General features: G+C 38.6%; 14 protein-coding genes and 1 non-coding gene across 17 annotated transcripts; 7 read left to right on the top strand and 8 right to left on the bottom strand.

The window, feature by feature from the left end:
- The first annotated feature begins 31,287 nt into the window (after positions 1-31,287).
- Positions 31,288-33,915, top strand: LOC126802470 (ras-related protein RGP1). Its single transcript, XM_050530109.1, has 3 exons — positions 31,288-31,646; positions 32,813-33,313; positions 33,403-33,915. Exons 1-2 carry the CDS (start codon positions 31,420-31,422, stop codon positions 33,258-33,260), a joined length of 675 nt encoding a protein of 224 aa, XP_050386066.1. The 5' UTR covers positions 31,288-31,419; the 3' UTR covers positions 33,261-33,313; positions 33,403-33,915.
- A 122-nt stretch (positions 33,916-34,037) lies between these two features.
- LOC126802449 (cytochrome P450 705A12-like) lies at positions 34,038-36,087 on the bottom strand. Its single transcript, XM_050530080.1, has 2 exons — positions 34,889-36,087; positions 34,038-34,803 (listed from the first exon to the last, which is right to left on the bottom strand). The coding sequence occupies exons 1-2, from the start codon at positions 35,807-35,809 to the stop codon at positions 34,153-34,155; spliced, it is 1,572 nt and encodes a 523-aa protein (XP_050386037.1). The 5' UTR covers positions 35,810-36,087; the 3' UTR covers positions 34,038-34,152.
- A 684-nt stretch (positions 36,088-36,771) lies between these two features.
- On the bottom strand, positions 36,772-38,693 carry LOC126802468 (elongation factor 1-delta 1-like). Of its 3 annotated transcripts, none has more exons than XM_050530105.1 (7): positions 38,634-38,693; positions 38,054-38,287; positions 37,865-37,958; positions 37,573-37,702; positions 37,360-37,473; positions 37,074-37,235; positions 36,772-36,924 (listed from the first exon to the last, which is right to left on the bottom strand). In XM_050530105.1, coding segments are annotated over exons 2-7 (705 nt in total). In that variant the 5' UTR covers positions 38,257-38,287; positions 38,634-38,693; the 3' UTR covers positions 36,772-36,922. The 3 variants fall into 3 exon arrangements, with proteins under 3 accessions (XP_050386062.1, XP_050386064.1, XP_050386063.1); XM_050530107.1 differs by having other exon boundaries at positions 37,573-37,696; XM_050530106.1 differs by lacking the exon at positions 38,634-38,693 and adding an exon at positions 38,584-38,606.
- A 125-nt stretch (positions 38,694-38,818) lies between these two features.
- LOC126802469 (UPF0235 protein At5g63440) lies at positions 38,819-40,540 on the top strand. The gene is made up of 7 exons (XM_050530108.1): positions 38,819-38,981; positions 39,075-39,189; positions 39,269-39,422; positions 39,586-39,682; positions 39,984-40,072; positions 40,167-40,235; positions 40,319-40,540. The coding sequence occupies exons 1-7, from the start codon at positions 38,867-38,869 to the stop codon at positions 40,376-40,378; spliced, it is 699 nt and encodes a 232-aa protein (XP_050386065.1). The 5' UTR covers positions 38,819-38,866; the 3' UTR covers positions 40,379-40,540.
- A 152-nt stretch (positions 40,541-40,692) lies between these two features.
- LOC126802450 (cytochrome P450 705A12-like) lies at positions 40,693-43,093 on the bottom strand. Its single transcript, XM_050530081.1, has 3 exons — positions 42,333-43,093; positions 41,909-42,248; positions 40,693-41,560 (listed from the first exon to the last, which is right to left on the bottom strand). Exons 1-3 carry the CDS (start codon positions 42,887-42,889, stop codon positions 40,907-40,909), a joined length of 1,551 nt encoding a protein of 516 aa, XP_050386038.1. The 5' UTR covers positions 42,890-43,093; the 3' UTR covers positions 40,693-40,906.
- Positions 43,094-43,792: 699 nt separating this feature from the next.
- On the bottom strand, positions 43,793-44,649 carry LOC126802495 (protein LIM1-like). The gene has a single exon (XM_050530137.1). It carries the CDS (start codon positions 44,108-44,110, stop codon positions 43,793-43,795), a length of 318 nt encoding a protein of 105 aa, XP_050386094.1. The 5' UTR covers positions 44,111-44,649.
- A 99-nt stretch (positions 44,650-44,748) lies between these two features.
- On the bottom strand, positions 44,749-46,910 carry LOC126802494 (uncharacterized). The gene is made up of 7 exons (XM_050530136.1): positions 46,641-46,910; positions 46,366-46,539; positions 46,191-46,283; positions 46,039-46,107; positions 45,622-45,828; positions 45,275-45,400; positions 44,749-45,125 (listed from the first exon to the last, which is right to left on the bottom strand). Exons 1-7 carry the CDS (start codon positions 46,872-46,874, stop codon positions 44,970-44,972), a joined length of 1,059 nt encoding a protein of 352 aa, XP_050386093.1. The 5' UTR covers positions 46,875-46,910; the 3' UTR covers positions 44,749-44,969.
- Positions 46,911-47,044: 134 nt separating this feature from the next.
- On the bottom strand, positions 47,045-53,324 carry LOC126801853 (chaperone protein dnaJ GFA2, mitochondrial). Its single transcript, XM_050529325.1, has 18 exons — positions 53,100-53,324; positions 52,922-53,009; positions 52,650-52,715; positions 52,397-52,482; positions 51,950-52,033; positions 51,834-51,872; positions 51,365-51,448; positions 50,791-50,835; positions 50,617-50,704; positions 50,455-50,519; positions 50,288-50,362; positions 49,530-49,602; positions 48,964-49,055; positions 48,799-48,870; positions 48,491-48,547; positions 48,308-48,356; positions 47,678-47,744; positions 47,045-47,588 (listed from the first exon to the last, which is right to left on the bottom strand). The coding sequence occupies exons 1-18, from the start codon at positions 53,157-53,159 to the stop codon at positions 47,489-47,491; spliced, it is 1,290 nt and encodes a 429-aa protein (XP_050385282.1). The 5' UTR covers positions 53,160-53,324; the 3' UTR covers positions 47,045-47,488.
- Positions 53,325-77,242: 23,918 nt separating this feature from the next.
- LOC126804182 (small nucleolar RNA snR60/Z15/Z230/Z193/J17) lies at positions 77,243-77,323 on the top strand. Its single transcript, XR_007673142.1, has one exon. It is a non-coding gene; the product is annotated as a small nucleolar RNA snR60/Z15/Z230/Z193/J17 (small nucleolar RNA).
- Positions 77,324-79,253: 1,930 nt separating this feature from the next.
- On the top strand, positions 79,254-82,493 carry LOC126801784 (FT-interacting protein 1). Its single transcript, XM_050529244.1, has one exon. The coding sequence runs from the start codon at positions 79,310-79,312 to the stop codon at positions 82,376-82,378; it is 3,069 nt and encodes a 1,022-aa protein (XP_050385201.1). The 5' UTR covers positions 79,254-79,309; the 3' UTR covers positions 82,379-82,493.
- Positions 82,494-82,632: 139 nt separating this feature from the next.
- Positions 82,633-84,215, bottom strand: LOC126801785 (60S ribosomal protein L6-like). The gene is made up of 4 exons (XM_050529245.1): positions 83,917-84,215; positions 83,591-83,697; positions 83,032-83,213; positions 82,633-82,928 (listed from the first exon to the last, which is right to left on the bottom strand). The coding sequence occupies exons 1-4, from the start codon at positions 84,174-84,176 to the stop codon at positions 82,773-82,775; spliced, it is 705 nt and encodes a 234-aa protein (XP_050385202.1). The 5' UTR covers positions 84,177-84,215; the 3' UTR covers positions 82,633-82,772.
- Positions 84,216-84,448: 233 nt separating this feature from the next.
- Positions 84,449-86,619, top strand: LOC126802714 (30S ribosomal protein 2, chloroplastic). The gene is made up of 4 exons (XM_050530387.1): positions 84,449-84,752; positions 84,827-84,928; positions 85,019-85,318; positions 86,250-86,619. The coding sequence occupies exons 1-4, from the start codon at positions 84,486-84,488 to the stop codon at positions 86,286-86,288; spliced, it is 708 nt and encodes a 235-aa protein (XP_050386344.1). The 5' UTR covers positions 84,449-84,485; the 3' UTR covers positions 86,289-86,619.
- An 819-nt stretch (positions 86,620-87,438) lies between these two features.
- Positions 87,439-92,006, top strand: LOC126802811 (sister chromatid cohesion 1 protein 3-like). The gene is made up of 13 exons (XM_050530519.1): positions 87,439-87,582; positions 87,749-88,010; positions 88,095-88,141; positions 88,224-88,273; positions 88,366-88,436; positions 88,530-89,062; positions 89,158-89,275; positions 89,354-89,490; positions 89,585-90,141; positions 90,784-90,823; positions 90,945-90,987; positions 91,103-91,223; positions 91,789-92,006. Exons 1-13 carry the CDS (start codon positions 87,459-87,461, stop codon positions 91,885-91,887), a joined length of 2,202 nt encoding a protein of 733 aa, XP_050386476.1. The 5' UTR covers positions 87,439-87,458; the 3' UTR covers positions 91,888-92,006.
- A 2,226-nt stretch (positions 92,007-94,232) lies between these two features.
- LOC126802904 (thioredoxin-like protein Clot) lies at positions 94,233-95,492 on the bottom strand. Its single transcript, XM_050530617.1, has 2 exons — positions 95,207-95,492; positions 94,233-94,744 (listed from the first exon to the last, which is right to left on the bottom strand). The coding sequence occupies exons 1-2, from the start codon at positions 95,349-95,351 to the stop codon at positions 94,491-94,493; spliced, it is 399 nt and encodes a 132-aa protein (XP_050386574.1). The 5' UTR covers positions 95,352-95,492; the 3' UTR covers positions 94,233-94,490.
- A 2,247-nt stretch (positions 95,493-97,739) lies between these two features.
- On the top strand, positions 97,740-103,217 carry LOC126802257 (S-adenosyl-L-methionine-dependent uroporphyrinogen III methyltransferase, chloroplastic). Its single transcript, XM_050529862.1, has 5 exons — positions 97,740-98,632; positions 98,920-98,997; positions 99,103-99,172; positions 100,937-101,214; positions 102,483-103,217. Exons 1-5 carry the CDS (start codon positions 98,084-98,086, stop codon positions 102,630-102,632), a joined length of 1,125 nt encoding a protein of 374 aa, XP_050385819.1. The 5' UTR covers positions 97,740-98,083; the 3' UTR covers positions 102,633-103,217.
- Positions 103,218-141,778: the final 38,561 nt, after the last annotated feature.

The following is a 141,778-nucleotide window of genomic DNA, read 5'->3' as shown; positions in this document are numbered from 1 at the left end:
CATGTACGTGCTACGAGTTTAGAATAGGGCGAATGATACATTTTCGGAAAGGGAACGGCGCCAGAAACTAAACACGTAGCTTTGCCACGACGTGTGTGCTTTTTCGGGCATCCGAAGTCGTTTAAGCCCTCAAAAACAGCTTTTAGTGTTTTCAGAAATTATTTCAGATTTTATTTGTTTTGGATGTTATTTTATTTTAACCTATGAGTTTGATTAGGCTTTTGTTAGTGCCCTAGAGTAATCCTAATCTTATGTCGGTAGTGGATTCTAATGGATTAGTTCCACTGCATTAATCATTAGTAATAATAATAAATATTTAATACACCACAATCCATCTTTATACTCCTCCACACACTAGGGTAAGTATTGAACCATTTGCGCTTGAATAGAACAACTGATATACCATCCCCGTAGATTAGTTCAACAACGACGAGTAGCACTCCATAGTAAGGAATTTCATTCCCGTCCACCATGACACCATTGTTTTAGGTTTTATGGCTGAAATCTCGATGTATCGTCAAAATAAGGAATATATAGAAAGACCATAGTTTTTCTGTTTTTCCTTCGTTTCTGTTGATCTGGAAATAGGTCTACATTATAAAGTCAAGCTTTAACTTAGACGACAAACCTTTTAGTCATCTAAGTAGATTTGTTCATCACCTTAAAAAATCATAGACGACAAAATATAAAATGTGTCGTCTAAGTTCTGTGCTGAGATGACAATAGAGCGGCTTGCTGACTAGGTCATCATCTTAGGCGACGAGATTACATTTCGTCGTCTAAAATACCCAACTAAGATGACAACACTATATTTTGTCATTTTAGTGGCACCTAGGTGACGAAAGTGTTTACTAAAATGACGGCTTTGTTTTCATCGTCTTATAATTGCTTAGGTGACGACGAATTTTTGTTGTTGTCATCTAAGTGCTATTTTCTGGTAGTGTTCGACTTATCCGAAAATTCGGCCAATAGTTTCATGGATGGATAAGGTGTCGGAGTGTGTCCATAGATGATATGCACGTGTCCGATGCGTGTCCGAGAGTGTCTAAGACGTGTCCGAAAAGCAGTTCGCGTGTCCGAACGTATCAAAGTAAATCCGAACGTGTCCGTGTCGGACACGCGACACGCGACCTCTTGTGCGTGTATGTGCTACATAGATTTTTCCTGTAAGAATGTACATGATGGATGCTTGGGATATTGCTTGCTAATTAAATTCATCGTGTAATTAAAGAGGTAGATCAACCTATGTGGATCTCCTTTGTTCATATCTCATGAACAAAGATACATATATAGAAATCTTCTTCATCGATCCCACGTCCAAAAAACAAATTAAAATGGTTAATTGGAACAAAAAATGATTAATATTCAATTGAAGTGAAGGATCAGAGGACAATAATTAGAGAAGACAGTGAGAAGAATAGGAGCAGAAATGAAGTAAGGTTGTAAATTGGTCAAAGAATTTACCAATTTTTTTTAATTGGTCAAAGAACCCAGCTGTGTAAACCCTAATCCCAAAAAGGAAGATGATATTAACCGTCGGATGAACAACAAAAGAGTTGACCAGTGGTCGCTGAAACTGGTTTAGGATTAATTAGTGGAAAAATAATAATTAGAGAAGGGTGTTAATTAGTTGGTTTGTTGCTGTTAGTGAAAGCAATGGGGATTTAGGATTAAACAAATACACCACATGTTACTCGTGATACCCGGTCAACTTTGTGGAAATCAATTGATTTTGACTCTACTATATATATACTAGCCTTCATGCTCGCGGCGCCTATGCACGCACAATGTTTTGAGTTCTTCTGTGCATTTGTTATGGACCACACCATTCATGACGGTCCAAACTACTTTCTGTCATGCGTAAACATATAACACACAATAATAAAATCTCTTAAAATATAATTAATATATTAAGCTTAATTGCTTGCAGATTGGGTAAATTTTAATGTCTTCGCTTCCGGTGCATAAATAAACTCTGAAAACATGCCTTAGCTTTTTGTATTTCTCAAATCTTGTTTTACCTGTTTCATTCTTAAATTCTTGACCCCTGTAAACACAAACATGAAAACTATGCAAAATTAATCCATTGTTTTCTCTCGTTCATAGTGCATAATAAACCAAACAATATAAAGTAAATCTTAACCACAACCAAATCATGACAAACGGAACAGAAGAAACCAAGACTTATATAATTGCTTATAAGAATTAAACTAAATCTACTAACTCTGAATGGATTGGGAAATCCAAAGTAAAGACTTGGAAAGGATCTGGGAAAAGGAGAAAGCATTGATGTTCTATGAGTGAGAGGATTGTGTTAATGATCATGAACTCATGTCTATATTTATAGATGAAGAAAGGGTGTTTGGAAGATAATCTGCTTCATGAAATCAGTGGTTGGTATTGGAATCAATCTGGGACACTATCTTCTTTCAAATCAAGAAATCACATGCATGGGTTTGTCTCGCCGTTCAGGTAACACATCCCTCTGGCAGATGCATTTGCTGCTGTTTTTTTTTCTCCAGCATCCTGCCCTACTTCCTTGAGATGACAGGAAGAAGGGCCACAAGTTTCAGTGTTGAGTTACATGTTTAATTACATCTAATAGGTAATAACCATGATTCAGACTTGCAAATCTCTCTAGCACTAGACTGCTGGGGAATAATATTTCGTTACAGACAAGAATATGTGGACGACCAAGTCAGCCTAGCATGTGGTGTTGCTGCTTCATGTATGATATCTCTGATCTCCAGTTTCAACCTTACTCTACTTCAATTTTGTTTTGTCAAATAAAGAAAGTCAATTGATGATCAGCCATGATGAGCTAACAACACAGATTTAAATATTTAAATATCAGTTTTAGCTATTTGTTGAAATCCCAGTGTTGAGATATTGTAGAGGTTTGAAGTCACTGATTTGAACCAATTAGAAACCAGTATTCATGATTAGGTAAAGCCAATTGGAAACTTGCATAAAGGTTTGAAGTAATTACTGTTCTAACTTGACTTGTTTTTACTATATAAAGCATCACAAACTCTAATATATGGTTGACACTAGAGACTTTTCAAAGATATTTTTCCCGTTTCTCTATCTTCAACAGAACCTATAATTTTTATATGCATCAAAACCTTGGTTTAATGCCTCAAAAAGAATTTTTTTTACATTTGCACCTCTGCAATTGCTTGTGTTGGAACTTAGAATCAGCCTACTCGTAATGTGTGTTGGTTTTATGAGAAATAGTAGTCTTGACCAAATGCTTACTAGTATATTTAGATGTTGTTCTGTAGTGCAGTTGAGAAAATTTGGCTCTCTCTCCTAGGATTTCCCAGTAGTGTATTCAAGTATATTCCAGAGTCTGTTAGAGCCTGCACGTAGTCATGGGATTTGGGGTACCATTTTCTTGCTAATGAATTCTTAGGGAAAGATTACAACTCTTTTTTTGCATCCCCATTTTTAATATTCTATCTTTTTTACACCAAGAAATTTTGCAACCACATGTTTTCACTGTTTGTTATTCCTTTTACCTTTGTCAAGTATTTTCTTGATCTTTTAGTGCTTTACAAGATCACCATTTAGACCTTTAGTTTTTTGTTTCTTTCTAATTTTTCTGTAATGTTGGAGTTCATATACTCATTGCCTCTACCCTGCTTGTTACAAACTGATATGAGCTGTTCGTGCACTACTAGCAAAAAACACATTGACACTGATTTTAGTGATTTAGTTAGCACAGACTTTCACATATCTGTAAGTATTACAATTTCAAACGAATAATCGTGTGAAATGAGGATAATTGGACCCATAAGAATTTTGCAATTGAAGAAATCACAGAATTCCGTTTAAAAAAATACTAGAGACAAATTTCAGTGTGCATATAGAAATCTATTCTCACAGTTGTCCGTGGGAATCACAATTAACACAGATTTCGGTGCATACATCTTAATAGTTATTATTTTATAGGATTATAGAGTTACAATTAGTAGTGCTAAATATATGTGCAAACAGATTTTTGTGTGAATTGATAATTAAGCATGGACATCCGTGTGAGAGTGACTAATTAACCTCTAACCCTAAAATCTTAAATGCTTTCGGCCTCTCTTTTTCTTTCTCCTTCATAAAATCCCCGATCTTGTTGGCTCAGCTCCCATATCTCACACAACCTCCATCATTAAAGAGCATAGAAGCCCAGAAGGGTGATACTTTCCCACACAAATTCAGATCAGTTCCAGGTTTACTTTCGTTAACCCATATTGTATTAGATCTCTAATCGATTTGTTATTAGATCATAAATTTTTTGGTGTTGATCTATGGGTATTATCAGCTTGGAGATTTACTGCCATGAATCATGGGATTTTTCTTTAGCACATGTAGTTTCTCTTTGAGCAATAGTTTCGGATGCCCAGATCTGCAATTCTGTATCTCTCCCCAATTCATAGTTTCATGTGGTTTTCATTTTTAATGGAGGCAGTAGTCCTCAAATATTGTTTTTGTGTTCCTTGTTACCAGAAATTCTATCAAGACTTACCAGAAACCCAAGACAACGACATGAACAAGATCCATATGTGTAATGGAGTAGATTCATCAATACATCATCAAGAGGCAAAGAGGCACGACATCATTTTCGTGTATAGCTTTTTTTCTTCCAAGAATCACAATTTTGTAGAGGGAATAACTTGTTTGAGAGATTTGTAATGAAGTAAATTCACCTATATAAGTTTGAGATTTGATTTCTACCAAAAATCTAATAATGAGAATGAGTTCTAGTGATTTCATTATGTGAATTTTGGAATCTGATTTAAGGAATTATAAATTTATAAAAATTGTGCGAATTTTTTTTGAATCCGGTAACTTTTTTCACACAGAGATCTAGGCACACCGTATGAAATATTAAAATACATTTTAAAACCACATAAATTGAATTGCAGTTTTTCATAAACAGAGGGACCCAAAAACAGAGGGACCCGCAAGTAAAACTCACACGATCTGTATAATCCGTGTGTTAAGAGTATTAGCCCCCCCTCCAAACCGCACAGATAATCAATCTGTATGCGCACCGTGGTTATTAGCTTTTTCACACAGATATCTGTGTGAGATACCCTTATTTCACACGGATTAAAATCAGTGTGAAAATTCATTTTGCTAGTAGTGGTGTTAAAAAGAATTTATGTTGTAATGATTTATGGTTTTGCATTCATTGTTTGCAAACTATAGATGTAACTCATGTAAGGATGGCGGCACCTTTGACTTTGGTCAGGTATTTTTCAAAAGTAATAGTTTTGTAAGAAAGTTCATCTTGCTTGGAGTTTGCAGTTCTTAACTAATGATAGGTCTGTCTTAGCTGGGATAACTAAAGCGGAATCATGTATGTTATAAATTAAGATATCACAGAAATGGATATTAAATGGTAAGTATATGTTATGCATTACGAAAGAACTTTCAGAGAAATATGAAAATGTTGTTACTAATAACTTCAGTGAAATTATCAATTCTCTCTGCCAGAAGTAGAGCCATGTAATGTGAGTATACATTTTCTTATGGAATTCACGGGATTTATATTAATAAGGTCTGAATAGCCATTACATACTCATCCGTTGTTGTCGTACAACAGATAAGAGGTCTTGAGCCGAAACTCAAACTTAATACATAACATAGATCTATTCTTAAAAAAAAAAGATCACCGAAAAAAGTAGGAAAAAAAAGAAGCCAGTGGCTATGACTTATAGAAGCATAGCAAAAAGTGACTAAAATAAACTGCTAAAGCCCAATAAACCCTCGCTCAGCCCAAAATAGGCCAAAGGCCCAATTCGACCTAGTAGAGCCCAAAATCCGATCCGTGCAAACCTAGATCAGAGCATCCATATCGGCGCCAAGTCCTCCGGCCGACCTTCATATGGATCCCATCAAGGCTGTAGGGCTAAGATCTGCGCAGACCAAGTAGCAGCCAACCCCAGATCGAACACTGACGTCTCCAAGACTGCACCACCAACCATCGACTCTGACAACACATCACCGACACCCTTTTGGCCAGTGCACCCGTTTGCAGTCCTACCCCGAGCCAGGAGATGGAAGACCCAAGATCAGCCCTCCCATCCCAAACTGGATCTGGCAGCACCTTTCCTACGATCGACGCCCTTTGCTGATGCCGTCGCCATTATTTTGACCCTAAAACTCCCACCACGGTCAGAGAAGCCACCAAAATGGAGCCTCTTGCCTCCAAAACGGTCCATGATCGCTGTCCCAATTTGACCTCCGACGCCGCCGCTCGAGAGCCGCAACGTTGTCCTCGCACCATTGCCTGATCTAGAGAGCATAAGGCCCGCCGCCAGAACCAACAAGAGTGAAGCCACGACTTCATGATCAACACAGAGAGACCTCTGCGCTACCGCCAGAATATCAAGACGATCACCACCCTTGAAAGGAGAGCGGAGCCGTTGTAGAACCCTAGGGTTCACATCTTGGTTGCTCCGTAAAACCCGGAGCCCCATCTCTTCTAAACTTTGATCTGGGAGCATACATTTAATCATCACAAGTTAGGTTTTGGGATGTTGTGGCGCCTTATATTTCTAACCCCTCATAAAATCATATTTTTGGCAGCAATCTATTAGATATTTGTTAGTTGCTATATCTTTTTCTTTTGACGTAATTTATTAGCTTCCTAGTTTATCTAATGGAATCAAAGATGTTGAAGAAGGGATTATGTGCTAAAAACCGTAATGCATTTATTTTCTTCTTGTAGTTGTGATAGTAACGTGTGGGTTTGCGCATAAAATGATTTGGTAGTCATATTTCTTTGTGAAGAGTAGTATTTTTATGATCCCTATTTGTACAGTAAGTGTAGTATATGTCACTCTTAGATATATGGACTTGAGTGTACCGGTTGATTTTTGCAGCAAACATTGGACTCTAACTGTGGTTAATCCAGAAGTAGTTGTTTACTACTTGGATCCTCTGAAGCGTCTGACCTGGAATTTGTTTCAAAGGTAAGGTTTATTTTTTAGAATAAATTCATGTATTGGAGCATGCATCTGTCATGATTATGTCATAACATTTTACTAGTCTTTTGATTTTAGTGGAGGTACCAAAAGACCCATGCCCAGGAGTACACCCAGAAGCAGATTGATGGAGTGAGGATAGCATGGTCTAGGTACCTCATGATGTATCATATTAGTTAGTTATTGGGCAGTTTACTAGGGTTTGAAGCTTTGTTGGTAGTTTGTTGATTTTAGGGCTTGCATGTGTCTAATAGAACAAACTATAATATCTTTTTATGAATTGGCCACATTGTAGGCACATGCATCTAGTAGGCTAACTTTTGGCCAAGTATGTAGGCTAACTATGGTCAAGTATGTACTTACAAAACATCTAGCTAGCTAAGAATGATAGATCCAATATTTATGATATTATATGTTATGGTGAGGGATTGAATCTGATGGGTTTTGTGCCATTTTAGTTCTGTTTTTGTTTGATAAATTGAATTGGTTTTGATTGAAACTTATATGGTGAAGAATTTAAGTCCCAAAACTGGATGAAACCTAGAAACAGTGTTTCTCACCAAACAGATAACTAAAAAGCATTGTATTTACCCACCAAAATGCAAGTCTAAATAAAAGAGATCATTGACCCAATTGATATAAAACCATTGTCTCTGCGAGCTATACACGATAGGCAAGCATAGAAGGAACCATTGTCTGTGTTATATCGTATACAATGCTTTTTTGAGAAAAACCATTGTTTAGAAGAGTTGAGTCAATAGGAATTGGAAAGGAAAGCATTGTCTCACTCTATAATGACAATATCAAACTAGAACAACACTATTTTTTTGTAAATCTTATTCAATGTACATTTAGGAAAAAGCATTGTCTTCACCAACATTCAGACAATGATAGTTTAAACCAAGTTAGTTGTCTAAACTTGTTATAGACAATGTTTTTTGTGCATTGTCTGAACTCTATATCAGACAATTGTTCAATAGACAATAGTACAACCATATATTAGTGTGAGCCTTGATTTTTGGCCTAGTGTAGCATCACTTATCAAAACCTCCGACATATTTTGCAGAGACAACCTTCTCATTATACTGACACTAAAAAAGAACTGAATTTTAAATAATCATTGGAGATGACAAGCACCATAAATATGTGCACTCAACGACACTACTGACCAAAACCCTCACACCAGAATGAGGGACCGAAGAAAAAGAAAAAAAAACCCTCACAAAATGAGGGACAAACTAAAACCAGAAAAAAAAACCTACAAAGACCCATACCTAGGCCCAATAATAGAGCCGTAGCCCATCATATTGAACCAACAAAGAACACCAGCCAAGATAGTAGCTGCTACACCGCCGCCTCTGACCTCAGTGTAGCCATCCTGCCACAATAAAAAGAGTACGTTCGTTTTAGTTGATTACTGAAAGCATCTTTTCGGTTGAGCCTATCAAATCCTTACTTTGATTTAGTGGTGTTTCTAAATGGTGGAAATCTATAATCGCCGACCCCAATTTTGCCAGATCTCTCTTTCTATTCGCTTCTCATAACCAAACTCTGTCTCACAAACTCCTATTGTGGAACAAGTCACAATTCGAATCCTTCGATTCAGACAACTGTTCATTCCGAAAACTCACCTCCCCATTCAACCGACACAGGTCTGAGTTCTAAGTCAATTTGTTGGGTTCTTGTAATGGTTTGGTGTTTCTATGTGAAGCTCCTCGTAATGGTAATGGTGTCGGCTTTTATGTATGAAACTTTTCCACCAGATTCGTCTGCAAGCAAGAGCAAGTAGGCCCAGGTCTAGGGCCCAAAAAAATAGGGAGCCTTTTTTCTTCTAAATTTACATATAAAGTTTTAATAAAAATTAATATATAATTAATTATTAAGTCTAAAATTATTATTTTTTCCATCTTTGTAAATTTAGTATGATATTTAACTCTTAAAATCATAAATTTAATATGAAAATGATACATTACATTGCATTATGAATATGAGGTCTTAAATTTTATTTAAATTATTAATTTTTTCTAATTAATAAATTTTTTTATTTTTTGTCTAGGGCCTTGATAAACACATGACCGGCCTTGTTACCTGCCCTATCTTATCATTACGCTCTAGTCTCTAGATGACATTCGCAAGTGTAGTTTCGATTACGTCTTCACTGCCGATGACTACAAACTTGTGTTTAGCTTTGTCGACCAAGATGAGGAACAACAATTCTTCGAGATGTTCTCGTGGAGAGCAAACTCTTGGAGGTGGATTCAGACACTTTCATTCGAGGGAGATGAAATAAGTGGAGATGATGGGTGTAGTAGCAAGGGTATAGTTTCCAATTTCATTGGATTAGAATGTTTGTAAAGCGAGCAAACGACTTTGTAAAATCAGCAAGAGAAGACGCCGCAATGCTTGTGTTGATCTGGTGACTGACGAGTTTTCGAAGCTGTCATTGCCTATTGTAGACAATAACAAATGTTCCTAGATTTAGGGTGTTGGTTATGGAAGATGTCTCAGTGCTACAAGTTTCGTAGGGAATTATACCGTTCAATTATGGGTGATGAGAGTATAAGGAGTTGTTAGGTATTGGTTTGCGATATTGTTTTCTTTATTTCAAATACAGAAACAGTCGTAATACATATGCAAAACGAAATCATCAAAGTCGTGGAGATGAACTCTCTAACAGTATCCAATCAAATAGATTTGAGAGGATGAGAAGGGTGGTGAGCCCTTAGTATGATGATCATAGCTAAAAACTTAGCAAATGCAGCGTTCCTTGTGGAAAACAAAGCGACGTGTGACCAACGTGTCGATGCTCTTACCCTATACAATAAAAATACCGAAAAATGTCCACATTCGGTTGGATATGGTCCACTAATGTCACCTTAAATACTTTGTAAGAATGGAATGTTCTCGGTTAGAGCCTTAGCAATAAGGACTTCCTTGAAATCTAGCAAGATAACAATCTCCTGTGAAGGAAGGGATGCCGCCACCGACAGCCTGAATGCCATGGAGCCGCCGAGAGGGGCAGGCTCGGCCTCACCGTGTGGAGCACGGGTGAGGTGATCCTCCAATAGCTTTGTGAACATAAAAAATAGATGATTATGTGAATTTCAAAGAACTCGAATAATCATATCTCGTTCAAAATGACCAAAAAATGATCATGTCAAAACCGAAGAGACAGCAAAACCGAACTCATGATTCAAAGAATCTTGAGTTACATAAAGCTACTGCTGCAGGCAAGCAAAGATATGTCCACAGGCTAACAAAACTATTGTCTAAGCTTGAAAAAGCTACTGTCAATGAAATCTGACAGATTTATTCCTCTCCATTCTTAACAAAAATATCAATATGAAAATCCATCATTGGCATGTATGGCCTTTAAAACTTAGCAAGACACGAAGATATTGAACACAATCTCCGCACGAGATCCGTAAAACAACTACATGCGTCGTAGGATAGTGTGGGTGGTTACGCAATTAGCAAGACACTTGATTTCACGACGAGACATGCTCAAAATCAATGACGCGGTGAACCTCTCTAGACAATACGCTGTAGGATATTGTAAGAGGGGGGTTGAAACAAATGTGCAATCCCATCGAGTGTATCACATGACAATATAGCTACATTCTTCAACTTAAGAGTTGGAAAAAATGGTATTGGAGCAGTTGAATACCAAACAATTAGGGTGAAAAACCATCCATTTGGTGCGGGTGGTCACCAATAATAATAAAATCGTTTGAGCTATGAAACGACTTGGAGAAAATCGGAAAATTAACCGAAAACCCATGTCAAAATAACTCAAAACCGGGTGAAATTTAGACTGGAAAACATGGCAGTTAAAACTGCGGGAAATATGCCAGAAAAATGACGCGAAACGACTAAAAAATCATCGAAAACTCGCCGGAACCGGCGGCGCCGATTGCTGAAAACCGGCCGACAAGGAGTCCGGGGTTGCTGTCCTACAGGGGACGCCGGCAGGAACCGGATGGTGGTGCCGGAAATGCCGGTAAAACGCCGGAAAACGTTCTGGAAACGCTGGAACAGTAACATGGAAAAACGGTGTCAATTTTGACGTTCCGAGGTCCGTTTTCCAAATTTCAAGGTCCAAAATCACAATGTAGTGCTATTGGGGTCCCATGTAACCCAAAAACGGCCAATTTAAAAACCACGTGAGTTGCAAACGTTGACCATTCATGCTAAGTCAAGGCAAATAAAATTCTTTTCTCCCTCTCAAACTTGTTGCCATAGAGCTAGATATGACGACACATATCTGTCACTTAATAATACAAAAAATTGGCCCATTTTTTGGAGGGATATTTCCCTCTCAAACTTGTTGCCCATGGAGCTAATTAGTACAAAAACTTGTTTGCTAGATAGGATGACATATATATGTCGCTTAATTGTACCGAAAATTGGCACGGTATGTTTTTTGGAGGGATATTTCCCTCTTAGAGTTTGGTGCCTAGAGATAAGTTATTTAAATAAGTTGTATTAGATAGGACGACATATAGATGTGACCTTAACTTCTCCGAAAATTTGACCTAACTTAAATGAAACTAAGACGCCGCATTCATATTCATTGAAACTGAAACAAAATCAAAAGTAACACCCTCATCTCTCATTCTCTCTTAAACACTCTCAACTCCCCTCTCACAAGTCAATACACAGCTGCCCTCTGAAACACTCTCATCTCTCTCAGATCTACCTAAACCTATAAGCTTCGGAGACTCATATCACTTCTGAACCTCTCTACCTTCACCAGTCACAACTCCTCCAATTTTGCTTAATCCTTGACATACTGTTGTCGCCGCCCTCCTGAAAGATTAAGAGGATTGGAAACTAGAAGCCTGGATATCCACCAAGGCTAGGAAGTCGCACTAGCATCATCGACAGAGCTCTAAGCTTCATGGCCTTCGATTTCTAACTTCTGACGACGTTCTGGCCTTCCCATCACCAGAATCAGGGTCGATACTTCTTGTATAGAAGAATCCCTAATCGTATACTAGATTTAACCAGCTCCACCACCCATGGTGGCTAGGTTTTACAGAACTTCTTGGTATCAGGTAATTTCATGTTATCTCTTAAATTCAGTCCTTTGGTTTTTGAATAATTTTGAATACCAAGATTAAGAAAGCTTATTGCCCTCCAAAGAGGTTGAAGGAAATCCATGTTCGGAGTACTTAAAATTCTGAATGTTTTTTTTTATTAAAATGACCTCATGCTAGTTTTAGGGAGTAAAGCGTATGTTAGAACCCTTGTTCAATGATATTAATTATGTGTTAATTCAGTTTGTGCACTCATCTTAAAAAACATGCATGAATTTAGAAAAGCTTAATTAGGAAAAACTTAAAAGGGCAAACATAAAGTCAATGGTACTCACTCGTCAAATGGCTAGTTATTTGTTTTTCTGATCTTACATCTTAATAGCATTAATATAAGTGGAACATTACTTAGATTTTGTTTCATGGCTCAAAAGTGAACTATTGTTTGATTTTCAAAATTTTAAAGATAAAATTTACCTACTCTTAAGTTAAAACCTTGTAGCATATCTTTAAACTTCCAGCATGCAACTCTGTTGTTTAGAAGAATTGATGTTAATAAAACTATAAGTAAGATGTTTTAATGCAATATGTCGAGATGTGCACTTAAACATGCCTTATAGTGTGCTCGTGTAATTCAGCTTCCCTTGTGTATATTGTCATTTGTTTGAACATTGTGATTCAGATTAAATGTGATTCATCATGTTCTCTTATTTTATGATCCTCTAAAGGTACATATATTGGCCTCCATAGAGGTGATGAAGAACCAAAGATGTGAAGAACAAGTTGTGACAACAAAGGAGGAGCATTGAGAACGTTTCCTAGTCGGACTAGGAAACACTTGTAGCAAGGTTTTTACGGTTTGGCCGAATCAAACATATATTGGATTGTATTGGATTATATATGGGTAGAATAGAGTATATTTGGAAAAATAGTTTCAAATATATTTATATTAAAAGGTGTATTCTATATGTATTATTTTTTCTTTTCTATATAAAGTTGTATTAGGAAAGGGTTTGGGGTTGATTACCTATTGTACTAGGGTTAAGGGAGATGGCCACATGGTATATAAGGCATATATATGTAGTAGGTTTGCTGCCTCTTGGGAGATACACGGACAAGGAAAAAGTAGAAGAAAAAGGGTGAAAACAAGAGAGAAGAAATTCACATCAAAGTAGAGCTTTGTATTAGGAGATCTTAGTGACTCAATTGAAGACCTTAGTGGCATCATCGACAAGCTTAGTGAAGTCGAAGTACGTGTGATTACAACGATTTTAGTGAGGTTATAATTGACACTTGAAGCAACGATCTTAGTGAAGTTGTTTCATACTTGATTGTGATTATCAAGTAAGAAGTATTTTACTTTTAAGAACTCTATTATCCTAGATTAAGGTGTAATCTTTGTAATATGAATTGTTCAATAGAAAAGTGAAATTCTTCTATATTTTCTGCTGCTATTACTTGTTATTGTTCTATCTTGTATTTTCATCCTCATTATCTGTAAATCTGTAATACTGTAAATTTTCCACCATCTGAGGTGGCATTGCTTGCTTAAGCTGAGTCTCTTGATTACAATGTGCATGCTCAATATAGGAAAAGCCATTTGGCTTAATCAGTCTTGGCTTACCCACAGTCAATTAGGTTAGCTAGCTGCAAGCATGATCCATGTTAAAGAATATCTGTGTAGTTATTGACTTTCCCAAAGCTATTTGGAATGCTTAAGTGATGAAGAATACAATGGGTTTTAGCTGGTGAATTTGCTGGTATATGATATGAGAGAGGTTCTTCTCAAGGCTTTGGTTGAAATGTTAACTGTTTATATATTTTGTCTTTATTAGTCCTTGAGTCTATGGTGCTGGAGACTGGAGATGTTAAGGTTATCTTCTCTGGATAATGATATCATCCTAATGTGAAATGTTTACAGGCAAAGAAAACCTAACCTTATTAGCAGCTGAGGCATCAAGGAAAGCTCTTGAGATGACACAGGTTGATGTTGATGATGTAGACCATATCTTGATGTGAAGCTGATGATCTTTTTGGCAGGGCTGCTCAGGTATATATATTATTTGTTGGCATAGAATAGTATATTATTAAGTGGTCAGAACAAATGTGTGAAGGATTGAGTTGTGTCTTTAAAAGATAACTTCTTCTCTCTCTTTTTAGTTTTTATTACTTTCATTCTCTACCTTTAATTGAGACTACTTGTTTGAATGTAAAACAAATAAGTTTTTATATAAGAAGAAATTGAGAAAGCTTGTCATCGGCCTTAGGGTTGGAATACTTAAAGTACCTTATTTTCCCTTGGTTTCATGACTTCTTTGTAGAGCACAACGAGAAGAACAATGGGACTAAGTAAGTCAGAGTCTAATCTGTTATATGCTAGTTGAAATTTTCTTAACTAATTTGAATTCCTTCATTCTGTTGGGTGTGCCATTATGTATAAACTAGTGTTGTTTTCTTCGAGTTGTCTTTCTTGGTTGGCTATTCCTTAAAAATTGGTAACAAATCTTTCTTCTTGTGCCATATTTTATTCCTCCAATACAGGGCTTTCAAAGATTTTGAAGACTTGAGTGTTGCTTATGCAAAAGGTGAGGTGCATCGTGCGACCTCAAACCATCTTTGGCAAAAGCATTGAATCAGATGCTGGAGGTAGGTTCATACTGGTGGTTTGAAGGATCAAGATCCTTTGTTGTTACTTGTATAGTTGACATGTTGTGTCTGCACTCTCGGAGTTGTCCTTTTCTGAATAATTGAGTGGTGAAAGTTTTTTAAGTCTGCCATACAAGGGTGCATTGTGTACCCCTCCAAGAATGTTTGTGGATTATCAGGTACTTTAGTTTAGATGTTGCTATACCATATATGATCTTGTTTGTCCTTGAATGACCAACTTTGATTCAAATTCAAATCGTAAGCTTACGATATGCATATTTTTGAACTGGACCTCTGATAGAGTGATAAAATTGACGTCCTAGGTGGAACAACTTGGATAGAAAATGGAGGATATATGTATACTACCATGGAATATATGTACATTACATACATTACATTCATGCAAAATGTATCTGGGGGCTTTAGAAGTTGAGGCAGTATTTTTTTTCTTTTTTGAAAGGATATATAATTTTGAAGTTCTGGTTTAAAGGAAGAAGTTGTCATTCAATGCAACATCTACGTACTCATATTCTCTTAAAATTACACTTGTATGCATCTATTAAGCATCAACGAAGTCTTGGTATAATAATTTCTGAATCACCTCTGGTACTGGTAACATCAAGAAGCAAGCAGAAAGCATGAAAATTAACACAAAATTTAAGCCATGTACGTGTAGCTAGCATCTCGATGATGAAGAACAAAATTTCTTTGAAACTATGTTAAGTCCAAAACTTCTAGTTGATTCAGTGGACGCCAAGTATATAAACAGTGAGTTGAGGGAGCTGCCTACAACGCTATCTTACACTTCCTTTAATCTTTATGGTGGGATTCAGTTCTTTATGTTTAAGTCTGACTTCTATCTTCATTGCTCTCATGTTTTGACTTAATTTTCTATAGATTTCTATATGATATTCATTTACCATTTTTGTGTTTCATCATACATAGGAAGGATGTATGATGTGGCTAAGAATGACATTGCTGATCAGATGTAATTGACAGAGCTGAGACTAGATGTAAGACTTTGTTGTTATATAAGGCAGTTCGCAATATCATACTTGTTTTTATTGAAACAAGGAATTTATTTTGTTGTTAAGAATAATTAGCTAAGGTATAAATCATGTGATTTTTGAGGTTAGCATTTTAGAAGGGTTTAGATGCACCTGTAACTTCACTGATTTGTGTTTTACTTTGAGGCCACTGTTCCATTTCATAAGCATCACATGATTTTTTTTGTTTATTGAAGGTTTTTGTTTTAATGTAACAGATGTTGATATGCTTGAGAATGTGGGGTATTTGGGAGTAGAACTATTGCATAATATCGGAACTATAGTAGCTTAATAACGACATGATTGCCTACATTGTAGGGTTAGTTAGCGTTCATTTTATTGATTAGCTTGCAGTTTGCCTGCATATGTTTGAACCATTTGAACAAATAAACGATACTGATCATTTTTTGGTTTATGAATGAGCAATTCATTTTTTCTTCCAGAATATTTTGTGGTTTTTGTCCTCCACAATCTCCTGCATATTTGGTTATGAAATGTGTGCTCCAAATGTCAAAGCAACAATACAAACTAAAAAACTATATGATGTCAGAAGTAGATAACAACGACAAATATATGTAGACAAATCAGATGTTATATGTTGCTATATTAACACTCACACGACATATATTTGAAAAAAAAACAGGACAAAGGGAATGCTATTTGATGCCATAGTAGGACTCACACAACATATACATAAACAAAAAAGGAGTTACAAGGGACATTATATGTTGCTATGGTTGCATTACAACAACATATGTAACATTTTATTTACAACTCAACAGTGCTTATCTGTCGTCTAAAATACACAACTACGATATATATTTGTCATTTGAAACTCATCTAAGTGATATTTATATGTTGCTAGAGGACTTATTAACCAACCATAAAAGAGCTTTACTCAACCTATAACCTTATGTCGCCTAATGTTGAAATCAACATATGTCGCCTAGTAGCCTGTCGTTGTTAGGACTATTAGGCGATACAAGACTTTTTTACCAACCATAAAAGAGCTTTAGGCAACCTATAGCCTTATGTCGCCTAATGTTGAAATCAACATATGTTGCCTAGTAGCCTGTCGTTGTTAGGGCTATTAGGCGATACAAGACTTTTTTCACATATGTCACATTAGGCGACGCATATATATGTCGGCTGATGATCCTAACGGCAACAGGCTACTAGGCGACATATATAAATTCTATCAGGCGACACAAAAAATATATCGCCTAAATTCATAATTGGCCTAGTGTCGTTCTCCGTATTTTCCAAATAAAATCACCGAAAACCAGAAACCTACAACTCTTCGTGCTTACTCTGATCGTCACCAAGCTGTCAATTATAACTGATAATCTCTTGTTATGTGGGAGAGAAGACCTTCATTCTTCAGCACTTGTTCCACTGATCTCTTCCTTTAACTTTCCTTATTGCTGCTGACTCTTGTTTATCAATGAATATTTAGAAGCTTGACAGAATTAAGAGAGAACCTCACAATTTCTACCTTGTTCAATTTCTTTTGTAATTGGCTAGTTGATAGGATCTCTGGGATTCCTGGCCATGAGGTTTGAATTAGGTGGGTTGTCTAGGAATTGAAATAGGATCAGTGACTGCTCCATTTGGATAGAAATATCTAAATATGGTGTATGGCTTTGTGCATGCTATAATACACTCTGTTGAAGACACATGGAGGCAACACTTGGGAGAGAGAGTAGAAGAAAGACAAGTGTATAGAAGAAAGATGATAAAGCCACAAGAAGTATGTAGTAAACTGTTTCTAAAAACATTCACCGAGCATGTTTTGAAATTATGAAAATATACAATACAATTTCTCTCTTGCCGAAGTTCTTCCGGTCTTCTTCTTCTGCGCTATTATTCGGGTGAAAATCACTGCTTTGTTCTGATATTGCGATTCAGCAGCGTGGGTCTCACTTTTTACCGCTGCCGATCTTCTTTTCTTTGCTTCAGGTGTGTTTAAATCGGTTTTCCACCATGTACGGTTTTGCATCATCGTTTTGTTTTTTTCCTATTCGTTATGGTGTGGGTGCTGTAAATTTAGGATTGTTTGGTTTCGCATGTTAATGTGGTTGGTGTTGTGGCAGAGTGGATTGATTTGTATGAGTGGCTAATTATTTTCTTGTTACTTATATTTATGATTCTTGGTTTCGCAATTTCATTTTATTAGTAATTACCTCATTATTCCACATCTCCATTACTTATACGTGAGAGAGACGGATTTCGTGAGAGACGGATTGTTTCATCGAGTTTTTGTTCTGGGTCGGTTAAGTAATTTCAATGTCATCATATATGATGCCGGGTATCTAATTTTCAAGCTGAGAGAGCAGAAGATGGATATGGGTAATCGGTTTTCAATTCAATTGACTCTCTCTTTCTCTCTATATATATATTTTTAATACCTCTAATCGATTATCAATTGAAGCGTAGGGTTGGATTTCGTGTATCGCTGTTTAAGGCATTGTAAATTTTCGCTTTTTCAGGTATTAGCAGAATATGGCAATGTGCTCTAATCGGTTCACCAGAAGGATTTTTCTAAACACTCGCATGGTCCCAGGACCCAGCAAAGATCAAATTGAAGATGTAATAGGCAAAGGAAGGTACTACCTTTTATTGTTGTTGCTCTCTTTGTTTTTACTGTTCTTTTAATATTACTACTTTTTGTAATTGGGGGTAAAGAGATGATATTCATAATTACACTTATTATGCAGCCCATTCGATTCTTTTTGTTGTCTTAGTTTGTTCTAATCGATTTAATTCTCTAATGAACAGTAAATTTGCTTTTAATTTCCAGAAGAGGATGGACTCGTATTTGTTCTTTGCTATATGGGTTTCAATCTTCTTTTAGTTATTGAAATTGAAAGATGATTGGAAAGTGGAAACCAATTGGTTAAAACATGCATCAGCCTCATTTAGCTGAACACTTTTCCAATCTCTTATGTTTCACACACACACACACACTTATATGTATTTTATTCCACTGATTAACATATATAGTCATCATGGTTATATTGTGTATGAGAAATCTATGGAAATGTCTTGCAGTACTTTTGTACATCATGTAAGGACATGATACAGTAATGAGAAAGTTTATGTTAGATGTAACGGTGATGCCTTTAGTTTTTAAGTGTCCGTGTCTGATTACCATGCATAATGTATGTTGCATAGTTCCAAAAGAAGAGGAATGTGAAATCAAAGAAGACTTATCCGAAGCCAGTCTTGACTAGAAAAATTAAAGATAGTTACATGATCGGTTCGATTACTTGAGATCAATATTAACCATGTAAGCATCATTAGTAGTATAAAGTAAGATGATATCGTTCACAAACCGGGGATCCATCAGGACAAAGAATCACAAACAATTAACAACGAATTCATAAGAGATAAAAAGATTTGATAGTTATGGATTATAAGTATAAAAACAGAAAATAAAACCTAAACTATATACATGTGATCAACCAACCAACACATAAGCAATCACCAAACAAATCATGTAAGAACAAAGTCATCGAAATTTACTCTCAATCATGTTCATGCCGTAAGTATCATAGTTTATTTTAAGTTCGATTATGCATCAAGTCCCTACTTGGTTCGTAATACATGGATACATTCGGCTTAACTACTTGTCTTGCTACGAAATCTAACATACCAATTCATCATGTAATTACTTATCACATAGAGAATCAACATGTTTAAGCACATATCCAATGTCGAACTTAAGATCATAATCGGTGGAAGAATAATGAACAAACAACTAATCAACTACTTGTATCAAAATCGTTTTCAACTTTGAATGATTAACATATGTAACATCAACTACTTGTCTTAATCACACATGCAATATAACAACACACCGAAAATTAATCAAGAGCATAAATAAACAGAAACTCATGGCATAAAACATAAAATCATTGAATTAAAATCGAAAACCTTAATTCATCATGTCATTCGAAAGTTACAAATATCTCATAGACAAGAATAAAAATAACTTTAACAAAACCTAAAAAAAATCATCCAAGAACAAGAACATAAAAACCCGAAAACTGAACATGAAAATCATAGAGTTACACTTTATAATTCTCCTCCCAAGGTTTCTTACAAAGATAGCACGAAATCTTCAAGAGTATGGTATCCTAGTGTCACATCCCGCCAAAGTTAAGCCAAATTTTACCTTGAGCATTCTAGACGGATCCGGAATATGGCGGAACTCCTTGGAAGGTCATAGAAGATCCTAGAAGATGGTGGAAGTCTCAAGAAGCCTTGAGACATTTCCGGAAATCTCTAGAACCTTGGAGAGGCTAGTAGAACTAGACTACTCAAGAATTCTCTAGAATACTCAAGGATCATCTAGAGTCATGTAGAGTCATGTAGACTTATGGAGAGTTCTCTAGAATTCTCTACTATGTACTTAGTCCTAGAAATATCTAGAACTTGTAAAGTAGGATGAGGAGGCCTATAAATAGCAAGGCACCCCTCTCATTTGTATCATCAAGTAATCAAGCAAGCTATCAAGCATACTTGTAAGTTCTCTCTTGTTCAATATAAGTTCTCTTTCGAGATATTCTTCTTTGCCTTTCAATTGTTCTAGCAGGGCATTTGCGAGAGTAAGGCTGACTTAGCATAAGGGAGCTGCTAAGGCCGCACGAGTTGCATAGCAAAAGAGTAAGCTCGTGACAGTTGGTATCAGAGCCGAAGTTCGACCAAGAGGCTAGCTCGACACAATGGCAAAGAACGGCAATCCTGTTGGTAGTGTTTCCGACGACACGCAAGAGAAGGGTCATGAAGAACTTGTCAACCCGACGGTTCCAAAGAAGGAACGAATGAAGGACATACTAGCTGCAATCGACTCACGACTAACCCAAGTGGAAGAGAGCGTGAGTGGCATGGGAGCCCAGGTGGAAGACTTGGAGGCAGAGGACGCCGCAATCCACACTGCGATCAAGGGCATGATGCTCAAGCTAGAGGAGTCCTTGCAAGGCGAGATAGACAAGGTTCGCGAGGAGTTCATGGGGGAACTCGCCCGGATGCGTGAAGTTCAAGAAAGGGAGCACAATAGCATGCTTGCACGCATGGAGGAGATGCAGGCAGATTCTGCACGCATGGAAGCTATGCAGGCAGACCTTGCCCTATGCAAGCGCGCACTAGCCGCGGGGGCTAGCACCAGCAGCAGCGTAGAGGCCAAGCGGATCGAGGCGCCAAAGCCAAAGAGCTTCGGAGGCATGCGCAACGCTCGAGAAGTAGACAACTTCTTATGGGGGCTAGATCAATACTTTGGGGCCGTAGGCATCATGGAGGAAGATGCCAAGATAAAGACCGCGTCTCTTTATCTCACCGACACCGCCATGTTATGGTGGAGGAGAAGGCGAGGAGATGTCGAAAGAGGTACGTGCACCATCTCTACCTTTGATGACTTTGTGAAAGAGCTTAAGAAGCAGTTTTATCCCGAGAATGCCGAGGATGAGGCAAGAGCTCGCTTGCGAAGGCTCAAGCACACCGGGCCAATTTGTGATTATGTTAGAGAATTCACTAACTTGGTGCTTGAGATTCCCGACCTATCCGACAAGGATGCTCTCTTCAACTTCATGGATGGTCTCCAATCATGGACCAAGACGGAGCTAAGGCGACGAGGAGTGCAAGACCTTGCTACCGCCATAGCCGTGGCCGAAAGCTTAGTTGATTTCTCAAGTCCAAGAGAGTCCACCAAGCCCAAGGAGAAGAGGAGCAGCTATGCCAAAGGTGGGGGAGACAAAATCCAACGCAAGGAGGAGCCCCGCCGTGAGAGCCACTCGGCAAGGTTCAAGGATAAAGGCAAGTCAAGAGACATGCGGAGCTCGGACAAGCCAAATGACAACAAGTGCTTCTTATGCGATGGTCCGCATTGGGCTAGACATTGCCCACAAAGGAGAGCACTAAGCGCGCTCTTGGGAAGTCATCAAGGCGAGAGTGAAGCCGAGGGTGGCAATGGAGGTGCACATTTGGGGTCTTTGCAGGTGCTTAATGCTATCCGCTCAACACCCAAGGTCCAAGCCAAAGGTTTGCTCTATACGGACATCACCATATGTGGGAAGCCAACAACGGCGATGCTCGACACGGGGGCAACTCACAACTTTATTTCCGTTGAAGAAGCACGCAAGCTTGGACTTAAGGCAACAAATGGAGGAGGTTCCATTAAGGCGGTTAACTCACCTGCCCGCCCAATACAAGGAGTAGTTCGAGGAGTCAAGACAAGCGTGGGAGCTTGGTGTGGGAACCTAGACTTCTCGATTGTACCGATGGATGACTACAAGGCAGTCTTGGGGTTGGAATTCCATGATCAAGTCAAGGCATTCCCGGTGCCATTCGCCAATAGCTTATGCATTATGGATGGCGAGAGGTCGTGTGTGGTGCCAACAACCCGAGGAGCAAAGCAAGACATCAAGGTCTTGTCGGCACTACAATTCAAGAAAGGCATCAAGAGGGAAGAGGAGAGCTACTTGGCCATCCTTAGTGAGTTTGATGATGAGGAGCCAAGGCCTCAAGATGACATGCCCAAGGAGGTAGCAGCAGTTCTTGAGGAGTTCAAGGATGTATCACCCGCGGAGCTGCCCAAGAGACTACCCCCAAGGAGAGAGATCGACCATGAGATAGAGTTGGAACCAGGGACCAAACCACCCGCCATGGGTGCATACCGCATGGCGCCACCGGAGTTAGCAGAACTAAGGAGGCAATTGAAGGAACTTTTGGACGCGGGGTTCATTAGACCTTCGAAAGCCCCATTCGGTGCCCCGGTATTGTTCCAAAAGAAGAAGGACGGATCTCTACGCATGTGCATTGACTATAGGGCGCTCAACAAGATCACGGTAAAGAACAAGTACCCTATCCCTCTCATTGCCGATCTCTTTGATCAATTGGGTCATGCACGCTACTTCTCAAAGTTAGACCTTCGCTCGGGGTACTACCAAGTGCGCATTGCGGAAGGAGATGAGCCAAAGACCGCATGCATCACAAGGTACGGTTCTTATGAATTCTTGGTCATGCCATTCGGTCTAACTAATGCGCCGGCAACCTTTTGCACCTTGATGAACAAGTTATTCCACCCCTACTTGGATCGGTTTGTGGTCGTCTACTTGGACGACATAGTGGTGTATAGCAAGACCATGCGGGAGCACGTGGAGCATTTGCAGGAAGTGCTTAAGGTTTTGCGGGAAAACCAGCTATACATCAAGATGGAGAAATGCTCATTCGCGAAGCCGGAGGTGTCGTTCTTGGGGCATAAAATCAAGGACGGCAAGCTTATGATGGAGGATTGCAAGGTGCATTCCATCCAAGAATGGGAACCACCCACCAAGGTACATGACTTAAGATCTTTTCTTGGGCTAGTTAACTATTATCGCCGCTTTATCAAGGGATACTCGGCGAGGGCTGCACCATTAACCGACCTTCTCAAGAAGAACAAGGCATGGGAATGGACAACAAAGTGTCAAGAAGCCTTTGAAGACTTGAAAAAGGCAATATGCGAGGAGCCCGTACTTAGCCTACCGGACCATGCCAAGCCATACGAAGTGCACACCGATGCTTCCGACTTTGCCATCGGTGGAGTTCTCATGCAAGAGGGGCATCCAATCGCTTATGAGAGTCGGAAGCTCAATGACACGGAGCGGCGCTACACCGTGCAAGAGAAGGAGATGACTGCCATCATCCATTGCCTTCGAGTGTGGCGACATTACTTGCTTGGGACCAAGTTTGTGATCATGACCGACAACGTAGCAACAAGCTACTTCCAAACTCAAAAGAAGCTAAGTCCAAAGCAAGCAAGGTGGCAAGACTTCTTGGCGGAGTTTGACTACACCATGGAGTACAAGCCCGGGAAGGTGAACGTGGTAGCGGATGCACTAAGCCGCAAGGCGGAGTTTGCAAGCATCTCTCAAGTCACTAGCCCATTGCTAAGTAAGATCAAGGAAGGACTAAGGGTAGACCCTCAAGCACAAAGTCTCATTACCTTAGTAAAGGAAGGCAAAACTCGGAGGTTTTGGCTAGACGACGACCTTCTCTACGCGAGAGGCCGCCGCATCTATGTACCAAAGTGGGACAGCTTACGAAGAGAGCTAACCAAGGAATGCCATGATTCCAAATGGGCCGGCCACCCAGGTATGAAACGCACACTTGCCTTGTTAAAGTCCATGTATTATTGGCCTAGGATGCGAGACGGGGTCGAAGAGTATGTGCGGACTTGTCTAGTTTGCCAACAAGACAAGGTAGTCCAGCAGCAGCCGGGGGGCTTGCTAGACCCCTTGCCCATTCCCGAGAGACCATGGGAGAGTGTCTCTATGGACTTCATCACTTGCCTGCCGAAGTCCGAGCAGTTTGGGAGCATCATTGTGGTGGTGGACAGATTTAGCAAGTATGCAACCTTCATGGCCGCATCAGCCGACTGCACTGCGGAGGAGACAGCAAGACTATTCCTACGCAATGTAGTCAAGCTTTGGGGAGTTCCAAAGAACATTGTCAGCGACAGAGACCCACGCTTCACGGGGAGATTTTGGACGGAGCTGTTCAAGATGTTGGGGTCAGACTTGAACTTTTCAACAAGCTTCCATCCACAAAGCGACGGTCAAACGGAGCGCGTCAATGCTCTCTTGGAGCTATACTTACGGCACTACGTGAGTGCCAATCAAAAGGATTGGGCCAAGCTTTTAGATGTGGCGCAGTTTTCCTACAACCTGCAGCAAAGTGAGGCCACCAACAAGAGTCCTTTTGAAATCGTTTTGGGACAGCAGCCTACAACCCCTCTATCCCTTGCCACTTCCTATGAAGGGAAGAGTCCAGCCGCGTTCAAGTTTGCCAAGTCATGGCACGAGCAAGCGGAGTTAGCTCGAGCGGCATTGCACAAGGCTGCCAAGAGGATGAAGAAGTGGGCGGACAAAAAGAGGAGGCATGTCGAGTTCAAGGAAGGCGACCTTGTACTTGTGAAACTCTTGCCGCAGCAGTTCAAGGCCTTTAGGAAGGTGCACAAAGGCTTGATCCGCAGGTACGAAGGGCCATTTGAAGTTATCAAGCGCATCGGCAAAGTTTCATACAAGCTCAACCTCCCGCCCAAGTTAAAGATACATCCGGTCTTCCACGTGAGTATGTTGAAGCCATACAATGAGGACGAGGAAGACCCGTCAAGGGGCATATCGCATCGGGCACCTACGGCGGTAATCACCAACTTTGACAAGGAAGTCGATGAAGTACTCGCAGATCGGGTCATTCGACGTCGAGGCGTACCAAGCTACAAAGAGTACCTCATCAAGTGGAGAGGCCTGCCCGATATGGAAGCAAGCTGGGAATCCGAGGATACGCTTTGGCAGTTCAAGGACATGATCCAGCGATACAATGAAGCGCGATGAGGGCATCGCGGGATTTGGTGGGGGAGAATGTCACATCCCGCCAAAGTTAAGCCAAATTTTACCTTGAGCATTCTAGACGGATCCGGAATATGGCGGAACTCCTTGGAAGGTCATAGAAGATCCTAGAAGATGGTGGAAGTCTCAAGAAGCCTTGAGACATTTCCGGAAATCTCTAGAACCTTGGAGAGGCTAGTAGAACTAGACTACTCAAGAATTCTCTAGAATACTCAAGGATCATCTAGAGTCATGTAGAGTCATGTAGACTTATGGAGAGTTCTCTAGAATTCTCTACTATGTACTTAGTCCTAGAAATATCTAGAACTTGTAAAGTAGGATGAGGAGGCCTATAAATAGCAAGGCACCCCTCTCATTTGTATCATCAAGTAATCAAGCAAGCTATCAAGCATACTTGTAAGTTCTCTCTTGTTCAATATAAGTTCTCTTTCGAGATATTCTTCTTTGCCTTTCAATTGTTCTAGCAGGGCATTTGCGAGAGTAAGGCTGACTTAGCATAAGGGAGCTGCTAAGGCCGCACGAGTTGCATAGCAAAAGAGTAAGCTCGTGACACTAGGCTCCCAAGCTTTGGACAGAAAATATGGTGAAGGGTGGTGAATTCAGATTCTATAGTTCTTGGTTAATGAAAGTGTTTGGGCAGAGCTTTGGTTATACTTGTGTGCAAGGTTGATGATGTTTTTATGTGAAAATAAGGTGCTATATATAGAGGAAAAACCCAAGGGATGCTGGTCACAAAGTCCACAAAGTTGAAACCAAATTAGTTTAGGTTTCCTAGATTTTCTCAATTCAGCAGAGCTGAGATTTGTGCCTTGTTGTCGTCATAACTTTCTCTAGAAAATAGATATTGAGGTGATTCTAACGACATTTGAAAATAGACTTCCGTAGCTTTCCATCCATATATTTGTCTGAATCATTGTGAGCAATCTAGGGGAGCCCGTCAAAGTTGGATGACCTGCACTGACAGAATTTTGATTCTGATAAGGATTTGACATTAATTGCATATCTTCTTCCTCATTTAATGCTAATTTCTTTTGCACACATTTCTTCCTTTCAATTAGGGAGGCAGCAAGAATCTTGATTGTTACAGCATTGTTTGAATTTTCTTACCTCTTCTCATTTATTTGCTACATGCTTTCTTTGACTTTCTTATCTCTTCTCATTTCTTTGTTGCATGCCTTCTTTGACATTCTTTGGTACAAGAATTTATGGTGATTCTGATATAGATTCATACTTCTGTATATAGGAGAAACAAAGTTCCAACTTTCCCTCACAGACCTTGGATCAAAAACAAATCAATTGTTGAGATAATTCTGATTTATATGCACGAAAATATCTTCATATACACCTTGGAAATTCATCTCCAATTTGGTTTTAGAATCCAACTCACAATAGGAAACCATCAACGCCGCACGGCCTCTCCTTATTCCTTGCGCAATTAGGATTGTTTTCATTCTCCAACATGGATTTGTATTTCCTAATAAGAATAAGTACGTTAGAAACAAAGAAATAGGAAATGATGAATCCTACTCGAACAATGAATCATATCTCAACAAGGATTTTTAACACTTAGCACGATTTCATCATCAATTCACTCATAATCGATATAAGTTCTACCTAGACACTTATTCTAACAAAATGACTCTAAAACATACTAAATAAGAAGTAACAAAAAAAAGAATAGGGCATGATCACATTAAGAACGTCACACTTTGTGCTCCTATCATTACAGTTATGGGGATTCTTTGCCCATGAGTGCTAATACTCACCAGATTTCACGTCCAAAAGCAAGACCAGCAGAGGATTAGAATGTTTCACAGAACACATGTGCAAGGATAAGTTCATAAAACTTTGGTACATATATTTACCATTTATATCTCCACTGAAAGTGATTGTATTATATATCCTTCTACTTAACTCCTTGATCCAGCTTCTTTAAACTTATTTATTCTCCGTATGCTTATCAACGGACAAAGAACGGTGACACACTATGTTGGTTATTTCTTTTTGTTTTTATACTCTATAACTTAATGTCCTTTAATGTCTGCATTATGGCATTGTGTGAAAACTTGAAATGCTGCTTTGGACAAAACTTATAATTACCTTGGTGTAGTTGACAGATAACCACATTAGACTAAAAGCCAGAAACTAAAATATATATCTTATCTTTTTTGCTTAGTGAATCAAATGCACTAAAATGTTGGGTTGTTTGGAAAGCCCGTTATATTGAGGACATGCATCCCAGGCACAAATCAGGTTGGGTAATTGTTTGGATTGTAAGGCTTTGTATACATAAACAACTTTAGATGCAGCAATATTAGTATATTCTGCATAGTTCTTGCCCATTTCTGATTAACATGATATCGGTGTTTCTACACTTTAATCAAATGATCAATTGCTTCTCTGTTATATCTTTCAATTTTGGGTCTGTGTTTGGATTAAAATCCAGCTGCAATCCACGGGTTGCAATCTATCTACTTGAGGAAAAAGGAAAAGTATATAAGAGGAAAGCCAATTAATCTATTGCCATTTTGTTTGTTACAGTATGTGACTCTTTTTAGACAGAAGTAGAGGTTTTGACTGATTTGCAGGGTGGTGGTTTTTTTTCCAGTTATAAAGTACATAGAAGACCTTGCTTCTAGAGAAATTGAGAATTTATTTAATATGTGATTTATCAAGTACTATGACTGTTTCGGATGATCCCTAAATTCCTTTCATCACATATGCTCTTCAAGCATAAAATGGTTCTTTGCTGCACTATATTACTACACCAATGACCAAATTTACATGCGTATGCTGCATGTATGCCCAAGATGGCATGTGTGATGAAACAACTACAATAAATGAAGTTGATAGTTATGCTCTCCAACTGACGTGGAGTAACTTGCTTAGTATCCTAACCATCTCAGCTTTCATGTACTGTTTTTTGGTAATCTTTCGCATAGAACCTTATTAGATATAAAGACCATTCCTGATTCAGCATTCTTGTATGAATACATGTACAACTACTATGACAAACATATATCGTGATGAATAATATCAAATGTGTAGATCACAGCTATGCAATTATCAAAGGCAGTTTAATTTCTATGCCTATTTGAGAAACCTGCGGCAAAGCGCGGGCCTATTACCTAGTGCTACTCAAGAACGGAAGGTTGCAAATGGGAAGGCTATTGTTTGCAGTAGTGATATTGGTAAGTTTAGTTTGATCAACTCTGATTTGATTGGATATGAGGAGAGTCTGCTCCGACCTCATGATTATAATGTGTGAAATGGTCCAGCACAAGTGAAGAGAATATGTTCTTCTTTTACACTCAGATAAAAAAAAATTACAAGAGACCCAGTAATTACTAGAAGAGACTATTACTGTAAATTACTAGTGATATGAGCACAAAATGTGACGTTCTTAATGTATATATGTCATATTCTTATACTTTGTTACTTCTTATTTAGTTGTTTTAGGTTCATAATTATCATTTGAATGTTCTAAGTAGAGCTATGCCGAATTTGGATGATTTGATGATGAAATTGTGCTAAGTGTTAGAAATCCTTATTGAGCTAGGATTCCTTACTCAACTAGGATTCTACTTTCCTATTTTCATTTTTTCATATTCCTTAATCGTCGATTTCTTTTCAGGAAAGACAAATCTCATTTGGACAAGGAGTAGTGATGTCGTGATGCATTCCTAGTGAGACAAGGAAATCATGTCCGAGTTGAAGAAGGAGAAGAAGAGGCCAGCCTAGCTATTCCTAGTTTGACAAGGAGAGATGCCGTGCAGCCTATATGTGTCTCCTTATTAGATTTGGTTTCCTATATCAAGTTGGATTTGGAGTACATGAATCAAAATCCATAACAAAGAAGATTTCAGCTTCCCAATTAGATTATACTCTTATAAGGGATGGCAAGAGGGCTTTGTGACTCCTATATATAGAGGCACGGCCTCCCCATTTAATCATCATCAACCTTGCGCACATGCAAGCCAAAGCTCTACCGAATTTCATACTCACCCTTCCAAGAAATCCTAAAACCGATTCTATCATTCTCCACCATCATCCTTAGCCTTCAAGCACGCTTGTGAAGAGGTTCCATTCCCTTAGAAAACCACGGCTACACCTTGTAGAATCGCTTGATTGATAAAGTGTAACCATAATTCTCTCTTTGTTTAAATTCGGTTTTGGTTTTCTTGTTCTTGGATGTGTATGTGATTTTTGTAGTGTAACCTTGTTTCGATTTTGTCTATGAAATAGCTACTTGATTCAATTTATATAAAGTTGCGATTTCATGTTTTGGTTTTATGAATTTTCTGTTTTGGTTTCTGCCGTGCCTTGTTCTTGAATAATTTCGATTCATAAGTGTTATGATTATGCTTGTAGCATGATATTTAGGTAGTTGGATTAAAGACTTATGCTAAGAACACGTTTACTCTTTTATATGGAAGTTTCGAATTGCATGGTTGTTGGTTAAGTAGGTGACATGCTTAATGAATTCAATGTGCATGGCTTTGGAATTACATAATAAGATGAACATGTTAGATTTCGATTAGGGCTGCTCAATATTAATCGAATGTGTTTAAGTGTCTATGTGATTAGGTTACTGCTTAGAACCCTAATTGCATGATTTGACCTTAAGTGTTCATAAGGGAGTCTCGGCATGATTCTAAAAAGAGACATATAACTTATTTTCGGTTTCTTTATGTGAATTGTTTTGGTGATGTAATGTGTGTTGGTTGGTTGATCACATGTATATATTAGTTTAGGTTTGATTTTCTGTTTTTATCTTTGATCCGATCCTATATATCAACCTCTTTTATATCTTTATGAATTCGTGTTAAGTGTTTGTGATTCTAAGCCCTGGCTGGATCTCCGGTTTGTGAACGATACCCTCTTGCTTTATATTACTAATAATACTTACATGGTTAAATATTGATGTCGAGTAATCGAGCAATTATCAACTAGTCTCTAGATATTATCTATGTAAAGAGAAATAGATTGATAGGATGAATTGAAAGAAATAAGAAGAGAAAAACATAATTTATTGATGTTCCAATCTGTAGAGAATTTGTTTATTGAGAATGATATCTAGAATTTTCAATCCGTAGAGAACTAGCTCCAATATATAGGAGTATTCATGTCTCCCTCACTTTGGTATAGAACTAATTCTTTAATTGGCGATCGTCATAATTTGAATTTAGGTTAAACTGAACAGATTCAGGGCAACTAATATGAAACACCCTTCAATATATACATACCTCTTGGTTTTGTATAGACCCTTTCACAACTCTTCTGTTTTCATTTATAATTTTGAAAATATATCAAACAATATTCTAGATAAACCTCTCACGCAAAGTCGCCCAACGATTATACAATTACAAATTACGACTTCTCACATTCTTTCATGTTGATGCTGGCTAGTAAAATGTGGTATATTGCTATGTTATTAAAATAAGAAAGGTGGTAGTCATATATAAGAGTTTTATGGCAGGTTGAGGATTAGTCTTTCTTTTCATTTGGATAAATATTGGAAGTGAAAGATGCTTCTCATGCATGATGAAAGTAAGGTGGGCATAAAAAACAGAAATCCCGATCCATCCCGAAATTCATAGGGACGGGACGGATGTCTAAAAACGTCCGTCCCGTTCCGTTTCATAATATTTGGATGAGACGTGGGACGAATAATTTTTATCCCGCTTCGTCACGCCTCATCCTATCTTTAATGAAAACTTAAAAATTCTTATATATTTGTATCAAAATGAAACTAATTTATGTTCTTAATAACTCCAAAATTATATCAAATCAAATAGTAATGGTAAATTATAATATTTTGAACATAATATGCATTTTTTTGTTAAAATTTCATTATTGAATGTTACTTTGTTAATGAAAAAGTAAAAGTATAGGTTTTTATTTAACTTCATAGGAATGTGAGATTTGTCTCGTCCTGTCCCGTCCCAACCGGGATTAATCCCGAGTATGATGCATTTTTATAAACCCTCGTCTCGTCCCGATTCAAAAAGTGGGATGTGACGTGGGATGAGCCGTCTCATCCCGTCTCGTTCTCACCCCTAGATGAAAGAGAGAAAATAAAAGAGGCCCATTTGAAATCCAAATACATAATCTGCATGCCTTGGGCTCTTCTTCCATTTGGGCATTTGCTTTCATTATTCACCTGACAGAATAGCTAACCTTTGGAAAGCCCTTGCGAGTAAATTTGCTTGGAATAATGAATATGAAATGATCGTCTTCCCATATTATTCATATCGAGAAATTGATTGGATCGGTCTTCAGTGGTTTTTTGTATGACAATTGGGAGGAGACAGCCATGTCGAATTTGCAGAGTAGGTTCAATCAGAAGATCGACTACGTGTTCAAGGTGGTGTTGATCGGAGACTCGGCGGTGGGTAAGTCTCAGCTCTTGGCTCGCTTTGCTCGTAATGAGTTCAGCTTGGAGTCCAAAGCTACCATCGGGGTTGAGTTTCAGACCAAGACCCTTCTCATCGACCACAAAACCATCAAGGCCCAGATTTGGGATACTGCTGGCCAAGAAAGGTACCCTCATTTCTTTCATTTGTTGATCCCACTTTTACGTGTTTTCCGATTTTGGGATGTGGGTTCGTTTCAATTTTTAATCTTTATGGTTTGTTGATGTTCATGATATTGGTGTAACTTGGAGGCTATCCCCCGATTTATATCAACTGATCGAGGTAAAGGCATTGGATTTATAAACCAATCTAAATGAAACATGTTACGGGATATCATCCTGATTAACTAATGTACTAGTGTAATCAAGTTTTGAGTTCATTAAAATTGCCTGTGATGTTACGGAAATCACCAAATGGAATCAACATAGTCACGAGTGGAACTATATGTCCATTAAGTAGTGACTCGATCCTTATACTGCTGGATGAAGCAAGTTGCCTATCGTCTATGGCCTCATCCAAATCAAGAGAGTTTGGTGTTGTCTTATACTTGGATTTGCTGCAATATAGCTGTTAAAGATCTTCTTTGTCCGAGCTCTCAAAGTTTATACCTTTTGCATAACTGTTTCTTCTTTAGGGGTTTTCCACAACTAATGTGGGAGAAAACCGGTTGTGTTTCACCATTGCTTTCTTTGTTGCTGTTCCAAGTTTGTTTTAGTGCATCGAAATATCATTCTACCCTTCTTATTTTTCCTTGCAACAAAATGACTCATTCCAGCTTCCTCTTAATGTACTCCGAAGCATTGATTCAAGTCAGGGTAGATTTTAGATCTTGTTAGCTGTGGTACGTGACACTGCAATATTCCAAACATTACGATGTCTCATCTGTTTTGCAAAGTCATGATCACAATTTTTGTACTGTATTGTTATAGAGATAGCAATCCGTAATAATGCATTTATGACCAAAGTAGGAGTGTATATTCATTTTGTGAGTGTTACTTAAATCATGATAATGGCTGCTGTTCAATGGGTAAGCTAAGCAGAAGTCACTAACATAGGATTTACTAATTCTTAACCTTTAAGATGAATTGAAGTGTACGATCTTATATTTTCTACTGTCAAACATTAGTAACAGTTTCTATTATTTGTTACTGTTTGTCGGACAACTTATCCCGATATTTGTATATTCATTATGTAAAACTGGAAGTTGCTCTTAATCATTTTCTTCTTTGCCATAAAATTAGTGTTCTTATGCATGTATTGCTGTTCTGTTTACCCTTCTGGTTATGATCTCAGATACAGGGCTGTGACAAGTGCATACTATAGGGGGTCAGTGGGGGCTATGCTGGTCTATGATATCACCAAGCCTCAGTCATTTGAACATGTAACAAGGTGGTTAGAGGAATTGAGGGGGCATGCTGACAGTAATATTGTTGTTATGCTGGTTGGTAACAAATCTGACCTGGGCACACTGCGAGCTGTACCATCTGAGGATGCAAAAGAGTTTTCCCAGAGAGAGAACCTCTTCTTTATGGAGGCATCAGCTCTCGAATCTACTAATGTTGAATCTGCGTTCATAACAGTCCTAACGGAAATTTATCGAATAGTTGGCAAGAAAGCCCTCATTGCTAATGATGAAGCAGAGTCTGGAGGGAACTCCTCACTTCTCAAAGGAACTCAAATTATTGTCCCTGGACAGGATCCCGTCCCTGAAGCAAAATCTGGTTGTTGCTTCTCTTCATAGGATTGTCGGTTGTTAAGCTACTGTAACGTGGGTTTCTGCTGTTTACAGATCAAGTAATATTCTTAACCCTTTTCTGTTTAATTTCTTTATACACATCTGATTTTCACGTTTGTCATTGTTTGACATGGTTCTCAATTTTCAGGGGACATTTGTAATACAGCTTGGGATAGGGCAAGTAAATCAGAATCCCCTCTTGTAAACTTGGTAGTTGATCAGCATAGAAATGGGGGTTCAAACATACTTTGATGTGATGATATTGACATGTACTTGACTGTAGTTGTTCACTTGTTCGTAACCGTCATACCTTGTTTACCTGTAGTTAATTTGTCAGACATTTTCCCGATTATAGCACCATTATGTAGCTGGGATCCTGAAGATTTCTTTCAACTACACATAAGTAGATACTCATCTAAAAACATGAAACCAAACCAAAAGAAAAGGGCCATGGAGAAAATGAGCTTGAGTTTGGTGGTGGAAAATTAATGTATTGTGTTTGCAGGTTGGTTATGGTTTTGGTATATGAGCTTATTTCATTGTAATTGATACAAGATTTTATGTTGCTGTTCAATGAGCTAGTAAGTCGGGGTTCTTACTTACAAAGTCGTAAACTTTGTAAGGATGATTGGGCTAAGAGATGATGGATTGTTTGCGGTTATACGCGTCTGTGTGTTTGTGAATGAAAACGTATGCTTCTGTAATTAGGGCTTGTACAGTACTTGTACTTGTTGTTTGCAGTTCTCTTCCTCATCGGTAATACTCAGCATACAAAGCAGAAAAGGTTGTTCAAAGTGATCTTGTTTTATTTCAAAATTGATACTATGTTGACCATAAAACATCAAAATCTATAGAATGGCTGGGACATGCTGCTTCCGAGAAATTCATAGTATAGAAATTATATCAATGCGGCAAATGGGTTGAAGTGAATGATAGGACGCAAGTTAAGTGGGGAAGCCATTGGCAAACTTATGCCTGCTCCAATCTGCACATTTACCTTGGCATCATCATCCTCTAATTTCCCAACTTTCCAATTAAAGCATTGAACCATGGCTGCAACTGCAGTGTTCACCAGTAAAAGCGCCACTGAAGAGCCAGGGCAACGTCTCCTCCCCCCGCCAAAAGCCACAAAATTCTGTTCCTTTTGATCATACTCAACACCATCATGTCCTTCACCAGTGGAAGCCAAGAACCTCTCTGGACGAAACTCATTGGGATTGTCCCATATCTCTGGATCTCTCATAATTGCATACACATTAATTGCCACCATAGTTCCTTGATTTATATCAAAGCCTTTGATTTTACAATTTTGCCGGCTTTTCCTTATGACCACAGGAGATGGAGGGTATAGTCTCAATGCTTCCTTCACAACTGCTTGCAAATAAGGGAGACTAGGTACGTCTGTTTCCTCAACTAATCTGCAGGCATTACCCAGAACCGAATTGATCTCTTCTCTCACCTTTTTGAATGCATCCGGGTGGTTTATGAGCTCAGCTATTGCCCATTGCATTGTCTCTGTTGAAGAAATAGTGCCCCCAATGAAGAGATCCTAAACCAATGAACAATCTTTAATTAGCACAGTGAAAGTTAAGAACTTGATCTTCAACAAAGAACTGAAGAAAGTAGCTACTTACAAGCAAGAAGGCTTTGATTTGAGTTCTGGTAATTTTGAGCTCAGCCTTATCATCCTGATGCACCTTCAACAATAAATCGGCCAAATCAAGATCCTCATCAGCTCTCTGATCTCCTTCCCCTCTCTTTTCATGATCCTTCAACATCTCCTCCAAAAGCTCATCATACTTCAACGACACATCAACGAGTTGAGTGCCATAGAGCCAGAAGCCGACCCTCTTGAAAGGACCCAACACATCCCCATACGACACTTTCGTAGCCAACTGAAGTGTCTTGATCATCAACTCCCTAATCCTGGCAGCTTCGTCGCCTTTCTCAGACATGCTGGTGCTCATCACCATCTTGCACGTTGAGTTGTTGGTCATCTTCATCAGCTCAGCCCCAACATCAACGACCTCATTTCTGCTGCCACTTTCGATCATCGCACGACAGAACTTGACGATCTCTGCCCGCCTACTTGATCGCGAACGTTCCAGCTGGCGGGGGGCGAAGAGCTCCGTCATGCAGAGCTTCTTCATGAACTTCCAGTAGTCGCCGTACTCCGCGCCGAAGAAACCAGAGTTTCCGTAGGGGAGCTGGTCGGCGAAAGCGAATGCAGGGCGGTCTGCGAAGTCGAGATCATGTGTTTTGAAGACGTCGGTGGCAAAGGAGGCTGAGGAGATGAGGAGCATCCGAGAACCGCCGAGACGGAGGTCGAGGAGAGGACCATGTTTGGTGGAGAGGTTAAGGAAGGATATGGCTTGATGGTCCGAGCTTAACAGATGGAGGTGGCCGATCACCGGGAGGGCCGGTGGGCTTGGCGGTGGATTTGTTGAGTTGGTCGGAGGTTTTCTGAAAAAGGACTTGAGCAACAAGATGAAGACGAATGATACAAGGGAGTAGAGAAATAGATTGTATTGTGCATCTGTTAGTATAATGGCCATAGCTGTAGCTAATATTAGTAAAAAACTAAAAATCGAGCTCAACTTAACAACATCAAACTGTAAACTAGTTGTGTTGCTAACATGATCTCTAGTTGCTAAAAATCATGTCTGAGAAAAACAAAGTATTCCCAAAGTGAAGGGGTTATAAATTTCTACAATATGCTATTTCTTGGAGAGGGATTGTTATATGTCAAATTTTGTGTGCTAGAATGCTAGAGTGTCGATCAAAGATGACCTTGACTAGCTTATTGGACTGGGATACTCTCCTAATACAATGTCTCCTAATATTGCCTGATAAGTCAATCTCGGCTGTTCACTGTTAAATTTCAAATTTTCAATGCAATAGAAAATGAGATGTGAGAGGATTAGCAAGGTGGGGTTGGTGGGCGGAGCCGTATAACCCAACAAGAAAGTATGATCATATTATCCTCTCCTCCTAATATCTCTCTCCTAGTGCGTGGTCATATGAAGAGGATGTGATTTATTTGCTTTTGTACCGACACATGTTCCAGAAAATGAGGTTTTGTAGGAGTGGAAGTGTGGAACCCATATATACGATTCGTTTCTGATTTACATGTTGGCCTTGATCTATCAATGGTATGAAGTCTGGAGATGGATGCATCCTATTGTGAGATTATTTCGGAACTTGAGTATGAAGATGAAAGCAGAAGGGTATTAACGGATACTCTAGACTTGATATGTACTCCAATTATTGTTTTTTGAATTAATGTACTCTGATTATCTGCTGTATTGAAAATCGCATGACATTTGATTCAAAGATTCAAAAAAAGGAAAAAAAAAAAAGAAGGCATGTTTGGTAACAGAAGCAAGTGACTTGCGGGAAAAATTGTATGCAAACAAATATTGAAGTCAGCTGAAAAAAACCATATCATAAAACAAGTTTCGCGTACCAAACTAAGTAATAAAACAAAGAGAACACAGAAAATATCATGAAACCAAACAAAACCAAGGTCTACCAGATTGTTCATTTAAAACTGAGATCATATAGCTCAAGTACAATAAGTCTGGAATAATAACCCAAGAAACAAAATATGAGTACACATTATCATAGAAGAAAGATCTTTAAACCACTCCTGCTCTGCAGTGCATCAATCCTGCAGAATTAAGAACAAACATTAAGTACAACTCATACTTGTAATCTCCCAAAACACAACTAAATACATAGCAGTATCAAGTCAATTGATACAGTCGAAAACCAAACTTAAAATATTGATACAAGTGCACATTAAATCTAAATACTTACATATTTTATTGAAAGCAACTATGTCGCAACTTTGCACATATTCATTGATAGGTTCCACGGTAAGACGTTCCTCAATCAGAGAGTCCACCGAAACAAGGTCGTCAACAATTGTAAGCATTATTGTCATCTTCTTAATGCCATATCCAACAGGTACAAGTTTAGCTGCATGGTCAACAGAAGAACAACCAAGTCAAGAACAGAAGGGGTTCAAATTGACATAACTAAGATGTGCCAAGTGGCATGTCTAGCTATAAAATCCATATCTGGGATGAGAGGAGGAACTTACATGCTCCCCAATGTAAGCCCTCAACCTCAACACTCCTTACTGCTGCCTCGAGCTCTTTCATATCAGTCTCGTCATCCCATGGCTTAACATCCAACAGAACTGATGATTTGCCAGCTGCACATTTAGAAAAGATAAATATGTTATATTAATATTAAAATTGATAAAAAGGAAGATGGATTCTTGTCAGAGCACGAAACAGGATAGTAAACTCACACTCTTTCTTTTTGGCAGACGCCTTGACAGCAGCTGCACGTTCTTCAGCAGCCTTCTTCTCCTCTTCGGTCTCTTCACCAAAAAGATCCACATCACTATCATCATCTTCATCAGCAGCAGAGGCCTGAGTATAGTACCATAATCCAACACATAAGTATAGCAATTTTAGGTAAATTCTATCAGCAGAATAAAGAAAGGAGACCAATCTTAGCATAGCATTTCAAACAAAGTAGGAAGCAAGTGAATTAGAATACACAAATAACAGTGAATAGCAGAGTGATTAGATACTCGCCTTGGAATCACCAGCGGGAGGAGTGGCAACAGCTTCCCCTGCGATGGGAGCACAGCCCTCAATTGTGACACCACAACCTTCTCCAGACACACCCCTACAACAAGACACATAATCCAAACGCAAACTTAGAAACTTAAAAGGACACTGATAACACACAGGTAATGATAAAAATGAAAGCAGAAAACTTACGAAATCCGAAGAAGTGCAGCAACGTGATTGTACCACCGAGACGCATTCACGAATTCAGATGATGGGGGCTGGGACAGAGCAGCATGGACAGTGATATCATCCTTGGAAGCCTGATACCCAGTGATGTAACTACGGGTGAGCAAGTACTGGTCCAATTTCTTGAGGCCAGCAGCCGAGTTGACGTCATGGAATGCAACTGCCATTTCTAGGAATGTTCTTTTCTTTCAAAACGACCTGTATTAACATACCTTTAGTCAACTCTCATCCATGAAATAGTAACACAAACACAATTTCAGTACAAACCAAAATTAACCAATCACTACTGAAAAACGTATAGGCAACTCATACAGAATAAACCCTTTGGAAAACCAGATCCAGAACTAGTAGTATGAATAGTAAGACTCCTGATAGATCCACTAAAAATCTCTATTAGACAAACTTACTCTAATAATCTCTAGAAGCAACGTTGATTAATAATTCAAACCAGAGTTCACAATTCTTAAGGAATAAGCTATCACTAAGAACCAGACCCGTGTTTCACAATTCTCTCTCGCGACGGATCTGAATCTGGGAAGCTTACCTTAGAAACCAGACAGCAGCTGCTCAGTTGAGGAAGACGATGGAGAAAAGAGAGGCTTTAGGGTTTCCGAGGTACTTATACAAGGTGGGTCGTGAGGGTATATTCGGTATTCCAATCCAGTGAAATCTAAGATTGGGCCGGGTTAAGAATAAGACTCGACCCGTTAAGTCCTTTGCGTTGGTAAAGGACATTTGGATTTGGAAGATTTTGGATTCATCGAAGAACAGGGAGGGATGCCGAAGAGGACGACGCACACGTACTCGAGCGAGGACGCAGCGCCGGATGGACCGGACTCTGATCTGTTCGTGTATTACTGCAAGCACTGCGGATCCCACCTCCTCATCACTGGTGTGTTTTCTAAGCTAGCTCTGTCTTTGGTTTTACTTTGAATCAGTGAGCAATGGAGGTTATACTCAGGTGTGTGTCTGTGTGTGGTGTAAGACACCCAGTTGCAGAAAATGCCCAAAAGGAAGACAGACAAAGCTTATGTCTTGGACAAGACCAAACACCTCGCCAGGCTCAACATTAGTGAGGGTGGAAAGGTTTTACTCAAGAGGTACTACTGCTCTTAATCTTTCACTTTCAACTTGGATTGAAACTATGTTTTTTTTTTGTTGAGATCAATTGTTGCGCAGGGGAGAAGGGAAATTAGAGAAGCAGTTTCGGATGAACTGTGTTGGTTGTGAGCTCTTTGTCTTCTATCGCTCCGAAGAAGATTTGGGGAGCGCTTCTTTGATTTATGTTGTTGATGGTGCTCTTAGCACTGTTGCTGCTGAAACCAACCCTCAGGTATACCAAAACTTTGTCAACCTCCATTGTTTAAATAGGTTATGATCAAGTACTTTTATCTATTAATATGAGCATAGCAATTATAACTCTCTTATGTACTATGATTTAGAGTTTGTCTACACATCTGAATTTTGTAAAAAATTTATTCTGAATTGTGATTTAGGATGCTCCTGTGCCACCCTGTATATCACAAATAGATGGAGGACTTGTTCAAGTGGCTATTGAAGTGGAAGATCGTGCACAACGCTCTGCAATCACAAGTAAGCGAAACTGTTTGATGCTTTTCTGTTCTCATATTTACCATGCATCGTTTCTTAGTTTCAATGTTGATTATAAGCCATTCCCATATCCACCTCTTTTTATCCTGGTTTTCTTTCATGGCTATTAGCTAGTACTAGTTCTTTCTGCCTCTTAAGTTCTGATGTGTTTTCTGTAAACATCATATGACCGTCTACTTTTGACATAAAAGGAAGTCATTTCCTAGAACGGTGATGATCTGAGATTTCTTTCATACATGTGGTTTCCTTGATTACAAGTTGTCACAATTGTGCTCATATGTAGGAGTGAATGCGGATGATGTTAGAGTTTCTGTAGCGGCACCTGCAGCTCGAGGAGAAGCAAATAATGAACTTTTGGAATTTATGGGAAAAGTATAATTCTATTTCATCTTGGGTTGTTACATGTAAGACTTAGCGTTTTGGTTTCAGGTTCGGTTTAAACCTAAAAATATTGCTCTTTACACAGGTATTGGGTCTTAGACTAAGCCAGATGACTCTTCAGAGAGGATGGAATAACAAATCGAAGCTTCTTGTGGTGAGTCAAACACTAAATAAAACTATTTTGAATAACAAATTGAGACTGTCTCTCCTACTACTAACATTTGGGGATTGTTTCAGGTTGAAGATTTGTCTGCTAGACAAGTATATGAGAAGCTGTTGGAGGCTGTTCAACCTTGATGCAGTACGATTCAAATGACAATTGTAATGAATGACAAATGTGTTAACTGAACCTTCAGGGCTTCCTATTATCTGGTGTTGGCTGTGATTGTTGTAGTGCAGTGTGAAAATTCAGTTGTACAACCTGAGTCAGTTTAATGAGAACTCCCTTATATTTGATCAGTTGCATCAAGTGAATGGTTATATGCATTATTGTTTTTCATCCTTTTCCACCAGAAATCCAGAGTTTTATGGTTCTCAACTAGGTATATGCATGCATACTTGTAACCTGGAAGAAACAGGCAGGAAAAAAATTATGATATTAATCTATTGCTCTGTCAGTACATCTTTGCGAAAATATGAATCTACAATGAAAATGCGCTTCAGGATATAAGACACTATATATATCTGGATGTCTTTCACCTCATAATACAATAGAGCTGAAATTCTGTAAACAGATGTACTTTGGTACTGAATTTGTTTGTTTTTTTTTTTTTTTCAGAATTTGGTGGTTTCACTTCACATGAACAATATGCAGTGTTCATGGGGTCATGTTGTTGAATAAGTAAATGGGTTGAAGTGATCAACTGGCAGAACTACAAGTGGGTGAGCCATGGGCAAAGACATGCCTGCACCAACTTCCATATTAACCCTGCCCTCTTCTCCATCTCCAACTTTCCAATCAAAGCACTGAACCATGGCAGCAACTGAAGTATTCAACAAGATGGTTGCCAAATTTGAACCCGGGCACCTTCTCCTTCCTGATCCAAACGGGACATATTGAAAGTTATGTCCTTTACTTTCATTCTGATCAACTTCTGATTCATATTTCTCTTTTGTGGAAACCAAGAACCTCTCTGGCCTAAACTCATCTGGATTATCCCATAACTCTGGATCTCTCATTATTGCATACTGGTTGATTGCTACTGCAGTCTTTTCTGGTATATCAAATTCTTTTATTTTACAAGTTTCGCGGCATTCTCTTGTCGACAAAGGAACTGGTGGGTGTAGTCTCAGTGTTTCTTTTATCACTGCCTGCAAGTAAGGGAGGTTTGCAACATCTGATTCCTCAACTAATCTGCTGCCAACTATTGTTTTCATCTCCTCCCTGACCTTATTGAATATGTCTGGATGGTTTATGAGCTCAGCTACTCCCCATTGCATGGCCTCTGCTGTGGTAGCGGTGCCTCCAATGAAGACATCCTAACATCAAGGTAAAACTTTCCAATTAATTTCATAGCAACAACAATGTGAAAAAAAAACCTTTGAATGCGGTTTTTATAGAGAAAATAAAACTCTGCAGGCACGAGGCAGCTAATCTAGCAGTTAGTCTGCAACTATATTGTTAACAAAGCTTTGAAAGAGCAATGCTAGACCAAATGTTTAGACTTGCATGGACAATTGGACATAATGATGAATATTCAAGGATTTCTCTACCTCCAAGTAATTGAAGCATTCTTATTAGAGTTTCTTCACATATAAATAAATGAGGACTGAATCGATGGTGTTTCCCGAATTGGTGTATGAGAAGGAGAGATTGAAATGACTTACAAGCAAGAAAGCCTTGACATGAGTTCGGGTGATCTGAACCTCAGCTTGATCATCCCGATAGGCCTTCAACAGAATATCCATCAAATCCTTGTCTTCTCTTTCCCAGCCCTCTCTCTCTGCTCTCTCTTCATGTTGCTTCAGCATCCCCTCTAAGAGCTTATCGTACCCCATGGTTACATCTATGAGCTGCTTACCATAAACCCAGAATCCTACCCTCTTCAGCGGACCCAATACATCTCCGAAACACACCTTTGCAGCCAACTCAAATGATTCCTTCACTAATTCCCTGATCTTCTCAGCTTCTTCACCATTCTCTGAGCAACAGGTGCTCATGGCCATCCTGCATGCAAATCATTTAACAATTAACATTAGTGTCCAAAAGCATAGCTTATAGTAATATAGTTTCTGAGAGTGAGGAACTTGCCTGCAGATACTGTTGTTTGTGAGCCTCATAATCTCAGCACCCACATCAACCATGTCTTTCCTTTTAGCACACTTCATCATCTTCCTCAAAAATCTTGCAATCTCTCCCTGTCGGATGGAACGTGACCGCTCAATCTGCTTGGGAGAGAGCAGTTCAGTCATGCAGAGCTTCTTCATGTACCTCCAGTACTCACCATACGGGGTGGCAAAGAATCCCAAGTTCTTGTAAGGCAAGTCGTCAGCAAAAGCAAAGGGGGGTCTGGAAGCAAAAGCCAGGTCATTGGTTTTGAAGATTTCGGCAGCCATGGAGGCGGATGAAACTACAAGCATCCGTGAGGCGCCGAGCCGGATGAGGAGGAGAGGGCCATACGTGGTGGAGAGTTTGTGTAGTGATTGGGATAAGGAGGAAGTGAGGAGGTGGAGGTGACCGATGAATGGTAGAGCTGGAGGGCTTGGAATGTTGTTGGTGGAAGAATGCTTGATGAACAAGGATTTGATGAAGATGGTGGAGAGAATACAGAGGACGGAGCAGAGGAGGTAGTAGTGTAAATCAGTCATGGCTGACTAACAAGAATGTGATCAACTTCAGTGTTACACTGCAGTTTTGTATTAATATAGCAAAAACAGAGTCTGCTTTTCACTTGTAGGTTGAATCCAGGGCCAAAACACAAGTCAAGGATATGAACAGAAGCTCACTTATTCTTGGATCGAAGTGTTGGATCTGTCACTATTTTAGAATTCATATAAACGATGTGTCATACTCATACATTTTTTTTTTCAATTGATTAGGATATATGTATGATAATGCTAGGAATTAACTTTGTGTAAATCTTGACAAAGTGATCAGAACCGTATTACAGTCAAATTCGGCCCCAAAATCTAGTAACAATGTCATGATCAGTCTCACACTACGGTTTGTATCATGCAGGCTGATACTAGCAAAGTTGAAGTTGTGGGATGGCTTTAGTCAAGCCCGCCAATATTGCCAAAAATTAAAGCAACACGTCAAATTTTCATTGATAGCAAATTACAGGCTCGATCATGGCCTAGAAAGGTCTGTCGATTTTAAGAGTCAAATGTGACTGCAGCTCGACGATTAACAAGGTATAGGGAAGGAAATGTAGTACTGACAAAGAAATCAATGTCACAGTAAATACGACATTATTGAACTACCAATCTATCACGACACAAATCAAACTAATGTTCCAACAGACCGCCTCTTATTAACTAAATGTTACAAAATCAAAAGGATGGATTCCTAAAACCCTAAAAGACGCACTTATTCCAGAATTATCACTCCCAAGCTCTATGCCTAATCTCCTATTACATGATCGAACCTGCAACAAAGAAAAATAACATTACTTCTCAGGACAAAAGCATTATGTGCATGATAAAATATAGCGTCTACACACTTCTTGGATCAAATACCGGAGGTAAAAGTGAGAGAGGAGCTAGGAGAGATCAGTTACATGGTTCAAAGTTGGCACTGCACTTCTCGGGGAGCTGAATTGCCATGTTGCGATCAACGCCAGAGATCGGAGGGCCATTGACGAGCGTGCAGAGGCAGGGCTGGCCTAGAGCTTTGAGTGCAGTGCAGCAAGTCTCACTTGGTGGGATGGGGCTAAAAGGAACCACCGCTGGCCTACAAGGTATTAGCTGAATTATTGATGCAAAGAAAGTAACGCCACAAGTAGAGCTTTGACCTTGCACCCCCAAACCTGACATCACTAACAGGAGCACAAAAGTTGCAAGAACCAAGGAGCTTCTAGTGTGCCTCATCTTCAATTTTAACTGCTAATGATGCTGAAATGCTACAGAAAACAGGGATCTAAAAACTGAATATATAGGAAATGATCAATGAGGTACATGCTCCTTGCACTTCCACCCTACCCAGAGGTCACACTCCTGATGCCATTATTACCATCTCTGCTCCAGATCTGATGTATAAACAGAAATAGGGCAAAAATACTTTGTGTGCTAGTAGAGCAGTTGTCAAACACGACCTTCATGACCCTATGAATTTGTTCAAGTCTCAACAAATATATATGAAAAAATGGTTCAGCAACCCTTCTATGCATTTTAAAAGTGCCAGTAACATTGAACTTAACCAAACAACCACCGATTTCAAATTTTCTCATAATTTTAACTTGACTAATATTAATATGAACCAACCTTACTGAAGGAAGATGCCCTGAAGGCCTAGCCAACAAAATATGTATGAATCTACAAAGCTAAAGCTTCAAACAAAAAGCTTGACACCTCGCCAATCTGTCAGCAAGAATTCACAGAAATATCTGATTTATATCAATTAGGGCTCTTGAGTTTTGAATAACAGTATAATTTAATCAAAGTGCACCAGCTTAAGATATGAAGTCAAAATAGAATCAACCAAGAAAGATCCCAACATAGTTCATTGATGAATATAAATAAGACAATATATTTAAGGATCCATGAAGGTCAGTTCTTCACTTGAATGTTTCATAAATATTGAAATTCTGTGAAATCCATGCTTGTTCTAAAACCACAGTTTAATCATGCCCTCAACCTCTTCTATTCCAATTCATGTCTATGTCATCCCAAATGCCCTCTGCAAGATGCTGTTTGGATATGTAACATAACAAGTCGCTTTTCCATGTCTTTAAAGTTGTCCTTTGTTTCCTTTTAGATTGATTACAGAAAGCTCTTGTTCAACAAACTCCCCTGCATAAATGGGCGGATACTTACTGGCAAGTGGCGAATCAGCAAAGTGGCCCAAGGGCTTCAACACAGCATCAGATGCTATGTGGCCAAACAACTACATGGCAAAAGAATGTCACACATAAGCACAAGAAAAATTTGAACCTTTTTTTTTTCCTTGGTAATAATATGATTATTATACCAACCATAAATAAAAGAACAAAAATGGGAACTACGACAATAATTACTGTAAGTAGATATACTCACTGTAGAAGATACTCTCCATAAGATGCGATTTTGCTCCATTGCTAGTTTGATTGCATCAGTTGTCCTGTTTGTTACGACAACTTCATGCATTCCAGCTATGCAATCTCCACCGGTTAACCATTCTATCTGCACATTGACTAATGTGTAAATACATCAGAGCATACTGACATATATAAACACATAAACCGTCATAGCAAACCAGCTTAACAGCTACTAAACATATTATCTTGCAGGTAGAGGCCTCTTACGCTGCAAATGTATGCTTTTTATTTCATTGCTTACCGTACTACATACACAACTTTTTATTTTGTATCATTATTAAGCACAATCGTTATAGATACAGTTACCTGCTTTCCAGTCTGAATAAGGAGACATCCGACAGGAACCTTCACTTCAATTTTTTGCCCATTTCTTAGCCAGATATTAAGCCCTGGGAATCTACTTCTGCCATGAATAGTTAAAAAATTCAGGTCATAGTGATATCCTGCAAAGACAGTACCCTCCTGGCCATAACGCCGAAGGTCACTTCCAGTTGGAGCTAGAAGGTGTGGTCCCTGGGTTCAAACCATAGAACAACAAACATGAGCCCTAGTTGAATGCATGAAGATACTGATGAAACGAAGAAGTGCGTGCAGCAAAATCTTAGCTAGATACATGGAACTATGCAGTAGTAGGGTGAAGAGATACCAAAAACAAGAGATATAAACCATTACTGTCATGCTTCCTATTATTCTGAGACAGCAAGTTTCTTCAGTTATACATACCTGCTGCATTAGGGAAGTGAATGCTTCCTTGGGCAAACCAAATCCAATGGCAGCCATTTCAGCCACAGCCTGATCGAGGAGAAGAAAAATAAATGACACGGAACCAAATCCAAAAAAAAAAAAAACAATCATTTTGGAACAAGGTGGCTGACCTGTAATGCCGATATCATCTTGCACCCCCATGAATCCATAGTTTCTCTCCACTCAGGAAAGCCCTCAGGCACAACCGGGTCGGCATTGAGTTCCTGTCCAACCACAAAAACAAACGAGCAAAGCAAAATGAGACACATAAGTCGAAAACTAAAGAGTTAAAGGGAAAATGGAGACCTGAAAGCGGGTATTGGAAGGGCGAGGGCCGACTCTCCACATGTATCTCCATTTGCAATCAGGGCCTTTGGGAGTTGCAGGCTGTACCTGTTCCGGCATCTCTTTCAGCCTCTGCTGCATTTCTTCATCCACAAGGCTTCTCGGCACTTCCACTCCCTCCGGAGTCACTCCGACCTGCATCCCTCCGGAGTCACCGATTCAAATTTCACTTTCCTTCTTTCTTTCTTTCTTTCTTTTGTACCCAAAAATCAAAACTAGAATTTATATGAAGGGACCTGGTAATGCAAGTGGGGCCGCTCGTGGAGGCGCTTAAACTCGGAGGAGCAGTTGAAGTAGTTCTCCATCATATCGAGGAAGCGATCGTTGTCCTCAGCGCTGCATCGGGGGTCTTTCACTAGGAGAGCTCCGCTTTCTCTGAGACTCCGGCTCACCTCGCCGCAGAGCTCCGCCGACTCCGACTCCGACTCCGATTCCAAGTACGGGCTCAGATCTATCACCGCCAGCTCCATTGCTTTTCTTTTTCTTTTTGTTGACGTTTTTGGGATGGCGGGAGACTCTCTCCCACTCTCTGACTCTCGTCAGGTTTAATGGAGAGTCTTTGATTTGCTGTCACGCCATTTCACTTCTTTTTTTTTCTTGTTTTTTTTTTTTTGGTTTTTGGCTCCCTCAGCATTCCGATCACTCTCGTCCTGACACGTGGAATCCGGCAATACTTTCGACGGACATGAGAATAGACATGGGGGAAGAGATTATCTTAATTCCCAAGGTATAGGAGTTTAGATGATAACAGGAGTTTGGAGAGGAAACATGTTCTTATTATTCAATACATTTGTGGCGATCCAAAAAATAGTCCACATTATGGTTGTGACATTTTAATTCAAATGATATATGTACACTGCCGCAAAAATACTGCATCATCATCATCATCGCAGTTCATTTAGTCCTCTAAGATCATAGGAACCAGTTATCACTTGCAGGAGGAGGAGATTACATAACCTTACAAATACGATCATAGGAATCGGTGAGTCTTTTTTTCTTCCATCTCGTCCCTCTGCGCTACTAGCTAAGGGCGGTAGGATCATCTGAGGTGTATTAGCAAACAAAGAGTACTTTTTCCACCACATTAACTCCAAGCTGATCCTGATGCCTCACGCTTTACGTATTCCCCTTGTTCCTCTTTGGAGAACTCTTCGATTAACTCACGTTGTCTTTGAGTCAGATTCCTGCGTAAAAGTTTAGCATATTACGTTTTAGCTTGGCTTGTGCCAAAACTGTAACAAGCTGTCAAGGATGAAGCTGAGAGGGAACATACGTTGGGATGCTGACATTAAAGTGCACATATTGATCACCGAAGGTATAAGAGTTCCTCGTCTTGATTCCTGATACAAACCACCAGGATAAACAGTTAAGTGATGACTGCTGATACATTAGGTATTTCTTGTGATATTAGTCATATTACCAATTGCAAAGAAAATAGAAACACATGCTCTTGAGTATGTACAGAGTAAGTCATATGCCATTTTGATGCTCACATAGCTGTATATATGACTACTATGACTGCAGAACTAAACTGCAGTGCAAAACCTAGTTATTGGATGATTTTACAAATGCAATACCAATCACTGTAAACAAAGAAACAAATGCAAATTTTAATACTACAAGACATAGTAAGAGGTGAACAGCAACGACAATGACAGTGCTTACAAGTTACAACCATGTGACATAAAATTTTATCTCTACTTCAAAAAGAAAAGGTTGACCAGAGCATAACTGTAAAACATATGTAAAAAAAGCAAAAAAAAAAATCCATCAATCCTGCTCAACCAATCAACCTTGACCTACTTGAAGGTCAATAAGAACAATCTAACGGCAAAATTGCAGAACCAATCAAAACAAAGAAAACCAAGACAATAAGAAAACAACAATAGTCGGATTCTTTTACCTTTCTTCTTTAGGACTACCTTCTGTCCAGGTTGCGTACCTGCACGAACCTGAAAAAGAAATTGCCTCTTAATATGTAGCCTCACATACAAAAATTTCCTTTACATGAGACCAATTTTTTAGTCTCTTCTAGTACAATACAAGATCTTGAATTACTGATCATCCATGAGATCCAGAAGCAAACCTTTAGTACAACATCCCCAGTAAGAGTTGGGACCTGTATAGTTCCTCCTAAAATTGCCTGCACAAAAGAATTTCACCAAACCTCAGTTAAGAATATACAATTAAAAAAAAAAACATCACAAGAATAGTATACAGGATAATTTTACTGTTCCAAAACAAGATACTCTGAAGAAAACTGAACAGAGATTTGCTCTTGAGATTGTTAGTTACCTCAAGGTGAATGATACCATCAAGTTTAAAATAAAAAATTCCCTATTTCTCTACTCTTCAAGTATTTTACGTGTTGAAAAAGAAAAATAAACATAATACCTGGGTAATACTCAGGACGGCATCTACATGAATATCGGCTTTATCTCTACGGAAAACTGGGTCTTCCCTAACCTGCGTAATATTTCATAAGTGTGGTTCATGATAAAAAAAAAAATAATGATGATAAATATATAAAGAAGGAAATCAAGGATTAAGAGCTCACACCTTAATGGTAACAAAAAGATCACCAGGCTGATTTCCATCGGGATCGGCTCCCCCACTACCATATACCCTAATTGTTTCATTGTCATCTACTCCTGTAATTGCAAACCAGGTGTCATCAACAAACCCATTACAGAAACTAGCAAATATACCACTAATATGTAATGACAATAAATAATCTTGATAACAAAACTTTTTATGTCTTAGGCTCCTAGCCCAAAATAACTTTTACTTCCACATTTCTTTCCACTGATAATTTTGATTTCTGCAGGGTAAAGCAATCGAGTAGAATGACGATATCATATGTGCTCGTAAAAAATACACAGCAGTTGTATTTACACAGTAACACACACATCAAATGTTGAAAGAATGAGAATAAACTCATATAGCATGTGTTATTATCAAGATTATAAGTTCCCAATGTGACATAAGCAGACAAAACCAAAAGCATATCAATCGGCTGAATACTACAAACTGAAACAACTCAGGAAAATAGAAACATTTCCAGACTGCAAAGACAAGAGGACCAGGTGGTAACAATCCCAAATGCTTCAAATTTTAGACAATACCTGGCATGACATCTAACTTGACCGTCTTCATTCCAATTTTCAGCCGTTGTCCATTACATGAATTGCAAAGTTTCTGCAATAATATTACATAATAAAAACAGCACTGATCATATCTTGCAGAAACAAATTCAAACATTTATACAGACAATAGGAAACAAACATTGGAAGTAATATTTCAACAATTACTCAGTAAATCTATAAAGAAGAAAGGCCATACATAATCAATTAAAGTGTAGCTCATCTATGAAAACCAATATTTATGTAAATGTAAGTGCCTACTTAGATAGTTGCAGTGTTTAGGTAGATATCAAAATGACATTCGGCATAGAAGTATTTATTCCAAGAGCCACCTATAAGTATTTATTGAAGAAGGTTCTAAATTCCAAGTGACCTTTATGTATATACGGTACATAGGGACCTGGCAGGTTGATGTTTGTTCCTCTTTTTTTACATCTTTATCAATATATATGTTGGTAGGAACTCATTCCTACAATCCCCATATGTTACCTTTCCAAAACAAGTCTCTTTACTCTCCTGGGAATATCAAACTACCACGATCTCCTTTATAAATACTTCAAAAAAAATAAGTTTCTTAGTCTCATCTCTCTTGTATCAGAGAGTAAGCAGCTACAAAAGGTGATGATAAACCATGAGGCTGGAATTAAAAATTAACGTGATATCTCTAGAAATAATAGACAATTAAACGTGCTTGAAGAGTAGTGACACTCCATTATTTATTGATAACATGTGAGCCGTACCGAGTAACTTTTACCAGTCCCACCACACTGAGAACATGTTGACTGCATTCTAAATGGACCAGTTTGCACGAAAGTCTGGATAAGCAGAAAAATCTAGAGTTAATAAAGGGCACATGATATCCGTTATCTTAAATACTGATAAGACTTAAGTCCTCGGTAAAACTGACCATGCCAGACCCTTTACAGCGCTTACATGATTCCGGTCTGGTGCCAGGGGGAACACCACTTCCACCTACATAGATCCAGATGCACTAGACATTAGAATTAGAAAACAAATGCCACAAATATTTTGTGAATTGCAAAAACGGAAAACATAAGAATCAGCATACCACACGCTTCACAGGCTACTGTAGCCTGAAAGGTCACAGTTTTAGTACATCCCTGGACAGCTTCCATGAAGGATAGTTCCAAAGGAATCTGTTAACGTGAGAAAAGATGTAAATGTCATGGACCAGACTCAAAGCACCTCCATCAACAAAAAAGCATTTAGAATGGAAAGAAACCTTGATATCTTGACCACTGAAATTCTGACGGAACATGTTGAAGATCTAATCGCCATTGTATGCAGCACCCCACCGACAACATGCACATAACATTCCATTAAAAAACAGAGCTAATATATAACCAAAACAAATGTCCCAGATCTAATATTTCAGATATTATATACAATATAACGTAGTGTTCACAAGAACATGTGATTTCTGTTATCAAGATATTCAAAATTTTGAGCAAGACACTAAATAAATCAGCATCAGATACTAAACATGAACGAATTAGAAAAATCTAATATTGGAGTATATCTCTATAAATGTTTCAAGAGCCTCATCCATGTAAAGTGGAAAAGGTTTGGTCAACAAAGAAAATTTATTAATTTGCGTAACTAACATACTAAAGTTATGATTGCACCAGAACAACATACATGCAAAACCTGATTATGGCTAAGTGGCAATTTTTTTTAAAACACTGAATGACAATATTTTCAGTTTGGATTTTTTATCTTAGAATCAAAATTCCAGGTGATTAAAAAACCATTCTCAACAGGAAAAAGAACTCTTGCTGTGAGGAAAAAGTTTTTACATTATCTTCAAATATATCTTTAAAAGGATTCCTGAAGTCATTGGGAAAGCCCGAGCCTTGTTCTTCAAATGCAGTATGGCCAACCTGCGGGAGTAGACTTGTTGTCATCAGCACAGACATAAACATATGCAATAGATATTCGAAAGTAAGCCAGTCTTGGGTTGACATACAATATGAAACATGAAAAGAAACCATTAAAATTTGACTTCTTCATTAAAAAGAGAAATCTGAAGCAAAATGGTGTACTATTCTTTTATTGATCTGCAATGAACTTAGCTTTGAATATTTTGTTATCAACATATAAATCTTTGTTTAGAGGTATATCAACATATATATTTGTATGACTGTAAACACAAAAATATATAGGCCAATGACAATTGAACTAGTAAAATTCAGCGTAAGCCCATGAGAGACCCTAATATTTTAAACTCTAAGAGAAAATGAACCAATAGGTGGAAAGAAAAGATACCTCATCATATTGTTGACGCTTCTCCTCATCTTTCAAAACCTACAACAAGGTTAAGGAAAGCTAAATTTGTGTTCATTAACAGGAATTGGTGAACAAACTCTGGATTAGACAGTGACCTCATAAGCCTTTGAAACTTCTTGAAACTTCTTTTCTGCATCAGGATCATCTTTATTTGTATCTGGATGGAGCTTCTTTGCTAGCTGGAATATAAGTAAGGGATATTGAGTAAGAATAATAGCATTATTCTATGCAAAAAAGAACAGGAAAAAAAGGAAGCAGATAGATAAGCATTATCACTCTGCAAAATGAGCACATTGACAAACAGAGAAACAATTCAGCATGTGTAATCAAAGACTTCTACAATGCACGTCAAATACATATAGGAAAACTAAAACCACAGATACGACTTCTGGAGAAAAAGATTCCTTTGAACTTTTAACCTGCTTAGGATGAAATATTAAAAGTAAAATTATTTTGGATGTAAGATGTATATATGTTACGATAATTGATTCTATGGGTATACACATTCAAATTAAGAACAAGAGAAGTGAAGCATAACGTACCCCATAATAAGCTTTCTTTATTTCTGATGCACTGGCATTCCTGCTAACCCCAAGTGTCTCATAGTAATCTCTAGCCGCCATAGATGCTGGCACACAAAGAAAAGCAAGCTATGTGAATAAATGGATACACATACGTTAAAGACACCGAAGTTTCACATGAGTAGATTGATCCCGATGAACGAGAAATTACAACAACATCACTAAACATGAATGAAAAAATTAAATGAAGAGTTACGGCGATGCGAGGGGATACCAGTTCCATGAATTGATCTCACTGCAGCCCAATTGGCACCCAGAGCTCCCGGCAAACTCGTGTAAACTGCCAAAGAAAGAAAAGAGTCCATTCAGATAGGAGTAACAAAACTTAACGATTCTGTCCATCACTAGAATGAGATGAACTCAACAGAAACTCGTATATTTCAACAAGAGCCTAATGTCCCATCGCTAACACCCAAGAAGGGAAAACCCCATTTCATAGAATGAAGGAAAAAGAAAGCTGAAAAGGAGTGTGCTTGATTGACATACCATTATTTCCAAAAACCTTGGAAGTGTTACTAATCCGGGTGTTAAATGTCCTGTAACCACCAGCTCCTCCAAGCACTCTGCCGTAAACCTGAAACCCCAATTCATATTCAAGCAATTAGAATGAAACCAATGATAAATTTGAGGGTTGAGAGAGAGAGAGAGGGAGAGAGAGAAGTACGGAGGTTGTGGAGCGGCGGGCGAGAGAGCAGAAGAGCCTGACGCCATTGGAGCGAACCATTTTGGGAATCAATCCAACAAAAGATATCGAGGCTTTTGTTTTATAAATTATTTAAGGTGTGTTAGAGACAGAGAGGGTTTTGGTGAGTGATAAACCCTGGAGAAACCCTAAATTTGGAGAGAGAGAGAGAGAGAGAGAGAGAGAGAGAGAGAGAGAGAAGGTTCTAGTAGCGGACGAAGCAGAAAGACAGCCCAGTCTTGTGGGAGACCAAACAAAAAAAGGTGCGCGTGTTAAGATGTTTGGTGCGTGTGTGGCTCAGACCGAACTCAAACTCGTGCGGTTTGACTGGTTATTGTTTTATAACTGTTTCACAGTTTTACTCTCCCATGTTTAATCTCTCTCTCTCTCTCTCTGTGTTTGTTGTTTTTTTTTTACTGATCTCTTGCTTATTCAATATGCACCGGTTGTTGGCACCCTAGTGTTTATGGTCCAAGTATCGAGGGAATTGAGATAGAAAATTAGGATTGGTTAATAACCACAATAGAAGTTCCTAGATACTTGTAAAAACGAAACCAGATGAGGCAATGGTTACCTAAGAAGTATGGACACGCTGCTTAGGCTGCATATCGCGTGTCTAACACGGATACAAATGGACACGCGAACTGATTTTGGACATGGTTCGGACACACTGTAATACGTAATAGACACTCTTGTGTCCCCTTTGGACACGCAATTAAGGAAGACACGCTGGGGTATTTTTGTCTTTACAAAAAAAATTTAGACAATCTCTCTCAGTCTCTCACTACGCACGCAACCTTCAACCTCTGATCTCAAAAAACCCAGACCTCTGATCTCACTACCTCTAGTTTTTCTCCGCCCCAAATCTTCGTCGCGTCCGACCACCCACTGCTCCTCCCTCTCAACGCTTCTCTTTCCCTTCTCCCAAGTCACCATTTCTATCTTAAATTTTCAATTTTTATGATTGAGTGATTTGGTTTGATTGGGATTACATGCTAGTTGTAGTTGAATTGGGTTTTCGTTTGATGATTTTTGGTTCACCATTTTAGATCAAAAATTCAAGCTTTAGTTTACATGTATGAATCTCTTTGTGTTGAACTCATCTAATCTTCTTTATGAGGCTGAGTTCTCTTTCTCTTGTTGTTGTTGTTTTTTTTTATCATTTTGATTTTGCTAGCCAATGATGATTATATAGTATTTCTGTATCGAAACCGTAGACAACATCGTCCTGCAAAGCCTGTATTAGAACTGCTCGGGTTAGGAAACATGCCCGGTATTACCGGACTATTCCACTCTGAAGCTTAAGGCAGTCGATCGGTAAAAGGTAGGATATTATCGTATGTGGTGAATTAGAATGGCATTACCTTCCTCCGCGGGTGCTAGTGGTTCCTTTACAGCCTCTGAAATGATCACTCTTTGGGTTGTCCTCGATGTGGGATCGATGCCCAGCTGATATAGCACTTTTGAGCCTCTTTCACACTGCCATAAAACAGCCTCCACTAACTGTTCTGCTTAGACTTACAGGTTGGACAAGCAATCAGTGTTGGTGGGTCACGCGTGGGCCGGTCGGTCGGGTTCAAATGGTCCAATAGCCACAGTTAAGCTACTGTGAACAAGTCCCCCAAGTTCCCGGTCAAAAACATTGTTGAGTGGGGGCGTAATATGTTCTAGGATCATCTGGAAACATACTCGTCAACCTAGCCCCCGGAATAGTCCCCCAAGTTCGTGCTCAAGAGTGGAATTGACCAATCTGATATTTCCTGATGTGTTCCTATTCACTTACGGTATACATTAAGGTAGTGAGCCTCCTGATTATGGTTAATCTGATACTTATTGAACTCGAGTAGCAAGGTGTTAGACCTATTGTGCCACGGCCCGGTTAGGAGCAACTGTGGGCTTAGATGATTAGGGGATCAGCCTGGAATTATTGACCAGTATAGCACCTATACCAAGTGGTGTTTCTGATTGGTAGAAAACCCGGTCCAATACCCAAATAGTGGGTCTGAAGATCGGTAATGCTCGATGGTACTAAGCACTGGTGTTATCGCTCGGTGGAATGCCTTATACCTGTGTTTCTGATCAAATGTTACCACTCAGTGAAATGCCTTATACCTGTGGATCTGATCAATTATCGCTCGGTGAAATGCCTATATAATTATGGGTCTTTCCATGAGAGCCACATGGCTCACCTACCTCTGAACATTTATAAATGAGGTAGTCAAACCGATCAAATGTGAGAACAAGGAACGAGGTATTGAGACACGTGGCAGGATCTGACGATGGAATCAGACGTCCAGGGGTTTCTCGAGTACGCCATGATGTGACGATGGTTTTGAGAGGGAAACTGAAAAGTTTCGCCTCTCCTCTTCCGTCTCTTCTTATAAAAGGAACCCACTCTCTTCACGTCTCCACTTTCCCCCATAAGAGAGGGCCAGAGAGAACCAGAGCTTGAGAACCCCCCCCCCCCCCCCCGAATTAGTGTCTCCCCAGCTTGTCGAAAGCGGCGAAGACAAAATTGGCGAAAAAACCAGGTATAAATCTACCTCTGTGCTTGTACTTGTAGATGTTGTGCCCTTTTGTTGTATTGTTGTCGTTGTTGTTGCCTTGTGACTCTGTTATGTCACTAGGAGTGGGAATGGGGTGAGATTTTAGTTGCTGGACTTTGGCATTGTTTTCTTGGTAGAAATTTGAACAAATGATGATGGTTTATAAGTCTAGGGTTTGTTGCGGTTTTTGTGTTGTTCGTAGAGTGTTGCGGTCCTTAGGTTTAACATTATCGACTTAGAAAATATCATTGAGGGTAGCGTCCATACCATTGGTAGCAGTAGTTCTTCCAGTGGGTCTAGTCATGGGACTGTACTATGAGTGGACGCGCGGTTTCTCGCTTCGTCCGAAGAAATAGGGTCCTCTGGGTCAGCGAACGCTCACCTCCCCCCCCCCCCCAAACATAAGGTAGTGCTGATACGGCGAGCAATGAGTCATCATATCCTGGCCAATATAAACTGCGGGCCTCCGGTAGGTATATTGATTCATACTCTACATGGTAACCCTCCGGTTGTTTGTGACGAGCTGGGAAAAAGAATGACGTTGGAAGAGATAACTGTCCTTTGAGATGAGTTAGGACTGAGCAACAATGTCTTACTGTGACCGCTTCATTTGGGAGAAAGTGCATATAACCCGGAGCCAGGCTGGGTCGTGGCTCACCGCCACCAGTTCTAGCACGGTCTGTCATATCCATTACCGCAAGCCCTTCTATACTTGTTGAGTATGCTGCGCATATCTCCAGGGCAGCTACCCGCCAATCAATGGCGCCAACTGCTGACCCTCTGTGCCTTGTATGAATACTCTGGTCTTTCAATACAGACCATGAATGAATTTAGAGTGATTTTCAGTCTGTAGTACTGCAAGAAATGCGGTTGTCGGGGTTGTATTATATTTGTCAGTCGGGACTTCAGGCCGATGGTGACACACTAACCGTCGTGGACGAGCAATAACTAGAGCACGAAAGTGGTTATGGTGGGCAGTAAATGGCAGAGGTGAGCTCGTGCCCATACGGTTCCCGGAGCATTTCAAATGATTCATGATCAGAGTTACACTTTGTTGCCCCTGGAAATGGAAAGGATCAAAAAGGTGTTTGCTTTTTGGAGTGACAAGGAGAGGAGTTCATTTAACTTCGTGCGGTGGAATGTGTTGGAGTAATGTGAGTTGGGGAGAGCACCTGGTGTGATACTTGTTATATATTGTGTTACTGATTATATATACTTGGTCTGTTACTGACCAGTTAATGTGATATTTCCTTGCAACCAAACTGCCTAAAACACTCCCAAAACTGGAGCACACAATCGAAATGGTGAACTCAAAGTTGCTGGCGACGCTTATTGCTAAAGGGAAGATTGTCCAGAAAACTAATGTGGACATAGAGAAGAAAACGACTATGGTCATTGAAGAACCTGGAGATATCGGAAAGAGGGTATGGCCTGGCCACCAAACTGGTAATGGCTCTGGTATCTTCGAGGAGCCAGGAGGTCTCCAACTTTGGAGAGAAGAAGAGGCGCCGCCCGAGCGAGAGGAAGGAGCTGGCATAAGTAGTGGTGACTTTCACCGGTAAGAGAGTTGGTGATGCGGTTGAGCCACTGCCCAAGAGATTCTAGGGCCATGGTCAGAGCTCGACCACCCCATCCCTAACATCACTGAATGGGCCTAAAGCGGTGGTACCCAAAACCCCTATTGTGCAGCTGTTGAACGAATATGGGGTGGCTGATGAAAAGTTGGTTCGGTCGATGATTAAGGACCTAAAGGACATCGATCTAGAGATGATGCAGATTAGGCAAGCCACGCCTGAGGAAAACTGAGAAAGAACGTGGCAAACTATTCTGAAGGTAGTGTTCTAGGCCTTGATTCTTGTATTTGGTTTCTAACTGACTTGCGTTTTAATTAAGGCACTGGTTAAATTGTAGACCCACTACCGAAGCTATATCGTAGATGCCGCTGAGGATCCTTCAGAGTTAAAGGAGCAAGTCTCCAGTCTCACAAATTCAAACCGGTTCTTAGAACTGGAGAAGACAAAGTTGCGGACTAAGAAGGAGAAGCTGGAGAAGATGGTTGTCAGTCTGAAGGAAAAAGCTTTGTAAGCCCCTGAAAATTTCCTTTATCTTTCCAGCATAATTGTCACATTAACTGACATTTTTTCTGAGATGTCAAAAATGTAGTTTAATAATTTTATATTAAACAACGCGTCGTCACGAGCGTGGGAGCGTTTGCACGATAATTTTCCGACGCTCAATTGATTTCCTACGAGCTTACGCAGCTAATGACTTTTAAAAATTGTATTTTTAAAAAATGTCTTTCCCATGATTTAATCTTAGCCCTTAGTTTTCATCATGCAATCTGGGTCATTGGTTTTCCTTTAAAGGGAAAGCCCAACCTTTGTCTCAACCCAAAACTCATCTTCTTTTCGCTCTCTCTCTCTCCCTCTCTGTTTCTCTCTCTTCTATGTCGAAACAGACATCCACTACTGCCTTCACCTTCTCTGGCGCGTAGCGTCGCCATCTGGCCACCTCTAGCCGGCACACCACCACCAGTTTCTTCCTCTCAACGAGCTCTTCAAGACCCAGTCCTTGCATGTCGAATTCGAGCGAGTTCCGATGAGTCCGAGTTTTGGAGCAGTGAGGGCCGCCGTTGAATCCGTCGAGCTCTAGCGACTCCGTGGAGCTTTCCTTGGTAAAATCTTCTCCTCTCCTCATTTCCTAGATAATCTGTTAGTTTAAATAGAGATTGAAACCTAAAGTCTTGACATTTCCTCTATTCTTGCCACCGACGAGTTCTTGAACTTCGGCGACTATGTTGGTCGTTTACAACGGCGAGTTGGAGCTTCTTGGATCATGGTGGAGCATGGAGTGACTGGAGATACGTTTCGGAGGTGGGAGCAATGCTGCAGCATATCAGATCGGAGGTGTTGCAGCTAGGAGGTGACGAGATTGAGTTTTGGACTTCGTAGAGGTATCAAATGAGATCCAATCTCCTTGATTTCGGTGTAGTTGTGTTCAAATTTTTGTTTCGATTCTTTTAGTATACTTGCATGTCGATTTGGTTGTGATCAGAGTATGGATTTCTGGCTGGAAACTTGATCGTAGAGGAGGGTGAAAATCCTAGTTTTCCCGTTTCTAAGGTTACCATTTTACTATTTTTCTGCTCCCGTGAAATGATCAAAATACCCATGTTGACTTTCAATAATTACAATCTTACCCTAGCAGTAATCAAGTTGAAAAGTTATTGTTTTACCCAAACAGTAATTAATTTAATTATACTTAAAATTCATTTCAACCTTTTTACCTTTAGGTTTTTCGATTTAAATCTGATTAAGGAAAATTAGCAACCTTTCACTAAAACATAATCTTAGCTTTACGGTCAAACCTTAAACTCGATTTCCACCCGAATCAGATATCGAGGAACTCTTAAGCGTGAGAGATTTATAAGGACCCTTTGTAAGGAACCTTGGGAGGAGAATTATAAAGTGTAACTCTATGATCTTCATATTTAGTTTTCGGGTTTTTATGTTCTTGTTCTTGGATGATTTATGTTTAGGTTTTGTTAAAGTTATTTTTATTCTTGTCTATGAGATATTTGTAACTTTTGAATGACATGATGAATTAAGGTTTTCGATTTTAATTCAATGATTTTAGGTTTTATGCCATGAGTTTCTGTTCATGTTCTTAATTAATTTTCGGTGTGTTCTTATATTGCATGTGTGATTAAGACAAGTAGTTGATGTTGCATATGTTAATCATTCAAAGCTAGTAACGATTATGATACAAGTAGTGGATTAATTGTTTGTTCTTTGTTCTCCCACCGATTATGATCTTAAGTTCGACATTGGATATGTGCTTTAAACATGTTGATTTCTCTTTGTGATACGTAATTTCATGATGAATTGGTATGTTAGATTTCGTAGCAAGACAAGTAGTTGAGCTCGATAATATCCATGTATTAGGAACCAAGTAGGAACTTGATGCATGATTGAATTTAAGATGAACTATGATACTTACGGCATGCACATGATTGAGAGTCCATTTCGTTACCTTTGCTCTTATGTTATTTGTTTGGTAATTGCTTATGTGTTGGTTGGTTGATCACATGTATATATTAGTTTAGGTTTATTTTCTGTTTTGATACCGATCTTGTATCCAAAAATCCTCAAACTCTTATGAATTCGTTGTTAAATGTTTATGATTCTTTACCCTGTATGGATCCCCTGTTTGTGAACGATACCCTCTTGCTTTATACTACTAACGATTCTTACAGGGTTAATATTGATCTCAATTGATTGAACCGATCAAATGGCGCCATTGCCGGGGATCTATCTTTATGGATCACAATGTTTTAATTTCGAATTCACTGTTCATATTCTAAATTTGTATATGCTTTTCTTACTTTGTTCTAATATATAGTAATTTTATCTTAGGTTATTATTTTTTATGATTGAATGAATGATTGTTGTAGGTTGTAAATCAAATGGAATAGGTAAAGTCCCTTTTGTTAATATTAGCCTTAACCCCTCATGTTTTCTTCTAAAGTTTTTGCATGAGGTTGAGGGCGGCTTTTATTAACACTTGAAGATTTGTCTAACACCCAAGTTTGTTTCCAGCTGAGTAAGGGGCACGTTTTTTCATTACTCTAGTGCATGAGATCAAAATTGGATCTCAGAGAACTATTGACTGACATACACCTCGGTGATTAAGTCGATAGGGGGCTTGCCCTCCGTAGTTTAACAAATGAGTCATACCATGTTCACTATCTCTGAATTAGATATCCGGCCTTCTGAAACAATGATTCAAACTTGTGTCTAGGCATCCATACTTAGGCCGCACGTCCATCTTGGTTTAGAACTTAGAATCAATCGATCATTTAATTGTTTGAATGACAACTTAAGAATGTTGAAGCATGAAATCGATTGAAAAGTAACTTGTACAAAAACTTATTTGAGATGAGAAATGAGAACGAACTTAAACATAAGATTTGACAATATGTTTGATTGGTTGTTAAGCTAGTTTTTGTTTCTTTTCTCCCCTTAACATGTGCTTGTTATATTTGAATGACTTTTGACATGTTTGTGACTTGTATATATCAATGACTTCCTAATTGTCTTCTCTAACTTTTGCATTGCATCTTAATGATCTCATTCTCATTGCATTCATTTTTCATCTCATTCATGTTGCATTTTAAATTCCACGGAATATCATATGGCTAGAGGAACATAGTCTCTTAAGGACCTCGTGTCCTATGTTATGTTTGGTACGTTCTCACTTTCACTAATGATTTTGAGATTCTACATATTTATAGTGAAGTGAACAACAATGAGCTCGAGAATATACTACAAGGTTGGATAACAAAATGGCGGAGGAGAAACCCTATAATGTGTCACCTACAAAATGATTGAAAGGAAAACTCGGTCTAAGCTATTAGACTTTAAACTTAAGCGCTTGTTGGGAGGCAATCCAATTTGTTTTGTTTTCTATTTATTGTTTTCTTTGTTTATTGATTTTATTGTTTTTGTTCTTTTTGATGTGTTTTGTGTTTGTGTCAATTAGTTTTCAAAAAAAATTGAAGAGGAGCCAAAACTATTCGTTCATCAGAATCTAGTAGAAGCAGTCTCTCGACTTGGGCAGACCGTATCTCCTAGCTCACATGGAGTTGGAATGTCATGGAATGCAGGCTGTTGGACCGCGCCATGGGAGAGCTTTTCTCATCATTTTCTCATGTTTTTATTTTTTGTGTTTGTTTCGTTCCACTATGTCTTTTGTCTTTCATTGCATTATTTATTTTTGACATTCATTGAGGACAATGCATGATTTAAGTGTGGGGGAAGGTTTAGATGTTAGAGTCATAAAATCAAAAAAAAAATTGTATTTTGTTTTGTTTTGAGTCTTAGGTATGCCTTTAACTGTCTAGGATGAGTTGATCTTTGAATAATTGGTTGATAGATGATCACAAGATTGGAAATTGAACTTAATTATTATTTGATGGTTAATCGATATGTAGATGAGGAATTTGTACAAACATGTAGTAGATGAGGAATTTGAAACTTAGGAACATAATGAGCATGTTCCTTACTTGTTTGGATTCATGTAACCTTTGTGAGTTTCGAGCCATATATGTGCTTTCTTTTTTAGTGATATTTTATCGTTTCTTGGCTATATAACCTCATTAGATATATTTTGATCAATTCATATGCCATAGAATTGCAATGAACTAGAGAATCATAGAACTTACTTTGTGAAATTTTCGAAGCTTTATGTCATAATATACTCTAATTTTGAGAAGGATTGTTGCATCTTTTTTAGGATTTCCACCACTGTATGCCAAAAAGCCGTATGCCTTATTTGTGCCCTGCTTGGGTCACTTTAGTATTAACCCATTTGAGCCTACGTTAAACATTTTATTTCATTACCAACATGTTAATATCCTTGCTTAGTATAGTTACATCTCTACCTTGTCCTCAAGGCTTGGTAGAGCCGATTCTTGGTGTTAATGTGGAGTGATGATTCGATTCAAGTGTGGGGTTATGTTATGTATGTATTTGAGCCGTATGAAAAGGGTGAAAAGAATGAAAAAGAAAAAAAAGATATCGTGAGAAGAAAAAGAGAAAAATACATAAACACGGCTTGAAAGAAAAAAAATATTTAAATAAGTTACGGCGTAGCTATGTTTGATGTGAATTTGGAGTTGTGATGTATTTGTTGAAGGCTCAATAATGTTGTACTTTAGCCTTTGTCCGTTTCACAATTATTAGAGTGAAGAATGAGTCCAACATGATAAAATTGGCCCTTGTTTTATGAAGTATGGCGACATAAGGTGGATGATTATTGCTCTGTTAAGTCTTGAGGATGATCTTTGTGATTCGTTTTACCTGAAAAATGATATCCTTGCTGAGCCTAAGCCATCCATTTTCTAAATATCCACATGATTTTTAAAATGAGTATCCCTTGATCTGTGGAGTTTGTTTCATGAGTAAGCATATGGTTTGGGTTCATTTGTGCATATGATTGATATTTTTCATGAGATTTTCGAATTCACTATATGTTCATAACTCTTGTGTGTGAAAAGCTTTTAAACATATGTCATGTTCTTGAGAGAAAATATTCGGAGTGCATATCGCTTGTGAGTTGAATTTTGAACTTGTTTTGAACATGTTGAGCTTAATATCACCTATGTTTCTACCATGTCTTGTTATGCGAGATCTCATGTTTATTAACCATTGAATTCATTCTATCTATTTCAATTGAGTGTTAGTCTTGATGCTATGAGTTTGAAGATCTCTGAGATAAAATGTTGAAGGCATTATAGTTGAGTCGTTAGTTTAGTTCTAGTGATTTTTGTTTTATGTTTTGGTTTCTTTTTCTAGTGTTTGATAAGGGACTAGCAAAGCTTAAGTGTGTGGTTGTTGATAGGAGCACAAAGTGTGACGTTCTTAATGTGTTTATGCCCTATTCTTAATGTTTGTTACCTCTTATTTAGTATGTTTTAGTTTCTTTTGTATGCATAAGTGTCTAGGTACAACTTATATCGATTATCAGTGCATTGATAATGAAATCGTGCTAAGTGCCAAGAATCCTTGTTGAGATATGATTCCTTGTTCGAGTAGGATTCAACATTTTCTATTTCTTTGTTTCAAACGTACTTATTCTTATTAGGAAATGCAAATCCATGTTGGAGAAGGAAAACAATCCTAGTTCCACAAGGAAAGAGAAGAAGATACACTTAAATGCCAAATCCATGCAAGAATCAAAATGTTGTAAAGATTCGTAGTCCAACTTTGACGGGCTCCCCTGGATAGCTCTGATCGAGTTAGACGACGTACTTTATATGGATAGAAAGATGTGTGAGTCTAGTCTCTGTAGGATATGGAATCAAATCAATATCTTATTCCTACAAGAAGATATGACCAAATCATTACTCGGAGGTCCAATGAGCTCGGCTGAATTATCTCATCCATTGATTTGCTTTTGATCTAAGGGCTACGAGGGAAACTTGGGACCTTGTTTCTCCTACATATAGAGCACAAATCTATATCAGAATCACCATAAATTCCTGCACCAAAGAATGTCAAAGAAGGCATGCAATAAATTAAATGAGAAGAGGTAAGAAAGTCAAAGAAGACATGCAGCAAATTAATGAGAAGAAATAAGAAAAATCAAACATGACTGCAACAATTAAGACTTTTGCTGCCTCCCTAATTCAAAGGAATAAATTCATGCAAAATAAATCAGCATTAAATGAGGAAGAAGATATTCAATTAATGTCCAATCTTTATAGAAATCAGAATTCTGGCAGTGCAGATCATCTAAATTTGACGGGTTCCCCTGGACAACTCATAATGACTCAGAAAATGTATGATATATGGATGGAAAACTATGGAAGTCTAGTTGTAAATGTAAGTTGGAATCATCTCAATATCTATTTTCTAGAGAAAGTTATGGCCATAACAAGGCACAAAGGTTAGATTTGCCGAATTGAGAAAATTTAGGAAACCTCAACCAATTTGGTTTCAATTTTGTGGACTTTGTGGCCAGCCTCCCTTGGATTTCTTCCTCTATATATAGCACCTCATTTCCACAGAAAATGATGATCAACCTTTCTCACAAAACTTGTCAAAGCTCTACCCAAACACTTTCATTCACCAAGCACCATAGAATCCGAATTCACCACCATTCACCATATTTTATGTCCAAAGCTTGGGAGACTAGGATACCATACTCTTGAAGATTTCATGCTACCTTTGTAAGGAACCTTGGGAGGAGAATTATAAAGTGTAACTCTATGATCTTCATGTTTAGTTTTCGGGTTTTTATGTTCTTGTTCTTGGATGATTTATGTTTAGGTTTTGTTAAAGTTATTTTTATTCTTGTCTATGAGATATTTGTAACTTTTGAATGACATGATGAATTAAGGTTTTCGATTTTAATTCAATGATTTTAGGTTTTATGCCATGAGTTTATGTTCATGTTCTTGATTAATTTTCGGTGTGTTCTTATATTGCATGTGTGATTAAGACAAGTAGTTGATGTTACATATGTTAATCATTCAAAGCTAGTAGTTGATTTCTCTTTGTGATACGTAATTTCATGATGAATTGATATGTTAGATTTCGTAGCAAGACAAGTAGTTGAGCTCGATAATATCCATGTATTAGGAACCAAGTAGGAACTTGATGCATGATTGAATTTAAGATGAACTATGATACTTATGACATGCACATGATTGAGAGTCCATTTCGTTACCTTTGCTCTCATGTTATTTGTTTGGTAATTGCTTATGTGTTGGTTGTTTGATCATATGTATATATTAGTTTAGGTTTATTTTCTGTTTTGATACCGATCCTATATCCCAAAATCCTCAAACACTTATAAATTCGTTGTTAAATGTTTGTGATTCTTTACCCTGGATGGATCTTCGGTTTGTGAACGATACCCTCTTGCTTTATACTACTAACTATGCTTACATGGTTAATATTGATCTCGAGTAATCGAACCGATCACCTGATGTCCATGCACCATGATTTATCCGCGGTGAATCCGTTGTCCTGATGTCCGACACCGTGTGGTTAATTACTACGGTGATAATTGTGTCCTAATGTTTAGCACCGTAATACATTATTGGCTCTCGGTTCGCCCAAAGGCGGACCTTAGAGCCGGCGGGTTGGATAAACCCTATCGGTGCATTTGATAATTTGAGCCGATTCACATATTTTACATCTTCATGATTTTACTTGATTTGCCCTAAACTTTACGAGACTTGTTATAGTCTCGGTTTAACTTTTGTTATGTGCTATTACGCTAACGGTATATATATATATATATATATATATATATATATATATACTGTTATATTTATATATATGTATATATACAAATGGTTTTCAAACCTAACAACGGTTGGGTTGTGTCACCCGCATCGGGTTAGCGAGGACGAGTGCTCACCCATACTTTCAGGTATCTAGCATCGGATTTGCGAGGACTTGGATTAGTTTCTAGTAGCGTTGCATCGCTCGTGGTTGACTTTCGATATCGAGGAGCCAGCTTCTGGTGTATTTTCGTATTTACCCGATCTCCGTTTCTACTTTAACAATTGCACAACGCGTACTCTGTTACTTTTCATTTCAATTGTGCAGTTATCTTTTTGGCCCGTATTTATTATGATGACACACTTTTCTCTTGTCATGCTTGAAATTTCATTTTATTTGCTACATTCCGCTTATTCATATTTATTCAATAAATTGAGCTTCCTTTATTTTCAACCCAAATTTACTATTATTTACTTATCTGCATAGCCTTGTAGTCCTGAGTTGGCGTTGTTGATGCATAGGATCTCGTATCGATTAGTACTAACTTAGGACTACGACGATTATTGATGCATTTCGGGACCTAAAATGGTCCAGGGGTGTGACAGGCTTCTACCGCTGATAGCTCAAAGAAGCATGTAAAAGAGTTGGAGGTCGAACTGGACTCTCGCCGAGAGGAAGTTGAATCCCAGATTGAGAAGATCAAGTGGCTGGAGAAGGAAGTCTAGACCGCACTGAGTTTGGCGGAAGAGGACAAGAAAGGAATCATGGGTCAAGCCATCCAGGAGTTCAAAGAGGGCAAGCAGTACCAAGCCATACTCAATGCAACCAAGGACCAAGGTGGTGAAGAGGCCTACGATGAATGGGTTTCCGTCAGTTGATTGGACCTTGAAAAGATGCAACAAGACATGGCGGAGCTGAAACAGAAAGAATTGGAGGAGGATTGGCCCTTGGTAAATAGATCATGACTGTCGAGTCCTCCCAGGCGCCCAGTGAAAGAGTTGGAGAAGAGCAATCAATGGTGGAGAGGGAACCAGAGGTAGAGAAGCAAGGAGCTGACGAAAAAGAATAGACTCTGCTTCTTCACATGTGCCCTTATCTCTTTTTTTTGGAACTAGAACTTAATGAAGGCCAAGGGCCTTTTTTGTGTAGATACATACTGGTGGGAATATTTGCATGGCCATGTTGTTGGCTATCTTTTGCTATATGAACTGTCATGTTTGTTATTGCTTGATGGAATGGTAAAAGAACTTATAACAGGCCAAGTCCCCAAGTATCTGTTCCTATTTATAGGACCATGCATGTTATTGTGTTATGTGTGTTGTACCGATGGAAATTGTGTTACAATAACACTTGAAAATGTAAGAATGTTGTCACACCCCGGGACCATTTTCGAGACCGGAATGCAACAGTATTCGTCGTAGCCCCGAATTAATAAGTAACCGACACGTCAAATACGACGTGTTGACTACCTATTAATCAAAACTACAAGGCTATGAATAGAAATAAAATAAACAGACATCACTGCATGAGGAGCAAATGAATATAAACGCAAATAAATAAACGCGGAAGGTAGCGATGTAAGACTCAAACGTCAAACAAAGAACATGTCTAAGTCTCAATGGCCAAGTCGGTCCAACAAGAAGGTAAATAACCAGGTCAGAAGACGAGGAATACTAGAGTATGCCAATTGCGTCAACTGGATCCAACTCAGAGATCGGAAAGCTTGACACTGCGAAGTAAGATCCTTGGACTGGACAACAACTAATGAGCCTCGAATGCTATCAAACTACTAGCCTCCAGACCAATGCCACTAGATACCTTCGGGTGAACTATGCGTCTAGTACTACCCATTCACGAGTCACGGTACCGAAAATCAGGACAACAATACAATTTACGATGAAGTATATAGTGCCGGATATCAGGACAACGGAATCACCGTTGATACAGTATGATGCCGGACATTAGGTCAACTTGATAACCAATACTAAATAAGACGCGGTGCCGGATATCAGGACGACGGAATCACTGATAAATGAAAAGATTGAATTTATTCTTCTATCATTTAAATCTCTCACTATTAATAGTTTCTCGATTTCCGATCCAGGTGGAAATCAAGTTTGACGTTTAACCGAAAAGCTAAAAGTACGCTTTAGCAGAAAATACTAAAATACCTTAATCCGATTTTAAATCGGAAATCTTAAAGTAAAAAAGTTGAAATGGGAAAGTAAATTAATTACTGTTTAAGTAAAATAAAAAACTTTTCAACTTATTTACTGTTACGGGCAAGACTGTAATTATTGAAAATCAACATGGGCATTTAGGTAATTTCATGTAGGTAGTAAAACAGAAAAGGTAACTCAGTAACAATAAAAACCAGGGTTTTTAACCCTTGCATCACTGATCACGATTCAGGCCAAAACCTCAACTCCGATCAATCCAAAATTAACATGCAATTATACCAAATGAATCGAAACGACGCTACGAACAAAACAACACCAAAATCAAAGGAATCGGAGTTCGATTGATACCTCAACGAAGCACCATAAGAGATCCCCTCGGCTCCAATGCTGTTATGCCTCCGTCCGAGTTGTTGCAGCTCAATCAAGGTCCAAGCTTCTGGCATCAATCTAATGCTTCGCAGTCCCCCCCCCCCCTTGAGCTCGCCTTTGTCACATATTCAGAGAGACGCATTTGCCAGAGCGTCGAGTTCCACGACGGTCGGGACAAGAAATGGGGAAAAGGGATTAGGTTTTGATCTCAGAAAATCCAAGGGAAATTATACTACATATTGAAGAAGGAAGGGGAAGTTACCAAGAGAAGAGCTTTGGAGCGCCGGAGTTCAAGGATGTCGTCTAAACACTCCAAGAACACGTCGTCAGCCTCAATTCCTAAACTGAAGCAAATAGACTTGAATCCCACAGGCAATCATCAGATTTTGTAGGGGAGAAGGAGTGGGTCACGGCGGCGGCGGTCTCACGGCGAGGCATTGCTAGGTTCCTCTGTTTTGTAACAAAGGGGAGGAAAGAAAAGGCACGGGTCTCCAGAGAGAGAGAGAGAGAGAAGAGAGAAGAGAAAATAAGGAAAATAATAGAGAGAATTCTGCGTGGGAGAGCCTAGGGTGGGCTCTCCTTCCAAAGGAAAAATCAACGGCCCAGATTGATTCGCTCAAACAAACGATCGAGATTTAAAAATAGGAAATATGAATTCCTGAAATTACATTTTAAAATAGTTAACTTTGTAAATACATAAAATTAACTGAGCGTCAGAAAAATATTCCACGAATACTTCCGCGCTCGTAGCAACATGTGGTTTAATACAAATATACTAACCTAAATATTCGACATCCCAGAAAAATGTCAATTGGTGTGTTCCATGTATTAGAAAATGAAAGAAAATTTCAGGGGCTCACAAATGTGGTGGAACTAATTGTGAGATAATCAACTGGATTGCTCGATTGTACTTAAGAAAGTAGTTGTGATAGATAAATACCGATGGAATACAAAAGGTGGGACTAACGATCAAACAAACCGGGTGTTTCAGCCATCTTTGCACAAAAGTACAGTCAGTCAACCGGACTAGAGTCGCCTACGGTCTACCGTGGGTAATACCGTAGGTGCTCAATGTTCCACGGGTATTTCAATACTTCCCCATTATAATCTTTCAGATAGAATGTCACTGGTTCAATCACAATGTACCTAGCACACCGCATCTGCAACTTCCTGGCTTTTGTCTTATCCTTCGGCGAAATTGTGTCAACTAGATACTTTCTGATATTATGCATCAAACTGGGCGATGGTTTTTCTACCACAAATATTTCAAAAATGGTCTTACTAATGTTGGGCTTCTCCAAAGTTCCACTTTCACCTTTCATGGTCCTTGTAACATAGTATCGATAGCCAATCTAGTCAATGCATTAGCATGTGTATTGGCCTCTCTATCGACTTGTGTCAGAGTACTGGACACAAACATGTCCAGCAATGCTTTGGCCAGTCCCTAGTATGAACTCAATTATGATTCCTTAGAATCAAAAGTATTGATAATCTGATTAACAACCAGCTGGGAGTCGCTGAAGATTTCCAAAGATTGGATCCTCATTTTCTTAGCCAATTTCAAACTGGCGATTAAAGCTTCGTACTCAACGGCATTGTTGGAAGCTTTAAATAGGAACTGTAGGGCATACTCATAAATAGGGCCCTCAGGGCTAATCAATATGATACCGACTTCGCTTCTCTTCTTTGTTACAGATCCATCTACAAACAATTGCCAGGCCTTGGGACCGCTTTGTGTTATGTTGGGTACTGATGTCTCAGTTATCAGCTCACTTCCAACTACTGGCTCCAGAACTGCTGGTTCCTACAAAGGAATCAATTTCGAAATAAAATCAGTCGTAGCTTGCCCCTTGATGACGGTTATAGGCCTGTGGTCTGTAGATGATATCAAATTCACCGAGTTCAATGGCCCACTTCACTAGTCTTCCACTTGTCTCTGGTTTCTACAATATATGTCGTAAGGGGTGATTGGTAAAAAATGTGATAGAGTGAGCCTGGAAATAGTGGCGTAACTGCCTCACGGTAGTAATTAGTGCCAAAGCCAATTTCGAATCGGATGCACTCCTCGTGTTTGTATGTTACGTAGAATTAGAAGTGTGATTAATGATGTTCGGATAATGGCTCTCTGCCCTGGTAAAACCTTTTTCGACATAATAGACTGATGCTTCAACTTCTTATTCCTTATGCACAAGCACCGAACTTACAACATTCTTTGATGTGGTAATGTACAGATTCAACATCTATCTAGGGATCGGTTTGGACAATAATGGTACTGTTCCCAGGTAGGCTTTTATCAACTGAAATGTCTGCTCATATTCCTCTCCCCATCTTATTTATTTGAACCGTTGCATCCTTAATAGCTTAAAGAATGGAGCACACTGATCAGTAAGCCTGGATATGAACCGGGAAAGAGTTGCCAGTCTCCTAGTGAGCGACTAGACCTCATTTTTGATTACCAGAGACTCCATGTCTAGTATGTTTTTTACTTTCTCCACGTTGGCCTCTATCCCTCTTTGGCTAATTACATGTCCTCAGAACATCTCTTCTGAGACACTGAAAATGCACTTCTTGGGATTCAACCGCATCCCATTCTACAGTGGTGAGGCAATTATCTGGCTCAAATCTTGCACATGTTCCTTTGCAGTTTTGCTTTTGACCAGCATGTCGTCGATGTACACCTCTACTCGTTTCCCTAGATGATCCGCCAATATCGTGTTTATCACTTTTTGATATGTGGCGCCTGCGTTTTGGAGTCCGAAAGGAATCCGCTTGTAGCAATATAGTCCTTGGTCTGTTGTAAAAGTGGTATTGTCCTTATCCTTTGGATCCATCTTGATCTGATTATACCCGGAAAACGCATCCATGAAGCTCAACATCTTATAACCGCTGGTGGAATCCACCAATTCATCAATCTGTTGGAGCGGGAAACTGTCCTTGGGACAAGTTTTGTTTAAGTTAGTGTAGTCCACGCACATATGCCACTGTCTGGTTTTCTTTTTAGGTATCATGACAACATTGGCAAGCCATAGAGGGTATTGTACTTCCCAGATGAATTTGATCTTGAGAAGCTTATAAACTTCTCCTCTTATGGCCTCATACTTCTCTGCGGTGAAAGAACTTCTCTTCTGCCTGACCAGGACACTTCCCTTCTCAATATTGAAGTTGTGGGTCATGACCTCTGTTGGATTACCGGGCATGTCCTCATATGTCCACGCGAAGACCGGCTTATGTTCTCTCAGGTACTGGATTAGACCTTCCCTTACTGCCGGGCCCATCTTCGTGCCAATGAAAACGGTTTGATTTGTCATATCTTTTGAGATTTGAATCTCCTCTGTCTTTTCTACCACTCCATTCTTTAGGACCGACTTCTCATCCTCATTTTCGAAGTCTGAATCCTCGCGAGGGTTTATGATCGGGTCTGAAGGGTGAGGTTGCACACCGCATCTGCAACATTTGTGAATAACTTTTCTTGGCTACTTTCTGATTTCCCTAGATTGTTACTATACCACTCAGTGAAGGCACCTTCAACATCAACATATGACCAGCGATGAAACTTTTTAACCGCCAGAGGCTAGGTCTTCCCAGTATACCGTTGTAAGAGGATAGCCAATCTAAGACAATGAAGTTCATGTGGGCCTTCTTCACACAATCCCCGGTGCCGAATACTACATGCAAATAATCTGAGCCTAACAGTTGAACTATCTCTCTAGTGAAACTGATCAGCGGTTCATTATCTTGCCCTAACTTGTTTCTTCCTCGTTTTAAACCGGCATAAGCATCTCCAAATAGCACATTGATTGATGCTCAAGTATGCACTAACATTTGGGATACCATGTAATGGTCGATCTGAATTGTGATTAAAAAGGGATCATCATGCGGTTGGATTACTTCATCGGTTTCTTCTTCTTCCTCAAATGTTACTGATTTCCACCCAGTCTTGTGCCCCTGACCACTACTGCCCCCAAATGCATACACTTCTTTGTTACTGATCGCCCGCAGTCATTGTTTTTTCGCTTTGTTGGACAAATTATCCTTATGGCCACCGCCATGTATTACATTAATCGATCCATACACCTCAACATTGTCTCGGTCGTCCTGATAATACAATTCACATTCGCCACATACTTCCCTTTTAACTCCAACATATTGCTACAATTGGCCCTTCTTAATAAGGTCTTCTATCACGTTCTTCAATGCGATGCAGTGTTCGTATGATGAGATGACTCATCATGATATGAACATTACTTCCCGGTATCTGCCCTTGTGAGATTGGATTTGGGGAATCTCCTGGCCACAGGTCTTGAGATCAGGTTTTGTTTTCGTTTCATATACCCTCGTACGAAGCAGTAAGGACCATGAAAACATTGTATTACAGTTTGGATGAGACTAGCGTGGTGTTACCGCCTTGCTGATGACTTTTCCCCTTGTTTTGCCAACTCGTACCGCTGTCTTGCTCATTTTTACAATTTCCCCATTCTCTCGGCTTCCGGTATAGTGAGTATCCCTGATCACCGATAGGAGCACAAAGTGTGACGTTCTTAATGCGTTTATGCCCTATTCTTTCTCTTTGTTACCTCTTATTTAGTATATTTTAGTTTCTTTTGTATGAATAAGTGTCTAGGTAGAGCTTATATCGATTATGAGTGAATTGATGATGAAATCGTGCTAAGTGTTAACAATCATTGTTGAGATATGATTCCTTGTTCAAATAAGATTCATCATTTTCTATTTCTTTGTTTCTAACGTACTTATTCTTATTACGAAATACAAATACATGTTGGAGAAGGAAATCAATCCTAGTTCCACAAGGAAAGAGAAGAAGATATGCACTTAAAAGCCAAATCCATGCAAGAATCAAAATGTTGTCAAGATACGTAGTCCAACTTCGACGGGGTCCCCTAGATAGTTACGATCAAATTAGAAGACGTACCATATATAGATAGAAATCTGTGTGAGTCTAGTTTCTGTAGGATTTGGAATCAAATTAATATCTTATTCATACAGGGAGATATGACCGAATCTTTACTCGGAGGTCCAGTGAACTCGGCAGAATTATCTCAGCCATTGATTTGCTTTTAATCCAAGGGTTGTGAGGAAAAATTGGGACATTGTTTCTCCTACATATAGTGGCATGAATATATATCAGAATCATCATAAATTCCTGCACCAAAGAATGTCAAAGAAGGCATGCAGCAAATTAATGAGAAGAGGTAAGAAAGTCAAAGAAAGCATGCAACAAATTAATGAGAAGAGGTACAAAAATTCAAACAAGGCTGCAAAAATTAATACTCTTGTTGTCTCCCTAATTCAAAGGAAGAAATGTGTGCAAAAGAAATCAGTATTAAAGGAGGAAGAAGATATGCAATTAATGTCCAATCCTTATAGAAATCAGAATTCTGGCAGTGCAGATCATCCAACTTTGACGCGCTCCCTTGGACAGCTCACAATGATTTATAAAATGCATCATATATGGATGAAAAGCTATGGGAGTTTATTTTCAAATGTCGTTGGAATCCGCTCAATATCTATTTTCTAGAGAAAGTTATGGCCAGAACAAGGTACAAATGTCAGATCTGCCGAATTGAGAAAATCTAGGAAACCTCAACTAATTTGATTTCAACTTTGTGGACTTTGTGGCCAGCCTCCCTTGAGTTTCTTCTTCTATATATAGCACCTCATTTCCATAGAAAATGATTATCAACCTTGCTCACAAGACTTGCCAAAGCTCTGCCTTAAACACTACCATCATCCTCAAAGCCATTCAAGCCGAAAACACCATCTTCCTTTCATTCCATTCAATCCAAAGCGCTACGCCTAGGATTGACATTAAAGTTGAAGCCGTGCTGCCTTTTTTTGATACCGCTAAGGAGATTTACAAAGTGTAACTCGTTACTTCTTCAATTATGTTTTCAGTTTGGATTCTTTGTGTGATGTTGTGTTTCTGTTTTTGGCTAGTTCCGAATTTGTGGAATACTCATATGTAGTTTACGATTTTGCAAGATGTTATAAAGTAGTTCTAATTTTGTTTTCTATGATTTCTATGTAGATGTCGTGAGTTTATAATTCAATGATTTAATGATTTTATTTCTTGTGCGTTAACTATATGTGATTCAAGGCACTAAGTTAGTTTTGCATATAGGATTCTTAAGTGATTTTGTTAACTTGTTAAAGTAAGTGACATGCTTGACTTGTTAGTAATCACTAGGAATTAACCATAATCCATTGTTATCTAAGATGCGCTAAGTAATTAGATAATGAATGAATCAATGAAGTGGTAAGATTGAGAATGACATGTTACCTTGTAATTTCTAAGCACTAAGATAGGATTACCAGGCCATGTTTCGAGTTAGGGATGCGCTAAGTAACCTAGTTCGGCATTAGGTTGTTGTTTGTTCACTCAATACTTGTCCGCTAAGGCTCGGTGTTTGCACAGGATGAGATTATGATTTGAAGCTACTTGTGACGTTTTGTATGGTGATGTTTATGTGTTGGTTGGTTGATCACATGTATATATTAGTTTAGGATTTATTTTTATGTTCTTGATCCGATCTTATATCAAATCTTTATATCTCTTATGAATTCGTTGTTAAATGTTTGTGATTCTTTACCCTTGTTGGATCCCCGGTTTGTGAACGATACCCTATTCCTTTATACTACTAACGATGCTTACAGGGTTAATATTGATCTCGAGTAATCGAACCGATCAATCACGCCCTTGGCTCCAGGTCCTCGCATCTTTATGTTAGTGCAAGGGCAACCATTGTTGTACTTCTTCCATCTTTCTCTTCCCGGCCCTCACACCGTAAGTATCATGGTCCGCCTGGGCGTGTCGCACAACCATGTCATCAAGTTATCGTAACCTTGAGGCCCCTCCACATTTACCGTGTACAAGAACTTTCTCGGGCGCAATCCCTGCATGAATGTTATCTCAGCAATCCCTTATCCAAGTTCCTAACTAGGGCTGTCATGGTTTGCCATCAGTTCATCAAATCTCTTAGCCCTTCACTTTCCCCTTGCCTATACTCAAATAACACTAAAGAAGAGCGCGCCGCATCGGTCCTCATGATGAATATACTCACAAACTGATAAGCTAACTGCTTAAACGACGCTATCGAACCTGCATGTAGTTCATATAACCAACTTAACGCTTCTCCGGTAAGCGTGGCCTGGAATATATTACAGCTAACTGCATCGATGTATCCTTTGACATTGGTCTGTGATCTGAAACTGTCCAGGTGCTCAAAGGGACAACTTTTCCTATTATAGGTCATCATCAACGGTTTCACCGAGTTGGCTCTTACCGCTTTTGTCACTGGTTTGGAAAATGAACCAGCTCTTTCGTGGAACCTCACGCATACTAGCAGCCTGATCGGTGCTCTTCTTCCATCTTTTCACATATATCTGATATATACTCCTCATGTTCCTCTGGTTCCCTCATTGTGGCGGGGAATAACTCGGTATTTATGTTGACCAGTATTCTCTCCATGGTCTGTTCAGCCAACGGTTCTGTTTTCTGTATCGTTTCTCTCACCGGGGGTGTGGCCACTAGCTGTGCTGCCAGTGCCCTCGCAAGCGCGGCATTTTGCGTCATCCGGCACTCTAGAGCTGCTGATAGGGCCTCGTTTTCCTGCTCAATCTCCCAGTACCTTTCAGCCGCCTCCCTCTTTTCATGTTCCTTTTCCATTCTCATCCGGTCAACCTCTGCCCTTATTCTCTCCATTTCTTCCACCAACTCATCCCTAGTGAGGTCATCTAGGAATACCTCTTCTCGATGGTCTTCCCCTTCCTCCGACGTTGCCTTTCTTGATCCCGAAGGCTCAAGAGAAAATTCCAATATCCTAGCAGTTGAACCATTATTCCTCCACTATATTAGCACATCTTCCTCTTCTGCCATTGTAGAACCATGGCTTTTGGTATCTTTTCCCACAGGCGGTGCCAAATATTTCTGTATCGAAACCGTAGACAACTTCTTCCTGCAAAGCCTGTATTAGAACTGCTCGGGTTAGGAAACATGTCCGATGTTATCAGACTATTCCACTCTGAATCTTAAGTTAGTCGATCAGTAAAAAATAGGATATTATAGTAAGTGGTTAATCAGAATGGCATTACCTGCCTCCGAGGGTGCTAGCGGTTCCTTTATAGCCTCTGAAAAGATTACTCTTTAGGATGTCCTCGATGTGGGATCGATGCCCATCTGATATAGCACTTTTGGGCCTCTTTCACACTGCCATAAAACCGCTTCTACTAACTGTTTTGCTTAGACTTGCGGGCTGGATAAGCAGTTAGTGGTTCGCGCGTGGGCCGGTCAATCGGGCCCAAATGGTTCAGTAGTCACAGTTAAGCTATTGTCAACGTATGGTGATCATGTAATTGATGACTATCTGTGATTACATACATTAGAAAATTACTTAGTAATATTAGACCACATTTGAATTAACTAAAAACTCATTATTTATATTTCTTATACAAATTAGGACATAAGCTAAGTCCAAAAATAAGTAAAACAAAAATAATTAATTAATTAATGCAAAATATCCAAAATATCATTATTTTCGTGAAAATTACCAAATTTCACTCCTAGATCTAACAAATTTATCTCTCCTCGTTTTTTAGTTTTTTTTTTCCGGCAAATTTAAGTTTTCCGGCCAAACCACCAGCAATTTGGAGGTGAGCCAATATAAAGTTGTTCCTTATGTCATATGCTTTCATTTAAGTATCATATTGCATATGTTTTGAGAAATTTTAAAATTTTGATTTTTGCTCACCAAAAACCACAGTACTAGTTAGTTTCTCAGTTGACAGTAGCAGCTAGATTTATAATCGACAGTAACAGATACCTTCCAAGTCGACTGTAGCATGTACCTTCCAAGTCGACAATAGCAGTTAGTTTATAACTCAACAATAGCAGTTAGTTTTTATAGTCGATAATAGCAGTTAGTTTTTATAATCGACAGTAGCAGATAACATCTCCATTAATAGTAGTAAACACTATGAGTCAAAGATGGGTAAAAAAATAAAATATTTTATGACATGTGGCAACTTGCCATCATTTAGTCATTACTTGCTTTATCAAATTAAGTAGTGAGTTATTTATAAACTAAATTGTTGTCTGATACTTTTGAGTATTTTGTTATACATACATACATATACTTCCTTATTTTGACGCTTTCTGTTTCCATCAATTTGTTTGCTTAAGTTTATTTTTGTTTTAGAAAATTACTCGAAAGCTGGATTTAATGGGTCGATTTGCATAGTTCACATGAGTTTATCTGTGATTAAACATGATTTTAGTCTTTCGCTCCTATCTGATGACCCATTCGTAGTTCTCCTTCCATATTCTTTTTGTTCTCTTTTAGGATCTCTTTAGTTTTTTACTTGTTGCACTGTCCAAGGATTGAAAATTGATAAGCATATATCCGAACTATGTGTCGACAATTTATAACACTGATGAAGCCTAGCGTAATTTCTTTTAACATTTGAATAGTTTTTGCATTTGGAATCTGATTTCCTGCAAATGAATTTTGCAATTTTGTTTTAAGCTGATTATAATTGTAATGGAGTAAATGGACAGTGATGATTTGTGTTAGGTCTAGTTCGTCATAATGTCTCTTGTGGGACTTGCAAATGTTACGGTCGTTACCTCAATGAATTTCATTTCATACGTTACAACTATTACACAATGAATTTGACGGTTATATAATTTAATCTCATTAAGCCTGTTGTTACATAATTTAATTCTGACGCTATGAATTCAAAGTTGTTCAGTCGTTACACATTCCAAAATACAAATAGTTATCACGTGTTTTGTGACAAGTTCTTATTCACACTATAACCAATTTAAGCAGATAAATACATTACTTTGTAGCTCTTACACCAAAGAACGCAAACTCATATTTATCTTTACAGATCTTTAGTGTGTCCACTTAATTCTTTTATTTAAATTGGTTGATAATAAATATTGAAAGTCACCATTTTTCCAATAATGTGCACAAGTACATGTAACTCTTGGTAATGACGTACATAATCACACCTCAAGCACAAGAACTTCTGTTTTTCTTACATAATAATTTGTTGCGCCCAAAGATGCATTTTATGAAAATTCTTGAACTAATTTAGTATAGATATGAATCATATGATCCTTACCTGCTCAAAATATACATAGTTACAAACAATATGGTGATAAGGTTAAGAGATTGGGAATTCAGAGAGACCATATCTATGTGTATTATATTTGACAGTATGGTTTTGGAATTGATTGTGCTGCCTTGAAGATGAAATTAATATAAGAAATTTAGTTTATTTGTTCACATCATAACCTGCTTTATCCCACAATGTACTTAATTAATTAGAAATGAGTTGAGCTGGCTTGAACATGATGTCCAACTCTAGTTTCAACATTGAAAGATATGAAGGAGACAGCAATTAAAAACAAGATTAAAGAAGAAACCCAACAGATTTAGCAGAAAGAAAAGCATATCTTTAAGCTATAGCTCACATTACAAGCCCTGCAGATTTGCTTTTGCATGCAAATCACCTCCAGCTGCATCTTTCTGTTCCAAGTACTACTTTACTCACAGATTATACACACAAATTGATTGCTGCCTACCCAAGAAAGGGATGTTCCTTGAACACACTTATTGGAGTTCAATAAACTGACAGACATGCCCTTGATTAAATACCTGTTGCTAGTTTGCTGCAGCTGAAGACATGCTTCGTCGAGACAGAAAGGGAAGGGTCAAATCGGAATATGTTAACTTGGATTCCAATTAGAATGCATCACAAGTAATCGATCAGAAATAAAGTTGCAGCATCAAACAAATAGTAGCTTTAGATCTTCATCTTCAGCAAACAAAAAGCAACACTGCTGGAATGGTAGGATTCCCCAGCTAAAGGACTACGAAGTCCACATGCAAAAGTTTGTGATATGAAAAATAGTTGCAAGTTAGTATAATGAGATCCCTAAAAAACAATGCAGCCGAACAAATCATAACTTTGAGAATTAAGGAATGGTAGAGGTTCACTTTCCCAGTACTAGAGAAAAAGTTCAAGCCTTCGCTCCATTTTTTGGTTTGGATCTCTAAAGAAGTAGCACTGTGGCAGGCATCTCTTTATCAAGGCATTCTTTGCTTCTCCTAAAATAACATTAGCCCCACGTACTGTGTGCAAGAGAAAGAGTCTGAACTCTTTATTTTCTTTTTTTCCTTTAAAATTGTGTTTCTTCCTCTAGACAACTTCTTTGCTTCTGAAGCTAGTTTTGGATCACTTGTGAGGTGCTACTTCCTCATATTCTCACAGCAGCCAAGATGAAGCTGGTGGTACAAGTTGTTGATGCTCATGATCTTATGCCCAAAGACGGAGAGGGGTCTGCTAGTCCATTTGTAGAAGTTGATTTTGTGAACCAGCTTAGCCGAACCAAAACTGTTCCAAAGAACCTCAACCCAATTTGGGACCAGAAACTTGTCTTCGACATCAACCAAACTGAAAACTTCCATCACGAAACCATTGAAGTCTCTGTGTACAACGAGAGGAGAGTCCCTATTCCTGGCCGACATTTCCTTGGAAGGGTAAGAATTCCCTGCTCAAACATAGTCAAGAAAGGCGAGGAGGCTTATCAAAGATTCCAACTAGAGAAGAAGTGGTTTTTGTCATCTGTCAAGGGTGACATTGGCCTAAAAATCTATATCTCACCAGAATCTGAATCAAAATCTCCTCAACCCCAAGCACTAGAAGCCCTTCCTTCCAAGTCTCATCAACAACCAGATATACACAAGGTCCTATCTCATAGCAAAGTATTTGCTGCAGTTCCGAAAGCTGTTGCTACTGTTTCTTTGATTGGCGATTCATCTGCTCAAGAGTCGAAGGAGGAGACGGAGAAGGCAGTAACATTTCATCACCTACAAAAATATCAAGTGCAACAAGCAGCAGACATATCAGTCGAGAGACATTCTCTAGGTGTCCCATTAACCATGCAGCCAGTACGTCCGCAAGCCCCTCATGGCCATGAAGAAGACTATGACCTTAAAGACACCAACCCTCAGCTTGGTGAGAGGTGGCCAAATGGTGGAGCATACGGAGGTAGAGGATGGATGAGTGGTGGTGAGAGATATACCAGCACTTATGACCTTGTAGAGCAGATGTTTTATCTCTATGTTCGAGTTGTGAAGGCCAAAGACCTCCCTCCCAGCTCCATTACCGCAAGCTGTGATCCTTATGTGGAAGTAAAGCTGGGGAACTACAAGGGAAGAACAAAGCATTTTGAGAGAAAAATGAATCCAGAGTGGAACCAGGTGTTTGCCTTTTCAAAAGAGCGCATTCAGTCATCTGTGCTAGAAGTCTTTGTCAAAGACAAAGAGATGATTGGAAGAGATGACTATCTTGGAAGGGTGGTGTTTGACTTGAATGAGATTCCCACCAGAGTTCCACCGGATAGTCCTCTTGCTCCTCAGTGGTACAGGCTTGAGCACCGCCGCGGAGAAGGCAAGGTTAGAGGTGAAATCATGGTTGCAGTTTGGATGGGAACACAAGCTGATGAAGCATTTCCTGATGCATGGCATTCAGACGCTGCAGCAGTCTATGGTGAAGGTGTTCATAATATCCGATCCAAGGTATACGTTTCACCAAAACTGTGGTACCTTAGAGTGAATGTAATTGAAGCTCAGGATGTGCTGCCTAATGACAGAAGCCACATCCCAGAAGTTTTTGTCAAAGCTCAAGTTGGAAACCAAGTCCTCAGAACCAAGATATGTCCAACTCATACAGCTAATCCATTGTGGAATGAAGATTTAGTCTTTGTGGCAGCTGAACCTTTTGAAGAGCAGCTGATCATCACTGTTGAAGATCGAGTCCACCCTTCGAAAGATGAGGTGCTGGGAAAGATGAGCATGCCCATTGACATGTTCGAGAAGCGGCTTGACCACAGGCCTGTGCATTCACGCTGGTTCAACCTTGAGAAGTATGGCTTTGGTGTTCTAGAACCTGATAGGAGGAAAGATCTCAAGTTTTCTAGTAGAATTCACCTGAGAGTTTGTCTTGAAGGTGGATACCATGTACTAGATGAATCAACAATGTACATAAGTGATCAACGGCCAACTGCAAGGCAGCTGTGGAAGCAGCCTGTTGGGATTTTGGAGGTGGGGATACTAAGTGCACAAGGGCTTCTTCCAATGAAGATGAAAGATGGCCGAGGAAGTACAGATGCTTATTGCGTAGCTAAATATGGCCAGAAATGGGTTCGCACCAGAACAATTCTCGACACACTCAGTCCTAAATGGAATGAGCAGTACACTTGGGAAGTTTATGATCCATGCACTGTGATAACTTTGGGGGTTTTCGACAATTGTCATCTTGGTGGCGCTGAGAGACCAGCACCAATGGCGGCCAGCGCAGCAAGAGATTCACGAATCGGCAAGGTACGCATTCGACTATCAACACTTGAAGCTCATCGAATGTATACACACTCATACCCTCTCCTTGTTCTGCAACCTAATGGAGTTAAGAAAATGGGAGACCTCCAACTAGCAGTTCGGTTCACCACCCTTTCTTTAGCTAACATGATCTATGTTTATGGACACCCTTTGCTGCCAAAAATGCATTACTTGCATCCATTCACAGTGAACCAAGTAGACAATTTACGATACCAAGCAATGAACATTGTAGCTGGGAGGCTTGGCAGAGCTGAACCCCCACTTCGAAAGGAGGTGGTAGAGTACATGCTAGATGTTGATTCACACATGTGGAGCATGAGAAGGAGCAAAGCCAACTTCTTTCGAATCATGTCACTACTTTCCAGCATGTTCTCCATGAGCAGATGGTTCAGTGATGTATGCAATTGGAAAAACACCATGACAACAGTCCTCGTTCACATTCTGTTTCTGATACTGATTTGGTACCCAGAGTTGATACTTCCGACTCTTTTCGTCTACATGTTCCTGATTGGAATGTGGAACTACAGATTCAGGCCTAGACATCCTCCTCATATGGATATTAAGCTTTCGTGGGCTGAAGCAGTTCATCCGGATGAGCTTGACGAAGAATTTGACACATTTCCGAGCTCAAGACCACATGACATTGTTCGAATGAGGTATGACAGGATTCGAAGTGTAGCAGGGAGGATACAGACAGTTGTGGGTGACATAGCAACACAAGGGGAAAGGTTTCAGTCCCTACTCAGCTGGAGAGACCCAAGAGCAACTAGCCTTTTCATAGTATTCAGTCTTTGTGCAGCTGTGGTTCTCTATGTGACCCCCCTCCGAGTGGTTGCTCTGATTGCAGGATTGTATTACTTGAGGCACCCAAGGTTTCGAAGCAAGCTGCCTTCTGCACCAAGCAATTTCTTCCGGAGATTATCAGCTCGAGCAGACAGCTTACTGTGACATTAATCACAAGACACTTTCAGTCTCTCATGTTCTAAGTTAACCCATCTTACTGTGTCAAATAAGTTGTGTATTTTAACTTACTTTTGTACCAAGGGTGCCTCAAATAATAAACACGTGATTTTGTAGATTGTTCTGTGAGATAATATTCATTCAAATCCCAGTCCAGAAAACTATCAGGAAACTATTATCAACACCAAGTCACCCACTCGAGTAAATGAACAAAAAAACAAGTCAATCATACGAAATAAGAATTCAAGTGCACGACCAAAAACATCTGATTAGATATTTTAGATGTCCAACTTTATAAAGTACAACCACTGAGACCAAGGTCAAACAAAACTTGTAGAATTGTAGGAAAGAACAGCAAATCCTAATACTTCCAACTCGTTCTCTAGAACAGGAGCTCATGTGGCTTCATTCCTTGCTTGAGTGAAAACCTTGCAGCCAAATAAATCTTCAAATCTGCAACTCCCTCAATGGCTTTAATCAATGGAGTATCCACAGTTTTCTGGTCATCTTTTTTGTCCTGGGGGAGTACATTCTTCTCCTGCAATACAATAAAATACACCAAAGGTCAGAAGAAAGATCAAGCAGGACCAAAAAATGGGCATGCCAAAAAGACGTGGAAAGACAGATGATCAAACACCAACCTCCTTCTCTGCTTCAAAAAACTCGCCTTCTCCCTTCTTTTTCTTCTTTTGGACCTCCTTGGCAAAGTACTTGTCATCAAACTTCTCCACATTAACACCAGAGATGTCAACCTTGGTGGAAGTTCCAATAACATAAGATTGGTTCACCCGTCTGAGAGGCACACCATTAATCTTGAATGGCCCTGGATAGTAAGAAATACAGCAATCAAATATCGAGATAAAAAACTCACTTGGAAAGAAAATAGTGATGAGGCATGAACATGTTAATATCAATCCAATTAGCTTTGTAAAATAGACACACATGGCACATTTTGTCCAGTACATGCAGACTAGTTTTCTTCAGCTTAATATCAAGCACCCAAGCAAAACTTAATCACTTAATCCCACACAGATTATACAGTAACCATCGATGAATTCTCCAAATTCTCAATTAGCAGAACAATCACACATACACTGACTAACTAAATGCACGTTGCTCATAGGAACATAAACACGAAGGCAATAACTGGTAACCAAAAGCAAGAACAGTTTCTCACTCAGTCAAGGGTAGGTTTCTTACCAGTGACCAAAAGCAAGCCAGAAGACAGCTGCTTCAAAAAGACAACCCTCTTGCCCTTGAACCTTCCAGCCAGAATGATCAACACAGTTCCGGGGGTAACGCTTGCCCTGCACATTACTCATACGTCAGCATGCGTTCGGTAACACTTCCATTACCTTCTAATCTCTACTGTAATTTTACCCAGATCCAAATTTCTACACAGTCAAAAAGTCACTTTGCGCATCATGCACAACTTTATTCAATTATCGCATCATTTCTATACCTAACTAGAATTTTCTACACAATCAACCACAACTGAAAGGAGTGAAAAGAAAGAGAGGAGGGACCTGAGCTTGGTCGGCTTAGGCTTGTGCTTGTTGATAAGAGGCTTCTTGACATCGTCGGCCGGGTAGAACTTGGGAGCCTTGACGGCCGGGACCTCGGCGGCGGGCTTCTTAGCGTGGCAGGGGAAAGCGCCGCCGTTCTTGGCCTTGATAGCCCAAAGCCCTCTCTTGTGGTACATCTTCGACCGCGAGTACTTCCCGATCCCTCTGATCAAATTAGGGTTTCTGCTCACCTGAGCCGTCCTCTCCTTCTTCGGCGCCATCTCTCTCTCTCTCTCTCTCTCTCTCTCTCTCTCTCTCAAATGCTTTGGCCACCAAAAACCCTAGCATAACTACTCACATATATACGCCGCGCGATAACTGGGCCTCTAGGTTGACGGCCCAATTACGCTTCTACGGGCCTGTCCCAAATTAATGAAAGAAAATAAAAATAAAATAAATAAAGCTAGCGTCACCAGCGGGTGATAATAGGAAAAGTGGGGGGTTTTAGATAATGAGATAATGCCTAGTTTTGCTTCCTAGAACTCTCTGAAGACTCTGCTTGTTCGATTTTGCTTCGGGGGGTTTAAGAAATGGCGACAATCTCAACACTGTTCTCGTCACCCAATCTGCTTCGCCGCCCAATCTCAACACCGAAGCTGACCCTGAAAGCGACGCCGTTTCAGAAGCTGACCTCAAGAGGAAGCTATCAGCGGCTGTATGCTGTGGCCGAAGAAGTCGCGGCCGACCCGGATTCCAAGGCCGCCAGGAGAGTCTACATCGGCAACATTCCGAGGACTGTGGATAATGCGGAGCTCACCAAAATCGTGGAAGAACATGGCGCTGTGGAGAAGGCCGAGGTATAATCTCATCTCGTTAATTCTTTCTCTGCTTTATCAACTTGGGGATTGCTAAGGATTTGCTCTGGTCGTAGGTGATGTATGATAAGTACTCGGGAAGAAGTCGTAGGTTTGCGTTTGTTACAACAAAGACGGTGGAAGATGCAAATACCATAGTTGACAAGCTCAATGGAACTGTAAGTGTTTCCACCATTCATGTTTTTATAAACAGGGTTGGAGACTGGATGGTGATTTATTATATGTGTTCTTTTTCCTTGTTAATCCAGGAGATTGAAGGGCGTGAGATCAAGGTGAACATAACGGAGAAACCCCTTCTGCAACCAGATTTATCACTTGTTCAGGCAGAAGAGTCACAATTCGTCGACAGCCCCCACAAGGTTTATGTTGGAAATCTTGCAAAGGGAGTGACTACAGAAACACTCCAAAAGCTGTTCTCTGAAAAGGCCAAAGTGCTTAGTGCAAAGGTCTCCCGGGTTCCTGGAACATCGAAATCTAGTGGATTTGGGTTTGTGTCTTTCTCTTCGGAGGAGGATGTAGATGCTGCCATCTCATCTTTCAACAACACTGTAAGTTTCTAGATGATATATACACTTGCACATATACTTGGATCTTCCCTGAGCATAATTTGATCATTTTTCCTATTTCTAAATAGGATAAAATACTGGTTACTCCTCACAGTTTTACAAACTCGACAGTTTACTTCTTCAAGTTTCAATTTCAACTCATCACTCCTTATACTTTTCAAATTCGAGCAATTGTTAAGTTCATCCAAATTCTGTTTACCCAAAAAATAACTTGACACTCAAATTGGATGAAAAGATGACGAAATGACGACATTGCTCGAATTTAAAAATTATAAAGAGTGATCAGTTGAAATTGAAACTTGAAGGAGTAAACTCTCGAGTTACTAAAAATTGGAGGAGTGACTAGTATTTTGTTCTTTTAAATATAAAGGTATGCCTTTCGTTGAAAATGTTGAAATTCTAATTGTTGACCTGCAGTCATGGTTGTAGGTAATTAGGTATATGTATAATTGTATTGAATAGTGAAACAGCGATTGCAAGGTGTGCAAGTCTTCTGTAGAACCGTCCCTTACACATTTGCACACATAGATCACCCATTTACTAACTTAGTTTTATTGTTACTTCATAGGCTCATCAATGTCCCTCTTGTGCTTTTATTATTATTGAGGCACTGATAACAGTCGATGAACAAAGACAGAATTGCTGGCCTGCTTTTCAAACTTGAATTTTGTCTGCATACTTTCAAACTAATGTATATGTAGCGATATGTAATGTGAAGCACAATACCCATCTTCAGTCCACATGATGCATGTCTCTGTTTTTTTATCCTACTGATTTTCTCATTGAACTCATAATGTATTGTGGTTTTGAGTTCATTGGGATGAATTTTGGTTGCTTTTTGTGAATAATTGGAATTCTGTGAGCCCCATGTTTCCGTTACTGAATTAGTTCTACTATATCTTGTTCACTGCAGTTGTTTGAAGGCCAAAAAATTCGCGTCAACAAGGCATAATAAACTGGCAGAACATTCTACATCAAAAACTGAAACATCAGACCATGTCTACTTAGTACAAAAGTCAAAGTATATTCTCTTCTGATGGTTCTGATCTCAATGATGTTGTCATGACATGAGGTTTTGTAGTCGATCCTCATATAAGCTGATCAGTTAATAGACCAAAGCGTATGAGATACTGGTGCCTTAATTTGAAACTATCAGTTCTGGTAGAAGCTGATGTTTAATGAGTTTTTATTTGTTGAATTCGGTGCTCCGAGCTCGACAGCATCAGGTGTCATCATTTGTATTCAATTAATCCTTTTAAGCGTTATGATTAAATTTGGTTGAATTTGTGGATATATTAGGTATGGCTGTTGGATCAATTCGGTGCTAGTATTTTCAAATTTATATTTCCCTCAATACCACCACAACTCTACATACGACAGGATTTTGGATAATTACTCTACATCAATGCAGGTGTTGTATACATATATAGAAACCTCAGTGTAGTAGAAATACTAAAATAGCTGGCAAGTTCACAGCTTTTTGGAAAGAAAACTGAAAACAGCTCCAAGAAAACAATAGGAAACTTGGTAGTGTTATGGTAATCCGGTGCTTGCTTACATAACTTGAAGAATACACATACACTGTGTTCACCTCAACTTCATATTCCGTATAAATGCAGCTAGCTGTTGTCAATTACCGAATTACGTGCAAAATGTGTTGTCGTGTGAGCTAGAAATCAATATATGTATGAGTTGTCCTTAGCAGAGAAAAATAGCAGCAATGATGGTTTAGTAGAGTTGGAGGATGATTTGGTATGTTACTTGGATGAGTGGAGTTGTCAAACCAAAAAAATTGAGCCGTAAATCAGTCCATGATTCAATAGGAGTATTTCCCCTAAAATCTTCTCTACTTGGAAGGTTGACATATACAGCTCCGCATTAAAACCAAATCAAATGATCAAAATCGGTCAAGAGCTAATGGCATGAAAAGACCAGGGTATTCTTGAATCCAAAAATGGCGGCACCTTTCATATTTCCCGCTCCCATTTAATTTTTTGGGGAGAAAACATATCAACCCTAAAACCCCTCCTCAATCTCTCATAACTCAAAACCCAACATAAAACAAAAGCCCCTGCTGCTGCTTCTTCAGTTTCAGTTCGGTTTGGAAGTGGGGAAGCCGAGGATGTTCTATTCGCACACAATATTGGCTCGGAAGGGCCCTTTGAATACCGTCTGGTGCGCCGCCCATCTCCAACACCGCCTCAAAAAGTCCCATTACGCCTCCACCGATATCCCCTCCACCGTCGGTCTGTGGGTCCCTCTCTTTCGCCTTCAAGCTTTCTTCTTTATGTTCATCACGTCTACCCATTCTTGTTTACATCCTCAACTCCGCTTCTTTTCAACTTAATTCTATGCTCAGTTTTTCAAGTGTTTCAAAAGCAATTAGCTGACAAGCAATTTGTTGGTTGTCAGATCGCATCATGTTTCCGGAGGTTCCGATTGCTCTGAGAATGTCGGGCCACCTTTTGCTGGGGGTTGTTCGTATCTACTCGAAGAAAGTGGAGTATCTTCACCAGGACTGTAATCTTGTATTGAATGGCCTAAGGAAGGCTTTTGCTTCTATAGACTTGAGCTTGCCGGAGAACGCAATGCAAGCGCCGCTCCAGTCTATTACTTTGCCTGACAATCTAAATCTTGATGCTTTTGATTCCGGTCCTGACTTTGATTATGATGGGTAATTGTCTCAGTTGTCCCTCTCCTTTTTTATCTTTCTGCTTTAATTTTTGATCATGATATGTTGATTGCGTTTCCTCATCAGGGCTCACAGTGATCATCTTGGGAATCACGAGGACATCACACTATCAGGTTATTGAATTGAGTTGCTGTTTGTTTTTGAGTTCTTTATATTTGATAAGTCTTTTTAACATATTTTAATTTCATATCACAGAACAATTTCCTATTGCAACAAACCCTTTTGTTGTTATAACTGTAGATGAGGTACCTTTCTTGTACTTGCCCTCTTATATATGTTTCAAATTCTAAGGCATTAAAATTGTGATGTTACTGATCAAGATTTGTAATCTACTTAGGATATCCTGATGGAGTATCCATCACATCAAACTGAGGATTTTGGTTCACATGCTACCCCTATGGATATGGAGTATGCTTCCGAATGAAATTCAAATTTTGCTTCTTTTTTAATATCTTATTTGAGAAAGCAGTATGATAAATTATTATATTTCCATGGTTACAGCACTGTACCTCTACATCCGGAAGTGGATACTCATAGTCCAGTCAATCTGTCAGATGAACAAACAATTGATAATGACGAGGTAAACCCTCAAGGTCCTGAAGGAGTATTATGTGTTCATAGTCCGGCGCATGAACAACGGAGGCCTAGTGATGATACCCTTCCAGACCGTCCAGAAATGGAAAGTGAGAAGGATTATAGAAGTCAAGATCCTGGACCAAGTCAGGCTACAGAAGTTCTTAACTTGAGTGAGAAAGACAACAGTTCTACTGAAGATGTTCAAGAAATAGAAACTGAACGCAATGCAGTTTCTGATATAGGCTCAGAAACCTTTCTATTTTCTGCCAGTCATGAGAATGATGTTACTGAACCACATGACCCACCTACAAATGAGAAGGCCGTACTTTCTCCAATTACAGAGGGAAGTATGCATTCAATTGGGCCGTCTCCAGCAGTCCAGCCAAGCTTAGGAACACCAGCTTCTGTTGCTTCTTTATCTGAGGGTCGACAGAATATCAATACATCTGTTTCAATTGGTGCGGTTGCATTATTATCTCTATATAACATATGCTTTCGATGAACAATAAGAATCTCCACCTTATCTTTTAATGTTTCTCTCTTGTTGTTGCAGCAATTCAATCAACACCCCTTATTGAACAGCCACCTATTGAACAACCAGTTATTGAGCAGCCAAGACCAAGGAAAAGAAAGAAGCAGTACTTTGATGATCCTGTTGTGCTATCTAATAAGTAAGAGTACATACATACTTGTCATATGACCAACATTTTTCTTGTATTGGTTACTGAGATAAGGTTGTGAATTTGTAGGTTTATTGGGAAGACAATTAAAGATGCAAGTGATTTGAGGCGCAAAAGGAAAAAGCTTCCGTCCTCTACATTGGGTATTTGGAAGTTGAACAATGCTTTGAGAAAGGAACAAGCGTTCCTTCAGCTTTCATTAACAGGTAATTAAGTTGTCTTTTAAACGAAAAGTTTTCTCTTACTGTTCTCCTCCATGATAATGAGTTTATTCAAGAGAATTTGTGTCTCTGTCTTCAGGGTTATGCTCTGATCTTTGTAACATATATGATGAAACATACATATCTACAAAATCCCATTTGTTTGAGGAAGCTCTTCCAGACCCCAGGCAATCACCTGCTTCTCCCACAACCAAAGTGCTCTCAGAAGATAGGGCTGCACTATCTCCTATGCCTCCTCGTACAACTGATGTCTCCCCAGATCACGGAGTTGGAAACTCTGCCCCTGCCAATGAAGTTCCACAGTCCCATTCTTCTCCTGCTACTGAGTGTGAAGATATTGAACACCTTAGAGGTGGTGAACATGATGGGGACAATACTACACCGGATTCACCACCTCAAAGGCATTCTCCGATAATATATGACTTTACTCCTGCCCCATCGAAAATGGGGTCAGCTTCAGTTCCTTTATTGGAAACAAATACTGGAACTGAAATACTGCAGACACCAGATTTAACAGTGTCAGCTGGATTTAGAGAGTCTGAATTTGGAACACAAAGGACAACTTTAGAGAAGGGAGTACGGCCTGAGTACGCAGTTCCTTCACATAATCACGAGTCAACAATTGAGGAAGCAGAAGTAAGTTTCGAGCATTTGGTTGTATCACTTGTATGTGTATATATGAAATGTGTTTCTCTTCTTTACATGCCTTCTGCCTTTTCAGTTTACTTTTTGGTTCTTTTGTTGATCAGTGCATGCCTGATTTTGTTTTTCTGTTGATGCAAGGCACTAGATGTAGGATTACATTGATGTAAGGCCCGGTATAATATTAGAAACTCGATTTAAAGAACCGGAGGTTCGTTTAAACATGATGCCATCAGCTTGCTCAACTAAGCACAGTTCCTTAATTCTCTAAAAAACATAATAAAAAAGCTTACTACAACAATAAAAAGAAGTGCTTCACTGGGCCTTGAATAACCCATGTTTATCTAGTACATGCCATACTCTTTGAAGCTTATTTATCTAATTTCAGACACTCAGATTTTTTGTGTTGACATAATTTATACAATACATTTTAGAGGCTATTGAAGGATGAAAGTTACAGAAGTGATATATCAGTGAGTGAAACATATAAAAATAATATGATATGTGCACTAATTAACAGATAATGCTATATGGACATGGTAAATAAATGGATTTATAATGTCAAATGATCACTGAGATATGCTGACTAGTTAACTATGAAGCCATTATCTAACTTACTGGAATATTTTATTGTAGGATCTTTGGTTTTTGGAAGCAGATGATCGTACTCCAGCTGGTAACTGAAAATTATTTGTGTCATCTGTGTATAAGTCAAATGATCATTAATTGAACTATTATATCCACTGTTTGGATGATTTTTTTTCCATTGTTTGGATTATGATGTATGCTTACTCCAGGTTCTCATGGATCAGGAGTTGATTCATTGTCAGTCAGAACCAGGTACTTCTCTTTCTATCCTTTCTCTCTTTGTTTGTAAAGGTTGCCCAGATGTTAGTCAAGGCACATTTGTATTCTCTATCTGCATATTTTATTGGATTTACTTATTTGCGTGCAGGGCTGTGGCTCAATATTTGAAAAGCCAATCTCCAGAAGACCTATCCAGTGATCTCAGCTTGAACAAAATTTTAGAAGGAAAAAGAAGAAAGCTTTGTGCTAGAATGTTCTTTGAAACACTGGTATTTTTCTCAGGCATTTCTTAGGCTATTGTTTTGAATAAATTAAGGGCAAACAGGAAATGTTTCAAGTAATATCTCTAAGAGCAGGATTACGAAGAAACGAAATTTCTGCTACCGCATCTGCACACGTGAAGTGGCTCTACAACAATGGACAATTTATTGTTGGGATGAATGATATCTATGCTGCATCATGTGGTTTGAATATAATATAAAAAAATTGGGATCTCTTTTGTATTGTTCTGGCTGAAAAGTTCAGTTGTGGAGCATGCACACTATCTCATAGATCATTGAAAGGAACTATGCATACAATTTGGCACACTTGATATGTACAACCTGATTATTGAAAATATATGCCGTGAGTAAAAAAAAAAAAAACTTTTAGTATGATAGGCTTGCTGTTAACTAATATGTTGGTTTGAGTTTTGCTTCAGTTGTTAAATTGATTTATTATTTGCTCCTTTTATAGCTTGTGAAGTAGGTGATGAAGAGTGTTTGTATGTAATTTCTCATAAATTTCTGTCATCTGTTTGTATTAGTAAAAGTAATAAGTCCTGGTACTTTTCAGGTTTTGAAGAGCTATGACCTTATTGATGTAAAGCAAGAAGCTCCTTATGGTGACATTAGATTGAAGTTGACTCAAACCCTTTCAAAGGCTCAAATCTAAGATGATCTGAAGTTGTTTAATGTGCCTTTTGGCTTTCACATATATAGGTAAAGGATCTTATTGCCTACTTCTGGTTGAGCTTTGTATTGTAACGATGTTGGTGGGTTTAATGTTTTTCTATTGTGCAATTTTCTGTACCTTACTGAATATGTGGCAACTATATAACTATATAAGACAACCCGTGTAACTTAGGTTAGTAATTTAACATAAAGGGAGAATATTTTTGTTTTCTGTTTGAGTATCGAATTCAATGGGGAATGCGGAAAGCATATGAAACTTAAGAGCAGACCTAGGTCTAAAAAGCTGAAGTTGATATTTGACAGGCTTAATTTAAGCATCTGGATAAACTATTCTAATGAAAATATGTACATATGACTTTAAATTTGCAAAAGTGAACTACTGGAACATTGACCCACTCTTTAAATTTTTCTTAATCATCCTTGTCTTTTCCGTTTCAGTAAAATGTTTTACTGATACATTAATGTTAGATTAAGGGTTGGTAACTGTACCTCAGCAATGACTATCAGTAATGTATGGGTATAATGTTGTACTCGGGAGCTTATCTTTCTTTCATTTTTCAATTCACTTTTCTATTTGGCTATGTCGTTGACATGTAATCTACAATCAGTAAGTATAAGCAGGCTAATTTTTCACCATCTGACAGTTTTGCAGGAAGTGCCAGGTCACAGAATAAAGAAGGGAGCTTAATGTTGATTTTGTACAGAAATTTGGAAAGAAATTTTTGATCTCATAGAAGTGCAGTCCTCATGTGTATTTACAAGAGGTTGTGGTAAATTATTCTATTTGTGCTCTAGTGATTCCAGTTCACCATATGTAAATCTAATAATCTGTTTCTTATCTATTTTATATAACATAGCAAATGTTTTAGGTATTTTCATTGAACTCATGTACCTTTGGGTTACCTGCGCCATTATTAGGCACTGCTACTCGTTTAGCTTGGAACTACAGTATACAGTTCTGCTGCAGTTGACTATTTTTCTCCATAATTTTAAATCTGTACTGATTAATATATTTATATTGCTTGGTTGTAAAAATCTACATTTTTCATTAGCTAAGAAAATTCTCAGAAACGACAAGCAGAAATTCATCGTATAATTGACTCTTCTTTACTAGTTAACCTCTTGATGTTGGATTCACAATCCTCATTATTCTTCAGTATTTCAGGGTAGAAAAAAATATGCAAGTCACTGAACCGACTAATGGTATGCATCAATCATCACTAATGCTCAATCTAAAGGATGAAAATAATGTGTCTAAACCTTTTCTGCAGCTCTGCTTGTACAACTTCATATAAGCAGGATCATTCATAGTTTAGACTGTAAATTGGCAGAAGAATTCAGAATTGGGCTACTTCCAACTGCTAAACATCCTTGATACCTAATTTCTCTTAGCATGAACCCTGGTCCATTATCATTGTGAGATTTTAGTTTAAATGATATATGTACCCGACCGCAAAAGTAATGCATCATCGTTACATGTCACCTAGTCTAATATCATAAAAGACTTCTTATCTCACAAATAGAACATAGAACTCTAGAAGAAGTCATCCCAGAATTTCTTCAGGTAAATTTTTTATTAAGGTTTTAATTTAATATTTCAAAACAACCAAATATCTGGGAATAATAATAACATCTAATTCCATCACACATGATGGTTTTCAGTCTTCTAAATCCATAACACGAATACTGGAACTCCACGTAGGTTTCAGAATACTGTACGACATATACAGTGTATCGACTCTTGAATATTATTTTTGCGGGGATGTAAATAAGTTTCACCGGTGGCAAGATGCCAAGACATCAGAGCCTGTGTTTTACTTGCGCTATAATTTGTTGCTATTGGCTTCAGAAAAGGATAGGTTGCACTATTTAAAAGACTAACAAAAACATTCAGTTTTTCTCTTTTTCTTATAATGGCTTTGCATGATTTCATTTTTTTGGGTCCTAGATAGATTTTCTGTTTGTTTTTCTTGGTTGAGATCTTTGTTTGAACCTTCTGAAGTTCATTCATCCAAAAATTTCGAGGCAGAAGCCAAGGATACATTCAGTATCAATTAACCGATAAAAACCGGGATGTCCGTCTTTCCCTCCATTCGCGTTCGCCCATTGTCATCTACATTTTTTAATTTTTTTCATAACACAGGTTAATCATCAAGATATTTAATTTTTCATCATTGGTTGGTTCATCAATCTTGTGAATCCATCTTCTTACTGTAGTATCCTTCAGCATACATATATGCAGATAAAAGGGTTGACCTTCAGTTTATGCAACAACAAAAAAAAGCAACTATCCTGGTTTAAGCGCGAGCTTATGTTATGCATCAATCAGCAGTAATGTCCTATAAAAAAGGATAGGCATTCTATATCTTCATATATTCGTAGTTTATGGTGTAAATTGGCAGGAGATACCAGAACAATTGGCTACTGCGAATTGCAACACATTAATTTGTGAGTTACATGCTCCTAGCATGAAGCCTTTATATTTCCCAGTTACCATTGGTGCTAAACTTTGACATGAAGTCTTAACAAGCCACATTAACACATGGCAATTCAAACATCTTTTGATTGGAATGCTAAAAGTACTTAATTTCCAGACACAAGGGTGTCAATCTTCTTCTCAACATGCGCTTCATAATCTTCGAGGCGACCCTTGACCGCATCATTCTCCCAGCGGACGAGCGTTGGAACTCCAGTAATCTTAAACCTTGAGTCCACTCGCCATGGATGTTGAGGAGTCCTCCATGTTGGTCTATCTCCAACATATGCTCTCAGAAGTGCGACATCACCCGGTGCAGCTTCCAGTTTTTTGTAGATTACAGGTTCAGCTCTCACACAATCTGACACAGAAAACATCAAAATCAATGACTTACTATGATTCTATAAATCAAAGAAACCTCCTCCCAAGTAGTTTACAAAATACTAGCTCAAATTATTTAGTAACACAGCCAACCAAGAACCATACTTTATTTCACCAACCAGTGTGAAGGCCACTCTACAGTAGTACTACAGGGCAATGATCCATTTTCAAATTCATAGAATATAGCATGATTTATAAACATAGCAAACATGTATTTACAAATTGAGGCTCCCACAAAACACAAGCTATTATTAAGCAATTCTAGATACTCAAAGCTATTGTTGACCTAGAATGGTGTACAAAGTCCCCAAAGTCCTGAGCTTCTAACAAAAGACCCAGAAAATAAAAACCCAAACCAACATGATACTTTGCTGTTGGTTCTAGTAACTGGTAAGTTGATCTGAAATCGGAAGTGAGAGAGAGAGAGAGAGAGAGAGAGTACCAGGACACCAGCTGAGAGAAGTGGAAGGGTCGTTGTCAGCCAGGAAGAGAATGAAATTGGCCTTATTGTTTGGTGATTCTTCTTTGAATTTCTCAAAGACGCTGTCGAAGCTGGAGACGGTCGCGTCCAATACTTTCACAGGCATTTCTTTCCCTTTTCTTCTCACAACCCAATTACGGTGATTACCCTAAAACAACAAGAACAAGATGACGATGTTGACGATGGATTGATGGGCGTTTCTGGTTTTTATATAGAGACGATATCCGAGGGAGGATAGATTCTTCGTGTTGTAGGGCTAGGTGGGTATAGTTTTGCTGGCATTGGGCCTGGTCATTCTTATTCAAATTTATCTCACCCCTCCTACCTCGTAGTTTGCGTTATTTTTTTTTGAATAAAAGGCTGATGTGGGCCATTTGGCTGCTTAAAGTCTTTATTAATGAAATTATCGATTACAAAATGAACGTGAAACCTAAAACTGATTACAAAAATCTAAAATAATATCAATATTTTTTAGAAATAAGTATCCAACAAAACACTAACTAGTAAAAAGTATTATCCTAATAACGACTATATTTGCTTTAAAATAGCGGTGATACAATTGAGAGCACAATATATATGTAACACTATAAACAATGAAGCATCGACTACATATCTTAATGTCTAATAAAACAGCTCCCAGAAAAATAAATCCGACGACACTTAGTCTCATCCTGCCATTAGGCGGCAACGAGCTAACGACCATTTGACGAAATAAAGAACTCACCGGCGATCTAGAGAGACAAGGCACATTGAGTGTGCAAACAGACACATAACTCGATTATCCCTATGTATCTAAGGCAGAGATTTATTAAACAAAATAAATAATTAAAACTATTAAAAATAAACAAACTGGTTAAGACACATAAAGTGAGCCCAACTCTTATTATCAGACCATACAAGGCTTAACAAAAACTTCCAGGCCCACAACCAAAGAGAAGCAAAGAAAGTCCAAGACTTGGACATGGTGTTGCACCATTGCCACACAAAATCCACCACCGCTCCCTCACCCAGACCATTGTGCGCCACTGCATTTGGTCACTAACCACCATCGGATAGATATCGCTGGTAGAGAATTGGCAGACTTCACCCGTCACCACCAAACCCTTAAGACTTGAGTGCACATATCTTGATGTTGTCCTCTCACCATAGATCAGACACACAACGTCCCTCCTCCCAGAGCCATCATCAATCTCCATTCCCGCTGCTACAAAGACAGGAAAAGCAACTGTCGTCGCAAGGTCGGACCACCTCTGCCGCCACACTCCCCCATCCCATGCAACACTGCCACAAATTTTGGTCCAACCTCAGACCCACCCCACCCTAATCTCCGATCATAAAGTCAGAGGACAAAGCCCACGTTCCGTTTGACCGCACATGCCGCACTCTAGCGAGGCTAGAGGCCAGCACCTTGGGACACGTTATATATTATTTCTCCAAAACCTAGTGCGTGTGAACACGTTCTATACTATTTATCTTTATCTATATTATTACTTTGTGATTTTACATATGCAAATTTCAAAATTGTTTGTACCAAACTCACGAAAAAATGTTTGATGTGTCTTAGTTGTTTATCACTTTATCAGATACAAAAATAAAACGACAACATGCAATTTGCGATTGATATTTTTGATTTTGTACATTTGTAAAAAAAAAAAACAATGCATGCAGCTTGATCCAAGAGCAAATTTGCCGACCACCCTTCATTTATCCACTTTATGCTCACATTTCTAAACTCATGTCATGTGTCTTTTCTCAACTTTATTTAGATAATAATTAAGCAATTGGACACATGACATGAGTTTAGAAAAGGGACACAAAGTGGGCAAATATAAAGTGTCGGTAAATTTGTTTCCGCTTAATCCTGCTCTATACATGTATAAATATAACAACGGATGTGTACGATGTCATTTTCTAGTTTAAGGGCGGAAGCATCAAGGATCATTTATATAAATTAAAAACTGTATGATTAGTCGATCAATACATATCATAAATCTTGTTTGCTATGGATTGAGTTAATTCTATAGCTAGCCTTCCTTCATTCTCGTGTACGTACGTCCATATCGATCTGAAGTATCATCAACAAACTGTATGCCATCATGTCTGCTTTCTCCACTTTTCTCAAGTGCTGTTGCATGCCATCATCGCTGAAGGTCTCTGATGATACAACAGCAGTAGCAGCAAACACGTACACCAAGAGGAAGAATAACAAATCATCGTCTGCATCATCATCATCTCCCTTACTCGTTCATCATTTTCCTGTAAACTCTTATCGTTCTCCCATGTAATCTATCATCTTTTGCAATAACAAAGTAGCTCATATGGTCTTCATGGCAGGGTTTCTTATCTATTTTGGGTCTGCACACGCTCACACACACACACACCATGAATTTCTAACACTAAAGCTAGCCGATCAAATACTGTATTTCCTGTTAGTGAAGTACTATGTTGGGAATCGAAGGAATGAATATAGAGTTCTACACACAGACAGAGTACACTCTTCTATGTTGATTATTATCAGAAATTATCGAATAATTGTTTTTTTACAAAAATGAAAATATAAAAATGGCCAACTGTGGGCGGCGGAGGATCTATAATTAGAATTAGAAAGGGAGCAATTTGTGAGATGAGGAGGAATGTACCAAGTGACCAAAGGCGGCCCAATACATAAGCTGAAGGGAAAAAACAGTGCCCCTCTCCTCTCAAAACCTCAAAAGGCAAGACCAATTTGGCCTTCTCGTCTCTCTCAAGAGTCTCACATAAACTACTCAAAAACCTCAATGCTATATTCCCAACACAACCACACTTGTGATTCTCTTCCATTCCAGTCTCTGAATCACCATGGCTCTTGTAGTTAGGCTTCAATCCCTGTCTTCCACCCATTTCAGAAAACCCAACAACTCCTTGAACTCTCAACCCATTTGCTCTCTTCACTTCAACTCCTCCTCCCATTCTTATACTTCTTCCCCTTTCACAGAGAAGCATTCTCTTGAGAGGTACCAGAGAGACCAGTGGCTCTACAACACCCAATTGGCACAAACTCTCCCTCCTCCTGACTCTGATGCTGGCTCTGATTTCACAAGGCAGAATGACATTGCTTTGCAGCTACCAGAGCTGAGGAAGCTGCTTGAGGTGCTGAGAGAGAAGAGAGAGAAGAGAGAAAGGGAAGGAGGGTGTGGTGGAGGCAAGTGTGGGCCTGGCAATGTCTTCCTGGTGGGCACTGGCCCTGGGGACCCTGAACTCCTGACATTGAAAGCTGTCAGAGCAATTCAGAGTGCTGATTTATTGCTGTATGATAGGTTGGTCTCCAATGATGTCTTGGATTTTGTTGCTTCTGATGCTAGACTTGTTTATGTGGGCAAGACTGCTGGATACCATAGCAGAACCCAGGTTAAAGCTCTGATCTTTATACCATTTCTTGTAATTGGCCAAAACCATATTCTAAACTTCGCTTTGATTTCTAACTGGCTGCGTTCCTCAACTGTAAATTTTTAATCTTTGTGTAATTGGGTGAATTGGGCATTTGGGTTTGTGGGAGTTTTAACTGGAAATGGTCTTAAAAGGTATTGCGTTGAGTTTTAAACATCTAATCAAAACATTTTACCTGTGATAATTATTGTATGGTATTATTATGTGAACTGGTAAGTGATAAGATTCTTTTGCTGTTCCCATTTCAGGAGGAGATACATGAATTGCTACTGAGTTTTGCTGAAGCTGGAGCTACAGTTGTGAGACTAAAAGGAGGGGATCCATTGGTGAGTTTCCAGATTTCATCTTCAGAAAGTTATGACTTATGACTGTTCCATATATACATGTGGAATTTGTAGCATTTATATTGAAGCCTACTGTTCGTCTTTTAGGTGTTTGGAAGGGGTGGAGAGGAGATGGATTTTTTGCAACAACAGGGAATTCAAGTGCAAATTATTCCAGGTACAATAATGAATCATTATTAATAAATGCTGTCATTTAGTTGAGCCTTTTTCTGAATATATTTGAATGTCTCATGAAGCTTTAGGTCTCCCTTAGTTACATATTCCTTTCAAAGCTATGTAGCACCGACACTTCAAAGGCTGAAGTGTCGGAGTGTCCGACACTCCCCGACACGCCGACACGCCCCGACACGTTGTCCGACACGCCACGTGGCGTGTCGGAAAATGTTGACTTTTTTGACACGGCCCGACACGTTGACCGACACGCTACCTACTGTTTTTGACACGCCACATCAGCATTTTGAATTTTTTTTTTTAAAAAACCTAAGCCCTTAGCCTTAACACTCAGTTCCCACCTCGTAACTTTCCTTCTATTTTGCTTCAAAGTAGAGAACGACGCATAAAAAAGCCTTATCTGTGATTTTGTGGTGGGAATTGAAGTGGGTCTCTCTGAAATTCAAGAACCCAAGAAATATTTGGCTGATGAGAATTGACTAGATGTGAAGAAGAAGAACATTAATAATATATATATATATTAATATATATCTAAACAGTAGCAGAAGAACATTAATATATATATATTTACACATTAATATATATTAAATTATATATAAATTAGCGTGTCGACGCCGTGTCGGGATCTAGGTTTTTAAGATTTGCTGTGTCGCGGTGTCGGTGTCGCGGTATCGGTGTCGGTGCTACATAGTTTCAAAGTCAAAGGTTCATTCTGAGAAAAATCCAATATAACTTCGGTTATATTATATATATATATATATATATATAGTCCATATCCAGAGTGAAGGTTCACTTTGAAGTTTCAGAGTGAAGTTCCAATTTTGGCATACTTTTCGGTCAAATTTTTTCACCATAAGCGATTCAATATTTAGTTATGCTATTCAAGATCATCTCTATAAAGTTTCATACAATTTGACAGTGATTTGAGCTTTCAAAATTGAGATTTACACGAACGGTTCACGTTGAACAGTTTTAATTCATTCATTGATTTAATCTAATTTCAATACCTTAACGATGTCCGAATTAGATGAATTTTGTAGAGATGATCTTGAATAGCATACCTAAATATTGAATCGCTTATGGTGAAAAAATTTGACCGAAAAGTGTGCCAAAATTGGAACTTCACTCTGAAACTTCAGAATGAACCTTCACTCTGGATAGGGACTGTATATATATATATATATATATATATATTCTCCCTCCAAGTGTTCCCTTAACAATCTGATGGTTTGATTCAATTTTGATTTGTCCTCATTGTCTATTGTCTTTTCTTAGGTTTATGGTTGATTGCAATTTGGTGGTCTTGTTTTGTGTACTTTTTGGTCATTGGCGTTTGCTGGTTAGCATGTTTTATGTATCCTGCTAATCACAAAGAGCTGTGGAGACACATTAATATAGTGCTTTTCGTTTACATTATGCTTACTATCAAATCCTAGCCTCTACCTCATAAAAAAGTGATAGCTGGAACCAATATAAGTATTTTCTTAATTCCAAATTTCCAAGCAGGGGCAGGAAATACTAGTGAAATAACATAAAGAGAAAAAGAAAGTGAAATGCCAAGGTAATACACTTTACATGGACCCATTGAGGAGAAACTAAGGGCGTTTTCTTCTGTTTACCTTTAGTTATAAGGTAGAAGAATTCCATGCATTATTTATTTTTACCTAGGATGTGGTCATGTTGTGAGTTAGCGATATTTTGATCCTTGTTCGACTTGTGTGTAAAATCAAAATCTTTTATTACTTTCCAGGTATTACTGCTGCTTCTGGGATAGCAGCACAACTCGGGATCCCGTTAACTCATAGAGGTGTTGCAAATAGTGTCCGATTTCTGACTGGGCACTCCAGGAAGGGAGGAACAGATCCTCTTTTTGTGGCAGAGAATGCAGCTGATCCTGATTCGACCTTGGTGGTATACATGGGTTTGTCGACCCTACCTTCTCTTGCGCAAAAGTTGGTCCATCATGGTCTGCCACCAACAACGCCTGCTGTTGCAGTTGAGCGAGGGACCACACCTCAACAGCGCATGGTAAGATGTTCTTTCATTTGGAAACTGTTGCATTTGAACTGTGTCCATCTACCTGATACTAGTAATCCTGAGGACATCTCTAGTTCATTATCAAATAATGACCTGAGAGACCTCTGTTTTGTATATTACATGTAGAGAATATAGAAATGTCACTCGTCTATTGTTTATCATCTTTGGCAAATAGGATGAGACTGTCATGGTCGGTGAATATGTCATTCTGCAATTTGGAGAAGTTTAGGAAGCATTTTTACCTTAAATCATATTAAGTAACTTTTTACTTAAAAACAGAGTGGACTTTTCTTTCTTAAAGCGTGGAACTATAAATGATGCTTTTATTTGTTTGCAGCCCATTCTTTATATATTTTATAGATTGGGCAGAAGCCTTATGCAACACCTGAAGTTCCAGGTTTCAAGTGTTCATGGGTTGAGGTTTAATTCTTGAAAGTGAACATTTTCAGGCAAAAATAGTAGCATCTATAAGGAATTAGCAAAAGAGATGCAAGCTTTAATATATATCAAAATCATTAGTGAAAGGAAAAAGTTCCACGAAAATCAATATTTATAAACTACCTTTACCTGTTTTAGATAATGATATTCTAATTTATCTATACATTTCTCATTCCACCACACACATTAAACCTACTTTTGTAGAAATTTCCCAGTAAAAACCTGAAACAAAAGTTAACTATCAGACATTAAGCTTGCATTGGATTGAAACAATACAAACTATGTTGATTGAAAAGTCATTGATGCTATGAATTTTTGCAAATTCTCCATGAATTTTTGCAAATTCTCCGCGCACACACACACACACACATGCACACACATATATAGTTTTTTTCTTTCGAAAGCAGTTCATTATTCTTGAAATGATAACCCTGTACTCATGTGATGTTATTCCTGTCTGGCTTTCAATAAAAGCTTAGATTCTTCTGGTTGAAGCTTTTTCGATCGAATAGGTTAATAGAAAATAAAATCGGAAGCAGAAAGTGTAGTCCATATTTTGATATTTGCAAGCAAGAGAAGTAACAATCATTTGCCTATATATATATATATATATATATATATATTCAAGCCACCAGAATGGGATAGTTGTTATATCTTTATAGTCCTTCCAGGGGGTCTATTCTTGGCTAACAGTCATCCTAAATAGCAAGATCAGTCGCATGCCTTCGCGTACTTATAGTCAGCTTGCTCATGATCATTTCCATTTTTCATTTGCAGGCAACCTAACTGACTTCCTTATTGTTGATTTTGCATTTATACAGGTCTTTGCGGAACTGAAGGAGCTTGCTGATGAAATTACATCAGCAGAGTTGGTATCACCAACACTCATCGTCATTGGGAAAGTAGTTGCACTTTCACCATTGTGGCCACATACCTCGAATGAAGTGGCCTCTCTTGTCAGAGCCATATAGACACGATTGAGTGATGCAACAAGTACCTTTATCATTCACTTTGGCTTCAGAACTCAGTGCTCATAATTTTCGTTATTTGGACTTCCAGCCTTATTTCAAATCAATTTGAATGATGGAGGATGATCTTGCTCAAGATCGAGATGAGTTAGCTGCTTCTTTTCTGGAGGTAGATACTGTTTCATGGAGCTAATTGTTTGCAAACAGTGCTGGCTTGTGCTAGAAGCCTAGAACATAGTATGCTGCTTCCTTGTGCGGGAAATAATGAATTTCATGCATTGATGTGAAAGGGGGAGCTGGGATTTTGTTCACTGGCAGATTGAGAAAACGAGCATTCTGTTCTGAGGTTGTTTTAATCTTATACCTAGGTATTAGCGTAAAGGGTTCTAATGTGGAACCAGTCTTGTCATAGGAGCCCTGATCGATGGACTCATCTAATTATCTTGTAATCAGATTTCGTTCAAGAGATTTTGGTTTGCATTAGAGACGTCTGTTTCCATTTGTGTACCACAATCTTCTTTGTGAATTTGGAACCATACATAAAGTTGCTCATTCATGTTTGGTAATCAGTTTAAAATATAACTCTGGGTCTCTGGATATTGTCGTTTTGTTGTATTAGCTATGGTTTCTGTGGGTTTTGAATCAGTAGTTCCTTCTTCGTTTATTACTATGGTTTCGTTGTGGAAGACTTTAACTTTCCTAGTGTTCGGGTGCACTTTGGTGTAGCTCACAAGTTGCCACGGTTAAAACTTATTATCTTTTACCAGTGAATATTTTTATACATAAATTTGTTTATCATAACTTTCGACTACCCACATTTTTTCCCCACAATTATCTATTAATTTTATTTATTTATTTATTTGTATTTTACTTTACAACCCCTATGTTTATTTCTGAGAAACTGATAACAGAAGAATAAATCTGTCAGTTTGTAATTTAGTAATACTCTCATGCTCGTTTTATAATAGTAAAAATAAGTATAAGTGAAATAGGCATTTGGTAAATGCATTAACAGTTTTCTGTAGTTAGAATTATGGTTGAGGTTGGTTCAGTGCCAATCTTATACCCATTCTACTTCTCTGGTTGAGGTTGGTTCAGTGCTAATCTTATACTCATTTTTTTTACGCTTAATGTTATCTCTTTCTTTTCCTTTTGTACTAATTGATACTCTAAAACCCAATTTTCTTAACTTAAACTTTAATACACCAAATTTCATTCAGTACCTAAATTATATACACCACGTCAAGTAACACCGTTAACAATTGTACTTTTTGTTTTAGTAGAGGCTGTTTATGTAATCACACTTATACTCCATCTCTCACTCTTCATGCACAACCCATTTCTAATTGTTCTCTTCTCAATGGCCGCACATGTGCATTTCTCAAACTCAAACCTACTTCTACTCATCAAAACTCAATCAAGCATCTAACCGCACCAAAAATCAACCTCACATATAATTTTAATCTCAGCCCCCATCCTACTACCGAGCACAACTGCAACCCATCCCCTCTATGATCCACCAGTATATTAACTCATCTTCTTCTTCGAGCAAAGCTTTAGTCATGTTCTGCACTCTGAGAAAGAATAGAATAGATGAAGGTAATGATAGAGAAATTGAGTCTAAGATGTATAATCTTGATGATGAAACAGTAGAGAAAGATGCAAATTTTCACGTCACGAACCTTTTTACCTGTATAGCGTCATTAAGTGTAAAGACTCTAAATATTGAATTTTCGATGTGTAAGTTTTTCGAGAAAACCTCTTTCACGATAGAAATTTATAAACATGCGGCACGCCCAAATCAGATTTCGTATGAAAAAGTTATGAATAAAAAAGAGTATGGGGTATTTTTGGAAAATAGTATAAATAAGGGGTAAAAATCAGAAAAATGAGGAAAAAGGGGAAATCAGATACTGTTCACCCGAGAACCTAGTTTTCGTCGCCGCCGTCGGCTCTCCGCCATCCAGACGAATTGGGTAGCCACACCGGTTGCATCTTGGAGCTTGGAGGGTCGCCGTTCGTTCTAGGTAGGTGTCGCAACCCCTAGCTCCACTGATCGGAAGAAATGGCGCCAAGGAGCTCCACCGACGCCGATCTCCTTTTCGTCGGAACTCCCTTCTCCGGCCACCAATCGGTGAGTTTCTTGTCTTGTTTTAAAGATCTCATTCCATAATACAAACCCTCCAAAGGATTTAACCTAAATCGAATCATGCTAAGAGAATTGAATAAGAGGAATTCTAGGGTTTGAAAATTGGGGGTTTTTGGTTTGGTTGAAGTCAGACTGTTTAGGCTCGAAAATAGACTTTGTTGTGAACTAGAAAGTTGTTAAAAATGTCGAGTAGATTGCGTTGATGAAATTTGGTGATGATCGGAAACCGTCGGAACAGTGGTAGCGCCACCACCGCCGGCAGCGCGTGGTGCGGAATCCGGCCGAGTTGTGGGGTTCAAAATAACCCACTCGGTATAGGGAATTCATGAATAAATTGTGAGATTGAATTTTTGAAGCTAAGAATCGTTAGGATTTACTGAAAATACGGATTATTGGATTGTTAATTGTGAAAATCCACCTGTTGGATTGTTTATGTTTTCGTCCTGGAGAGCAAAGGTTAATTAATTGGATTCACCAGATGTGTTGGTTATTTAATTACTTGAGAATGAAATTCTTGACTTATTTCTTCGATCATATTTGTGTTATACCTTACTTAATTGAACTATGAATGACTTGATTCCTTTTAAAGGGTACGTAGGCAGCCCAACTAAGGTTTAGGTGCAACCACAAATCTCTAGATTAGAATATGAGTTACTGTTGATTTAAATTGAGTTTTATTTGCGTAAATAGGTTAGTTTTGGGTCGAGGTGTTTCATTTGGTATCAGAGCTTAGGTTCAACGCTCGAACCATTGTACTTTTGAAGTAGTGATTATGTGATTAGAAATGTGAAATATTGATTATGTTAATTAGTTAATTTTTCCATTATATTGAGTTTTATTTCTTATTTATTCATAACGACTTGTGAATAATTAAATTGAGTGAGTATTACCGGGAATGGGGTTCCTTGAATTTTATTTGAGTATACGTCCTTTTATTCATTTATTCGGTTGGGAACCGTAATTATATTGTTATTTTGTTTCTTGATGATCTAGATAGAGTTCTATTTATTTGACTTGGGAAATGAATATGAGATTTATTTAACGCCTTAGTTAATATATTTGGAGTTTTTCTATACTTATCGGACAATGGGATCCTCGGAAAATTTTGATGAATATTTATTAGGAAATGAGATTTCCAAGTGCCTATGTTTAATTTGAATTTCATATATGATTATTTTGCCTTGGCTTTGGTTAATGGAATATTTCGGAAATGAGATTTCCAGGAGATAATATTAATTGTTTTATTTCCTTATTTTGCGACATGTCCCTGAAAGAACTTGCTTACTTGTTATGAAAACCTCCCAAGTCGTGTTTTGATTGGATATACCACATGTCATATTATGTTATTTCTTTATTTGAATTCTCTTATTTGATATTAAGATTTATATGTACAGTTGGAAACCATACTCACTCTATCTATTCTTATTCCGGTATCCTCTCTTTTAATCCTATAAAGAGGGCATGATCAACGGAATCATATGCCATTCTTTCTGGTATCCTCTCCTTTAACAACATAAAATGGGGTATGATCAACGGATAAGAATGATATCTATTTGTATGATTATCCTCATTTATTATTGTGACTAGCGGGGCTAGTTCACTCATTATTTTTCGAGGCCATACACTTTGAGATGATTATGCTAGCATACTATATCACTTTTTCGTTTGGGAGCTGATGTTACATAGCCGACAATGACATGACGACTCAATACCCTCTCCGTGAACGTGACATGACGGTATTGAGAACTTGAGATTATATATGTATTTATTTGCCTGAGGGGCATATTGCATGACGTTTCTTATTTTATTTGACTAGCGGGGCTAGTCCATTCGCCAGTTGTTATCCTTATTTATTCAACTCAGGCTAGCAGGGACTAGTCTACTTTTTATTGATTATCCTATTTGACTAGCGATGCTAGTCCATTTCCTGTTATAATTTGTTATATTTGCTTTGACTAGCGGGGTTAGTCTATTCTATATTCTAATTATCACTTTACGGAGACTAGCAGGGCTAGTTTATTTTCTATTATTCGTCGAATATTTATCCGAGATTGGAAATCTCAGAAATTGATAAGTTAGTTCCAGCATTTTAGTAATTACTTCAAGAATGAGATTCTCGGGAATTATATTTTAGGTTGTTTAACGACTCTTATTGTCGTAAAGTGGGTTGGGCGGTTGTGGTTTAAGAGGAGCGGAAAGCTTCAGGGGTCGATCGATGTTATGTGTCCTAACGCCTCATAGCGTGATGGACGTCTTTATGAATTTTATAGGTTGTGATTTGTTTTGTTGATGCCTGAATTTGTTTTAAATGATGTCGGGGCCGTTTTGATTGGAGGAGCAGATGACTCTAGGTGTTGAGGTGGTTTTGTTATTATTAGAAGCGTCGTTTTTATGTAGGTAGGGTTATCTACTTTCAAGGGAGACTATGCCGAAATTTCGGTATGTCTCATTTGATAGTGGTCCCCACACGACTCTCCTTAGATGTTAGGTTATTTTAGTAATCTCCTTTTGACAGTGGTCCAATTGGTTGAATGTTATACTTCACAGTAACGGATCGATGTGACACCATCGATTATTTAGATTTAATTATGAGTTGAGAACTTATAGGAGGAAATGTTTTCACATTGACTCGAGAGGTATTTCGAGTTCTAGCTTGTCTATTGTGTGGAGTAATAAGGGTAGTACGTATTTCGATACATGTTACAATACTTGTATTTTGTGACACATTTTTGTTGGATCGTAGTGTGGTGGGACCACTTGTTGATTCAGTTTTGAACTGGGAGGTCATGATCTTTATGGACGGGGGTCCTTTTTGTTAGGAGCTAATGGATCTTGAGAATTTGACTATTTGGTTAATTTATGTTTTAGTGATTCCTCGTGGGACGAGATGTTGAGGGTAACTTCCCTGTTATCTTGTCACTTTAAAAAAGCTCAAGGTTGAGTGTGATATTTCGGACGAGTCTTTACTCATCTGAATTAATTTCTTAGCGCTTACAAGGTAATCTTTCATGAATTTTTTGGACAAGTTATTAGGGTTGTCGTTATCGGTTTGGTTTAGAAGATCTAGTCTCTAAATGACGATCAAATAATAACTCTATTTAGTTTATTGTCATTTATGTGATGTTAGTGAGCAACAAGTGAACGAGAGGCTACTTGGGAGCCAGAGTATTAGATGAAGCAGTTGTACCCTATCCTCGTTTGTCATGTATGTAAATTTCGAGGGCAAAATTTTTATAAGGATGGGCGAATTGTCACACTCCGAACATTTTTACTTGTATAGCGTCGTTAAGTGTAGAGACTCTAAATATTGACTTTTTGATGTGTAGTTTTTCGAGAAAATTTCATTCACGAAAGTTATAGGGCCCGTCGATACGAATTTGTAGACATGCGGGACGCCCAAATCAGAGTTCGTATATGAATCAAAAAGAGTATGGAGTATTTTTGAAAAATAGTATAAATATTGGGTGAAAATCAGAAAAAGGGGAAATCGGGTACTGTTCACCAGAGAACCCAATTTTTGTCACTGCCGTCAGTTCTCCGCCATCCGGCCGAATTGGGTCGCCACACCGGTTGCATCTTGGAACTTAGAGGGTCGCCGATTAGAAGAAATGGCGCTGAGGAGCTCCACTGCCGCCGCTCTCCTTTTCGTCAGAACTCCTTTCTCCGGCCACCAATCGATGAATTTCTTATCTTGTTTTAAAGATCCCATTCCATACTACAAACCTTACAAAGGATTTAACCTACATCGAATCATGCTAAGAAAATCGAATAAGAGGAATTCTAGGGTTTGAAAATTGGGGGTTTTCTGTTTGGTTGAAATTGGATTGTTTAGGCTCGAAACTAGACTTTGTTGTGAACTAGAAAGTTGACAACAAAGTCTAGTTATTTCTTCCAAAGGATTATTGACTTATTTCTTCTATCCCATTTGTGTTATATCTTACTTAATTGAAATACGAATGACTTGATTCTTTTTAAAGGGTACGTAGGCAGCCCAACCAAGGTTTGGGTGCAATCACAAATATTCTAGATTAGAATATGGGTTATTGTTGATTTAAATCGGATTTTATTTGCGTAAATAGTTTAGTTTTGGGACGGAGTGTTTCACGAATGATTTTTATTTTCTTATATAATACAAGATGTGCATATGGTTGGGATTGCATAAATCCGGATTAGAGATGAAAGAACAGAGATTGGAATCGATACAATGGTTTCGTCAATCCCCATCACAAAAGCTCAGTAAAAGGTTGGAGATGCACAAGTGATCGGGATAAGGAGGAATGAAGATGTATAAAAGTTAGTAGTGGCCTATAGTTGACGTACTGTTTATAAAAAATTCCAATATATATGTTTATGAGGTTTAAACTCATGACCTTAACGTAATCAGTTAACCTACTTAACTAACCAGAACATGGCTCATCAATATATTCATCGAAAGCCCAATATTCAACAATAAATATAAATATATATATATATATATATATTGTCTATACCTCGTTAATTCTAATGGAACAGCCGAATTGATAAGGCTTGGCTATACCTCGTTGATTCTAATAAAATAGCCGAGTTGATAGGGCTTGCTTATACCTCGTTGATTCAAATCGAATGACCGAGTTAATAGGGCTTACTGGAGAACAAATAAATAACCAATATACCATTCCAGTCAATTCATATCATAACCTTACCATGAATATGAACCTATAACCCCAAAATCAATACAAGTATTCAAAAATCATATCTACCATCAATCGATACAAACACTTAGCAACCAACATTAAACGAACCCACAATATATCGATCATCATCAACATAGAAAATTAATTGATATTTAATCTAAATAATAGTGGCTGCACCCAAACCTTAGTCAGGCTGCCTATGTACCCTACCCTTTTGACAAGGGATCAAGCCACTTGTAATTCAACTCATTTAGATGACCGAAAATAATACCACATACGATTTCCAACTGTCTATAACAAAATTGAATATATATATATATATATATATATATCCCGACATGTCTCACATGTCACAAAATAAAGGAATAAAACTAAAATAAAAGAAACAAAATAATTAGAATTATATATTTTTCCGAAAATCCTATTTTCGGTAATTTGTAATAAATCGTAAATTCTCATAAATCTCATTTCTGAAAGAACTATCAAAATAATTTCACAATCTCCTGGAGATTCCATTTCCAAATAAATATTTATAAAACAAGATATAATTCCAAGAGAATAAATAACTCAATAGTCATGCATACATAGATTTAAAAATAAATGTCCACTCACAGTATATTTACGTCTATCGGTGCTCCGAGCTCTCCTTGGGGCGAGTATCCTCTTGGCACTGTGTAAAAGGACACATTTAGAATTCAATTATATAATTTATAAAATATCAACCGAACCTAAATTGTTCTAACTTCAACCAAAAATTCTCCAACTTCAAAAACGACTTCCGTATACTCCCCAAAATATTCTAGGATCATAAAACCGAGGGTGCTCAGTTTTAATGATTGAGATCTCATCTCTTTTACGATTAATTCAGGGAATTAATCGTGTATTCCACCTCAAAACTCCTCAAAACATTCTATACAATTTTCAACACCGCCCACATCAATCAAACGACTCAAAAAGCCGTCGAAAACAACTCATGCACGGCGGCAGCCGCCCTTAGCGCCGCTGGAAGTGGCGGCCGGCCGGCCGGCCATATTCCGACCACCACCAATGACCACCAAATTTCACCACCACAATTTAAATAACATTTCTAACAACTTCTAGTTCACCACAAAGTCCAAATTCGAGCCTAAACACTTCAATTTAACAAAAACCGAAAACCCTAATTTAAACCATACAATTTATTTTCTTCGATTATCCTAGCAAAAAACGATTTGAGTTAACTCTTTTGGAGAGTTTGTAGTATGGAAGGAGACCTTCAAAATGAGACAATAATCTCATCGATTGGTGGACGGATGAGGGAGTTCAGACAAAGAGAAGATCGGTGAAACTGTGCATCTTCAGGGGACTTTTCGGACTTCACCGCTCCAAAACGGTGGTGAAATAGCGGGTGGCACTGCCACTAATCGATAGGGGACGCAGTAACCTTTTCAAACGGGACCGGTGCGCCGGTCTATGGTGGCCAGACGACGAAGATCCGGCGGCTCAGGAGGAACAAAATCTGGGTGTTTTCTCCTTTTTCGGGTGAACAGTACCCGGCCCGAATTTCTGATTTTTTCTCCCATTTTTTCTCTTTAATTTCCCTATATATATACTATTTTCCAAATATGCCCAAATGCCTTTTTTGATTCGTAACTTCTTCATAAGAACTCCGATTTAGGCGTACCGCGTGTCTACGAATTCGTATCGACGAGCCATACAACTTTAGTGAATGAAGTTTTCTCGAAAAATATATGCATCAACAAGTCAATTTTTAGAGTCGCTACACTTGGTATGACCCTCAACATGCAAAAAAGGCAAAAAGATTCGGGTAGTAACAACAACACCGAATTGAGGGTCTAAACACATATTCTTTTTGCATTTCCAGAAATTCTTTTTGGACGTTTCAACTTCTCTTGATTGTTCAAATTATTCTTTTTGTAATAACTATAACTGAAACGTTATTGTGTGTTATGGAACAGTTTGTAACATAATGAAATTATTGCTTGTAACATATGTAACTCATGTATGTTATGATCTTTTGATTTTCTATAACAACCATTTTATTCATTGCAGATTACAAATTCTCACTGTTTAAATAGTGTTAATGTTGTAATTACTAGATGGGTGGCTAATCACAAAGTTAGTTATTAGTGAGTGTTAGTTTGACACGAGAAGTATAGTGGTTCACCTCCCTCTCTTGGAGTAGGCTACGTCCACTTGAATCCACTAGTATAGGCAAATAGCCTTAAGTATACATGTAGTCATCCCCCTTCTAAGTGGGATGAGGGGTCCCTTTTATAGGTGAGGGAACCCCTCTCATTTACATATTCTTCAATGTGGGACAAGTTCCCCTCTAGGCTTACTATGGAGCCATCTTGATGAGGTCGGAAATGTGACTTCCCAGCGGTGTCTTGGTGAGTTCCAACTATCATTGGAAAACTTGTATGACGAGGTACGCTATGAATATCATGGTTGAGCCACATAGTGACTTGTAGATCCGCCTAAAGAGTGATGCTTATGCTCAGTGGCATGCCATACTAGCTCTATGCTAGTAGGGGTGCTAACATGTCCCCCCGCAGTACCTAAGTAAGAGGAACTTCTTGCTTGGGGAGTTTATCAATCAACATGTCACTGAGCATAAGTGTCCGGGCAGTGGCATACCCATACCAGTCCCCGAACTCCTTAAGCAAGAAGGAACTCTCAAACCTGCAAAACAAAGATAAAAGCATATGTGCATGAAGTATGTCCGTTGTCATGGATAGCATAAGAATGTAAGGGCGCGATGTGTGTTTGACACATGATGATGCGTGTGTATATGTATGGTCCCGAATATGATCTAGTACGCCAGTATGCGTAAGTCCCTGAAACCCCTAGTCAGCGAGGCGGTTTCGAGTGATATGGCGTATGTGTGCGGTGTGCTTAGGCGAAGTAGTCTTCCGCGATGATGCTTTGGATTTATATGGCTACTACGGGCGAGTGTGGCTTCTATTTTCCAATATGGCCTTTGAAGGCTAGTGCGTCCTATATCGCAGTGTGCGTAGCCACTGCGGGCATAGTGTGTGCATCTTAGCGTAGTGACCTACTCGTAAGACGTTTTTTGAACGTTGAATTAGAGCGTGGTGTGTCCATCGTAGCGTAGTAGGGTACGCGTAAGATGGCTTTTGGATGTTGACATTGAGCATAATGCATCCATCGTAGCGTAGTGAGCTTTACGCGTAGGACGTCTTGAGCTCTCTTGGGCGTAGTGCGCGTATTTACGCGGCTTGAGCCCTCTTGGGCGTAGTGCATCCATCGTAGTGTAGATAAGTATTACACGTAGGACGCCTTGAGCTCTCTTGGGCGTAGTGCGCATATTTACGCGGCTTGAGCCCTCTTGGGCGTAGTGCATCCATCGTAGCGTATATAGGTGTTTCGTGTAGGATGTCTTGAGCTCTCTTGGGCGTAGTGCGCGTATTTACACGGCTTGAGCCCTCTTGGGTGTAGTGCATCCATCATAGCGTAGATAAGCGTTACGCATAGGACATTTTGAGCTCTCTTAGGCGTAGTGCTGGTATTTACGCGGCTTGAGCCCTCTTAGGCATAGTGCCTCCATGGTAGCGTAGATAGTCGTTACGCGTAGGACGTCTTGAGCTCTCTTGGGCGTAGTGCGCGTATTTACGCGGCTTGAGCCCTCTTGGGCGTAGTGCATCCATCGTAGTGTAGATAAGCGTTACGCGTATGATGTTTTGAGCTCTCTTGGGCGTAGTGCGCGCGGCTTGAACCCTCTTAGGCGTAGTGCATCCACGTAGCGTAGATAAGCGTTACGCGTAGGACGTCTTGAGCCCTCTTGGGCCTAGTACGCGTATTTACGCGGCTTGAGCCCTCTTGGGTGTAGTGCATCCATCGTAGCGTAGATAAGCGTTACGCAGAGGACATCTTGAGCTCTTTTGGGCGTAGTCTCTCACTTTTTGGCAAGGAAAGAATTTCTGACTCCGTGGTGTCTGAGTGTTGTGCGATGAAACAATCTGCATAAGGAATTTAGTTGTTCTCTTGAACAATGGTTAGAAAAATTCCTAGTTTCATTAGCACAATCAAGTTTGACATTCAAGTGTGTGCGTCACACATTCTCTAACATATAAGATATGGCTAAGTGCCATTGCTGGCTAACTCTACAAAGTGTTGTAGGCAATGCGTGAAAGCCATGTGGGCATGCATATCAAGTGCAGTATGTTGTAGGCATGCTTCATAGCGTAATAAAATCATGCTAAGACATGGTAATAATTAACTCTATAGTAGGAGTAGGGAGGCATAACATTTTACTTATCTTATGTCAATGTGGAGTGGAGTTGCGCTCTATGCAAGTACCAAAATCATGTTGGAGGTGTCCAAGCATGACGCTCCCTTGCACGGGGAATGATTGCAAGTAGCCGCTTTGGCTTTGCGTGAGGAGATGTCCGGTTTGAAGAGATTTTACTTTCAATTCTCTGTGTTATGGTAGTGTTTTGTTGCAGGTTGGTTGGCTTTGCAAGCAAGTCCCGTAGTTCGTTGTGCAATGATTTATTTTCTCTGGCGACTACGGAGGGCTGCGAAGGTCAACCGTGGAGCATGACCATGAAAGTCGACTGCGGAGTAGGACCGTGGGGGTCGACTGTTGAGTTCCACCGTGGAACTATGGAGCATTAGTCATGAGACTAATAACAATCATGGGACTACGGGAGCAGCCGTGCACCGTGCTAGCAGCCGTGCACCGTGCTAGCAGTCATGGGACTACGATAGCTGTTGTGGGACTACGATAGCAATCGTGGGACTTTGGGAGTAGCCATGCACCGTGCTAGCAGTCGTGTACTACGCTAGCAGTCATGGGACTACGATAGCAGTCGTGGGACTACGGGAGTAGCCGTGCACTGTGCTAGCAGTCGCGTACTACGCTAGCAGTCATGAGACTACGATAGCAGTCGTGGGACTACAAGAGTAGCCGTGCACCGTGCTAGCAGTCGCGTACTACGCTAGCAGTTGTGGGACTACGAGAGTAGTCGTGCACCATGCTAGCAGTCGCATACTACGCTAGCAGTCATGGGACTACGAAAGCAGTCGTGGGACTACAGGAGTAGCCGTGCACCGTGCTAGCAGTCGCGTACTACGCTAGCAGTCATGGGACTACGATAGCAATCTTGCACCGTGTCTGGCAGTCATGGGACTACGATAGCAATCTTGCACCGTACTAGTAGTCATGGGACTACGGGAGTAGCTGTGCACCGTGCTAGCAGTCACGTACTACGCTAGCAGTCATGGGACTACGATAGCAGTCTTGCACCGTGCTAGCAGTCATGGGACTACGGAAGTAGCTGTGCACCGTGCTAGCAGCCGTGTACTACGCTAGCAGTCATGTACTACGCTAGAAGTCATGGGACTACGATAGCAGTCATGGGACTACGATAGCAGTCATGAGACTACGATAGCAGTCATGGGACTACGGGAGTAGCCATGCATCGTGCTAGCAGTCGCGTGGAAGAATGTGACTGTGGAAGGCATGGACCACGGGAGGGTCATAATTTGTTTTTAAGATCTGACTGCGCCGTAGTGAGCTCATGCACTGCAGGGTGTGGGGGACCGTGGGAGGTCTGTTGGTGGTGAGCGACGAAGCTAATTGTCAGCTTCCCACAGACGACGCCAATGTTAAAGTTGTGATTACCGGATGGGTGGCTGATCGCACAGTTAGCTATTAGTGAGTGTTAGTTTGACACAAGAAGTATAGTGGTTCACCTCCCTCTCTTGGAGTAGGCTACATCCACTTGAATCCACTAGTATAGGCAAATAGCCTTAAGTTATACATGTAGTCATCCCCCTTCTAAGTGGGATGAGGGGTCCCTTTTATAGGTGAGGGAAACCCTCTCATTTACATTTCTTCAATGTGAGACAAGTGCCCCTCTAGGCTTACTATAGAGCCATCTTGATGAGGTCGGAAATGTGACTTCCCGGTGGTGTCTTGCTGAGTTCTGACTATCATTGGAAAGCTTGTATGACGAGGTACGCTATGAATATCATGGTTGAGCCACATAGTGACTTGTAAATCCGCCTAGAGAGTGATGCTTATGCTCGGTGGCATGCCATACTAGCTCTATGCTAGTAGGGGTGCCAACAAATAGCCACCATTCTTTCATTGTAAAATCATTCCAAATACAATCAACTCTCCCTCTATCAAAGTGTTCTTAGTTTTTCATTGGTGATAGAAATAGGCACTTTTCGAGTTCGTTGAGAGTTCTAGTTAGTAGTGCGACTTCCTAGAATTGTTTAGTCGTTTTATCTTGGGAGACAAGCGCCAAACATCATTGCACTGGTAGAGGATGCATAAACGTCTTAAGGACAGTGTGGTATCACACACGTCTCGACTAGTTCTTCAATCATCAATCGTTCGGTATTTTGGTTGAATTCATATTGAATTTATTTCGTGTTCTTCGTCATTAATTTTTAATGTTGTGCTATAATTATTTATAATTTAGTTTATTAAATTATATATGCAATATATCATTGTTTTTCTAACAATCGTAAGACGCTTATTTTGATATTTTTTATATAGTTTGTTATCGATATTTTATCTACAAATTTTCAAGTGAACTTACACCTTGTGTGTGTTTCAGTTTCCGAAAATGACTAACGGAGAAAATTCTGGAAATAGCAAAGGACCTTTGGTGTCAACTATGCCTGTTGCTCCTGCTGTACCTGTCTCAGTATCCCATGGGGAAAAATCTTAGAAGTTCAACGGCTTGCATTTCAAGAGGTGGCAACAAAAGATGATGTTTTATCTGACCACTCTGAATCTGGCAAGGCTTTTGACAGAGAATGCTCCTGAGTTCAAGGAAGATGACCAAGGCAATAAAGCTAAGACTGCTGCTGTGAATTCATGGAATTATTTTGACTACTTATGTAGGAATTATATCATGAATGGTTTGGCCGACTCATTGTACAATGTTTACATTAGCATGGGAACGACAAAGGAGCTAAGGGAATCATTGGAGAAAAAATATAAGACCGAGGATGCCGGTGCCAAGAAGTTTATCGTGGGCCGCTTCCTTGATTATAAGATGGCTGATTCCAAGACCGTAATGAGTCAATTCTCTGAGATTCAACTAATCTTGCATGAGATTCACGCTGAAGGAATGCATCTAGGTGAAAGCTTTCAAGTGGCATATGCTATTGAGAAGTTACCACCTGCTTGGAAAGACTTCAAGAACTATCTAAAGCACAAGCGAAAGGAAATGACCATGGAGGATCTGGAGGTTAGGCTTTGCATTGAGGAGGACAACCGAGGATCAGAAAAGAAGGTATGGATCAGTGGCGTCTCCGCCAAGGCAAACATGATGGAACATGGTCAAGGTTCCAAGAACAAGAAAGGAAAGTATCAAGAGTCCAAGCTAGGGCCGAAAGGAGGCATCTCCAAAAAGCCAAGGTTTGAAAGTAAAAAGAAACAAGAAGGAGGCAAACGTGGTTGAAGCTATCACTCAGGTAGTTGCGGACACGAACCTCTGTTGCATGATATCTGAGATGAACATGGTGGATTCAAACCCCAAGGAATGGTGGATGGACAATGGAGCCACCAAGCATGTCTTTGTTGACAAGAAGATGTTCTCCACCTTTGAACCATCAGAGGAAGGGAAGATTTTGTACAAGGGGAACTCTGCTACCTCCACCATCAAGGGGAATGGAAAGGTGATTATGAAGATGACCTCTGAAAAGGAGCTGACTCTAAACAATGTCCTGCATGTTTCGGAGATCCGTAAGAACTTGATTTTTGGTGCACTGCTGAACACTCATGGATTCTGCATAGTGAGAGTCTGATAAGCTTGTTTTATCCAAGAATGGAATGTTTGTGGGTAAGGGCTATGTATCCCAAAATGAATGTAATGACTATGATCCATAAAATGAATGAAGTTTCTACTTCCACCTACATGATTGAGTCTTCCAATTTATGGCATGGTAAACTAGGACATGTTAATTATGATACTTTGCGAAAGTTAATTAACATGGAACACTTACCAAAATTTCAAATTGAGTTAAAACATAAGTGTGAAACTTATATAGAGGCAAAACTGACTAGATCATCTTGATCTGATTCATAAGTGTTGAAAGAAACGGTGAACCCCTTGATCTGATTCATACAGATGTGTGTGATATAAAATCAACGTTACCTAGAGGGAATAATAAATACTTTATTACCTTCATAGATGATAGCACAAAATATTGCTATGTGTATTTGCTAAAAGAAAAAATGAGGCTATAGAGAAATTCATTCTCTATAAAAATGAGGTTGAGAACTAACTCAACAAGAAAATTAAGGTACTAAGAAGTGATCGAGGGGATGAGTATGAATCGCCAATTGCTGAGATTTGTGCTCAGAATGAGATTATACATCAGAGGACTACTCCATACTCACCACAATCAAATGGTGTAGCAGAACTCAAAAATCGTACTTTAAAGGATATGATGAATGCTATGCTACTCAGTTCTGAGATGTCACCCAACATGTGGGGAGACGCGATTCTCACGGAAAATTACCTTTTAAATAAGGTGTCCAAAAAAAATCCATATGAGTTATGGAATGGGAGAAAGTCATCCTACAAATACTTAAGAGTATGGGGATGTTTGGCAAAAGTGAAGATTCTCAAACCTAAAATAGTTTATTGCATCTTCATTGGTTATGCACATAACAGTTCGGCTTATCGATTCCTAATCCACGATTCGAGTATTCCTGAAATCCATAAGGATACAATAATGGAATCGAGAAATGCATTTTTCTTTGAAAATGTATTTCCACGGAAGTCTAGAGAGGAATCTTATTCTTCTAAACGGGCACATGAAGACAATCTAGCTTAAACTGATGATGCTCAGGATCAAGAATATGAGTCTGAGGCTGAGGTTGAACCTGGACGAAGTAAAAGGGCAAGGACCGCACAATCCTATGGACCTGACTTCCTGTTATATATGGTTGAAGGTAATCTCCGTACTTTCAAAGAGGCAGTAAGCTCTATTGATGGTCCTCTGTGGAAAGAAGCAATCAAAAGTGAGATTGACTCCATCATACAAAATCACACTTGGGAATTAGTGGATTTTCCACCTGGTTGTAAGCCTTTGACTTCCAAGTGGCTTTTCAAAAAGAAATTAAAAGCGGATGGGTCTATAGACAAATACAAGGCTAGATTTGTTATTAAAGGCTATGGGCAAAAAGAGGGTTTGAATTATTTTGACACTTATTCTCCTGTGACGAAAATAACCTCCATACGGATGGTACTTGCAATTACAGCGTTGCGCAAACTTGAAGTACACCAAATGAATGTAAAGACGACATTCCTAAATGGAGATGTAGAAGAAGAAATCTACATGGAACAGCCGGAAGGTTTCTCTACTCCTTCTCAGAGTAAGAAGGTGTGCAAAGTGGTTAAGTCATTATATGACTTAAAACAAGCACCAAAATAATGGCATGAGAAATTTGATAATGCCATGATCACTAGTGGGTTCAGAATAAATGATGGTGATAAATGTGTATATGTCAAAGACACTGAAAATGGATATGTCATACTATATTTTTATGTGGATGATATGCTTATCGTTAAGAGCAACGATAAGATGATCAAGTCCACTAATGACATGTTGAATTCCAAGTTTGATATGAAAGACTTGGGACTTGCTGATATTATTTTAGGGATTAAATTATGAGAACATCAGAAGTGTAATACTCCGAAATTTAGTATTTACTACTTAGTACTCTAAGGTTATATTTACTTAGAATTAATTCAATTTTTCTTATAATATTTCTCTTTAGAAACCAATTATGCTAAGGTTCATACTTTCAAAGATAGAGAAATTTCCTTTTTGTAAGTATTAGACCACAATTTGAGTACGTTAGCTCATATTTCTTGCGTATACTCGATACTTTGTACTCGAGTTTAAGACTAATACTAATAGTATTATCTTTTATGCATTATATTAGTGTTAGATAGTGCAAATATATTGAAAATATTATGGAAAGAATATACTAAATTTCTTTACTTTTTAGAATAACACATATAAATGTGTTTGTTATATCTACACATATATATAATTCTTATGCCAATATGTTTTGAACCTAGCTGATTTTTATATTTTACCCCATCACACTGTTTGTTTTCTTTTTCATTGTGAACAACCACCCTAACTAGCTAAGCTATCACTCATATTAATTCTTGGTCTCTTAAGTCAAGAAGGGTAGTTGATGATTAAATTTTTGTGTTCCTTCTTGGCCTATTTATATTTGTGAACTGCCTCAAGCTATCTTCACACTTCAACATTTTTGTGTTCCTTTTTGGCCTATTTATATTTGTAAGTCTAGAGTTCCCTTAGTTTATAAAAAACTCAACAAGCCCATGTTCCTCAAGCTAAAATTCTAGCATTCACGCTTTCTCTCTTAAACGAGTTTTTTCTTTACTAAAGTAATCCAACTTTGGATCCACATCAAAATCTTCATTCACACCTAAACTTCAAGGTAAGTACATCTTACATCCTTATAATCTTTTGTCTTTTAAGATTTATCAAAGTGCATAACAAGAATAAAATGGAAAAGACCATGTTTTAGTAAGAGCTATATTTTCGTATTTTATAACATCTGAGTTTGTCTACGGTAACAATAACATTAAATTCCACATAAAAATGCTTCAATTTAGGCTTTTAAATCACTCAAAAATGTTTAAAAATTGAGAAATTATGGCTAATCAAAGTTAGAGTTAATAAACTCACTGAAAATCTATTGTAACACTCACGACTTTAAAAACTCATATCTCACTCATTTCTTAACTATTTTCCGAAAAATTTATATTAAATTAAAGTTTAAGAACTCTAATTTTAATTTAGAAAGTTTCAGAAGAAATGATGAAATTTTTGTTACAAGTAGAATACGTAGACATTTAAGATGATAACTTGATGATCTGTTTTTGCATTGCTATTGCGTCTGAACTTTTTGGACTCAATGACTTTGAACTGGACTGTATGACTTATTCTATTGGATTCCTTACGAAAAATCCTTGAACATAGACTCCTCACTTACCTAATTTATCGATAAGGAAAGTTGACAGATTTTACCACTATTATTTGAAGGACAATTGCTATTTTGGACAAAGACTTTCCTTATTATAGGAGAAATGACTATTAATCTTTTGACTACTAACTAATATTGTCTAATTACTTTTAATTTAAAGTACATTTACTTTATTGCACATTTACTTTCAAGTTTATTAACTTGTTTATTTCATGCATATATTGAGTTATTGATAAGTATTTATATCTTGATGTGAGGTTATATACTTTATTAGTATTTAATTATTGTGTTAATTACTAAATTTTGTGATACTTTATTGACGTTATTGAGATGGAGGTGTGAAGCCGGGTGATTAGTACTACCCAGTGCTTAAGTGAATTACTGGTAAAATTGTTTTGTACTTTGTGAGTTGGCCTTGGGCCCTAGTTCCTACAGATAGTGCACTATTATACTCATAGGAGAATTGACCTTGAGTATACATACTTTGGTGTTGGTCTCGGTATGTTGAGGCTTATCCGTGTTTTCGGCAAACGTGAACCCTAACATGTGACTTTGTGATTAGTTACTAGTTTTCTTGAAAATTCACATAATTGATTGAATATATTAATTATGATATGTATATCTATATGCATAAGTAAGAATTCGTGTGACCAGATACACCTGGTTCTTGGTATATTTTACTTGGTTGTTCATATTTGAATTTCTCATTAGTCAAATTATTATAAGAATGTACTATGTATTTACTAGGTCTTTGTTACTCATGATGCTACATAATCTTATTTTCAGGTAATAAGCAGATGCTTGGGGAATGTGATGAATTTACTAAATAAAAATAGTAGTTTTATTCAATTACTATATCAAGACAATAAATGCGAAACTCATGTATCTTCGCTAAAATTCAATATTTCTAAATCCGATATTGTAAAATAACTCTGCTTTTGTTTTCGAATAAAAGTATTATTCAGACATATTTTTCTGTCGGTTTTATTGAGGAAATTTTATTGGTTTTAAGGTCAAACCTCTAATTCAGGAACCACATATCCATATAATAATGGTCTCGGATTTAGGGGCGTGAAAAGAAGGGCTTGTGTTGAATCAAACACACTATGTAGACAATATTCTTGGGAAATTTGACAAGGAATGTTCTGGAATTGTTAGAACTCCTGTAGATATGAATCTACATTTTTCCAAGAATAAAGGTGAAAGTGTTTCTCAATTAGAGTACTCAAGAATAATTGAAAGTCTAATGTACTTAACAAGTTGTACAAGACCAGATCTAGCTTATGTGGTTCATAAGCTAAGTAGGTACACGAGTAATCCTGGACTTATGCATTGACAAGCGATTGGAAGAGTACTCAAATACTTAAGGTATACTCATACCTATGGGTTGCACTACACATTATACCCAGCTGTTATAGAAGGGTTCACTGATGCGAACTTGATATCTGACATGAAAAACTCAAAGTCTACTAGCGGATATATATTTACACTAGGGGGTGCAGCCGTGTCCTGGAAGTACTTAAAATAAACCGTTATAATTAGATCCATAATGGAGTTGGAGTTTGTAGCACCAGACAAATGTGGGGAGGAAGCAGAATGGTTACGCTAGTTTATAGATGGACAAAACCTGTGTCTGCGATTAGTATACATTGTAATAGTCAATCTGCAATTAGCAGGGCACATAGCAAGATGTATAATGGTAAGTCTAGACACATTCGTCGAAGACATAATACCATTAGACAACTACTCTCAACTGGAGTTATCTCTATAGACTATTGTTGATCTTTTGACCAAATGGTTTAACAGAGAGTTAGTTGAAAAATCATCGAAGGGAATGAGACTAATGCCTATTGAAAATTAAAAATCACTACAATTGATACCCAACCTAGCTGACTAAAGATCCCAAGATCTAGGTTCAAAAGGGAAAACCAAAATATGGAGATTAGTTCGGATCACTGTGGGGAATTCCCCAAGTCCATTCCTGTGATGAAAAACAGTGATACCCGTAAGGATTAGGTTAAGCTAAAACTTTTAATGATTCTTATGCGTCGGGAAACCGAGCAGAGTAATGTGGGTTACTCTTAATTAAGAGATCACCTATGCAAGAGAGAAGTGGGGCCGCTTCTAGTGAGTTAATGAGGGCATAACTCTTATCAAACTACTTGCAGAACCAGGCGTGTGTTCTATGGCCGAAATGAACACAAAAAATGAGAACCGAAATGTACCAGGGAGACTCCTGTGTGAAGTATGTCATCATTTACACAAATGACGAATAGTTCAAAGACACCGCGTCTACCATTTAGTTAGTAAAGTAAGCATACTTTTATAAGGGAAGGTTCAAAGAGTCAAACCTACCTATCTTTTACATGTTTCAACCGTAGAAATCTATCACCAAATTCTATCGAGTCTTTGATGGCCAATTTCATTCATGTGGGGAATTGTTGAAAAAATGGTTAAATAAACCATTTAAAACCGAATTTTAATTGATTAATTAAATTAAGTTAAACTTATAATTAATCAAAGATGAACATAGATTTTAGTTCTCGATAATGAGAGCTACAAGATCATATGTTTGTTTGTGTAATTTGGTTAGTGGGTGAATAAGAAGTTGTCACTCAAAGATGACTACTTAAAATGAGAGAAAGTATTTGTCCCACATTGGAAAAGAGAAGTGTTGGAAATGCTTTATATGAAATCCATTGTTTATGGATTGTAAAGTGTGTAAACTCCCTTATACCCTCTCGCGCACGAGCAGGAGGTGCAAATTTCAGATCACAAGGAAAACTCATGTATGTCCGTGCGACATGCGAACACGAATGCAACACCGAATTGAGGGTCGGAACACATATTTTTTTTGCATTTCTGAAAATTCTTTTTGGACGTTTCAACTTCTCTTAACTGTTCAAATTCTTTTTTTTGTAACAACTATAACTGAAAATATTATTGTGTGTTATGGAGAAGTTTGTAGCAGATTGAAATCATTGCTTGTAACATATGTAACTCATATATGTTATGATCTTTTGATTTCCTATAACAGCCATTTAGTCACTGCAGATTGCAAATCCTCACTGTATAAATATCCATCATCTTTTATTGTAAAATCATTTCAAACACAATCAGCTCTTCCTCTCTCAAAGTGTTCTTAGTTTTTCATAGGTGATAGAAATATGTACTTTTCGAGTTCGTTGAGAGTTCTATTTAGTAGTGTAACTTCATATAACTGTTTAGTCGCTTTATCTGTGAGACAAACGCTAAACATTCTTGCACCGGTAGAGGAGGCGTAAACGTCTTAAGGATAGTGTGGTATCACACACGTCTCGACTAGTTCTTCAATCATCAATCATTCGGTATTTTGGTTGAATTCATATTGAATTTTTTTCGTTTTTTCATTAGATTTTAATGTTGTGTTATAATTATTTATATATGCAATATATCATTGTTTTTTAACAAGTATGTGTCGTTACGTGAGTTGTTATATGTATTCATTTACTCTCGTAAAAAGATAAAATAAATCTTTGTGCTTATCAAAACTTTTACGATGAACCATTATTATACAATATAATTCAACGGAAGTAAAAAAGAGAAAGAAGAGAAAAGTCAGAAAACGTACACCACTTGGCTACGCTAGCGAGTCTTTCTCTTCGTTTTTCTCTTTGTCTTCAACGTAAATACAATTTCCTAACCCAAGTACGTACGAACACAATTTTCTTCACCACATGCGCACGAATAGTTTTTTTTGTCAATTATTCATGATTCATCGTTTAAAACATGATTCATAGAATCATATTTGTATGTACGACGTTTCATCGAAGAAAATTCTATATGTTCGATATAGCTAGTGACCACACATGTATGTTTCTATAAATGAGCGAACCCATCAAGAAGGTGGAGCCAGCATATTAAGCAAATTAAGTTGGCTAGGCTGTATCTTCCTAGCGTGTTTAAGCAATCATGATGATGATGAAGATTCAGCTGCAAAAACCACCCCCCTCCGCTAGATGTAGTCCTCTCTTACCACCAAAACCCGGCAGCTCCACCATTCTGCGCCTCCCTTCCTTCATCCACATTCTTCCAGCTGCAAGCGGCCACACAAAGCACTACTTGGGAAAAAAATATAATCGCATCCGTGCCTCCGGCGAAAAAAAGACAGTGACAACAGGGCTGGATCAAAACAATAACAGTACTGCAGTTACAATAAAAGCAGTGGTTACGGTGCAAGAAACAGCGGCCAACCTCCTCTCCACCCTGAGCTTGACTGCACCGCTCGACACCCTCACTGATTTCGCCGGCAAGACCATCCTTCTCGAGCTTGTCAGCGCTCAACTCGACCCCAGTAAGCTAGCTACGTATACCAAAGCAATTAACTTAGTTGATTGTATATAACTAGTGCGTTCTAACTTCTAACTCGTCCGATCTGCCTCTCTACATAGAATAGCAATTAAAACTATGCTACTCATTAAAATTTTCTAATTAAGTTACACAGTAACAATCGAGACCGTCATGAGTCAAGACAAGACTCAGAATTGGTACAGACAAGAATATTGTTTTATTTATTAGTATATTGGGAAATGTTACAAATTAAACTTTGGTATCGATCTTAATCGATTTCATAGGTCATACCAGTCGAGCAAATTTCAATATTATATATATATATATATACTATTCACCTGCTCTCATCAATATGAATTAGACAAGACCATAAGCTAGTAGTGCGATCAAATATTTTTTTAAGGGCTAGCAGTACAATCATTAACAGTAATCATACATGAAAATAGATCAAATTTATGTTTTTTTTTCTTTCCATTGCATGCTTATATTTTTCGTGACACAATTCGTGTTTGGTATGATAATCTATATATAATTGACAAAGCTCGGGCGTGCAATTGAAGGAAGGAGAGTGAATCTGAGTGATTTACTTTTTATCTATATAATTAAAACCAAAACTCTTTTTGTCAACTAAAAAGTATGTGAATTCATAAACATCATTGCACTATATGTTATATTAAAATTAAATTATATAATTCATGGAGGATAAGGTAAAAGTCAATATCAGAATAAAAAAATTTATTTCAAATAGAGAAATTTTAAATACACATCCCAAATTTCTAAATACACACTCATACTCAATACACCACCAATTTAAATTCTCATTCCAATACTTTTACCAAATACATCACATAAAGTACCTAAAATACATAAGTAAATAAAAATAATCAAATATCCTCATTGTATTGCTATATAAGGCTACTATTTAGTGTGATTAAATTGATTAATTTACAATGACACATTGTAAATGTTCATGTCGATTCATTCTAAAAAATCATAGGTAATTTATGTCAGTAACCGTTAGTTATTGTGAATAATTATAGATCTACAATTGTTATTCTCATATTTTACATACATGAAAATGATAAACAAAATGAAATATGTATATATATACACTGTCAATCATCAATGTATTTCGATGAAGAAAAAATTAAAAAGATGAACTTCTTTTTGTTTTTGGAATGTAAGAAGATGAAATCTAATGAAATGAAAAATCAGGTTTTTTGTACATGAATTACCTTGTTTAGAATTGTATAATACAATTTTCTATTTTTGAGGTTTAAATTAAGAAAAGAATTGATTGTTTGGATTAATTTTCAATCAAAATAGATTCGAAATTAAATTTTCCAAAAAAAAAATCTTATTTATTTTATTTTATTTGTTTCCAAAAGTAGATATTTCATCTTTAATTATTTAATTTATTTTTGATTTTCTTAAGTTTTACGTATGCCTATTTTGGTCATTTGACAATATTCATGCAAACTGTTATTAGAAATATAGATTAATAGAGATGTGAATTTAGTGTTTAAGAGCGTGTGTCACGACCCCGAAATTTAGAGTATAAAAACTCAAATTTCGAAGTCATGAAAAACGCTAAAACAAATCTCAATAAATCGAAATCGTTTTAATGTCACAGTGGATCATTACTGAGTTCACAATACAACTCAGACAAACCGATTATTACAAACCAAATTATAATTCGACATTATAACAAATGGAAATGTATAATTATTGTTAGTGCTGTCTACTTAGTGCTATTGTTAGTGCTATATTTTCTTAGTGCTTACTTAGTGCAGCAGCTTCTTTTCTTAGTGCTATTGTTAGTGCTATCTTTTCTTAGCTAGTGCTTACTTAGTGTAGTTTCTTTTCTTAGTGCTGTTTGCTTTGCTAGTCTATATATAGTTGCTTCCATTGTAGCTACAAACATAATTCAGTTGTAAAAACTAGCAGTTCAATACATCATTCATATTCAAACTATTTCCTTGTGTTACCTTCTTCATGGATCAGAGCAGTGATCCTCATAGGACCTGCTTCTGTTTCTAATTTTCATTTCATCTTCATTATCATTTCATCATAGCCGGAGGGGATAAGCTTGCAGGAAACTCTTCATCTGATTCCAAAGATGTCATTGACTCCAACACATCATCTCGTCTCACCTCCACCTTGCTCAATGAGTTCAATTACATTTAATGGGCCAATGCCATGACTTTGGCTATAGGAGGAAGGCAGAGGACAAATTACATTAACGAGGAAGCAAAGAAGCCCATTACTTCCGATGTTGAGTATGATGCTTGGCTTTCTCAAGATCAACTGGTCAGGTCATGGATCATCAACTCCATGGAACCAAGGCTGCAATCAATCTTTCAATACTCAGAAAGTGCTCTTGACATGTGGAATGCAATCAAGGGCATGTATGGAGATCTAAACAACAGTGCTAAACTGTTCTAAATCAAGAGGGAGCTGGCTGATCTTCGACAAGGTAATCTAACCTTCACTGAACATCTTGGCAAATTAACTGCAAAATGGAATGAGCTCAAGATCTACATGCCCTTTACCACTGAGAGAGCTATACTTTTGAAGAGACAAGAGGAAGATAAAATATTTGAGCTTCTTGCTAGCCTTGGAGTTGAATATGAGGATATCAAGAGTCATCTTCTCATGTCACCAGAGCTGCCTACTCTTCTCAATGTGAGAACCACCATTCAAAGAGAAGAGACAAGAAGGAAGGTGATGACAAATGCTGAAGTTGCTGTTGTTGAAAGAGAGGAGAGGGCTGCTGATGCTAGAGCTTTTGCTAGCAACAACAGACCATATCGAGGCAGACGCCCAGATCTGAAATGCACACACTGTGAAAAGATTGGAAGGACTGGAGTAGGTCATGTGAAGGAAACTTGCTGGATTCTTCATCCTGAATTGAAGAACAAGTTTCATGAAAGCTCGAGGGGACAGTTTAGACCTGTCTATACTCCTAAGGCTAATCAAGCAAGTTGCAGCTCTTCTAACTCACAAGATCTCAACAACTTCACTGCAAATCCCATCAATCTCATCAATAAGTTTGCAGCTTTTATTCAACAGAGACAAGGCAACTGTAACAGTGAGGGGGCTACTGCCATGCTTGGCAAGTTTGCAAGCTATCTTGCTGATTCAAATATTACAGGGCAAGAGGAGATTCCAGGTATCATTTGTGCAATTTCCACTGTCTTAGATTTGTGCAAGAATAATGACTTTTGGATTGTGGATTCTGGCGCATCAGATCACATGTCTAATGATGCATCCCATTTAGAAGATTTTCACACTTTCAAATCTCCCTCACATGTGTTAGTTGCAAATGGAAAGAAAGTTCCAATCTTAGGAAATGGTAGACTTAAGCTTTTCTCTAATCATAAGTACTCATATGTCATGATTGTTCCCTCATTCCCATTCAAACTACTCTCAGTTGGAAAAATCACTCATGCTCTTGATTGTCATGTTTTTTTCTCAACCAATAGTGTTGTGTTTCAGGATCGTATTTCAAAACAGAAGATTGGTGAATGGTTTTTCCTAAATGGCCTTTACTACATTTCAGCTTCTTCAAGTTTTCATCAAAGTCTTGCTGCAGATACAAGCCTCATTCCTCTTCTATATCTGTGGCACATGAGATTAGCTCACCCTTCATCAAATGTCATGTCATTTCTGTTTCCTAATTCTTATAAAATCACTCATGAATGTGAGACTTGTCATAAGTCCAAATCTACCAGATTGCCTTTTCCTAGTTCTAGTTCAAAAACATCTCGAGCTTTTGAGTTAGTTCACACGGATGTTTGGGGACCTGCAAGGGTAGAGTCTTTTGATGGCTATCGATTTTATGTAACTTTTATCGATGATTTTACAATAACTACATTTTTGTATCTCCTAAAATCAAAGAGTGAAGTGTTTCAATCTTTCCAAGACTTTCATAATCTGGTCAAAACTCATTTTTCTTCAAATATTTGCATACTAAGATCCGACAATGGGACTGAATACACATCCAAAGTCATGCAAAATTACTTAAGTTCACAAGGCATTCTCCATCAAACAAGTTGTGTAGGTACACCTCAACAAAATGGTCTTTCAGAAAGAAAAAATCGAGATTTGTTGGAGAATACTAGAGCTCTTATGCTTCATGCTCATGTTCCTAAGAAATACTGGTCTCAAGCAATTCACACAGTTGCATATCTCATTAATCGACTTCCTAGTCGAGTTCTTAACTTCCAATCACCATTTGAGGTTCTCAAAGGAAGAAAAATAAACATTGATCATCTCAAAGTCTTTGGTTGTGTGTGTTATGTTCACACTCATGCCAAGAATCAAGACAAGCTAGATCCAAGAGCCATCAAGTGTGTTTTTCTTGGCTACTCCTCATCACATAAGGGATACAAGTGTTATGATTCTCAATCAAGGAAGTTGTTTGTCTCCAGAGATGTGAGATTTGATGAAACACAACCATTCTTTCATGCTAAAGATAATGATCTTCAGGGGGAGCTATTTGAATCTGCAGCTCCTCAGCCAGTTATACCTAGTGAGGTTCATGTCCCTCACACTGTAGCTCCAAATGATGATCACTGCATTAATCAACCCTCTTCATCTGTTCATGATGTTGATGAGGTCATCGAGGATGTTGTAGTTAATCAACCTGAAGATGTTGAACCTGATCCAGTTGCAGTCACTGAGCCTGACGTCGAGAACAATGTGGCAGATCCACCAGAAAGAAGGTATCCTAGTCGAACTAGGAAACCAAATGTGAGATTTGGTTTTGAAACTCCCACTTCTCTACATGCTCTTGGTAATATTGCTACTCTAAACAATGTGTCAGCTCACCATTCAGTTTTTCTTAACAAGTTGTGTGACACCACTGAGCCTAGATCATTTGAAGAGGCAAATCAGTCAACAGTGTGGAGAAAGGCTATGCAAGGTGAACTTCGAGCACTCCATGAAAATAATACTTGGAGTATTGTTCAATTGCCAAAAGGCCACAAGGTAGTTGGAGCTAGATGGATCTACAAAATCAAGTTTCATTCAGATGGCAGAATTGAGAGACACAAGGCAAGGTTAGTAGCTCATGGTTTTACTCAAACGTTTGGAGTTGATTATAAGGAAACATTTGCACCAGTTGCTAAAATGAACAATGTTCGTGTATTGTTATCTGTGGCTGTCAATTCTGGTTAGTCCTTGTTTCAAATGGATGTTAGGAATGCATTTTTGCATGGAGAATTAGAAGAAGATGTGTATATGCGCTTGCCTCCAGGGCATCATCAAGCAAATGAAGCTGGGGTTGTGTGCAAATTGCATAAGGCTATATATGGTCTTAAACAATCCCCAAGAGCTTGGTATTCTAAGCTCAGCTCTGTGCTTCTTGAATGTGGTTTTAAAAGGAGCATGGCTGATTCATCTATGTTTGTCAGAATTGGTACTTTTGGAAGACTCATTGTTCTCGTCTATGTGGTTGATTTAATTATCACTGGTGACAATAATGAAGAAATTCAGTCTCTTAAAGGTACCTTGCATACCAAGTTTGCCATTAAAGATCTTGGTGCACTGAGGTACTTTTTAGGAATTGAAATGGATCAATCACCATTTGGCTTGTTTCTCAATGAGAGGAAATATATTGTTGAGCTACTGGAAGAAGCTAACATGAAGGCTAGCAGTTCAACTCCTACCCCTCTTCCAAGCAAATTTGATATTGAAGCATCAGGTGATCCTCTCCCTCACATCTCAGAATATCAAAGATTGGTTGGTAAACTCATATACCTCACAATTACACGACCAGATATTTCATATGTTGTTAGCTTGGTGAGTTAGTTCATGCATGCTCCTACATCTACACACATGCATTTGGTCAAACGAATTCTAAGGTATCTCAAGGGCACAGTGACTAAGGGAGTGTTTATGAAAAATAATGGTCATTTTGTCTTGGAAGGTTTTTCTGACTCTGATTGGGCAGGCAACACCCTTGATCGAAAGTCTACGACTGGTTTTTGCACATTTGTAGGTGGAAACTTAGTCACATGGAAGAGTAAAAAACAGTCAGTGGTGGCAAGATCAAGTGCAGAAGCTGAGTATAGGGCAATGGCCTCTACTGCATGTGAATTGATATGGCTGAAGGCTCTTCTTCAAGATCTTGGTGTCAAGTGCAAGAATCCTATCACTTTACACTGTAACAATCAAGCAGCAATGCACATAGCTGCGAACCCTGTCTTTCACGAACGTACCAAGCATATCGAAGTGGATTGTCATTTCATTCGAAATCAAGTCCAAAACAAAATTCTGACCACTTCATTTGTGCGTTCTTCTGATCAACTAGCAGATGTGTTCACCAAAGTGTTGCCTACTGCTCAGTTCCATCGTCTATTGTTCAAGCTTGGTTCGAAAGATTCTCTCGATCCAGCTTGAGGGGGAGTATTGTTAGTGCTGTCTACTTAGTGCTATTGTTAGTGTTATTGTTAGTGCTATCTTTTCTTAGTGCTTACTTAGTGCAGCAGCTTCTTTTCTTAGTGCTATTGTTAGTGCTATCTTTTCTTAGCTAGTGCTTACTTAGTGTAGTTTCTTTTCTTAGTGTTGTTTGCTTTGCTAGTCTATATATAGTTGTTTCCATTGTAGCTACAAACATAATTCAGTTGTAAAAACTAGCAGTTCAATACATCATTCATATTCAAACTATTTCCTTGTGTTACCTTCTTCAATAATCCTCACAAAACCTCACAAGAAAATCACACAAAATCCTCACCACAATCTGGAAATAAATAACTTCAAGTCCTCTGAGTCAATTCCCGCTAATCCACACCTGCAGAGTTATCCACTACACCATCGAATTGGTGCACCGGGATTGTAAACACATACCCGGTAAGCTTTACAGCTCGTATGAGTAAAATAAAAATATAACCCGCATATCAATATATACGAAAATCACAAAACATCAATTATAAATGCACTCATGAGTCAATGGACGGCCCATCTGGTTGTCCAAAAATATGAAAATGAAAGTGCTCATGAGAAATTAGGCAAACCCTCTGTTTACCCAAATGTATTTATAATACGGGTACTAATGAACGCCGGTACACCTCTGTTACCCCTCACGTAGTACACCGCCGACATTGGGCAACCTCCTGCTACCCAACATCCAAAAATATGAGTACTCATGAGCCGATAACCCATCTGTTACCTCACATGCAGTACTCCGGCAGACAGACTAGAGCTCTAACTGTATCGTAACTTTCGCCCGGCCAAAGGCTAGGTTCCGACATGCCAAACACGTCCGAAGACAAAAACTCATCCGAAGACAAAACATGTCCGAAGACATTAATCACGTCCGAAGACAAAAACTCGTCCGAAGACACCAATCACGTCCGAAGACAAAACTCGTCCGAAGACATTTACGTTTTAACAAAACTCAATGTTAAAACCACGTACAATAATTATCATGTCATATTGTACAAATCAAATCATATGTTCGATATATAAATCTCATCATCAAAATGAACATATTCCCCACGAAATCATAACAGTATATAATATAGCAAATTATATATATGTACCTATTTACCATTTATACAAATATATATATTCCACTATATCATATACATGTCATATTTCATTCTTTAAAATTCTGCCTAATCTTGAATCTCTGCAAGGGTAAATTCGTAAATGTGAGATTTTACTCTTCTTATAAACTCGAGCGTAATTCCACGATTCCGAAAGTATATCATTTTCTTGATTTAGCGATCACCTTGAAAAGATAAGAAAATAATTTAGAATCGTTATGTAAACATTAAATGCCGAAAACAGTAATAATCTGTTACTGTTCAGCAATTTCTGGTTTTACGAGTTTACTGTTCACGGAGTACTATTCACGTATTTACTATTCACGTATTACTGTACAAATACACATCCATTACATATTCATGTACGAGTACATACTGTTTACGTATTTCTGTACGTAGAAATACTATTTAAATATAAATACTATCTCAGTAAATAATAATTACTGAATTACCCTTCCGAATTTACTTTTTACATTTACTGAATGTAATTTATATTTACATTTACCGTACGTAAAATAAATTTACATTCACAGTACGTAAATCTCTTTTTTACATTCATCGACGTAAAAATAAATTTTATAAAATTTCTGTTTTTGAAATCACTGTTCACGCGCAGCCGCACGTGGCAGCGCGTGGGGTACACGCGCCACCTCCGGCAGACTGCCGCCCCATTTCTCCTCCTCTCCTTCTTCTCTACCCCAGCACGGCCCAAGGCCGCCACTAGGCCACCTCACGCACTCACACGCGCCGCCTAAGGCGGCGGTGTTCAACACTTCCACTCCCTCCTCCGATCTCCACAATTTCAACCAAAAATCAACAACAATCCATCACAACAATCAATTTATGCTAACCCTCACCTCAATCGGACCCTTGGACCGTCAGATTGTCGTCTGAGAGCTCGTGATGCCGGCGGCTTTGCAATTGAGCAGCGGCGGTGCATATTGCGATTTCGATCGCCAATCTTGTCACAGGAGGCACCATGGGCGAGGAGAGGTGGTGGTGGTGTGGTCTCTATGCCTTGGTCTCGCTGGCAACGTGTTAGGACGGCGGGAGAAATCGCGGGGTTTCGAGATGTCACGTGGGAGCTCACGGCGGCGAGGCGAGGAGCGTCGTGCACGAGGGTCGCTGCGGTGAGGCTTGCGAGGGTCGAGGAAGTGGCGGTGCGAGCCACGGAAGGCTGGACGGCGAGATCGCCGGTGGAGGGTTTTTCGGAGGGAGGGAGACTCGGGGAGGGTGAGAGAGAAGGAGGGAGGCGCGATGGTGAGTGAAGAAGTGGGTTTCCGAAATTGGAAACCTTACTTCAGAAAAGTTTCCTTTTATACCCACCTCTATAATCGGAAACTAACTTCCGTCATTAATAACTTTCACGTACGACTTCCGATTCGAACGCGTGACGCTTCCACGAACTCGTATCGACGAGCTCTACAACTTTTGTGAAGGAAGTTTTCACAAACGAGTGACGGAGCAAAAGTCGATTCTCACGTCGCGGAAACGTAACGTTTTTCTAAATAAATGTTCCGATAACATTTCCGCTTCCGATTTCCATCGTCTCAAGGCAACAAAACGTCGTTTAATGAGATTCACAACTTTATACATTTAACTCAACTCAATAAATAGTTCCGAAAATTCGAATTATTACAGCGTGTATTTAAAACTTCTCTTTTAAATAACTCTCCCTATTTAACTTTCAAGATCATAGATTAAGTAGTTATCCACTTTTAATTCTAAAATGCTTGTATATAATGGTTTCATTATTAATTAGCATTTACAATTTATAATATATCAAATTATCAATGATGATGAGTCAGTGTGGTGGTACGAGGTCTGCGACCAATAACAACTTCTAATTTTGTTTTTGGTTACTTCTGTCGTTTTCTGACTGTGATACACCAATTTGGCCCAAACCCGTCCGTGAGTCCGTGAATATTCCTTTCTTATTCCTTTTTTTTTAATATAAAAAGTGAAATTGTCAACCCTCTTAAGGATGAGTTACCTTGATTTTTCTGGAAGGATGAAATGAGCTTTTGACCTTCTGATAAAAAAAAACGTACTTATACTATTTGAGAGAGAGAGAGAGATAATATACACGCTGCATAGCTGTAGGCCAATACTAGTAATTAAAGTAAAACCCTAGTCTACTTGGGCGTTGGGCTTAAGTGCTCAACTTAACTGAAGACCTAACTGTACGCTGAGTGCTGATCGATAAACTACCATTACTTAAACTCATGCAATGATGCAAATTAAAAACATACAGTATTTCGCTTAATTCTCCTTGTACTTTTTTACAACAGAAACCGGGTTGGAGAAGGAAACAATAAAGGGGTATGCGCACAAAGTGAACCAAAAAGAGACGATTGTGACGTACGAGAGTGTGCTGACGGTTCCGGCTGACTTCGGGGATATCGGAGCGGTTCAGGTTGAGAACGAGCACCACAAGGAGGCCTACATCAAGAGCATCGAACTTACCGGCTTCCTAAATGGTACCTCTGTTAGTGTTACAGGCAATTCATGGACTCATTCTAAGTATGACAATAAGCAGAAGAGAATCTTCTTCACCAACATGGTACGAATATATGATCGACTAGTTTTGCCTAAACGTACGAATCGTGTAAATATGATGTACGTTTTAATAACGTCTACAATGGAACAGTCTTATATACCATCAGAGACACCAAGTGGGATCAGGAGGCTAAGAGAAGAGGAGCTGCAACTTGTGCGAGGAAACGGCGAGGGTGAGCGAAAATCATCTGAAAGAATTTACGATTATGATACATACAATGATCTTGGAGACCCGGATAGCAACGATGAGTTGGCTAGGCCCGTCCTTGGTGGCAAAGAGCACCCGTACCCTAGACGCTGTAGAACTGGACGGCCACGCACTAAAAAGGGTAATGATATATGACAACTATTAATTAATTGGATTTTCAGAACTTAATCACATGTTAATCTTATCATTTTATACTGTACGTGAATGCAGATCCATTATCTGAGGAAAGAAGCAGTAGTGTGTATGTACCAAGAGATGAAGCATTTGCAGAGATAAAGCAGCTCACATTCTCTGCAAAGACCCTGAAATCTGTGCTACACGCACTGGTTCCTCAGCTAGAGATAACACTTATTGATCCTGAGCTAGGATTTCCCCACTTCACAGCCATAGATTCGTTGTTCAATGAAGGAGTCACATTGCCTAAGGCAACAGAGAGTGGCTTTTTTCAGTCAATCATCCCAAGGCTAGTCATGGCAATAAGCAATGGCCAAGATGATCTCTTGCTCTTTGAGACCCCTGAAATAATTGAGCGTAAGACTCCCCGGCTGGCTACCTCTTTTTTATATCTATGCAAAGCTTATTAACGTTGTCCATTTCTTTTAAACTATGTACATTGTTGGCCTCATGACCCATTTCTATGATGCCTTGATATATTGAATTATTGATAGCTTTGAAATAATGCAGGTGATAAATTTTCTTGGTTCAGAGATGAAGAATTTTCTCGGCAAACTCTAGCTGGTCTTAATCCATATAGCATAGAGCTAGTAAGGGTATGGCTTCGTCATGAATTTGTTGCTACCAAAATCGAAACTAGAACTCTTTTAATTCACTACAGTTAATTAGAAAATGAAGCAGATATATGCATCATTCTCCCCTAATTTTCCTCTATCCATTTATATATATTAGAAATCAAACATAATTATATGTACAGTCACGTTTACACGGTCAGTAGCTGATCATGAAATTCTCCTTACCTTTAGATTTACATCTAATGGTAGTTGTGCATGAATTCCATTGTCGGCTACTGACCGTGTGAACGAGACTGACTACGTGTATATGTGTTTTAGACCGTTTGGTTGATCAACTTCCTTTTTTAAAATTTTTATTTTTTTACTTCTTTATTTATTTATTTGCTCTAATGGCACGAAATTGTAATGATCAACTATATATATCAGGAATGGCCGTTGAAAAGTAAACTAGACCCGGAGATTTATGGCCCTGCTGAATCACTGATCACCACAGAACTGGTAGAGAAGGAGATCAGAGGTTGTATGACTGTCAATGAGGTACATATATATAATTCCGTTCTAATGATCACATTTAAATAATTGCTTTGCTTTTGTGTGAAAGGCCGGGAACAATTGGTTGAAATTGAAATGCAGGCCTTAGAACAAAAGAAGCTTTTTATTTTGGATTACCATGATCTGCTCATGCCTTATGTGAACAAAGTGAGAGAGGTTGAAGGAACCACACTGTATGGTTCTCGGACACTATTCTTCCTCACAGAGAATGGCACACTGAGGCCTATTGCCATTGAACTCACTCGTCCACCGGTTGGTGATAAGCCCCAATGGAAGGAAGTTTTCACCCCAACCTGGGACGCAACTGGTTGCTGGCTATGGAAGCTTGCTAAAGCTCATGTTTGTGCTCACGATGCTGGCTATCATCAGCTTGTCATCCACTGGTGAGAATTTGGTACCCCAAATATTGCTCTAAAGTCTAAACCTTTTTCATAGTGCTAGCTAGTTAGTTAGTTAGTTATTACAACATTGGTTCTTTATATTTTACTGGATCCTGGAATTGTAATTTAAATATATAAATGACTAATGGTCAAGCCTCAATCATCGATATTGGGCAATTAGCAAATTATGAATATGTATGTGTCACGGCTGTAACTTGTAAGTTGTGAGTTGTGACTACATTTTAATGTTATATTTTCACAGGCTGAGGACTCATTGTTGTACAGAACCATACATCATTGCAGCTAATCGACAACTAAGTGCAATGCATCCCATCTATAGGCTTCTACATCCACATTTTAGGTACACAATGGAAATCAACGCTCTAGCTCGAGAAAGCCTCATTAATGCAGGTGGAATCATTGAAAGTAGCTTCTCGCCAGCAAAATACTCGATGGAACTCAGTTCTGCTGCTTATGACCAGCTCTGGCGCTTTGACATGGAAGCTTTGCCAGCAGATCTAATTAGAAGGTCTTCTACATCATGATGAAACTACTATAAGATTTATTAACACAAAACCTTAAATATAAGTTCTCGTAGTCCATGAAAGATCAGTTTCTAGCTAATTGACTCATTTGCACTACTTTCAGGGGAATGGCAGTTGAGGATCCTACAGCTGAGCATGGTGTGAAGCTAACGATCGAAGAATATCCATTTGCAAATGATGGTCTCATTCTATGGGATGCCATTGAAGAGTGGGTGGGTGACTATGTGAACCACTATTATCCAGACCCAACTCTTGTAGAGTCTGACAATGAACTTCAAGCATGGTGGACAGAAGTTAGAACCAAGGGCCATGCAGACAAAAAAGATGAACCATGGTGGCCTGTTCTGAAAACCCCAGAAGACCTTGTTCATATTTTGACAACTATAATTTGGGTTGCAGCTGGACATCATTCTGCAGTGAACTTTGGTCAGTACACGTACGCCGGATACTTCCCAAACCGGCCTACAATAGCTCGAATCAACATGCCAACTGAAAATCCAAACGACGAGCTTTGTAAGGTATTTTTAAAGAAACCGGAAGCTGCATTGCTCAGGTGCTTCCCCTCTCAGATTCAAGCAACAAAGGTGATGGCTGTCTTAGATGTATTATCGAGCCATTCGCCGGACGAGGAGTACATTGGTGAGAATGTGGAGTCATCTTGGGGCGAAAACCCGGTGATAAAGGCAGCTTTCGAGAGGTTCAATGGGAATTTGAAAAGGCTAGAGGGAGTTATTGATGAGAGGAACACCAATATGGAGCTGAAAAACAGAGTTGGAGCAGGGGTTGTTCCATATGAACTTTTGAAGCCATTCTCAGAACCAGGGGTCACAGGAAAGGGAGTTCCCAACAGCATCTCCATCTGAATCTGTTGATGCGCGCTTTGTTATTAATTAATTGTAGTAGTAATTAAAGATAATTAATCTGCATCAATTAGTGACAACTGATAACTGATTGATAATTGAAGCCTAATAATTTCAATGAAACATATGTGCATGGTTTACTATTCACCCTAGCTCCATGATTCCTTCTTGAGAAAATTAGAGACATTGGAGCCCCTCATTGAAATTAAACCCACACCTAAATATTTTTTTAATCTAGATAAAAAAAATTTATACAAGTTTATTTTTCCCTTTTGATTATTTTGGTTTGCTTAATCTCGACATCTATTTATAAATTTTCATTTTACATATCTAATTCAAACATTCCATTAATTTTTCATTACATTAAATTGTTGAAAGATTTGATTTCAAATTTTCCTTAAAAAAAACTTATTTATATAGCTAATATCAATGTTTCAGAATACAAACACAAGTCCAAATTTTATACATCTTACGAGAGAATCTAATCTAGCTTGTTGAGTGTTAAATTCAGTGGGCCTAACTTTTTGTAGCCTTGTATTCCAATGTGCCAACTTAGTGGAACCTGCATACAATACGTGTCAAGTCAAAGTGTCAGCGGTGCGCCGGCTTTTAACTCTCCGAAACTTAAGTTAGTATCCGGAACGGAATTTAAGTTCGAGAGTTAAGGACTTATGAATATGTTACTATTTTCAGGTGATCTACATAGACCTTTTATAGGCGCATTGAGAGCAGTGTTTGGCTCTTCCTTCAATGTGGGAATGTAGACCAACACAAGATGCATTTACTGTTTAGGCGAGCCACCTTGGGCGGCGTCAATGGCGAGGTTCAGATTGGAGATGTAGCTATCTTGCTAGCTGTCATGGCACCCATCGTCACCAGGTTGCCGGTCACCGGTCCGGTAACTGAAATCAGATGAGATTCAACCGAGAATCATCCCGTTCAGAGGGGAGGTGTTAACATTGTGTATTTGTGTGAGTCCCGAGAATTTTACCATACTAACTTTGGAGGTTACAACAAAGTTAGTAATTGTTGGTAAAATTCTAAAGTAATACGTCATTCCTTCTTATGACGAAGACGTTAATGCACATGCTAATTTTGGTTATTTAACTCGATTTGGGCACATATTCTTCTTAGTAGCCAAAAATGAATCATCCACACCCTTGGGGAGCCGATCCTGTTATCGATGAAGATGAAGAGGATCCAAGTGAAAATGAGGATGTTTCTAAAGAAGCAGAAGAAAACTATACGAATGGTGACTCAGCACCAGATGCATTATCCTCTTTGAGCAGTGAGTTGCCAGAAAGATCACCAACACCACCTCGAAGGAGAATTACCCGTGGAGTGCGGCCTTTTGTGATCTCCACACATCCGTTAATTCTTAGTACTGCCAGAGTGAGACGGGGATGTGGAACTTCACACCACCGCTTAGTGACTACGATGGGATGTCCTTACCATGCTTATGACACCCCTGGGGCGTCAAGTTCGCATACGCCAGAGACACCATATTCAAGATCACCATCTACAAATTTATATTCATCACCGGAAGCTTCCTTTTTCATGTGGCCTACCATTACTCCTTATGGATGGCAAAGGACTTCACCATCTTTTAAATTGTGGCGTAGTGGATTCCGGGTGGAACCAGGCCAAACGAATTTCCATACAATGACCAGTTACATATGGCAGTTTGAACAACGACTCGACCTTGAACGAGTTCAAGGGAAGCCTCCACTTGAGCCTCAGCAGATCAACATTTGCTTCATACAGAACCTTCATCCACGTCTTTGTTTTCATATGGCGCAACACACTGGGGAACTTACGCCATTTGCTACCCTAAAGAAAGGAACTAGAGCTGTATATGAGGCATTGTGTATCTTTGATTCTATAGAGGCTCTTACAGGTGTTGTCTTTGTGATACCTGATGAGTATCGTATAGAGTTGAAAAATAAGAGAGGCATCATATTTTATCTGGACGAGTGTCGTATTACACGGGTTCGACCTCTATGGGATGAAAGAGATATGCATTGAAGGAGTCTTACGAGCATCACTTCAACGATCGAGAATCATCAAGTTCTCTATCTTACGGATTTATTTCTTAAGTTTATTTGTACTTAACAAACTATTCCCTCTTGGCTTTTCATATGTTGGTTATTTACTACTTCTACTTGTATATTCGTTGTTTAGAAACTATAACTATGGAACTTTGCTTATTTTTCTCATTTATGTTACATTGGAATTTTTGTAATTTTGTTCTTGCATTGTTTGTGTGAGTTAAGTTATTTTAAAATTTTTCTTTAGTCTTAAAAGGACACAAATGATTTTCTCATTCTCCTTATCTTGTACAACTTTTGCTCTCAAAATGTAATTACTTCTTACTTGAGTTTACTTAGAAATAAAATATTTCCTTGTTTAGGAATTTTGTCTTCCAAAATGAAGTGTGACTATTTATTTGTTCACTTATTTTGCAAAATGAAGGTTATTTCTATGGATGTTTATGGAAAGGTTCCTGTTATTTAAGGATACAAGTAGGCAAGATTTTAGAAATTTTGTGGAAAAAGATTTTACTCCCCCAAATTTTTCCAAAGTTGAAAATTTTCTTTTCAAACTCATATTATTAAGCCAATGAGAAAGAATATGATTAAGTATAATAGATACTCGCAAGTTGGTAGAACCTTCTGTTGTGACTTTGTCTTTATGAATGCGCAAAGCTTGAGCAAGTCTGCTTCGAACATTTATGCGTATTTGAAAAGTAAACATTCTCCTTACTTACAAGTATCCAATTTCCATCATGAAAGTGAAGGCATGGAAGAAAATATTGGTGTAACTTCATTAGTTTCCTAAGTCGACTATTTGGCAATAAAAAGGATCTACCTCTTATGTGGTATTCTGATGAACAAGCTGCAACGCGTTCTGTGTATCTTAATCATTTCTTTTACCTCGAGAATTTCGGGGCCAAATTCCTTTAAGGAGGGGAGAATGTGAATCTCAAGAATTTTACCATACTAACTTTAGAGGTTACGACAAAGTTAGTAACTGTTGGTAAAATTCTAAAGTAATACGTCATTCCTTCTTACGACAATTTCTTAACTTTGTCAACTTTTCAATTTTAAGCTACGACAATTAAGTTCATGTCGTTACGAGTTCACCGATACTTCCGGAATATTTTTCTAAGCTTCGAGCTAACTTCTATGATTTTTCAAAGTTTGACAATATTGGAAAATCATTCCTATTTTTCAGAAAAATAGGTGGGAAGATCTTAACCATTTGCCAGTGATCATTTCATCTGCACTCAACGAGGAACAAGATGAGAGATTGATTGAAGTGTTGAAGAGACACAAGACGGCCATAGGATGGACCCTAGCCGACATCAAAGGAATTAGCCCTACCATGTGTGTGCACCAAATTTTGCTTGAAGATGGTGCCAAACCGACCAAGGAATGTCAGAGACATCTTCACCCACCAATGATGCAAGTTGTCAAGGACGAGATCACCAAGTTGCACGATTGTGGCGTGATCTACCTCATCTCGGATAGTAGGTGGATCTCTCCCATTCAATTTGTGCCAAAGAAGTC

Source organism: Argentina anserina, chromosome 7 (genome assembly GCF_933775445.1).
Source record: "Argentina anserina chromosome 7, drPotAnse1.1, whole genome shotgun sequence".
Taxonomy (NCBI): Eukaryota; Viridiplantae; Streptophyta; class Magnoliopsida; order Rosales; family Rosaceae; genus Argentina; species Argentina anserina.
The sequence above is the reverse complement of the archived record's forward strand: the minus strand, read 5'-3'. Positions and strand labels throughout refer to the sequence as shown.

What these genes read in the sequence shown, in the direction of transcription:
- LOC126802470 (XM_050530109.1), top strand. Translation starts at nt 31,420, where the DNA reads ATGTCGAATTTGCAGAGTAGGTTCAATCAGAAGATCGACTACGTGTTC. An exon ending in GATACTGCTGGCCAAGAAAG is followed by an intron (nt 31,647 to 32,812) that starts GTACCCTCATTT and finishes TTATGATCTCAG; the next exon opens with ATACAGGGCTGTGACAAGTG.
- LOC126802449 (XM_050530080.1), bottom strand. Translation starts at nt 35,809, where the DNA reads ATGGCCATTATACTAACAGATGCACAATACAATCTATTTCTCTACTCC. An exon ending in AAATCAAAGCCTTCTTGCTT is followed by an intron (nt 34,804 to 34,888) that starts GTAAGTAGCTAC and finishes TCATTGGTTTAG; the next exon opens with GATCTCTTCATTGGGGGCAC.
- LOC126802468 (XM_050530105.1), bottom strand. Translation starts at nt 38,256, where the DNA reads ATGGCAGTTGCATTCCATGACGTCAACTCGGCTGCTGGCCTCAAGAAA. An exon ending in CTCCCGCTGGTGATTCCAAG is followed by an intron (nt 37,703 to 37,864) that starts GCGAGTATCTAA and finishes TTATGGTACTAT; the next exon opens with ACTCAGGCCTCTGCTGCTGA. An exon ending in GTCTGCCAAAAAGAAAGAGT is followed by an intron (nt 37,474 to 37,572) that starts GTGAGTTTACTA and finishes CTAAATGTGCAG; the next exon opens with CTGGCAAATCATCAGTTCTG.
- LOC126802469 (XM_050530108.1), top strand. Translation starts at nt 38,867, where the DNA reads ATGCCGAAGAGGACGACGCACACGTACTCGAGCGAGGACGCAGCGCCG. An exon ending in ATCCCACCTCCTCATCACTG is followed by an intron (nt 38,982 to 39,074) that starts GTGTGTTTTCTA and finishes GTGTGGTGTAAG; the next exon opens with ACACCCAGTTGCAGAAAATG. An exon ending in CTGCTGAAACCAACCCTCAG is followed by an intron (nt 39,423 to 39,585) that starts GTATACCAAAAC and finishes ATTGTGATTTAG; the next exon opens with GATGCTCCTGTGCCACCCTG.
- LOC126802450 (XM_050530081.1), bottom strand. Translation starts at nt 42,889, where the DNA reads ATGACTGATTTACACTACTACCTCCTCTGCTCCGTCCTCTGTATTCTC. An exon ending in ACAAACAACAGTATCTGCAG is followed by an intron (nt 42,249 to 42,332) that starts GCAAGTTCCTCA and finishes ATTTGCATGCAG; the next exon opens with GATGGCCATGAGCACCTGTT. An exon ending in ATGTCAAGGCTTTCTTGCTT is followed by an intron (nt 41,561 to 41,908) that starts GTAAGTCATTTC and finishes CCTTGATGTTAG; the next exon opens with GATGTCTTCATTGGAGGCAC.
- LOC126802495 (XM_050530137.1), bottom strand. Translation starts at nt 44,110, where the DNA reads ATGAGGCACACTAGAAGCTCCTTGGTTCTTGCAACTTTTGTGCTCCTG.
- LOC126802494 (XM_050530136.1), bottom strand. Translation starts at nt 46,874, where the DNA reads ATGGAGCTGGCGGTGATAGATCTGAGCCCGTACTTGGAATCGGAGTCG. An exon ending in GGCCCCACTTGCATTACCAG is followed by an intron (nt 46,540 to 46,640) that starts GTCCCTTCATAT and finishes GGAGGGATGCAG; the next exon opens with GTCGGAGTGACTCCGGAGGG. An exon ending in CTTCCAATACCCGCTTTCAG is followed by an intron (nt 46,284 to 46,365) that starts GTCTCCATTTTC and finishes GTGGTTGGACAG; the next exon opens with GAACTCAATGCCGACCCGGT.
- LOC126801853 (XM_050529325.1), bottom strand. Translation starts at nt 53,159, where the DNA reads ATGGTTCGCTCCAATGGCGTCAGGCTCTTCTGCTCTCTCGCCCGCCGC. An exon ending in AGTAGCCTGTGAAGCGTGTG is followed by an intron (nt 50,520 to 50,616) that starts GTATGCTGATTC and finishes GGATCTATGTAG; the next exon opens with GTGGAAGTGGTGTTCCCCCT. An exon ending in CTGGGGATGTTGTACTAAAG is followed by an intron (nt 48,357 to 48,490) that starts GTTTGCTTCTGG and finishes TTTCTTTTTCAG; the next exon opens with GTTCGTGCAGGTACGCAACC.
- LOC126801784 (XM_050529244.1), top strand. Translation starts at nt 79,310, where the DNA reads ATGAAGCTGGTGGTACAAGTTGTTGATGCTCATGATCTTATGCCCAAA.
- LOC126801785 (XM_050529245.1), bottom strand. Translation starts at nt 84,176, where the DNA reads ATGGCGCCGAAGAAGGAGAGGACGGCTCAGGTGAGCAGAAACCCTAAT. An exon ending in CCTAAGCCGACCAAGCTCAG is followed by an intron (nt 83,698 to 83,916) that starts GTCCCTCCTCTC and finishes AGTAATGTGCAG; the next exon opens with GGCAAGCGTTACCCCCGGAA. An exon ending in TGGCTTGCTTTTGGTCACTG is followed by an intron (nt 83,214 to 83,590) that starts GTAAGAAACCTA and finishes CTTACTATCCAG; the next exon opens with GGCCATTCAAGATTAATGGT.
- LOC126802714 (XM_050530387.1), top strand. Translation starts at nt 84,486, where the DNA reads ATGGCGACAATCTCAACACTGTTCTCGTCACCCAATCTGCTTCGCCGC. An exon ending in GCGCTGTGGAGAAGGCCGAG is followed by an intron (nt 84,753 to 84,826) that starts GTATAATCTCAT and finishes CTCTGGTCGTAG; the next exon opens with GTGATGTATGATAAGTACTC. An exon ending in TTGACAAGCTCAATGGAACT is followed by an intron (nt 84,929 to 85,018) that starts GTAAGTGTTTCC and finishes TTGTTAATCCAG; the next exon opens with GAGATTGAAGGGCGTGAGAT.
- LOC126802811 (XM_050530519.1), top strand. Translation starts at nt 87,459, where the DNA reads ATGTTCTATTCGCACACAATATTGGCTCGGAAGGGCCCTTTGAATACC. An exon ending in TTGTTATAACTGTAGATGAG is followed by an intron (nt 88,274 to 88,365) that starts GTACCTTTCTTG and finishes TAATCTACTTAG; the next exon opens with GATATCCTGATGGAGTATCC. An exon ending in CCTGTTGTGCTATCTAATAA is followed by an intron (nt 89,276 to 89,353) that starts GTAAGAGTACAT and finishes GTGAATTTGTAG; the next exon opens with GTTTATTGGGAAGACAATTA.
- LOC126802904 (XM_050530617.1), bottom strand. Translation starts at nt 95,351, where the DNA reads ATGCCTGTGAAAGTATTGGACGCGACCGTCTCCAGCTTCGACAGCGTC. An exon ending in TTCTCTCAGCTGGTGTCCTG is followed by an intron (nt 94,745 to 95,206) that starts GTACTCTCTCTC and finishes TTTCTGTGTCAG; the next exon opens with ATTGTGTGAGAGCTGAACCT.
- LOC126802257 (XM_050529862.1), top strand. Translation starts at nt 98,084, where the DNA reads ATGGCTCTTGTAGTTAGGCTTCAATCCCTGTCTTCCACCCATTTCAGA. An exon ending in GATACCATAGCAGAACCCAG is followed by an intron (nt 98,633 to 98,919) that starts GTTAAAGCTCTG and finishes TTCCCATTTCAG; the next exon opens with GAGGAGATACATGAATTGCT. An exon ending in CCACACCTCAACAGCGCATG is followed by an intron (nt 101,215 to 102,482) that starts GTAAGATGTTCT and finishes GCATTTATACAG; the next exon opens with GTCTTTGCGGAACTGAAGGA.